A 144,179-nucleotide genomic window follows, 5' to 3' on the forward strand; every position below is an offset into this window, starting at 1 on the left:
TAAGCCTCAGCACTTCCACATCCATCAAATAGATGGATTTATCACCTCATTTCAGCTCAAAGGCTGTGATAATATAGTTGTGTTATGTCTGTATGCTACGGTCTAAAGAACCATTAAGATTTAATAGCTGAGCTACAACGTTGAACTTACAGTATATACCAGCTGACAGCTCAATAATTCCTTTACAAAGTCAGCTGTTACTTTTACTGATACCAATGTTGTACCATACACAACAATTAGAAAAAAAGAAGAAAAAAATAAAAATGTTTATATATACAATGACTATAGCTGCGGAGGATTTTTTTTAAAAATGGCAATTTTTATTTATAATAAATCACATAATTATCAAACAAATGAATAGTAAATCAGTCTGTACAATACAGCAGCCTGTTTCAGCCAGAAAAACAGTGATATAATTGAAATGAACACAAATTAGGAGACCGCAAATTTATCATTGACTTTATGCTATATATTAGCTTTTGCAAATCCGATACGGTCACTCTTCATATCAAACTCTGTGTAATACTGTGCAATAAATGATGCTCCTAGTGACCAAATATTACTTGCTTCATTTCCAACCAGTGCAGATAGGCAGACAGTGAAGCCCCACTTTGTAATCTGAAAGAAAAATAAACTTTTATGTATCATAATGCCCATTTATCATATGGTTGTAAAATAGCCTCTTTCACTTTTACGTACCAGTAGGCACGTGATACTGAAAGCTATGGTTATTCAAATGTGGCATTATACTTGACATTTTATAAACACATATTTGAAGAACAATATTAGCTTCCATCACTGTACTAGTATCTCAACAGAAACTTTCTCATGAAGCCTACAAAAAATGGATTCCAACATATCGAAAAGCACACTACTTTTGTATCAGGACACAACAGTTACAAGGAAAAGTATACTTTCCATGTTTTCACCTATGATTACAGCTCTGTGATATCCTTCAAGCTGATAATTTTCAAGCAAAGTATGGCAATGTTTGAATTTAGCCACCCATTTCTGATCTGTTGAAAATGAAAACTGCATATAAGCTTCCACCAGTTTTGGATAAATTTATGTCAATTATGAGCCACTCACGACAAAAGAATTTTAGGACTGCACCATGTTCCAGTTTGCCCATTTAAATATAGCATACACAATTGAGCTTCTTTAAAACATATAGACAAGACTTGCAAAACTCAAGTTGCCTCTCTACTTCCATTATTATGCAACATATACCAAAAAATATAAATCTTATTTCACTGATATCAGTACCATCTTTTAACTAGGCCAAAATATTTTCTTCTTATCCTTGTTAGTACTACTATCCCCCCCCCCCCACAAGCAACTTTTGAATGTGCTGCTGTGGGCAACTTTTTCAGTGCCACTTGCCTTTCTCTTTTTCATACTCACATCTAATGTACAAAGGGAAAAAAATCAGAGTATCAGAGTTACAATGTAAGTATTGTAATTTTTTCAATTCTCTCACTGTGGTGCTTGGATCAACCATGTGGATGGAGGGTGTGGGCAGAAGATGGGGGGGGGGGGGGGGGTCACCTAATTGCCCTCATACAAGAATAAACTTTGAAATTAATATGAGGTTGTTATTGTAGGAAAAGTGCCTTTCTTGTAGCATCCTAGATGTATGATTAACCAAGCATTTTACAAACAATGCGGAACAGACACAGTGAATCATATAACACTTGTTTATTTTCAGCCTTTTTGATAATTTTAAATGGTATGGTCTCCTCATATTCAAATTAAACTAAATGGTATGGTCTCCTCATATTCAAACTAAACTAAAGTATAAATTGCACAAAAAATATCTATAGACCACCTCATTTTTGAATAAATTACACATTTCAGAATTCTTCAATGGAAAGCAATCTATCAGTATCAGACTTCTATTGTCATTGCCCCTTGGCAGACTGTGAGATGTTATCAACTTAGGAGGTCATTACAATGTGTAGTCTGCATTACTGAGAGTTAATTTCTCTTTACTACGATTATAAGCCAGCACTCATCGGCACATAGTGAATTTACATCGAGTGCCAGTTCTATCCACATTGTCTTCATAACACCTGCACAATTTTGCCACTGCCAACAGCCACTCTAGGACTTATCCATTACACCCAATTAGGGTATCAGCTTTCATTGCTAATCATATTTCAGCATCCGTCATTTTTTGCTCTTTACCTTTTAAATCCAACTTGGAAACAAAACCTATTTTTTCACTGTTTTATTCTTGATTATCCTCTTAAGTTAAATTGAAATACCAAGCAACAACTTCTTTGGCTTGAACTTCTGGTAGAACCTGAATAAAATTGACAAAACAAATTGGTTACAAGGTTTTTAGAGCATAACAACATTATTACTCATCTATGATTGAAATTATGTAGATTGCATCTTCACTGAGGAACAGTTGTGAACATACTGCCACTGCCGTTACTTTCTAGCCTGGCATGCTCAAGAACTAACTCCACTGGTGGACAAGTTTTCTCCTCAGGAGGAGTCTTTTTCATTTATGGCAGTACAACTCATACAATCAAGTGTCTTGAGAGGTTTTGTGTCTTCAGTAAGAATTGCCACTGCGCCACACTTGTGTGTAATGGGAAGGATGGAAGGAAAGAAGGAAGACAAATTAGGTTTTAATGTATCACTGCCATTGAGGTCATTTAAGATGGAGCACAAGCTCAGATTGTCTCAAGGATTTTACAAACATGGTCTTTCATAGGCACTATCCTGGCATTTGTTTGGAGAGATATGGGGAAATTACAGGAAACCTAAATCTGGATGGTCAGACATGAATTTGAACCATTTTCCTCCCAGTAACAAGTCCAGTGTGCTAAGCACACAATGAGGGACTTAGCAACAAGGCATAAGTTGATGTTGGCATTTTGTCTGCTCAAGCTCAGGATGATGTGTCTCATATATAGCCAGCCTCATATAACATTGTCTTATACCAAATGTGATAGACCTAAAGTCATGTGTTGAAGTGCTGAATCTGAATTGTCCTTCACTCTAACAAGTCCACAAAATTGTTGATCAGCAGTAATTATGCAGGCAGCTGAAAATACCATTTACATCATCACCAGTTCAATTTCACCATTCTCATATGAGTCACCAGCATCACTGTTATTTGTCATGCTGCTCCAAGTACTCAAGCAACACAAGATCAAAATGCCCTAACTGAAATGCCCCTTTATATGACATCAGAAGCTGGAGGAATCCTGTTCCGATAAATCCATATGCTCTTCTGCCGGCTGTATTCCAGATTCTCCCCGAACAACTGCTAACGAGTGGGTGATCACAGCCGTCGTGTTGTCCAATGTAGTTCCTGGAGGAGCTGGTAAGGGTGCTGCATCTGGATGTAGCCACTGGGCAGGTGGTTGTTGTTGATGTTGTCCCATAGGGGCGTCAAAGTCACCACCCCCTTCTCCATACACCCCACCATACATGGCGGGGCTTGCCGTCACCGATAGTAATGTCAGGTGTTAATGTGCCTAACAGAAAACCGTACCAAACCAAAGCTGTTACACGCGTGCACTAGTAGGTAAACACAAGCGTCACACGGAAGAGCGACCGCGTTGCACGTCTTAACACTTCCACTTCTGCAAGCGAACTGCCCCTCATTGTCTTCAAAAACTGCAGCAGAACATTTTTGATGAAACTGCAGCAATCAATCTGGCTTCAGCAGCTTGCTGACCATGGTCCAAAAGTGCCCATAGATGAATGGTGGTCACTTTAAACATCTAATATAGTCAGGTTAGTACTATATTTCCTTTGCTCTGCTGTGTTTCTTTGTACCCTGGAACTCTGTTAGCCAGGCCACTTTTATTTGCCCCACCCCGTACTTCTCTTTCTGCATCAACATGCCATTAGTGGCATCAGGCAGCATACAACTTCACAGTGGCCAGTGGTCATCATGGTTTGGCTCATCAGTGTATAATCTATCATTTCCCCTTTTGGAGGTATTAAATACATTCTTCATTTATTTGGCTGAGCATTTTTGATTCATCGTGATCTGGTTATAGGTACATGGCACTGACACTGTTTCTTGCATGAATTCTATTACTTTATGCCTTGATCAGCCCACACCTTTTTTCTCAGCTACTTCCAGGAAGTGATAATTAAATACATTGAGTAGCTGACTGCTAAAATTTGTTATTTGACTGTTTTCTCTAATAACAAAGATGTCACATCCTTAATTTATTTCTTGGTTTCTTTTTAACTATTGTCCAAACAGATGAAAAAATCAAAACATCTCTGATGTAATAATTCAGATAATAATCTGAAATATCAATTTCAGGCATTGTATGGAAGGTTATTTTATTTTCTAATAACTTCCCTTAAGATAGAGCAGTACTTTTTGTAATATGAAATCAGTCCTACTTCTCTGTTTGTCCTAACAATTTCATATGAATTTCATTTCCTTGTGCTTGTTATTTTGATTACTTTTATATTTCAAGGCTTTTCTGTCGTATTATTGTTTTCTTGGGAGAACAGCTGTTAAAGATTCATAGAAATCCATCAACAAATACATTAAATTTAGAATTGACATTTGTTACATCATATACGTCTGCATTAAATACATACTCTATTTTCTGTCCCACCACTTCTCTGTAATCAGGTAAGTTATCAAATGTGACAAACAGAACAATGTGGCCAGATATGCCATTCACTCCTGGATAAACATTTATATCACTGATTATGTGTATGGGGTATAAGTGGGTACTATAATACCGAATAATACACCCATTAATAAAAACACTGATTTATTGTACTTGATGGCACAATGTATACAGCACAAAGACAAAGAAAAGCGTGCCAAGACGTGGGTCTCTGCTTGACGCTCCAAAGAACATGGCAAAGAGAAATCAAATGTTCGTAGCTGGTGACAGTCGATGTTTAACTACTTCTGTGAATGTCACCACATAGCCCCCCCACCCCTTGCAGTATGGAGTACTCGGCGGTGGGCAGGAGCAGTGGGTTGACAGGCAGATGCGTGATTGGTAACTCCTCGGCGTCATCTGGGATTGGTGGTGATGCCTGTGCTCGCAGCTCGAGGGGGGGCCACTGGACGGTGTAGTCGTCGAATCTCTGAGGGTGGCAAAGGCGTCGGCCAGCCCTGGAGTGTGGGTGTGGTGAGGAGATCTGTGACGCACATGGCACGCACAGGAATACGAACCCGTTAGGGCACACAAATGCTCTGATAGCATCGATGGATGTGCAGGGCGGGAGTGGGAATCGTCGCACTACTGATGTGGCTGGTGTGCAAGTAGGGGACGACGCACTCAGTTTTACCAACAATCACCTCGGATGGTGATAGAAAGGTTCGTGATGTCCTCCGGATAAATGTCCACCCGCAGCTCAATCATGCTGGTCTCCGGTGGAAGGCCCTGGTCAGTTCTGTGTAGGGGTGCTGAGAAACCTCGGAATGGGGAGATGGGAGTGGTCAGGGGTTTGTCCTGACCCGGCGAGGCGGGTATAGCAGTGTGGGGATAATATGTGCTCGGTTGGGAGTACCTTGATGTTCCCAGCGTGGGGGGAGAGGTCTGAGAGGGGGGTAAAGAGCTTGACGGAGAGCTGTTGGTGTCACTGGACTTGGCTCGGGATGAATTGGACAGTGAAGGTCGGGGCGAGAAACCTTGGAAGGGTGAGCTGGGAGTGCTGCAAGTTGCAGGGGGCCTAGAAGTGGGAGCGGCTGGGGCGAAATAAGGGAGCTCGATTGTGGGCTGTAAATGTAATTAGAGGAAGTTGCATCCTCAACAGGAGGGGGCGGGGACGTCGGCTCCACGTTCGCTGGTTTTACTCGGTGAAGTGATAGAGTGACTGGGTTGCCTTTGACCTCAATGTCTAATGTCTGGTCTGTGCATTTAATAATTTTATGTGGGCCAGTATAGGGAGGCTTTAGGGGGGTCCGCACTGTGTCGTCGCGGAGCATTACATGTGAGCAGGTTTCCAATGTTCGTGGCATGTATGTGTGCGGGGAAGTGTGGCTGGTGTGGAGGGTATAGGAGTTTAGAGCAATGCAGTTTGATGCATTCAAGTAAAGTAGGTAGCTCGGAGAGGATGGGTTCAAATGAGGGATTGACCAGTTCACCAGGTAAGATGAGTGTCTGTCCGTACACAAACTCGGCAGTTGTGCCCTTCAAGTCTTCCTTGTAGGTGGCGCAGAGGCCAAGCAGTACGAATGGCAGGGCCTCTGTCTATAATTTTCCGTGGCATCGAATCGCAGTCTTTAGCATCCTGTGCCATCGCTTAGCTAATCCAATGGATAGGCTGTGGTGTGCCATAAAGAGCGCAGAGCGAGTTGAACGATGTGGACACAAACTGGCGACCTTGGTTGGTGGTGACGGTGGCAGGGGAACCAAAATGAGTGATCCACATGGAGAAGAATTCTCGTGCTACAGTCTCTGCGGTAATGTTCGGCAGGGGCGCTGCTTCCACCCACCGTGTTGTCCTGTCAATTACTGAAAGGTTGTACCTATAGCCCTCGGAGGGGGGAGGGGGGAGGGGAGGGAGCCCACTAAGTCTATGTAGACATGTTGAAACTGGCTTGTGGGTGTAGGGAAACTATGCAGTGGGAGTATGGTGTGGCATGATACTTTGTTCTGTTGGCATCGTGTACAGTTGCGGGCCCACTCTTGGCAGTTATGCTTCATGTTGTGGCAAATAAAACATTCCGTCACGAGTCTTGTGGAAGCGCGGATGCTAGGGTGCGCTAAATTGTGGAGCTTGAGAAACACATTGCACTGTAAGGCGCGCGGGATGAACGGTCGTAGGGTCCCGGTGGATTTGTTGCACCAAATCTCGCCAACTACGCCTGGGTAAGTAATGCGCACTGGTTTGAGTGACGAGTTTTGGTCTGAAATCGGTGTCAAGAGTTCCTCGTCTGCTGCTTGCAAGGTAGCAAGGTTCGATATACTGAAAAGTGATGTCTCTGCGTCCACTCGCGATAGGAAGTCTGCGACGACGTTGTCGGCACCCCTGATATACCACACATCAGTGGTAAACTGTGATATGAAGTTGAAATATCGAAAACGGCATGGGGGCGGATCTTTAGTGGGGTTCTGTATGGCACCGGCTAACGGTTTGTGGTCCGTTAGTACATAGAGTCCTCGGCCTTCGATTTCTGGACGAACATGTTTGATGGCCTCATAGACTGCTAATAGGTCATGATTGAAGGCAGAGTACTTCTTCTGTGCGTTGTTCAATTTCTTCGAGAAGAAACTCAGTGGGAAGGTAGAGTCGCTGACCGTTTGACTCAGGACGGTGCCTACCACGCTTTCGCTAGCGTTTGTAGTTATGAATAGTTCTGCCTCCGCGTGAGGGAGTGCTATGGTAAACGCTGAGGCCAAACGTTTTTTTAATTTCTCGAAAGCGGAGTTCATTTCTTCTGTCCAAGGGACGGGTCATGTGCCTGAAGTTAACCATGCTGCGAGCGTGTCTGTAAGCGGAGCCTGGACTTCTGCCGCGGCAGGTAGGTGCTTCCTGTAATAGTTTATTATTCCTAAGAAATGGCGCAATTCCTAGTAAGTTGTTGGGCGTTGCATCTCTAACACTGGTTGCACTTTAGCGGGCGGGGGTAATGCCCGCTGGTGACACCACGAACCCTAGGAAGTCGACGGAGGTTCTGTGTAACTGCAGCTTCTTATTGTTTGTTTCGATACCTGCTGCCTGCAAGGTATCGAGTACAGTTTGTACATGGGTCTTCTTGTCCTCTAGTGAAGGGTTGAACATGAGGATGTCGTCTAAATAGGCGAAACAGAAATCGAGGTGAAGGAGAACCTCATTTATGAATCGCTGCCAAGTCTGGGCTGCGTTACGAAGACTGAAAGGCATGTAACGGTATGCAAAGAGGCCTTTCCTAACTGTTTTGATGACACTGCCAGTCTTACATCTGTTTTTGAGACCATTTGCCATTTTAGTTGAAAGTGTCTCTGTGCAAGTGCATATGTGTCTGATTGATCTGCAAGGTAATTCCCATTTTAATAATAAATCCTTTTGTGTTAAAACTGTCCAAGACATCTACATCACTTTCCTTAGGTAGATTTTCCACATCTCCATAATAAGGTTGCAAACTGCTACAATATTTCTATTGATATATTTGTGTGCAAGGCCTTTATTTAATTATAAAACTAAATAGGTCATGATTATGTGGCAACCTGAGTGCAAAACTCTGTAAAATTGTCTTCTTCTGTCCATATGCCAATAGTTTGTACCACACAAAAATTATATTCTGTCTTCAGCAAGCCAAAAATAATTAAATAATGCTGAAAATTTATTTTTTTGTCATCCACGTTGTTGAGAAAAAATATAAAACCAAGTCATATGTAGTGTGACTGCACTGCCATTTAAATGTGGTACGTTTGCAGTTTCCCCCTCCTTATGCTCAGACAATGTAGCGTGTTGGTGCGGGAAGAGTGCAGTGAAGCTGAGCACTATGGCACTCATGCCAGGGCACAGTTCGTGAGCCGAAATCTTGGCTGCACCTGCCCTGTATGTTTGAAACATTATGTTTTTAGTCATAATGTCACTGGGCATTTTTAAACTGATTGCAAATTGGAAACACAATCACCTAAAATAAATATGTATTACATGACTGATGACGTACCGTAACATGGGAAAATTTTGGCCTGGGTTGGTGCTCCAGAAAACCTAAATAACTTTGTGCTCCTAGGGTTAATGGTAACAATTACATGGTCAGACATCACCAAGGTTACTATTTCCCAGCTATGAACTTTGGCTATAAAAATCTCAACATGCTGATGAGAAAAGTTTTGTTGGTACCACAGATAAACTTGTCATATCATTAAATTTATTGTTCTTTTGTTGTTGGCTATGTAATGCTACATTCCCTCTCTTCATTTCACCATTTCTATCAACTCTGTAGTCTTACACTATACTAAATGTGGGTGCACCATCCTGAGACATTAATATCGCACAAAGAAATATTAGTTACTGATGTAGTTTTCAGATAACCTAAAAGTGAAAAATTTTACAATGAATGCAAAAGCAATGAAGTGGAGATCAAATGTAAAGGCAATTAAGTGTTCTGGGGAACAAAGAGGGCACACATGGACACACAATAGGGAAAGTAAAGGTGCACTATTTCATCTATCTTTCCTAATTATCTCATCAAAGTGGTAACAGTGACAGAGGATATACACTGAAGTGCTACATAAACTGGTGTAGGCATGCGTATTCAAATACAGAGATATGTAAACAGGCAGAATACGGCACTACGATCAACAACACATATATAAGACAACAAGTGTCTGGCGCAGTTGTTGGATCAGTTACTACAGCTCAATGGCAGGTTATCAAGATTTAAGTGAGTTTGAACGTGATGTTATAGCCGGTGCACAAGTGATGGGACACAGCGTCTCCAAGGTAGCGATGAAGTGGGGATTTTGCCATATGACCATTTCACGAGTGTACTGTGAATATCAGGGATATAGTAAAACATCAAAATCTCTGATATTGCTGTGGCTTGAAAAAGATCCTGCAACAAAGGGACCAACGATGACTGAAGAGAATTGTTCAACATGACAAAAGTGCAACCCTTCCACAAATTGCTGCAGGTTTGAATACAGGGCCATCAACAAATGTCAGCATGCAACCCATACAACAAAACATCATCGATATGGCCTTTTGGAGCTGAAGGCCCACTCGTGTACCCTCCATGACTGCATGACACAAAGCTTTATGCCTCACCTGGGGCCTTCAACACTGACACTGGACTGTTGATGACTGGAAACATGTTGCCTGATGATGTTCTAGACATCCAAATTACTGAAACAAACAATAAAATGACTGAAACAAACATATTTCTGAAATGGACAAACAAATTTCTGAAATGGACAAACAAATTTCTGAGAACTGTGATGCAACCAAAACTGAGCTAGAAAACAGAAATTCTGAAAATTATAATGCTGTTAAACTGGAGACAGGGAATCAAATTCTGGGATTCCAGGAAGAACTACGTAATCAGATATGAGCGGATAAAAACTAATTAAGTGATAAAATTGAAACTGCAAATTATAAAATTGCAGGATTAGACAACAGTCGCAAACACAGGATATCCTTTGCTCAGATTGTCAATCAAAAAGTAGCTGATCTGGAGGTTAATTTGTGAGGTGAGATTTCAGAGATAAAGCACAATTTATGTAACAAAGTTTTATTTGTTAATAACAGTTTTGATACAAAATTTTGTAATTTCAACACAAAAGTTTTTTTGTGTTGGAAAGATGATTTTTGAAGGGGGGAAAACCAGTGAATGTAAGAATCAGTGTGTCATATTTACAGAATAATTTTCTTGAAGTTCAAAAACAATTATGGTACATAATTTACATCAAGGTGTTGGTGCAAAACATTTCTTAACACATGCTGTAATGTTAAGTCCAATGTGCCGGTGAAAAGTTTCACTGGATAAAAATATCCCAAATCATTTAGCTACAATATAACAGGTCCGCAACTGGAAGCAGTTAATTCCATAAATTATCTGGCAGTAGGCATTAGGACTGATTTAAAATGGAATGATCATATAAAGTTGATTGTCAGTAAAGCAGATGCCAGACTGAGATTCATGGGAAGAATCCTAAGGAAATGCAATCCAAGAACAAAGGAAGTAGGTTACAGTACACTTGTTCGCACACTGCTTGAATACTGCTCACCAGTGTGGGATCCATACCAGATAGGGTTGATAGAAGAGATAGAGGAAATCCAATGGAGAGCAGCGTGCTTCTTTACAGGATCATTTAGTAATCGCGAAAGCGTTACGGAGATGATAGATAAACTTCAGTGGAAGACTCTGCAGGAGAGATGCTCAGTATCTCGGTATGGGCTTTTGTTGAAGTTTCGAGAACATACCTTCACCGACGAGTCATGCAGTATATTGCTCCCTCCTACGTATATCTCGCGAAGATACCATGAGGATAAAAATCAGAGAGATTAGAGCCCATACAGATGCATACTGACAATCCTTCTTTCCATGAACAATACGAGACTGGAATAGAAAGGAGAACTAATAGAGGTACTCAAGGTACCCTCCGCCATACACAGTCAGGTGGCTTGCAGAGTATGGATGTACATATAGATGTAGATATGGTTGTTTGCATCCTTTTGGTTTCTTAGAATAACATAAATACAATTTTATGCAGATCTGACTCATAATCTTAAAATTAAATTTGCAAAAAGATGTTCTGATAGGGAGGCATAATATTGGGCAAATTAGATTTGCATACAATATTTAACATACAACATTTTTGAAAAGAGTTTACTTAATAAATTTTGGTCAGAATCAGAACAGGCTACAATCAAAAGCAAATTTCTCAGCTGGCCAAGTTACAGAGGGGGTATGAAAGAATTTTGTAAAAATCAATCAAGGAAACTTGTTCATTTGAACCAACCTTTTGACAAACTGACGAAATCGACTCATTAAAGAGAAGGTTAACTAAGAATGTCCAAAGGGTTTGATGCATGGGCCTGACCAATCAGCTGAACAGTTTCTCAAATATATAGAGAAATTGGATACAGGTTTTGAAAGAAATAACAGATAGGGTCTTGGTCCAAATCGTTTCATACAAGAAGGTTACAATAGAAACTGAGGAAATAATTATTATCATGGGGGAAATGAAGGTAATAATCATAGAAATCAAGAAAGGGGAGCATCAAGAGAATTTGATAAGAGGGGGAGACAATATAATAGAAAATATGAACAAAGTAATAGAAACTGCAATCATAATCAACATGCAACTCAGCATTTGGGTCACAGTACTAAAGTTAATGAGCTGGTAAAGTAATGCTCACTGCATTTGAGGTGTACATTGTGAGAGTGGAAAATAATACACTTAATTCATGTACCAGTAGTCGTGACAGATATCCAATAGAGAATGATTGTTACAACTTCAGGGCAAGTACAGAAAAATACCAAAATAATAGAATTACAGTGTATCAAGAGTTTTAGAGTAATTTCTGGTCAGATTGAGGTAAGGACCAGAACACAATAGAAAAAAAATCTTAATTATGAATTGCAAGAAAGTGATCAAGAAAACTTTTATGGTACTGACATGGGAGAAAATTTTAATGAGTCTGGTGGTAACAACTTAAACATTTACTATATCTTTTCCAAAAATGAAGAAGTAGTGGAGCATGAGCAGAATGAGAAATACATGGTAGATGAAAATGCAACTGGTATTTGTAATGTAAATGATGTTACTGAAGAGGGAGAAATTAAGATTAATGAAAAGAGCGTAGCATTCTAAAGGATTCGAAAAGGGCACAGGTCATCCCCGTTTTCAAGAAGGGACGTCAAACAGATGTGCAGAACTATAGACCTATATCTCTAATGTCGATCAGTTGTAGAATTTTGGAACACGTATTATGTTCGAGTATAATGACTTTTCTGGAGACTAGAAATCTACTCTTTAGGAATCAGCATGGATTTGAAAAAGACTGTCGTGTGAAACCCAGCTCGCGCTATTCGTCCACGAGACTCAGAGGGCCATAGACACGGGTTCACAGGTAGATGCCGTGTTTCTTGACTTCCGCAAGGCATTCGATACAGTTCCCCACAGTTGTTTAATGAACAAAGTAAGAGCATATGGACTATCAGACCAATTGTGTGATTGTATTGAAGAGTTCCTAGATAACAGAACGCAGCATGTCATTCGCAATGGAGAGAAGTCTTCCGAAGTAAGAGTGATTTCAGGTGTGCCGCAGAGGAGTGTCATAGGACCATTGCTGTTCACAATATACATAAATGACCTTGTGGATAACGTCGGAAGATCACTGAGGCTTTTTGCAGATGATGCTGTGGTGTATCGAGAGGTTGTAACAATGGAAAATTGTACTGAAATGCAGGAGAATCTGCAGCGAATTGACGCATGGTGCAGGGAATGGCAATTGAATCTCAATGTAGACAAGTGTAATGTGCTGCAAATACATAGAAAGACAGGTCCCTTATCATTTAGCTACAAAATAGCAGGTCAGCATCTGGAAGCAGTTAATTCCATAAATTATCTGGCAGTAGGCATTAGGAGTGATTTAAAATGGAATGATCATATAAAGTTGATCGTCGGTAAAGCAGATGCCAGACAGATTCATTGGAAGAATCCTAAGGAAATGCAACCCGAAAACAAAGGAAATAGGTTACAGTACGCTTGTTCGCACACTGCTTGAATTCTGCTCAGCAGTGTGGGATCCGTACCAGATAGGGTTGATAGAAGAGATAGAGAAGATCCAACGGAGAGCAGCGCACCTCGTTACAGGATCATTTAGTAATCGCGAAAGCGTTACGGAGATGATAGATAAACTCCAGTGGAAGACTCTGCAGGAGAGATGCTCAGTAGCTCGGTACGGGCTTTTGTTAAAGTTTCGAGAACATACCTTCACTGAAGAGTCAAGCCGCATATTGCTCCCTCCTATGTATATCTCGCGAAGAGACCATGAGGATAAAATCAGAGAGACTAGAGCCCACACAGAAGCATACCGACAATCCTTCTTTCCACGAACAGTACGAGACTGGAATAGAAGGGAGAACCGATAGAGGTACTCAGGGTACCCTCCGCCACACACCGTCAGGTGGCTTGCATAGTATGAAAAAAAAAAAAAAAAGTAGATTATTTTGTTGGATTAAAAGATGATTTGTTAGATGAGAAGAAATATTGTTCCACATTATTCGTTAAGTTTGTTAGAGGCAAGTAAAAATGTAAATGAAGTTACAAACCAAGTTGGTTGGTCGGTTTGTGGGATTAAAGGGACCAGACTGCGGCGGTCATCGGTCCCACAAACCAAGTGTCTGAATATATGTATGAATACTAATTGTGCTCATAAATCAGTCACAGAAAGTGTTCAGAACAAATATGGATGTGAGTTGTCTAATCAGTCTTCAGTTCTAAATCTGGAAATTAGTGATAAAGAGTTTTCTGTACACAGTTCGCATAAATGTTAAGGAAGAGCTACTTACTTACTCACTTTGAAAAAATTAGCAATGTTGTGCAAAAGAGTTTACCCTGACTGGTGGAAAGAAAACTGCAATGCAATTTATGAATCATATAAAAGAAAGGTAGGGGTGAGTGAAGATTTAATTGAGCTTTTGGGTAACTTGTGGGATGACCATTATAATATAAGAAGCAATGTTATTTATGGTTTAAATATTAATTGGATGAAGATGGTAAGTGACTTACCTACTAGAAACAGGAACAAAAGTATCCAGAATAGCAAGGATATGGAATTGAGTGAAGTTGTAAGGGATTTCCTAGATGAAGGCATTGATACAGGGGCGGATGAGATCGGAAACCCCTATGCTTTCTTGAAAATAGGGAATTTGGAAGAAAAAACATTAGCTGATTCGTATAGCAGGATTCCGGAGGTAAAATAGTCCCCCATTCGGATCTCCGGGCGGGGACTACTCAAGAGGATGTCGTTATCAGGAGAAAGAAAACTGGCGTTCTACGGATCGGAGCGTGGAATGTCAGATCCCTTAATCGGGCAGGTAGGTTAGAAAATTTAAAAAGGGAAATGGATAGGTTAAAGTTAGACATAGTGGGAATTAGTGAAGTTCAGTGGCAGGAGGAACAAGACTTCTGGTCAGGTGACTACAGGGTTATAAACACAAAGTCAAATAGGGGTAATGCAGGAGTAGGTTTAATACTGAATAGGAAAATAGGAATGCGGGTAAGCTACTACAAACAGCATAGTGAACGCATTATTGTGGCCAAGATAGATACGAAGCCCACACCTACTACAGTAGTACAAGTTTATATGCCAACTAGCTCTGCAAATGACGAAGAAATTGAAGAAATGTATGATGAAATAAAAGAAATTATTCAGGTAGTGAAGGGAGACGAAAATTTAATAGTCATGGGTGACTGGAATTCGAGTGTAGGAAAAGGGAGAGAAGGAAACGTAGTAGGTGAATATGGATTGGGGCTAAGAAATGAAAGAGGGAGCCGCCTGGTAGAATTTTGCACAGAGCACAACTTAATCATAGCTAACACTTGGTTTAAGAATCATGATAGAAGGTTGTATACGTGGAAGAACCCTGGAGATACTAAAAGGTATCAGATAGATTATATAATGGTAAGACAGAGATTTAGGAACCAGGTTTTAAATTGTAAGACATTTCCAGGGGCAGATGTGGACTCTGACCACAATCTATTGGTTATGACCTGTAGATTAAAACTGAAGAAACTGCAAAAAGGTGGGAATTTAAGGAGATGGGACCTGGATAAACTGAAAGAACCAGAGGTTGTACGGAGTTTCAGGGAGAGCATAAGGGAACAATTGACAGGAATGGGGGAAAGAAATACAGTAGAAGAAGAATGGGTAGCTTTGAGGGATGAAGTAGTGAAGGCAGCAGAGGATCAAGTAGGTAAAAAGACGAGGGCTAGTAGAAATCCTTGGGTAACAGAAGAAATATTGAATTTAATTGATGAAAGGAGAAAATATAAAAATGCAGTAAATGAAGCAAGCAAAAAGGAATACAAACGTCTCAAAAATGAGATTGACAGGAAGTGCAGAATGGCTTAGCAGGGATGGCTAGAGGACAAATGTAAGGATGTAGAGGCTTATCTCACTAGGGGTAAGACAGATACTGCCTACAGGAAAATTAAAGAGACCTTTGGAGATAAGAGAACCACTTGTTTGAACATCAAGAGCTCAGATGGAAACCCAGTTCTAAGCAAAGAAGGGAAAGCAGAAAGGTGGAAGGAGTATATAGAGGGTCTATACAAGGGCGATGTACTTGAGGACAATAGTATGGAAATGGAAGAGGATGTAGATGAAGATGAAATGGGAGATACGATACTGCGTGAAGAGTTTGGCAGAGCACTGAAAGACCTGAGTCGAAACAAGGCCCCAGGAGTAGACAACATTCCAGTAGAACTACTGACGGCCTTGGGAGAGCCAGTCCTGACAAAACTCTACCATCTGGTGAGCAAGATGTATGAAACAGGCGAAATACCCTCAGACTTCAAGAAGAATATAATCATTCCAATCCCAAAGAAAGCAGGTGTTGACAGATGTGAAAATTACCGAACAATCGGTTTAATAAGCCACAGCTGCAAAATACTAACACGAATTCTTTACAGACGAATGGAAAAACTAGTAGAAGCCGACCTCGGGGAAGATCAGTTTGGATTCCGTAGAAATACTGGAACACGTGAGGCAATACTGACCTTACGACTTATCTTAGAAGAAAGATTAAGGAAAGGCAAACCTACGTTTCTAGCATTTGTAGACTTAGAGAAAGCTTTTGACAATGTTGACTGGAATACTCTCTTTCAAATTCTAAAGGTGGCAGGGGTAAAATACAGGGAGCGAAAGGCTATTTACAATTTGTACAGAAACCAGATGGCAGTTATAAGAGTCGATGGGCATGAGAGGGAAGCAGCGGTTGGGAAGGGAGTGAGACAGGGTTGTAGCCTCTCCCCAATGTTATTCAATCTGTATATTGAGCAAGCAGTAAAGGAAACAAAAGAAAAATTTGGTGTAGGTATTAAAATCCATGGAGAAGAAATAAAAACTTTGAGTTTCGCCGATGACATTGTAATTCTGTCAGAGACAGCAAAGGACTTGGAAGAGCAGTTGAACGGAATGGATGGTGTCTTGAAGGGAGGATATAAGATGAACATCAACAAAAGCAAAATGAGGATAATGGAATGTAGTCGAATTAAGTCGGGTGATGCTGAGGGTATTAGATTAGGAAATGAGACACTTAAAGTAGTAAAGGAGTTTTGCTATTTGGGGAGCAAAATAACTGATGATGGTCGAAGTAGAGAGGATATAAAATGTAGACTGGCAATGGCAAGGAAAGCGTTTCTGAAGAAGAGAAATTTGTTAACATCAAGTATAGATTTAAGTGTCAGGAAGTCATATCTGAAAGTATTTGTATGGAGTGTAGCCATGTATGGAAGTGAAACATGGACGGTAAATAGTTTGGACAAGAAGAGAATAGAAGCTTTTGAAATGTGGTGCTACAGAAGACTGCTGAAGATTAGATGGGTAGATCACATAACTAATGAGGAAGTATTGAATAGGACTGGGGAGAAGAGAAGTTTGTGGCACAACTTGACCAGAAGAAGGGATCGGTTGGTAGGACATGTTCTGAGGCATCAAGGGATCACCAATTTAGTATTGGAAGGCAGTGTGGAGGGTAAAAATCGTAGGGGGAGACCAAGAGATGAATACACTAAGCAGAGTCAGAAGGATGTAGGTTGCAGTAGGTACTGGGAGATGAAGAAGCTTGCACAGGATAGAGTAGCATGGAGAGCTGCATCAAACCAGTCTCAGGACTGAAGACGACAACAACAACAAGAATTATATTGAAATGCCAGTTATAATAGGATTAGAGGTGCTACTGGTAGACACAGCACATGGTAAGAAATCAAATTTTACTGACATTTGAAATCAAGTGTATAGAATTTGAACACAATTGTTTGATAGTTCCAGAACTACATCAAGATTTTATTTTGGGAGCAGTAAGTTACACAAAGTTAGTGCTGCTCTCGACGGAAAGAGAAAACCTTATGTGTGACAGACATAAAGGGAAACATAATCCGAACAAAATTTATAAAGGAGGGAAAGGAAGTTGCTTGTGAAAACGTAAATAGGTTGTCATTTAAGAAGGAGGGAAATCATATAGTACAGAATAATTCAGAACGGGAAGTTGAAGACAAGGAATTAACCCTCAAGCTGGCACACTATTTTTCATAACACCAGCAGGTACGCAGCGCACATTGTATGCATGTAAAGAATTGCTGTCTTCAAGATACCAAGGTAAATATGTATGAGCAAAATCACAGTTTAATCTTAGTTTAATTAAACAATGATAAAATAAACTTACATGATATAAGCTAAAGCACTGATTAATTAAACAATAGTGAAATAAACTTTGATTGCAACACTCTGATGCCATTGACAGGAGTTACCCTACAGTAATGACTCACTCAAAGCATTAAACAGTGCAGATGCATCAGATTCCATCCAACCATTTACTAGATTACAAATTATATCGTTGAGAAAAGCCTCATTGTAGAACTGTGCTGCTATCTTGTAATCTGGGTCACTTTCCTGCACTGATCCTAATTTTTTCTCTCTTAGCTTGCTGTTCATTTTATACTATTGCTGCTCACTTGCACATATGACAACACAATTTATCACTGTGTTTAAAGCAGTAATGAAGGTATAGTTATGAGCTTAAAGCTGTGAAACAACAATGGAACAACGCAAAACAATTTTATTTGTGGTTGGTGCACTTTATACATAGTCACACCCACTCAAGGGTTAATGAAAACAATTGAGGGAAAGGTATCTGAAACTGAGGGGCTGCATGATGAACAAAAGAATGAGTAAAAAGGTTTGTTATGGAAAGATGGGGATGTGTTCAGTGATATACCAGGATGGATACAGAATTTTGAATGTGTATTAAAACTGAAACCTCTTGGCCCATTTTTTATAAAACTATATAATGTACCAATTGAAAGGAGTTGCAAAAGATGGAAAAGCATGGTATAACTGAGAGAAGTAACAGTGATTATTATAAACCTCTGATGGTTCTGATAAAATGTGATGGATGTGTTAGACTTGTTTTACACTCCAGACATCTGAAAAAAGTTATACATCGAGGAAACAGCAAGCTGGAGAACATAAATGAGTCATTACAAAAGTTTCAGTATATTAAACTGATGACAAGTTTAGATGTGATCTCTGGATTTCATTAGGTTCCACTTGCTCCAGAATCTCAGAAAAATATTACGACATTTTTGTACAATGGTAAAGGTTACCAGCACTGTGATGTATTCTTTGGTTTAAATTACCTGAGTTCATCGGAGCTTTGAATCATGTTTTAGGTCAGGAACTGTCTTCTAAATTAACCATATTTGTTAATGACATTTTGCTTTACATTCAGAGCTGGGATGAGAATTTCCTGTTATTAAAAGAAGTGTTTGACAAATTGCGATCAGGAGGGATGACATTAAAATAAAAAATATATAAATTTGTAGTTAATAAACTGAAGTTTTTGGGATACTGCATTACTGAGAAAAGTACACCTGCCGACCACATGCCCCTCCATATCCACATCCAGTAATGCCATTAGGCTAAGGATGATATGGCAGTCTATCGGTACTGTTGGGCCTTCTGAGGCCTGTCTGGACAGAGGTTTCTAAAGCCATTGCTGAGTTTCCAGTACCCAACAATAAGGATCAATTGAAATCCTTTTTCGTCATGTATGGATATCATAGAAAATACATTAGTAGTCAAGGGTACAAATGCATCACATTTCTGCAACTTACTGAAAAAGAATTCTGTCTAGATATGGGACAGAGTGTGAGGAAGCTTTTCATTCTATAACAAGTGCTCAGTAACTGCAACGTTCTGTACAGACTCGACTTATCCTTACCATTTTGTTTATCGAGTGAGGTGAGGCAGTGGTTGACACAGTGGCCTCGCATCTGTGAGGACTGTTCAAGCCTGCATCTGGCCATCCAGATTTAGATTTTCCATGATTTCTCTAAATCACGCCAGGCAAATGCCCGGATGGTTTCAAAGGGTATGGTCAATTTCCTTCCCCATCCTCATCACAATCTGAGCTTCTGCTCTGTCTCTAATGACCTTGATGTTGATGGGACATTAAACACAATCTTTCTTCCTTAACATTTTGTCTATTTTATGATGATAGTGATTATGGATTTGTTCTATATAAAAATTTTGGATGGGAACATAAACACTTGATGGCTGCTTCTACATGTACGATGCTCCAAAAACATGAAAGAATCTAAAATGTAACTAGAAAAGAACTGTTAGCTGTATAATGGACATTTACTAAATTCAGACACAGCTTGTTGTAACAGGACAAGGCATATCTGTGTAGGTCTAGTGGAATGCAATTTGATTGGGCACAGCATTTGAATTACATCCATGCGGAGCATTCAAGGGAAGGTGGCATGCATGCTGTCTCTGGCTGAGGCATGTTCTGCTCTGCTGGAAGGTGTTACTGACATTGGCCGCATTGTCGCTACGAGGTCTGTCCATGTGGTTTCAGACAAAGTGTGGACCATGAGTGACCACCAACTCAGAAGGCTGTGGCAGACAGGCAGCCCTTGCTTTGAGGAACCTGGCAGCAGGCCTTTCAAAGCCTCAGTCACCTCCTCCAAAAACTGGTCCCTCATGCCTCCAGCAGGCTGTAAGAGAAGCTGGTAAAGTCCAGGATGTAGACACTTGATTCATGGGGGACATGATGCTCAGCAATGAGCATGACAGTTTGTGGTGGTTATAAATGCACAATGTTACATGACAGTATTTGTGCAAAGTGATTACATTATTTGACTTTGCTGTGTAAGAATGCAAACATAATACCTTGACTTTCAATATAGTTCAGGAAATGAATACTTATGAATGAACATTCAATATCACCAGCATACGTGAGTGGTTAAGGAACTGTACATTTTAGTTCAATTTGTACTCATTTGTAGTTTTCAATATTTTACCATGCGCTGATATGGTTTGTCCGTACATTTAGTCACATGTTATACACTAATTGCTATAATATTTGTGTGCATTACTAATTTTCTCATGAAATATTATACTTCTTTTTTCACTATATGGAGGCAGCTTGTCTATTTTCTTCCAAAAAAGAATTTCACAATGAAAATACTGATCAGAGATATGGAATGACACATCAATCCCATTAGCTTTATTAATATTTTTATTTATGCAGTTTTCTCACTGTGTTACTTCTGTCAGGTGACAACCTTTTGGTATTTTGTACCATGGCAATGCATCTAGGCACGGCTTAGGATTTATTTACTTATGTGCATAATGGTCTGTATTTCGAACTGTATTAATGTTAAATTACTACAAAAATGAATCAAAAGATATGGGGTGTCGATATTACTGCAAAATTATATATGAAAAAGCTTTGCTAAGTTATTTCATATGATCAACATACATTCTGTGAAACACTCTCTCATATCCTCATGTTTCAGTACATGGGTATGATTGGTCGTTTAACTGTTGGTATACACACCAACTTATGATATTTCATGATGACAGTTTCTTGTATATAAAATTTATCTTCACTTACATTGTTTGTCATCTGAAGATGCTATTGATTGTCTAACTTTACATGTGAAAACATCTTCAAAGTAATAATTGTTAACAATTGCTTTGTTGCAAATTAAGTGGTATATGTTAAGAAATTTTACCTCACATTCTTTGAGTAGTTTGTCTTCTCATTCCTACAATTCCAACTAAGCTTTGCTTTAATATATTTTGTTATGTGTTAGGGGAACCTGGTTCTGTGTACTAATGCAAGGAATATTTTGTAGGACAAACTGATGGTTCCTCAACGAAGTGAAAGACTACTATTACCATGCTTGAGCAAAAGACACTATGATGAAGAGGTTAAGAGTGAAGACCATGACTGTGGGTAAAGGAGAAGTCAGAAGAACTGATTGTAAGTCAAGACCAGAAGACAAGACTGTACATATTGTAAACAGTTGTAATCTACAATTTTGAAAATTTTTCCAGTTTGTCTTGCAATATTGGAAAAAAGTTTCTGTTAGTACTGGCTTGCTGCAATCACTGTGCTGGCACATTCTCATCCATAAATTTTTATGCGAGCTTTTGGTAATTTTTTTTTTTTTTAATAAATTTGTGTGTTCATATACAACTATACCCATTAAACATGATTACTTCCAACATAACAGAAATTATTTATATCTTCTATGTTTAGAAGATTTAACATAAAAACTGTAAATTTAAATATACTAAATTTTGCTAAATAGTTATCAGTTAACAGCTTTGATAATGATGTCAATCTACTGGCTTTAAATGTTATCTTTTTACTAGTTCTTTGGGAATGCTTGGTGGAAAGTTGTCCAGTAATGGAGAAATGTCATGTTTGTGAAGCAGTAGAAAGCAAACACTTTGTAGTTGGACCTGATAGCTCACAGAAGCAAATGAATGTTACATTTTGTTATTCTGATGATTGAAGGGTTAAAATACAAATATTTACAGATATTTATTTTGTTTCATAAACAGAGATTCAAAAGACTTTCAGAATCCTACCAACAGTGGTTTTTATTCATACAAAGTAGGCCTGTGCCATTATCGTACTTCTATGTGAGGACAAGGAAGTGAACTTCAAGACAATCAGCTATGCAAAAATTGCATTTTAGTAAAGTGTATACCTTGTTCAATGCAACTCCATTTACAATAATGACAAACACCCATTCCAGGGACAATTCACTGCACAACCAGTAGTAATGAATTGGTATATTACCATATCCACCAAACAACTCTTCCGCTGGTATGAACAGCCACTGCCAAATTCTGACTGAATGGTTGCAGAGCACGCAACTCAACACAGAATGGTTGATTACAATGGCATCTTACTAAACTATGCCACAAAACCAACTTTTCAGAAACTTCCTGGCAGATTAAAACTGTGTGCCGGACCGAGACTCGAACTCGGGACCTTTGCCTTTCGCGGGCAAGTCCTCTACCAACTGAGCTACCCAAGCACGACTCATGCCCCATCCTCACAGCTTTACTTTTGCCAGTACCTCGTCTCTTACTTTCCAAACTTTACAGAAGCTCTCCTGCGAAGGTTGCAGACCTAGCACTCCTGAAAGAAAGGATATTGCAGAGACATGGCTTAGCCACAGCTTGGGGGATGTTTCTAGAATGAAATTTTCACTCTACAGCGGAGTGTGCGCTGATATGAAACTTCCTGGCAGATTAAAACTGTGTAAAGCTGTGAGGACGGAGTGTGAGTTGTGCTTGGGTAGCTCAGTTGGTAGAGCACTTACCTGCGAAAGGCAAAGGTCCCGAGTTCGAGTCTCGGTCCGGCACACAGTTTTAACCTGCCAGAAAGTTTCATATCAGCGCACACTCCACTATACAGTGAAAATTTCATTCTACCAACTTTTCAGAACTATACAACTGGGAACAGTTCCTTAGTCTTTCTACTCTCGATTCACCTGGGCTACAAGTTCATTAGTCCCCATCCTCCACTTACCTCTGCTCCTTTAACCACCAATCTCCTGCTGCCCCCCCCCCCCCCCCCCCCCCCGCCAACCCTTTTGCAACCTATTTCCTCGTGTGGAAATTGAAACTCTCCCTGTTTGCATGTGAATGAGTTTCCTCTGTCGCCATTCATGTCTACTTCCTTGCTGTCCATCCCTTTTCCTTATCCTCACACTACCTTAAGCCTCAGCACTTCCACATCCATCAAATAGATGGATTTATCACCTCATTTCAGCTCAAAGGCTGTGATAATATAGTTGTGTTATGTCTGTATGCTACGGTCTAAAGAACCATTAAGATTTAATAGCTGAGCTACAACGTTGAACTTACAGTATATACCAGCTGACAGCTCAATAATTCCTTTACAAAGTCAGCTGTTACTTTTACTGATACCAATGTTGTACCATACACAACAATTAGAAAAAAAGAAGAAAAAAATAAAAATGTTTATATATACAATGACTATAGCTGCGGAGGATTTTTTTTAAAAATGGCAATTTTTATTTATAATAAATCACATAATTATCAAACAAATGAATAGTAAATCAGTCTGTACAATACAGCAGCCTGTTTCAGCCAGAAAAACAGTGATATAATTGAAATGAACACAAATTAGGAGACCGCAAATTTATCATTGACTTTATGCTATATATTAGCTTTTGCAAATCCGATACGGTCACTCTTCATATCAAACTCTGTGTAATACTGTGCAATAAATGATGCTCCTAGTGACCAAATATTACTTGCTTCATTTCCAACCAGTGCAGATAGGCAGACAGTGAAGCCCCACTTTGTAATCTGAAAGAAAAATAAACTTTTATGTATCATAATGCCCATTTATCATATGGTTGTAAAATAGCCTCTTTCACTTTTACGTACCAGTAGGCACGTGATACTGAAAGCTATGGTTATTCAAATGTGGCATTATACTTGACATTTTATAAACACATATTTGAAGAACAATATTAGCTTCCATCACTGTACTAGTATCTCAACAGAAACTTTCTCATGAAGCCTACAAAAAATGGATTCCAACATATCGAAAAGCACACTACTTTTGTATCAGGACACAACAGTTACAAGGAAAAGTATACTTTCCATGTTTTCACCTATGATTACAGCTCTGTGATATCCTTCAAGCTGATAATTTTCAAGCAAAGTATGGCAATGTTTGAATTTAGCCACCCATTTCTGATCTGTTGAAAATGAAAACTGCATATAAGCTTCCACCAGTTTTGGATAAATTTATGTCAATTATGAGCCACTCACGACAAAAGAATTTTAGGACTGCACCATGTTCCAGTTTGCCCATTTAAATATAGCATACACAATTGAGCTTCTTTAAAACATATAGACAAGACTTGCAAAACTCAAGTTGCCTCTCTACTTCCATTATTATGCAACATATACCAAAAAATATAAATCTTATTTCACTGATATCAGTACCATCTTTTAACTAGGCCAAAATATTTTCTTCTTATCCTTGTTAGTACTACTATCCCCCCCCCCCCACAAGCAACTTTTGAATGTGCTGCTGTGGGCAACTTTTTCAGTGCCACTTGCCTTTCTCTTTTTCATACTCACATCTAATGTACAAAGGGAAAAAAATCAGAGTATCAGAGTTACAATGTAAGTATTGTAATTTTTTCAATTCTCTCACTGTGGTGCTTGGATCAACCATGTGGATGGAGGGTGTGGGCAGAAGATGGGGGGGGGGGGGGGGGTCACCTAATTGCCCTCATACAAGAATAAACTTTGAAATTAATATGAGGTTGTTATTGTAGGAAAAGTGCCTTTCTTGTAGCATCCTAGATGTATGATTAACCAAGCATTTTACAAACAATGCGGAACAGACACAGTGAATCATATAACACTTGTTTATTTTCAGCCTTTTTGATAATTTTAAATGGTATGGTCTCCTCATATTCAAATTAAACTAAATGGTATGGTCTCCTCATATTCAAACTAAACTAAAGTATAAATTGCACAAAAAATATCTATAGACCACCTCATTTTTGAATAAATTACACATTTCAGAATTCTTCAATGGAAAGCAATCTATCAGTATCAGACTTCTATTGTCATTGCCCCTTGGCAGACTGTGAGATGTTATCAACTTAGGAGGTCATTACAATGTGTAGTCTGCATTACTGAGAGTTAATTTCTCTTTACTACGATTATAAGCCAGCACTCATCGGCACATAGTGAATTTACATCGAGTGCCAGTTCTATCCACATTGTCTTCATAACACCTGCACAATTTTGCCACTGCCAACAGCCACTCTAGGACTTATCCATTACACCCAATTAGGGTATCAGCTTTCATTGCTAATCATATTTCAGCATCCGTCATTTTTTGCTCTTTACCTTTTAAATCCAACTTGGAAACAAAACCTATTTTTTCACTGTTTTATTCTTGATTATCCTCTTAAGTTAAATTGAAATACCAAGCAACAACTTCTTTGGCTTGAACTTCTGGTAGAACCTGAATAAAATTGACAAAACAAATTGGTTACAAGGTTTTTAGAGCATAACAACATTATTACTCATCTATGATTGAAATTATGTAGATTGCATCTTCACTGAGGAACAGTTGTGAACATACTGCCACTGCCGTTACTTTCTAGCCTGGCATGCTCAAGAACTAACTCCACTGGTGGACAAGTTTTCTCCTCAGGAGGAGTCTTTTTCATTTATGGCAGTACAACTCATACAATCAAGTGTCTTGAGAGGTTTTGTGTCTTCAGTAAGAATTGCCACTGCGCCACACTTGTGTGTAATGGGAAGGATGGAAGGAAAGAAGGAAGACAAATTAGGTTTTAATGTATCACTGCCATTGAGGTCATTTAAGATGGAGCACAAGCTCAGATTGTCTCAAGGATTTTACAAACATGGTCTTTCATAGGCACTATCCTGGCATTTGTTTGGAGAGATATGGGGAAATTACAGGAAACCTAAATCTGGATGGTCAGACATGAATTTGAACCATTTTCCTCCCAGTAACAAGTCCAGTGTGCTAAGCACACAATGAGGGACTTAGCAACAAGGCATAAGTTGATGTTGGCATTTTGTCTGCTCAAGCTCAGGATGATGTGTCTCATATATAGCCAGCCTCATATAACATTGTCTTATACCAAATGTGATAGACCTAAAGTCATGTGTTGAAGTGCTGAATCTGAATTGTCCTTCACTCTAACAAGTCCACAAAATTGTTGATCAGCAGTAATTATGCAGGCAGCTGAAAATACCATTTACATCATCACCAGTTCAATTTCACCATTCTCATATGAGTCACCAGCATCACTGTTATTTGTCATGCTGCTCCAAGTACTCAAGCAACACAAGATCAAAATGCCCTAACTGAAATGCCCCTTTATATGACATCAGAAGCTGGAGGAATCCTGTTCCGATAAATCCATATGCTCTTCTGCCGGCTGTATTCCAGATTCTCCCCGAACAACTGCTAACGAGTGGGTGATCACAGCCGTCGTGTTGTCCAATGTAGTTCCTGGAGGAGCTGGTAAGGGTGCTGCATCTGGATGTAGCCACTGGGCAGGTGGTTGTTGTTGATGTTGTCCCATAGGGGCGTCAAAGTCACCACCCCCTTCTCCATACACCCCACCATACATGGCGGGGCTTGCCGTCACCGATAGTAATGTCAGGTGTTAATGTGCCTAACAGAAAACCGTACCAAACCAAAGCTGTTACACGCGTGCACTAGTAGGTAAACACAAGCGTCACACGGAAGAGCGACCGCGTTGCACGTCTTAACACTTCCACTTCTGCAAGCGAACTGCCCCTCATTGTCTTCAAAAACTGCAGCAGAACATTTTTGATGAAACTGCAGCAATCAATCTGGCTTCAGCAGCTTGCTGACCATGGTCCAAAAGTGCCCATAGATGAATGGTGGTCACTTTAAACATCTAATATAGTCAGGTTAGTACTATATTTCCTTTGCTCTGCTGTGTTTCTTTGTACCCTGGAACTCTGTTAGCCAGGCCACTTTTATTTGCCCCACCCCGTACTTCTCTTTCTGCATCAACATGCCATTAGTGGCATCAGGCAGCATACAACTTCACAGTGGCCAGTGGTCATCATGGTTTGGCTCATCAGTGTATAATCTATCATTTCCCCTTTTGGAGGTATTAAATACATTCTTCATTTATTTGGCTGAGCATTTTTGATTCATCGTGATCTGGTTATAGGTACATGGCACTGACACTGTTTCTTGCATGAATTCTATTACTTTATGCCTTGATCAGCCCACACCTTTTTTCTCAGCTACTTCCAGGAAGTGATAATTAAATACATTGAGTAGCTGACTGCTAAAATTTGTTATTTGACTGTTTTCTCTAATAACAAAGATGTCACATCCTTAATTTATTTCTTGGTTTCTTTTTAACTATTGTCCAAACAGATGAAAAAATCAAAACATCTCTGATGTAATAATTCAGATAATAATCTGAAATATCAATTTCAGGCATTGTATGGAAGGTTATTTTATTTTCTAATAACTTCCCTTAAGATAGAGCAGTACTTTTTGTAATATGAAATCAGTCCTACTTCTCTGTTTGTCCTAACAATTTCATATGAATTTCATTTCCTTGTGCTTGTTATTTTGATTACTTTTATATTTCAAGGCTTTTCTGTCGTATTATTGTTTTCTTGGGAGAACAGCTGTTAAAGATTCATAGAAATCCATCAACAAATACATTAAATTTAGAATTGACATTTGTTACATCATATACGTCTGCATTAAATACATACTCTATTTTCTGTCCCACCACTTCTCTGTAATCAGGTAAGTTATCAAATGTGACAAACAGAACAATGTGGCCAGATATGCCATTCACTCCTGGATAAACATTTATATCACTGATTATGTGTATGGGGTATAAGTGGGTACTATAATACCGAATAATACACCCATTAATAAAAACACTGATTTATTGTACTTGATGGCACAATGTATACAGCACAAAGACAAAGAAAAGCGTGCCAAGACGTGGGTCTCTGCTTGACGCTCCAAAGAACATGGCAAAGAGAAATCAAATGTTCGTAGCTGGTGACAGTCGATGTTTAACTACTTCTGTGAATGTCACCACATAGCCCCCCCACCCCTTGCAGTATGGAGTACTCGGCGGTGGGCAGGAGCAGTGGGTTGACAGGCAGATGCGTGATTGGTAACTCCTCGGCGTCATCTGGGATTGGTGGTGATGCCTGTGCTCGCAGCTCGAGGGGGGGCCACTGGACGGTGTAGTCGTCGAATCTCTGAGGGTGGCAAAGGCGTCGGCCAGCCCTGGAGTGTGGGTGTGGTGAGGAGATCTGTGACGCACATGGCACGCACAGGAATACGAACCCGTTAGGGCACACAAATGCTCTGATAGCATCGATGGATGTGCAGGGCGGGAGTGGGAATCGTCGCACTACTGATGTGGCTGGTGTGCAAGTAGGGGACGACGCACTCAGTTTTACCAACAATCACCTCGGATGGTGATAGAAAGGTTCGTGATGTCCTCCGGATAAATGTCCACCCGCAGCTCAATCATGCTGGTCTCCGGTGGAAGGCCCTGGTCAGTTCTGTGTAGGGGTGCTGAGAAACCTCGGAATGGGGAGATGGGAGTGGTCAGGGGTTTGTCCTGACCCGGCGAGGCGGGTATAGCAGTGTGGGGATAATATGTGCTCGGTTGGGAGTACCTTGATGTTCCCAGCGTGGGGGGAGAGGTCTGAGAGGGGGGTAAAGAGCTTGACGGAGAGCTGTTGGTGTCACTGGACTTGGCTCGGGATGAATTGGACAGTGAAGGTCGGGGCGAGAAACCTTGGAAGGGTGAGCTGGGAGTGCTGCAAGTTGCAGGGGGCCTAGAAGTGGGAGCGGCTGGGGCGAAATAAGGGAGCTCGATTGTGGGCTGTAAATGTAATTAGAGGAAGTTGCATCCTCAACAGGAGGGGGCGGGGACGTCGGCTCCACGTTCGCTGGTTTTACTCGGTGAAGTGATAGAGTGACTGGGTTGCCTTTGACCTCAATGTCTAATGTCTGGTCTGTGCATTTAATAATTTTATGTGGGCCAGTATAGGGAGGCTTTAGGGGGGTCCGCACTGTGTCGTCGCGGAGCATTACATGTGAGCAGGTTTCCAATGTTCGTGGCATGTATGTGTGCGGGGAAGTGTGGCTGGTGTGGAGGGTATAGGAGTTTAGAGCAATGCAGTTTGATGCATTCAAGTAAAGTAGGTAGCTCGGAGAGGATGGGTTCAAATGAGGGATTGACCAGTTCACCAGGTAAGATGAGTGTCTGTCCGTACACAAACTCGGCAGTTGTGCCCTTCAAGTCTTCCTTGTAGGTGGCGCAGAGGCCAAGCAGTACGAATGGCAGGGCCTCTGTCTATAATTTTCCGTGGCATCGAATCGCAGTCTTTAGCATCCTGTGCCATCGCTTAGCTAATCCAATGGATAGGCTGTGGTGTGCCATAAAGAGCGCAGAGCGAGTTGAACGATGTGGACACAAACTGGCGACCTTGGTTGGTGGTGACGGTGGCAGGGGAACCAAAATGAGTGATCCACATGGAGAAGAATTCTCGTGCTACAGTCTCTGCGGTAATGTTCGGCAGGGGCGCTGCTTCCACCCACCGTGTTGTCCTGTCAATTACTGAAAGGTTGTACCTATAGCCCTCGGAGGGGGGAGGGGGGAGGGGAGGGAGCCCACTAAGTCTATGTAGACATGTTGAAACTGGCTTGTGGGTGTAGGGAAACTATGCAGTGGGAGTATGGTGTGGCATGATACTTTGTTCTGTTGGCATCGTGTACAGTTGCGGGCCCACTCTTGGCAGTTATGCTTCATGTTGTGGCAAATAAAACATTCCGTCACGAGTCTTGTGGAAGCGCGGATGCTAGGGTGCGCTAAATTGTGGAGCTTGAGAAACACATTGCACTGTAAGGCGCGCGGGATGAACGGTCGTAGGGTCCCGGTGGATTTGTTGCACCAAATCTCGCCAACTACGCCTGGGTAAGTAATGCGCACTGGTTTGAGTGACGAGTTTTGGTCTGAAATCGGTGTCAAGAGTTCCTCGTCTGCTGCTTGCAAGGTAGCAAGGTTCGATATACTGAAAAGTGATGTCTCTGCGTCCACTCGCGATAGGAAGTCTGCGACGACGTTGTCGGCACCCCTGATATACCACACATCAGTGGTAAACTGTGATATGAAGTTGAAATATCGAAAACGGCATGGGGGCGGATCTTTAGTGGGGTTCTGTATGGCACCGGCTAACGGTTTGTGGTCCGTTAGTACATAGAGTCCTCGGCCTTCGATTTCTGGACGAACATGTTTGATGGCCTCATAGACTGCTAATAGGTCATGATTGAAGGCAGAGTACTTCTTCTGTGCGTTGTTCAATTTCTTCGAGAAGAAACTCAGTGGGAAGGTAGAGTCGCTGACCGTTTGACTCAGGACGGTGCCTACCACGCTTTCGCTAGCGTTTGTAGTTATGAATAGTTCTGCCTCCGCGTGAGGGAGTGCTATGGTAAACGCTGAGGCCAAACGTTTTTTTAATTTCTCGAAAGCGGAGTTCATTTCTTCTGTCCAAGGGACGGGTCATGTGCCTGAAGTTAACCATGCTGCGAGCGTGTCTGTAAGCGGAGCCTGGACTTCTGCCGCGGCAGGTAGGTGCTTCCTGTAATAGTTTATTATTCCTAAGAAATGGCGCAATTCCTAGTAAGTTGTTGGGCGTTGCATCTCTAACACTGGTTGCACTTTAGCGGGCGGGGGTAATGCCCGCTGGTGACACCACGAACCCTAGGAAGTCGACGGAGGTTCTGTGTAACTGCAGCTTCTTATTGTTTGTTTCGATACCTGCTGCCTGCAAGGTATCGAGTACAGTTTGTACATGGGTCTTCTTGTCCTCTAGTGAAGGGTTGAACATGAGGATGTCGTCTAAATAGGCGAAACAGAAATCGAGGTGAAGGAGAACCTCATTTATGAATCGCTGCCAAGTCTGGGCTGCGTTACGAAGACTGAAAGGCATGTAACGGTATGCAAAGAGGCCTTTCCTAACTGTTTTGATGACACTGCCAGTCTTACATCTGTTTTTGAGACCATTTGCCATTTTAGTTGAAAGTGTCTCTGTGCAAGTGCATATGTGTCTGATTGATCTGCAAGGTAATTCCCATTTTAATAATAAATCCTTTTGTGTTAAAACTGTCCAAGACATCTACATCACTTTCCTTAGGTAGATTTTCCACATCTCCATAATAAGGTTGCAAACTGCTACAATATTTCTATTGATATATTTGTGTGCAAGGCCTTTATTTAATTATAAAACTAAATAGGTCATGATTATGTGGCAACCTGAGTGCAAAACTCTGTAAAATTGTCTTCTTCTGTCCATATGCCAATAGTTTGTACCACACAAAAATTATATTCTGTCTTCAGCAAGCCAAAAATAATTAAATAATGCTGAAAATTTATTTTTTTGTCATCCACGTTGTTGAGAAAAAATATAAAACCAAGTCATATGTAGTGTGACTGCACTGCCATTTAAATGTGGTACGTTTGCAGTTTCCCCCTCCTTATGCTCAGACAATGTAGCGTGTTGGTGCGGGAAGAGTGCAGTGAAGCTGAGCACTATGGCACTCATGCCAGGGCACAGTTCGTGAGCCGAAATCTTGGCTGCACCTGCCCTGTATGTTTGAAACATTATGTTTTTAGTCATAATGTCACTGGGCATTTTTAAACTGATTGCAAATTGGAAACACAATCACCTAAAATAAATATGTATTACATGACTGATGACGTACCGTAACATGGGAAAATTTTGGCCTGGGTTGGTGCTCCAGAAAACCTAAATAACTTTGTGCTCCTAGGGTTAATGGTAACAATTACATGGTCAGACATCACCAAGGTTACTATTTCCCAGCTATGAACTTTGGCTATAAAAATCTCAACATGCTGATGAGAAAAGTTTTGTTGGTACCACAGATAAACTTGTCATATCATTAAATTTATTGTTCTTTTGTTGTTGGCTATGTAATGCTACATTCCCTCTCTTCATTTCACCATTTCTATCAACTCTGTAGTCTTACACTATACTAAATGTGGGTGCACCATCCTGAGACATTAATATCGCACAAAGAAATATTAGTTACTGATGTAGTTTTCAGATAACCTAAAAGTGAAAAATTTTACAATGAATGCAAAAGCAATGAAGTGGAGATCAAATGTAAAGGCAATTAAGTGTTCTGGGGAACAAAGAGGGCACACATGGACACACAATAGGGAAAGTAAAGGTGCACTATTTCATCTATCTTTCCTAATTATCTCATCAAAGTGGTAACAGTGACAGAGGATATACACTGAAGTGCTACATAAACTGGTGTAGGCATGCGTATTCAAATACAGAGATATGTAAACAGGCAGAATACGGCACTACGATCAACAACACATATATAAGACAACAAGTGTCTGGCGCAGTTGTTGGATCAGTTACTACAGCTCAATGGCAGGTTATCAAGATTTAAGTGAGTTTGAACGTGATGTTATAGCCGGTGCACAAGTGATGGGACACAGCGTCTCCAAGGTAGCGATGAAGTGGGGATTTTGCCATATGACCATTTCACGAGTGTACTGTGAATATCAGGGATATAGTAAAACATCAAAATCTCTGATATTGCTGTGGCTTGAAAAAGATCCTGCAACAAAGGGACCAACGATGACTGAAGAGAATTGTTCAACATGACAAAAGTGCAACCCTTCCACAAATTGCTGCAGGTTTGAATACAGGGCCATCAACAAATGTCAGCATGCAACCCATACAACAAAACATCATCGATATGGCCTTTTGGAGCTGAAGGCCCACTCGTGTACCCTCCATGACTGCATGACACAAAGCTTTATGCCTCACCTGGGGCCTTCAACACTGACACTGGACTGTTGATGACTGGAAACATGTTGCCTGATGATGTTCTAGACATCCAAATTACTGAAACAAACAATAAAATGACTGAAACAAACATATTTCTGAAATGGACAAACAAATTTCTGAAATGGACAAACAAATTTCTGAGAACTGTGATGCAACCAAAACTGAGCTAGAAAACAGAAATTCTGAAAATTATAATGCTGTTAAACTGGAGACAGGGAATCAAATTCTGGGATTCCAGGAAGAACTACGTAATCAGATATGAGCGGATAAAAACTAATTAAGTGATAAAATTGAAACTGCAAATTATAAAATTGCAGGATTAGACAACAGTCGCAAACACAGGATATCCTTTGCTCAGATTGTCAATCAAAAAGTAGCTGATCTGGAGGTTAATTTGTGAGGTGAGATTTCAGAGATAAAGCACAATTTATGTAACAAAGTTTTATTTGTTAATAACAGTTTTGATACAAAATTTTGTAATTTCAACACAAAAGTTTTTTTGTGTTGGAAAGATGATTTTTGAAGGGGGGAAAACCAGTGAATGTAAGAATCAGTGTGTCATATTTACAGAATAATTTTCTTGAAGTTCAAAAACAATTATGGTACATAATTTACATCAAGGTGTTGGTGCAAAACATTTCTTAACACATGCTGTAATGTTAAGTCCAATGTGCCGGTGAAAAGTTTCACTGGATAAAAATATCCCAAATCATTTAGCTACAATATAACAGGTCCGCAACTGGAAGCAGTTAATTCCATAAATTATCTGGCAGTAGGCATTAGGACTGATTTAAAATGGAATGATCATATAAAGTTGATTGTCAGTAAAGCAGATGCCAGACTGAGATTCATGGGAAGAATCCTAAGGAAATGCAATCCAAGAACAAAGGAAGTAGGTTACAGTACACTTGTTCGCACACTGCTTGAATACTGCTCACCAGTGTGGGATCCATACCAGATAGGGTTGATAGAAGAGATAGAGGAAATCCAATGGAGAGCAGCGTGCTTCTTTACAGGATCATTTAGTAATCGCGAAAGCGTTACGGAGATGATAGATAAACTTCAGTGGAAGACTCTGCAGGAGAGATGCTCAGTATCTCGGTATGGGCTTTTGTTGAAGTTTCGAGAACATACCTTCACCGACGAGTCATGCAGTATATTGCTCCCTCCTACGTATATCTCGCGAAGATACCATGAGGATAAAAATCAGAGAGATTAGAGCCCATACAGATGCATACTGACAATCCTTCTTTCCATGAACAATACGAGACTGGAATAGAAAGGAGAACTAATAGAGGTACTCAAGGTACCCTCCGCCATACACAGTCAGGTGGCTTGCAGAGTATGGATGTACATATAGATGTAGATATGGTTGTTTGCATCCTTTTGGTTTCTTAGAATAACATAAATACAATTTTATGCAGATCTGACTCATAATCTTAAAATTAAATTTGCAAAAAGATGTTCTGATAGGGAGGCATAATATTGGGCAAATTAGATTTGCATACAATATTTAACATACAACATTTTTGAAAAGAGTTTACTTAATAAATTTTGGTCAGAATCAGAACAGGCTACAATCAAAAGCAAATTTCTCAGCTGGCCAAGTTACAGAGGGGGTATGAAAGAATTTTGTAAAAATCAATCAAGGAAACTTGTTCATTTGAACCAACCTTTTGACAAACTGACGAAATCGACTCATTAAAGAGAAGGTTAACTAAGAATGTCCAAAGGGTTTGATGCATGGGCCTGACCAATCAGCTGAACAGTTTCTCAAATATATAGAGAAATTGGATACAGGTTTTGAAAGAAATAACAGATAGGGTCTTGGTCCAAATCGTTTCATACAAGAAGGTTACAATAGAAACTGAGGAAATAATTATTATCATGGGGGAAATGAAGGTAATAATCATAGAAATCAAGAAAGGGGAGCATCAAGAGAATTTGATAAGAGGGGGAGACAATATAATAGAAAATATGAACAAAGTAATAGAAACTGCAATCATAATCAACATGCAACTCAGCATTTGGGTCACAGTACTAAAGTTAATGAGCTGGTAAAGTAATGCTCACTGCATTTGAGGTGTACATTGTGAGAGTGGAAAATAATACACTTAATTCATGTACCAGTAGTCGTGACAGATATCCAATAGAGAATGATTGTTACAACTTCAGGGCAAGTACAGAAAAATACCAAAATAATAGAATTACAGTGTATCAAGAGTTTTAGAGTAATTTCTGGTCAGATTGAGGTAAGGACCAGAACACAATAGAAAAAAAATCTTAATTATGAATTGCAAGAAAGTGATCAAGAAAACTTTTATGGTACTGACATGGGAGAAAATTTTAATGAGTCTGGTGGTAACAACTTAAACATTTACTATATCTTTTCCAAAAATGAAGAAGTAGTGGAGCATGAGCAGAATGAGAAATACATGGTAGATGAAAATGCAACTGGTATTTGTAATGTAAATGATGTTACTGAAGAGGGAGAAATTAAGATTAATGAAAAGAGCGTAGCATTCTAAAGGATTCGAAAAGGGCACAGGTCATCCCCGTTTTCAAGAAGGGACGTCAAACAGATGTGCAGAACTATAGACCTATATCTCTAATGTCGATCAGTTGTAGAATTTTGGAACACGTATTATGTTCGAGTATAATGACTTTTCTGGAGACTAGAAATCTACTCTTTAGGAATCAGCATGGATTTGAAAAAGACTGTCGTGTGAAACCCAGCTCGCGCTATTCGTCCACGAGACTCAGAGGGCCATAGACACGGGTTCACAGGTAGATGCCGTGTTTCTTGACTTCCGCAAGGCATTCGATACAGTTCCCCACAGTTGTTTAATGAACAAAGTAAGAGCATATGGACTATCAGACCAATTGTGTGATTGTATTGAAGAGTTCCTAGATAACAGAACGCAGCATGTCATTCGCAATGGAGAGAAGTCTTCCGAAGTAAGAGTGATTTCAGGTGTGCCGCAGAGGAGTGTCATAGGACCATTGCTGTTCACAATATACATAAATGACCTTGTGGATAACGTCGGAAGATCACTGAGGCTTTTTGCAGATGATGCTGTGGTGTATCGAGAGGTTGTAACAATGGAAAATTGTACTGAAATGCAGGAGAATCTGCAGCGAATTGACGCATGGTGCAGGGAATGGCAATTGAATCTCAATGTAGACAAGTGTAATGTGCTGCAAATACATAGAAAGACAGGTCCCTTATCATTTAGCTACAAAATAGCAGGTCAGCATCTGGAAGCAGTTAATTCCATAAATTATCTGGCAGTAGGCATTAGGAGTGATTTAAAATGGAATGATCATATAAAGTTGATCGTCGGTAAAGCAGATGCCAGACAGATTCATTGGAAGAATCCTAAGGAAATGCAACCCGAAAACAAAGGAAATAGGTTACAGTACGCTTGTTCGCACACTGCTTGAATTCTGCTCAGCAGTGTGGGATCCGTACCAGATAGGGTTGATAGAAGAGATAGAGAAGATCCAACGGAGAGCAGCGCACCTCGTTACAGGATCATTTAGTAATCGCGAAAGCGTTACGGAGATGATAGATAAACTCCAGTGGAAGACTCTGCAGGAGAGATGCTCAGTAGCTCGGTACGGGCTTTTGTTAAAGTTTCGAGAACATACCTTCACTGAAGAGTCAAGCCGCATATTGCTCCCTCCTATGTATATCTCGCGAAGAGACCATGAGGATAAAATCAGAGAGACTAGAGCCCACACAGAAGCATACCGACAATCCTTCTTTCCACGAACAGTACGAGACTGGAATAGAAGGGAGAACCGATAGAGGTACTCAGGGTACCCTCCGCCACACACCGTCAGGTGGCTTGCATAGTATGAAAAAAAAAAAAAAAAGTAGATTATTTTGTTGGATTAAAAGATGATTTGTTAGATGAGAAGAAATATTGTTCCACATTATTCGTTAAGTTTGTTAGAGGCAAGTAAAAATGTAAATGAAGTTACAAACCAAGTTGGTTGGTCGGTTTGTGGGATTAAAGGGACCAGACTGCGGCGGTCATCGGTCCCACAAACCAAGTGTCTGAATATATGTATGAATACTAATTGTGCTCATAAATCAGTCACAGAAAGTGTTCAGAACAAATATGGATGTGAGTTGTCTAATCAGTCTTCAGTTCTAAATCTGGAAATTAGTGATAAAGAGTTTTCTGTACACAGTTCGCATAAATGTTAAGGAAGAGCTACTTACTTACTCACTTTGAAAAAATTAGCAATGTTGTGCAAAAGAGTTTACCCTGACTGGTGGAAAGAAAACTGCAATGCAATTTATGAATCATATAAAAGAAAGGTAGGGGTGAGTGAAGATTTAATTGAGCTTTTGGGTAACTTGTGGGATGACCATTATAATATAAGAAGCAATGTTATTTATGGTTTAAATATTAATTGGATGAAGATGGTAAGTGACTTACCTACTAGAAACAGGAACAAAAGTATCCAGAATAGCAAGGATATGGAATTGAGTGAAGTTGTAAGGGATTTCCTAGATGAAGGCATTGATACAGGGGCGGATGAGATCGGAAACCCCTATGCTTTCTTGAAAATAGGGAATTTGGAAGAAAAAACATTAGCTGATTCGTATAGCAGGATTCCGGAGGTAAAATAGTCCCCCATTCGGATCTCCGGGCGGGGACTACTCAAGAGGATGTCGTTATCAGGAGAAAGAAAACTGGCGTTCTACGGATCGGAGCGTGGAATGTCAGATCCCTTAATCGGGCAGGTAGGTTAGAAAATTTAAAAAGGGAAATGGATAGGTTAAAGTTAGACATAGTGGGAATTAGTGAAGTTCAGTGGCAGGAGGAACAAGACTTCTGGTCAGGTGACTACAGGGTTATAAACACAAAGTCAAATAGGGGTAATGCAGGAGTAGGTTTAATACTGAATAGGAAAATAGGAATGCGGGTAAGCTACTACAAACAGCATAGTGAACGCATTATTGTGGCCAAGATAGATACGAAGCCCACACCTACTACAGTAGTACAAGTTTATATGCCAACTAGCTCTGCAAATGACGAAGAAATTGAAGAAATGTATGATGAAATAAAAGAAATTATTCAGGTAGTGAAGGGAGACGAAAATTTAATAGTCATGGGTGACTGGAATTCGAGTGTAGGAAAAGGGAGAGAAGGAAACGTAGTAGGTGAATATGGATTGGGGCTAAGAAATGAAAGAGGGAGCCGCCTGGTAGAATTTTGCACAGAGCACAACTTAATCATAGCTAACACTTGGTTTAAGAATCATGATAGAAGGTTGTATACGTGGAAGAACCCTGGAGATACTAAAAGGTATCAGATAGATTATATAATGGTAAGACAGAGATTTAGGAACCAGGTTTTAAATTGTAAGACATTTCCAGGGGCAGATGTGGACTCTGACCACAATCTATTGGTTATGACCTGTAGATTAAAACTGAAGAAACTGCAAAAAGGTGGGAATTTAAGGAGATGGGACCTGGATAAACTGAAAGAACCAGAGGTTGTACGGAGTTTCAGGGAGAGCATAAGGGAACAATTGACAGGAATGGGGGAAAGAAATACAGTAGAAGAAGAATGGGTAGCTTTGAGGGATGAAGTAGTGAAGGCAGCAGAGGATCAAGTAGGTAAAAAGACGAGGGCTAGTAGAAATCCTTGGGTAACAGAAGAAATATTGAATTTAATTGATGAAAGGAGAAAATATAAAAATGCAGTAAATGAAGCAAGCAAAAAGGAATACAAACGTCTCAAAAATGAGATTGACAGGAAGTGCAGAATGGCTTAGCAGGGATGGCTAGAGGACAAATGTAAGGATGTAGAGGCTTATCTCACTAGGGGTAAGACAGATACTGCCTACAGGAAAATTAAAGAGACCTTTGGAGATAAGAGAACCACTTGTTTGAACATCAAGAGCTCAGATGGAAACCCAGTTCTAAGCAAAGAAGGGAAAGCAGAAAGGTGGAAGGAGTATATAGAGGGTCTATACAAGGGCGATGTACTTGAGGACAATAGTATGGAAATGGAAGAGGATGTAGATGAAGATGAAATGGGAGATACGATACTGCGTGAAGAGTTTGGCAGAGCACTGAAAGACCTGAGTCGAAACAAGGCCCCAGGAGTAGACAACATTCCAGTAGAACTACTGACGGCCTTGGGAGAGCCAGTCCTGACAAAACTCTACCATCTGGTGAGCAAGATGTATGAAACAGGCGAAATACCCTCAGACTTCAAGAAGAATATAATCATTCCAATCCCAAAGAAAGCAGGTGTTGACAGATGTGAAAATTACCGAACAATCGGTTTAATAAGCCACAGCTGCAAAATACTAACACGAATTCTTTACAGACGAATGGAAAAACTAGTAGAAGCCGACCTCGGGGAAGATCAGTTTGGATTCCGTAGAAATACTGGAACACGTGAGGCAATACTGACCTTACGACTTATCTTAGAAGAAAGATTAAGGAAAGGCAAACCTACGTTTCTAGCATTTGTAGACTTAGAGAAAGCTTTTGACAATGTTGACTGGAATACTCTCTTTCAAATTCTAAAGGTGGCAGGGGTAAAATACAGGGAGCGAAAGGCTATTTACAATTTGTACAGAAACCAGATGGCAGTTATAAGAGTCGATGGGCATGAGAGGGAAGCAGCGGTTGGGAAGGGAGTGAGACAGGGTTGTAGCCTCTCCCCAATGTTATTCAATCTGTATATTGAGCAAGCAGTAAAGGAAACAAAAGAAAAATTTGGTGTAGGTATTAAAATCCATGGAGAAGAAATAAAAACTTTGAGTTTCGCCGATGACATTGTAATTCTGTCAGAGACAGCAAAGGACTTGGAAGAGCAGTTGAACGGAATGGATGGTGTCTTGAAGGGAGGATATAAGATGAACATCAACAAAAGCAAAATGAGGATAATGGAATGTAGTCGAATTAAGTCGGGTGATGCTGAGGGTATTAGATTAGGAAATGAGACACTTAAAGTAGTAAAGGAGTTTTGCTATTTGGGGAGCAAAATAACTGATGATGGTCGAAGTAGAGAGGATATAAAATGTAGACTGGCAATGGCAAGGAAAGCGTTTCTGAAGAAGAGAAATTTGTTAACATCAAGTATAGATTTAAGTGTCAGGAAGTCATATCTGAAAGTATTTGTATGGAGTGTAGCCATGTATGGAAGTGAAACATGGACGGTAAATAGTTTGGACAAGAAGAGAATAGAAGCTTTTGAAATGTGGTGCTACAGAAGACTGCTGAAGATTAGATGGGTAGATCACATAACTAATGAGGAAGTATTGAATAGGACTGGGGAGAAGAGAAGTTTGTGGCACAACTTGACCAGAAGAAGGGATCGGTTGGTAGGACATGTTCTGAGGCATCAAGGGATCACCAATTTAGTATTGGAAGGCAGTGTGGAGGGTAAAAATCGTAGGGGGAGACCAAGAGATGAATACACTAAGCAGAGTCAGAAGGATGTAGGTTGCAGTAGGTACTGGGAGATGAAGAAGCTTGCACAGGATAGAGTAGCATGGAGAGCTGCATCAAACCAGTCTCAGGACTGAAGACGACAACAACAACAAGAATTATATTGAAATGCCAGTTATAATAGGATTAGAGGTGCTACTGGTAGACACAGCACATGGTAAGAAATCAAATTTTACTGACATTTGAAATCAAGTGTATAGAATTTGAACACAATTGTTTGATAGTTCCAGAACTACATCAAGATTTTATTTTGGGAGCAGTAAGTTACACAAAGTTAGTGCTGCTCTCGACGGAAAGAGAAAACCTTATGTGTGACAGACATAAAGGGAAACATAATCCGAACAAAATTTATAAAGGAGGGAAAGGAAGTTGCTTGTGAAAACGTAAATAGGTTGTCATTTAAGAAGGAGGGAAATCATATAGTACAGAATAATTCAGAACGGGAAGTTGAAGACAAGGAATTAACCCTCAAGCTGGCACACTATTTTTCATAACACCAGCAGGTACGCAGCGCACATTGTATGCATGTAAAGAATTGCTGTCTTCAAGATACCAAGGTAAATATGTATGAGCAAAATCACAGTTTAATCTTAGTTTAATTAAACAATGATAAAATAAACTTACATGATATAAGCTAAAGCACTGATTAATTAAACAATAGTGAAATAAACTTTGATTGCAACACTCTGATGCCATTGACAGGAGTTACCCTACAGTAATGACTCACTCAAAGCATTAAACAGTGCAGATGCATCAGATTCCATCCAACCATTTACTAGATTACAAATTATATCGTTGAGAAAAGCCTCATTGTAGAACTGTGCTGCTATCTTGTAATCTGGGTCACTTTCCTGCACTGATCCTAATTTTTTCTCTCTTAGCTTGCTGTTCATTTTATACTATTGCTGCTCACTTGCACATATGACAACACAATTTATCACTGTGTTTAAAGCAGTAATGAAGGTATAGTTATGAGCTTAAAGCTGTGAAACAACAATGGAACAACGCAAAACAATTTTATTTGTGGTTGGTGCACTTTATACATAGTCACACCCACTCAAGGGTTAATGAAAACAATTGAGGGAAAGGTATCTGAAACTGAGGGGCTGCATGATGAACAAAAGAATGAGTAAAAAGGTTTGTTATGGAAAGATGGGGATGTGTTCAGTGATATACCAGGATGGATACAGAATTTTGAATGTGTATTAAAACTGAAACCTCTTGGCCCATTTTTTATAAAACTATATAATGTACCAATTGAAAGGAGTTGCAAAAGATGGAAAAGCATGGTATAACTGAGAGAAGTAACAGTGATTATTATAAACCTCTGATGGTTCTGATAAAATGTGATGGATGTGTTAGACTTGTTTTACACTCCAGACATCTGAAAAAAGTTATACATCGAGGAAACAGCAAGCTGGAGAACATAAATGAGTCATTACAAAAGTTTCAGTATATTAAACTGATGACAAGTTTAGATGTGATCTCTGGATTTCATTAGGTTCCACTTGCTCCAGAATCTCAGAAAAATATTACGACATTTTTGTACAATGGTAAAGGTTACCAGCACTGTGATGTATTCTTTGGTTTAAATTACCTGAGTTCATCGGAGCTTTGAATCATGTTTTAGGTCAGGAACTGTCTTCTAAATTAACCATATTTGTTAATGACATTTTGCTTTACATTCAGAGCTGGGATGAGAATTTCCTGTTATTAAAAGAAGTGTTTGACAAATTGCGATCAGGAGGGATGACATTAAAATAAAAAATATATAAATTTGTAGTTAATAAACTGAAGTTTTTGGGATACTGCATTACTGAGAAAAGTACACCTGCCGACCACATGCCCCTCCATATCCACATCCAGTAATGCCATTAGGCTAAGGATGATATGGCAGTCTATCGGTACTGTTGGGCCTTCTGAGGCCTGTCTGGACAGAGGTTTCTAAAGCCATTGCTGAGTTTCCAGTACCCAACAATAAGGATCAATTGAAATCCTTTTTCGTCATGTATGGATATCATAGAAAATACATTAGTAGTCAAGGGTACAAATGCATCACATTTCTGCAACTTACTGAAAAAGAATTCTGTCTAGATATGGGACAGAGTGTGAGGAAGCTTTTCATTCTATAACAAGTGCTCAGTAACTGCAACGTTCTGTACAGACTCGACTTATCCTTACCATTTTGTTTATCGAGTGAGGTGAGGCAGTGGTTGACACAGTGGCCTCGCATCTGTGAGGACTGTTCAAGCCTGCATCTGGCCATCCAGATTTAGATTTTCCATGATTTCTCTAAATCACGCCAGGCAAATGCCCGGATGGTTTCAAAGGGTATGGTCAATTTCCTTCCCCATCCTCATCACAATCTGAGCTTCTGCTCTGTCTCTAATGACCTTGATGTTGATGGGACATTAAACACAATCTTTCTTCCTTAACATTTTGTCTATTTTATGATGATAGTGATTATGGATTTGTTCTATATAAAAATTTTGGATGGGAACATAAACACTTGATGGCTGCTTCTACATGTACGATGCTCCAAAAACATGAAAGAATCTAAAATGTAACTAGAAAAGAACTGTTAGCTGTATAATGGACATTTACTAAATTCAGACACAGCTTGTTGTAACAGGACAAGGCATATCTGTGTAGGTCTAGTGGAATGCAATTTGATTGGGCACAGCATTTGAATTACATCCATGCGGAGCATTCAAGGGAAGGTGGCATGCATGCTGTCTCTGGCTGAGGCATGTTCTGCTCTGCTGGAAGGTGTTACTGACATTGGCCGCATTGTCGCTACGAGGTCTGTCCATGTGGTTTCAGACAAAGTGTGGACCATGAGTGACCACCAACTCAGAAGGCTGTGGCAGACAGGCAGCCCTTGCTTTGAGGAACCTGGCAGCAGGCCTTTCAAAGCCTCAGTCACCTCCTCCAAAAACTGGTCCCTCATGCCTCCAGCAGGCTGTAAGAGAAGCTGGTAAAGTCCAGGATGTAGACACTTGATTCATGGGGGACATGATGCTCAGCAATGAGCATGACAGTTTGTGGTGGTTATAAATGCACAATGTTACATGACAGTATTTGTGCAAAGTGATTACATTATTTGACTTTGCTGTGTAAGAATGCAAACATAATACCTTGACTTTCAATATAGTTCAGGAAATGAATACTTATGAATGAACATTCAATATCACCAGCATACGTGAGTGGTTAAGGAACTGTACATTTTAGTTCAATTTGTACTCATTTGTAGTTTTCAATATTTTACCATGCGCTGATATGGTTTGTCCGTACATTTAGTCACATGTTATACACTAATTGCTATAATATTTGTGTGCATTACTAATTTTCTCATGAAATATTATACTTCTTTTTTCACTATATGGAGGCAGCTTGTCTATTTTCTTCCAAAAAAGAATTTCACAATGAAAATACTGATCAGAGATATGGAATGACACATCAATCCCATTAGCTTTATTAATATTTTTATTTATGCAGTTTTCTCACTGTGTTACTTCTGTCAGGTGACAACCTTTTGGTATTTTGTACCATGGCAATGCATCTAGGCACGGCTTAGGATTTATTTACTTATGTGCATAATGGTCTGTATTTCGAACTGTATTAATGTTAAATTACTACAAAAATGAATCAAAAGATATGGGGTGTCGATATTACTGCAAAATTATATATGAAAAAGCTTTGCTAAGTTATTTCATATGATCAACATACATTCTGTGAAACACTCTCTCATATCCTCATGTTTCAGTACATGGGTATGATTGGTCGTTTAACTGTTGGTATACACACCAACTTATGATATTTCATGATGACAGTTTCTTGTATATAAAATTTATCTTCACTTACATTGTTTGTCATCTGAAGATGCTATTGATTGTCTAACTTTACATGTGAAAACATCTTCAAAGTAATAATTGTTAACAATTGCTTTGTTGCAAATTAAGTGGTATATGTTAAGAAATTTTACCTCACATTCTTTGAGTAGTTTGTCTTCTCATTCCTACAATTCCAACTAAGCTTTGCTTTAATATATTTTGTTATGTGTTAGGGGAACCTGGTTCTGTGTACTAATGCAAGGAATATTTTGTAGGACAAACTGATGGTTCCTCAACGAAGTGAAAGACTACTATTACCATGCTTGAGCAAAAGACACTATGATGAAGAGGTTAAGAGTGAAGACCATGACTGTGGGTAAAGGAGAAGTCAGAAGAACTGATTGTAAGTCAAGACCAGAAGACAAGACTGTACATATTGTAAACAGTTGTAATCTACAATTTTGAAAATTTTTCCAGTTTGTCTTGCAATATTGGAAAAAAGTTTCTGTTAGTACTGGCTTGCTGCAATCACTGTGCTGGCACATTCTCATCCATAAATTTTTATGCGAGCTTTTGGTAATTTTTTTTTTTTTTAATAAATTTGTGTGTTCATATACAACTATACCCATTAAACATGATTACTTCCAACATAACAGAAATTATTTATATCTTCTATGTTTAGAAGATTTAACATAAAAACTGTAAATTTAAATATACTAAATTTTGCTAAATAGTTATCAGTTAACAGCTTTGATAATGATGTCAATCTACTGGCTTTAAATGTTATCTTTTTACTAGTTCTTTGGGAATGCTTGGTGGAAAGTTGTCCAGTAATGGAGAAATGTCATGTTTGTGAAGCAGTAGAAAGCAAACACTTTGTAGTTGGACCTGATAGCTCACAGAAGCAAATGAATGTTACATTTTGTTATTCTGATGATTGAAGGGTTAAAATACAAATATTTACAGATATTTATTTTGTTTCATAAACAGAGATTCAAAAGACTTTCAGAATCCTACCAACAGTGGTTTTTATTCATACAAAGTAGGCCTGTGCCATTATCGTACTTCTATGTGAGGACAAGGAAGTGAACTTCAAGACAATCAGCTATGCAAAAATTGCATTTTAGTAAAGTGTATACCTTGTTCAATGCAACTCCATTTACAATAATGACAAACACCCATTCCAGGGACAATTCACTGCACAACCAGTAGTAATGAATTGGTATATTACCATATCCACCAAACAACTCTTCCGCTGGTATGAACAGCCACTGCCAAATTCTGACTGAATGGTTGCAGAGCACGCAACTCAACACAGAATGGTTGATTACAATGGCATCTTACTAAACTATGCCACAAAACCAACTTTTCAGAAACTTCCTGGCAGATTAAAACTGTGTGCCGGACCGAGACTCGAACTCGGGACCTTTGCCTTTCGCGGGCAAGTCCTCTACCAACTGAGCTACCCAAGCACGACTCATGCCCCATCCTCACAGCTTTACTTTTGCCAGTACCTCGTCTCTTACTTTCCAAACTTTACAGAAGCTCTCCTGCGAAGGTTGCAGACCTAGCACTCCTGAAAGAAAGGATATTGCAGAGACATGGCTTAGCCACAGCTTGGGGGATGTTTCTAGAATGAAATTTTCACTCTACAGCGGAGTGTGCGCTGATATGAAACTTCCTGGCAGATTAAAACTGTGTAAAGCTGTGAGGACGGAGTGTGAGTTGTGCTTGGGTAGCTCAGTTGGTAGAGCACTTACCTGCGAAAGGCAAAGGTCCCGAGTTCGAGTCTCGGTCCGGCACACAGTTTTAACCTGCCAGAAAGTTTCATATCAGCGCACACTCCACTATACAGTGAAAATTTCATTCTACCAACTTTTCAGAACTATACAACTGGGAACAGTTCCTTAGTCTTTCTACTCTCGATTCACCTGGGCTACAAGTTCATTAGTCCCCATCCTCCACTTACCTCTGCTCCTTTAACCACCAATCTCCTGCTGCCCCCCCCCCCCCCCCCCCCCCCGCCAACCCTTTTGCAACCTATTTCCTCGTGTGGAAATTGAAACTCTCCCTGTTTGCATGTGAATGAGTTTCCTCTGTCGCCATTCATGTCTACTTCCTTGCTGTCCATCCCTTTTCCTTATCCTCACACTACCTTAAGCCTCAGCACTTCCACATCCATCAAATAGATGGATTTATCACCTCATTTCAGCTCAAAGGCTGTGATAATATAGTTGTGTTATGTCTGTATGCTACGGTCTAAAGAACCATTAAGATTTAATAGCTGAGCTACAACGTTGAACTTACAGTATATACCAGCTGACAGCTCAATAATTCCTTTACAAAGTCAGCTGTTACTTTTACTGATACCAATGTTGTACCATACACAACAATTAGAAAAAAAGAAGAAAAAAATAAAAATGTTTATATATACAATGACTATAGCTGCGGAGGATTTTTTTTAAAAATGGCAATTTTTATTTATAATAAATCACATAATTATCAAACAAATGAATAGTAAATCAGTCTGTACAATACAGCAGCCTGTTTCAGCCAGAAAAACAGTGATATAATTGAAATGAACACAAATTAGGAGACCGCAAATTTATCATTGACTTTATGCTATATATTAGCTTTTGCAAATCCGATACGGTCACTCTTCATATCAAACTCTGTGTAATACTGTGCAATAAATGATGCTCCTAGTGACCAAATATTACTTGCTTCATTTCCAACCAGTGCAGATAGGCAGACAGTGAAGCCCCACTTTGTAATCTGAAAGAAAAATAAACTTTTATGTATCATAATGCCCATTTATCATATGGTTGTAAAATAGCCTCTTTCACTTTTACGTACCAGTAGGCACGTGATACTGAAAGCTATGGTTATTCAAATGTGGCATTATACTTGACATTTTATAAACACATATTTGAAGAACAATATTAGCTTCCATCACTGTACTAGTATCTCAACAGAAACTTTCTCATGAAGCCTACAAAAAATGGATTCCAACATATCGAAAAGCACACTACTTTTGTATCAGGACACAACAGTTACAAGGAAAAGTATACTTTCCATGTTTTCACCTATGATTACAGCTCTGTGATATCCTTCAAGCTGATAATTTTCAAGCAAAGTATGGCAATGTTTGAATTTAGCCACCCATTTCTGATCTGTTGAAAATGAAAACTGCATATAAGCTTCCACCAGTTTTGGATAAATTTATGTCAATTATGAGCCACTCACGACAAAAGAATTTTAGGACTGCACCATGTTCCAGTTTGCCCATTTAAATATAGCATACACAATTGAGCTTCTTTAAAACATATAGACAAGACTTGCAAAACTCAAGTTGCCTCTCTACTTCCATTATTATGCAACATATACCAAAAAATATAAATCTTATTTCACTGATATCAGTACCATCTTTTAACTAGGCCAAAATATTTTCTTCTTATCCTTGTTAGTACTACTATCCCCCCCCCCCCACAAGCAACTTTTGAATGTGCTGCTGTGGGCAACTTTTTCAGTGCCACTTGCCTTTCTCTTTTTCATACTCACATCTAATGTACAAAGGGAAAAAAATCAGAGTATCAGAGTTACAATGTAAGTATTGTAATTTTTTCAATTCTCTCACTGTGGTGCTTGGATCAACCATGTGGATGGAGGGTGTGGGCAGAAGATGGGGGGGGGGGGGGGGGGGTCACCTAATTGCCCTCATACAAGAATAAACTTTGAAATTAATATGAGGTTGTTATTGTAGGAAAAGTGCCTTTCTTGTAGCATCCTAGATGTATGATTAACCAAGCATTTTACAAACAATGCGGAACAGACACAGTGAATCATATAACACTTGTTTATTTTCAGCCTTTTTGATAATTTTAAATGGTATGGTCTCCTCATATTCAAATTAAACTAAATGGTATGGTCTCCTCATATTCAAACTAAACTAAAGTATAAATTGCACAAAAAATATCTATAGACCACCTCATTTTTGAATAAATTACACATTTCAGAATTCTTCAATGGAAAGCAATCTATCAGTATCAGACTTCTATTGTCATTGCCCCTTGGCAGACTGTGAGATGTTATCAACTTAGGAGGTCATTACAATGTGTAGTCTGCATTACTGAGAGTTAATTTCTCTTTACTACGATTATAAGCCAGCACTCATCGGCACATAGTGAATTTACATCGAGTGCCAGTTCTATCCACATTGTCTTCATAACACCTGCACAATTTTGCCACTGCCAACAGCCACTCTAGGACTTATCCATTACACCCAATTAGGGTATCAGCTTTCATTGCTAATCATATTTCAGCATCCGTCATTTTTTGCTCTTTACCTTTTAAATCCAACTTGGAAACAAAACCTATTTTTTCACTGTTTTATTCTTGATTATCCTCTTAAGTTAAATTGAAATACCAAGCAACAACTTCTTTGGCTTGAACTTCTGGTAGAACCTGAATAAAATTGACAAAACAAATTGGTTACAAGGTTTTTAGAGCATAACAACATTATTACTCATCTATGATTGAAATTATGTAGATTGCATCTTCACTGAGGAACAGTTGTGAACATACTGCCACTGCCGTTACTTTCTAGCCTGGCATGCTCAAGAACTAACTCCACTGGTGGACAAGTTTTCTCCTCAGGAGGAGTCTTTTTCATTTATGGCAGTACAACTCATACAATCAAGTGTCTTGAGAGGTTTTGTGTCTTCAGTAAGAATTGCCACTGCGCCACACTTGTGTGTAATGGGAAGGATGGAAGGAAAGAAGGAAGACAAATTAGGTTTTAATGTATCATTGCCATTGAGGTCATTTAAGATGGAGCACAAGCTCAGATTGTCTCAAGGATTTTACAAACATGGTCTTTCATAGGCACTATCCTGGCATTTGTTTGGAGAGATATGGGGAAATTACAGGAAACCTAAATCTGGATGGTCAGACATGAATTTGAACCATTTTCCTCCCAGTAACAAGTCCAGTGTGCTAAGCACACAATGAGGGACTTAGCAACAAGGCATAAGTTGATGTTGGCATTTTGTCTGCTCAAGCTCAGGATGATGTGTCTCATATATAGCCAGCCTCATATAACATTGTCTTATACCAAATGTGATAGACCTAAAGTCATGTGTTGAAGTGCTGAATCTGAATTGTCCTTCACTCTAACAAGTCCACAAAATTGTTGATCAGCAGTAATTATGCAGGCAGCTGAAAATACCATTTACATCATCACCAGTTCAATTTCACCATTCTCATATGAGTCACCAGCATCACTGTTATTTGTCATGCTGCTCCAAGTACTCAAGCAACACAAGATCAAAATGCCCTAACTGAAATGCCCCTTTATATGACATCAGAATGTCGTAGCAGCACCAGGTAAACCACGCAGCCAACATCAGAGCTACAGGTGGATACAATAATCTGCAATATAAACATTCTCTCACCACTAGTGCAGACAAGTCCGTACTGAAACTGACAGAACAGCTAGGTTCTTGAAGCTAGAGGTAGAGTATTTGGAACATATTCTCATTAAATAGGAGCTATGGCTGATTACTCCTCAACTAAATGCCATCCTTTGAGCCTCCATACCTTGTAGCACTGCCAAATTAAAAATTGTGATTTGGAACATTAATTAATATCTCAAGATTCATCCCAGATGCAGGCACAATTACAGTATTGATGTACACATTCTGTTTTGCACACCAGAAAGAACCAGCAGTCATCTTAAAAGAGCTTTTCTCAAATAGAGAAAACTACATGAGCCACCTGGTGTCCACCTACAGAGTTCCTTTCAAGTTGTTTATCATCCACAAGCCCTTTTGATGATTTCTGGGGTTGACTGATATATTTCTCATCACATAGCAGAATGACTTCAGTTTAAGGCATTGTTATTGTGTTATTACAATCACTGCATTCATTTTAAGCATACATCCTGCCACATCAATGCAGATACCTTGTCCCATTTTCTAGCCAGATAATAACAATTTTGACATTAAAGTGGAAATTTACTGCCAGCCATAGGACCAGCCTCTGTGACCCTTCCATTAAAGGTTCAATGCAGATGCAAAAGTGAGAGCCTACACATAATACTGCACTTACTGCTACATGTGATATGACTGGCATCACAGTTTAAATTTAGATCTACAATGGTTTAAAACTCATTCTCCTCATTTCCATGAGGTAGATCACATCTTAATCCCAGTAGCCAAAGAGACAGATCATGTCATGTGCTCTGCATTTCCAGTGGTTATTCCTTTTAAGTGTCACCTGCCTTGAGTGGAATTTATATAGAGTGCTAGTTTTATTTGCACTGTCCACAGCATGCTACGTCAGCAGCTGATCAATATCTCTGCTAGTGCCAGTTGTTATTCTGTAACTTATTGAGTCACAGCCACTCTTCGTAACACATTCAATATTATTGTCTTCACTGCATTTGAAAGCCTGAAATCCCAGGCATCTTCTCATTTAGTTTGAATCTTTCATACAAACTGAATAAAATTGGTACCTATTCTGAAATTGTGTCTGTCAGCCTTCGGGCAGTCACAACACACTGAAAATAATGAAACATGATGTGCTTGGCATCCATAAATACCAGCCCGGGTTTTCTGTAAGAGGATAGACAGCTTGAGGTCACTCATTTATTTATTTGTTTGTTTTTGAAATCTACATGTAATTAATTATGTTCAGGTATCATGGAATGTACTATTCTTGCAATGTCTGACCTATTCAGTATTGCAACAGTGACCTACCATAAACAGCTACTAAAACGAAGCTGATAGCACTGAAATATACTCTCTGAAAGTAGTGTTGTTATTTCTTGAGGCTGAGCTTATTTTGCTGTTTTTAGTTGATAGTGTGGTGAGCAAGTTGACTTCTGATTCCATTACTACAGTGTTGCTTCATATAACTTCAGCTTACTTTAAAAAATATTAGTTTCCACTATGGTCAACATGCAGTTTCTTTCCCTCTACATGAAATTATATTGCATCTTATTTTCAGAACCTTTAGTGCTCCTAAATGTATAACACAGTTACTTTCAGAAAAGCTATATTATCTGAAAGAGAAGCAACAAATTATAGAGTGTAAATTCACACAACGTTCTTGGAAATTAGAGCCACTGTAGATAATCCACACTAAGGTAACATTTATTCAAACCTTTACATTAATTAAATACAGATACTATGGAAAAGTAATTTATTACATATTGAACCTTACCTCTTGTACATAATCAGGACCTTTGAGTGTAAAATTTTTTCCCTGCAGGACAAAATGAATAGCAGGGAGTTTGATCACCTTGTTACATGGAACCTTTTTGAAAAAAAAAAAAAAAAACACATAATTAATAAGTTCATAATGGAAAACTATTTAGAGTTTGTTTGTTTGGCAGATTTATACAAAACTTGACTACATATGAAAATACAATAATACACTGGTCACAGCTAATGTTTGGCCGACTTATATAAAACTTGACTACATTTGAAAATACAATAATACACTGAGGTGACAAAAATCATGGGATACTTATATCATGTTGGACCTCTTTTTGCCTGGTGTAGCGCAGCAACTTGACATGGCATGGGCTCAACAAGTCATTGGAACACCCTGCAGAAGTACTGAGCAATGCTGCCTCTACAGCCATCCATAACTGTGAAAGTATTGCCGATACAGGACTGTGTGCACAAACTGACCCCTGAATTATGTCCCATAGACATTTGATGGGATTTATGTTGGGCAACCTGGGTGGCTAAATCGTTAGCTCGAAGTGTCCAGAATGTTCTTCAAACCAAACGTGAACATTGTGGTCCGGTAACATGGTGCATCGTAATCCATAAAACTTACATTATTATTCGGGAACATGAAGTCCATGAGTGGTTGCAAATGGTTTCCAAGCAGCCAAACATAGCCATTTCCAGTCAATGATTCGTTCAACTGGACCAGAGGACCCAATTCATTCCATGTAAATACAACTCACACCATTATGGAGCCACCACTAGCTTGCATACAGCCTTGTTGACGATTTGGGTCCATGGCTTCATGGTGTCTGCAGCACACTCGAACCCTACCAGCAAAACTTACCAACTGAAATTAGAATTCATTTGTCCTCTAGGATCCAACTAGTATGGTCACAATTCCTGGAGAGGTGCTGCAGCTGATGATGTGCTGTTAGCAAAGGCACTCTTGGTAGTCATTTACTGCCATAGCCCATTAATGTCAAATTCTGCTGCACTGCCTTAGACAAGACATTCATCATTTGTCCCACATTGATTTCTGCAGTTATTTCACACAGCATTGACAATTCTACACAAACACTGCTGCTCTCAGTCATTAAGCGAAGGCCATCGGCCACTGCACTGTCTGTGCTGAGATATAATACCTGAAATGTGGTATTCTCAGCACACTCTTGACACTGTGGATCTTAAAATACTGACTTCCATAATGACTTCCAAAATGGATTGTCCCATGCATCTAGATCCAAATGTCATTCCGTGTTCGGAGTCTGCTAATTCCCACTGTGCAGCCATAAACATGTCGGAACCCTTTTCACATGATCTACATGAGTGCAAATGACTGCTCTGCCAATGCAGTGCCCTTTTATACCTCGTGTATGTGATAGTACTGCCAACTGTGTAAGTGAAAACACAGAGTACCAACACATTTCCCTGGGGCACATCTGAAGTTACTTCTACCTCAGTCAATGATTAGCCATCCACAACATGTTGTGTCCTCCTTACTAACAAATACCCAATCCAGCTACAAATTTAGTTTGAAACCCAATCTGAATGCACTTTTGTTAATAAATGTCAATGTGGTACAGACTCAAAAAGCTTTTCAGAAGTCAGGAAATACTGCAGCTACACAACTGCCTTGATACATGGATTTCAGTGTGTCACGTGAAAAAAGGCACAAGTTACATTTAACATGGCCAATGTTTTTGGAATCCATATGGGTTTGATGGAGAAGACCTTGTGTTCAAGGTAACTCATTATATTTGAGGTCAGAATATGTTCGGGCATGCCGAAAAAAAACAGACATCATGCATTAAAATAACTGATTTGCCTCGATGGCCTATGAATCTGTCACCTTCAGAGCATATGCACAATCACGTTTGACCTCCTGTGAGAATCTCAAAATAGCGACCGGGAGGGGGGGGGGGGGGGGGGCATGGATGGGGAAACCAGATAGATGCAGTTGGTGGGGATGTTGGTCAGCCGAGGGGCATACTGAGATAGTCGATGCAATTGTGATAAATGCTGTGTCTGGGTGGTGCAATGGTTAACATAACTTCCTACTAAGCAGAGGAGCCTGGGTTCAAATCCTAATCTGGCACAAAATTGACACTCGTTTGCACTGATTCCGCACCAAGTCCCAATGCAGCTGATGTCATGAATTCTTTACCTTTCCTTTCCTTTCCTTTTCCTCCCCCTCCACCTTCAAGTTGCATAACATTCCTCAAATATGTCAGATCTATTTGTTGTTATGAGATTGAATGAATTCTCATGATGAGTGGATTTGAGAGAAGGCATTTAGTTTTGCTTTGCAGGATCTCTTGTCATGCCCATCACTTGCAAAACTTCAATTATTGCATTGATCCAGACTGTTTTGTTGCCAGCATTTTCAATTTTGGGAAATCTTAGATACACAAATAAGTAACTTCTTGCACATAAAACATGAGAAGAACAAAGATTAGGACACCTTTTACCTGCAAATTTTGATCATGTTTACTGTCAGAAGACAACTTCTACAAACAGTTTTCATAACAGTTACTCTCAGGATGTGAATGTCTTGAAAAATTTTTAATACAAATTACTGACTCTCCAGAAAAGCACATGTAGTCAAAATGTGGTGTCCTAATCAAAATTACTCTATGTCCTAACATGTAAATTTCTCATGTACATCAGTAAATAAATGCAACACTCCTTATATCATTACACGATGAGGAAGGAAAAGCCGTGCTTACCCGATACCGCCCCAGGACAAATGGTGACACTGGCAATAGTTCATGAATTTTTTCAATTTCCGATGCTGGACCAGTTATTGTTGTGGTACTTGTATCAATAAGTGCTTCACAACCATTTTCACAAAATGGAATCAGTTTTGTTCCAAGGTCAACATCTATTCTGTACATATGAATGAAAAGAACAGTTATGTCAACAAGTTGAATATATCCACAGGCATGAAGAAGTTTGCTATAAATTTCAGCATTCTAATATAAAGTATGCTATGTGATGAATCAATATTTCAGTTATCCACCTATGTCTCAAATCATCTTTGAGAAAGCAAAGTAGTGCTTCAATCTTATAAGGTGCAAGAAACACTCTCTATGTTAAAACTCCCCCTTTGAACTATCTTCTTTGAATAATTTTAAATATTATGAGATAAGACTGCCATTACCATCTTCTATCAGTGTCTGTTAATTCCAGAAGAGTAAGCCGAGAGTCAAGTACAGTTAATATTTCATTTCTTACAGCAGTTGACTGATGCAGCACCCATCTTACAGGTACCTAAGTCCTATCAGAGATTGGTAAGTGACTAATAATGCCACATATGGAATAAATATGCAATTTTCACTGTCCTCTCTGCAGTTGGAAAAAGCATACTGAGTATGTAATAACGCCAAGTGAACACTAGTGCCTTCCTGACAAATAACAACATGATCACTGCTCTTAACCACTCGACATACACCCACTCTTTTGATATACATCTCTTCCTTTCCAGTTGAGAAACCAACACTTCAATTCCAATGAAGAGAAACAAGTAGAATCATAAAGAAATTTAGTAAACAAGAACTTTTACTACTTCTTTCTACAAAATTCTTAGCATGTTTGGATAGCATCATGTACTGAAATAAATCTTAACATTCAATGTACGAAGCATTTACTAGATGACTGAAAGTGATGGTGGAAGAAATGCACAAAACTTCAAAGCTGTCTTATTGAGAAACATTACACATGCCTTAATAGCCCATTAGATACACACAGTATAGTATGTGACAGTAACTGACTCCAGTATTAAGTACTCCTAATCTTACCAGAGCTGGAGCTTGGAAAAAAACAACTGTCTGAGCAGGCCCCAGTTCTGATTTGTCTGACACTGATATATGGGAGTAGCAAAATAATTCACTACAGATATGGTAATTGAATTTTAACACCTACTCTTGAAAACTGCATTTCTTTTTAAATGTCTTTTAACACATCTATTGACTATTTTCACAGTACTTCAAGATGGAGTCACAAACACATTATAAAACCATTTATCTTCCTTTACCCTTTCTCAATCTTTTCTGTCAATTTGCTTTCTTGGAATGTACATTCTTCAACAACATGTTTTATAGTAAGGGAAGACAACCATCATTACCCAATACTGCATTCTCATAAAGATCTGTTGCTTTAACTCTACTTTGGCCAGGCTACCTTCTGTATGTAATGTAATGTCCCATAAAATTAATACAATAGTCACTTGTCTACACTAGCCACTGTGTTTGTCATCAACTACAATTGCAAGAGTCTTCCTCTGAGAGACAATCATCCATCCTGCTGGTTTCCTGGTGGAAAATTTGTCTGTACACTGTATCCTGTTTTTATTTTTGTCTCTCATACAATCCAACACCTGACTATGTCTGAAATATAGTCGTAGCAGCAGTGGGTACCCAGGTAAATAACACTGTGAACTTGAAATAAAGAGTATATTGCAGTAAATAGGCTGATATGAAACTTCCTGACAGATTAAAACTGTGAAATAGGCTGATATGTTGCATGACATTGTTTCCTTGTTGTGAATACATTGTTTTTTTATTATCCACTTGTTCACATTGTTACATCCATGACTCAGATTGACATGTACAATGATGCTGAACTTAGTGCCATTTCTACTATGGCTTCCACATTGTTACGTGAGACACCTAGACAACGTATCTCCCAGCTCATAAAACACATTCAAAGACAATAGTTGTTCCAGAGACAAAGCTGACAATTCATACTCCTGAGCATACAGTTCACTCTCATTTACAGTGTAATTTTTTAAAAATCTTTGACCATTTAGGTAACTGTGACACTGTTGTCATAGGTACAAATGTTTGTGCAACAGCCTCTGTGCTTGTCATAAATGACTGAAGCCTGACCCGTATGAAAATGATAGTCCTATTCCATAAATATTTGGACCAACTCCATTGTCTTAGCAACCGACAAATCTGTTAGACAACAAAATTTAACAGTTACATGTTAGTTTGTGCCTCAATTCCAACTTTGTCATAAGTGAACAAAATTGACGTTGATAGGCCAAGAGTTGCATGTTATTAATGATAAACTGCACTATAATCAGAAAAGGATGGGATTATATATTTCAGCTGTACTTTCCACCCAATGAAATTGTATGAGCTCTTTATATTATTCTGTTGCAGTTTTTATTCTGAATCCCTGATTAATGGTAAGTTTGTTACTTGGTAGTTTAAAGATTCTAACGCACAGAAAGTAGGACAAAAACAATGTGTTGATAATGGAACAAAGCAGTAACATTTCATGTACTGAAGTAGATATACATGGTATTCTGTTACATGCTACAAAAATTTCTAATATGACAGAGGGGGGAGAGAGAGAGTGAGAGAGAGAAGGTGGTGTGGGGGAGGAGAGACAAATGGAATAAGTGGGGAAAGTTGGGCAGGAGCACTTAATTCAGTATGCAAACTGCAGTTTACATATGAAGAAATGCTTCACTGGTGTCCTCTGGTGCTGCAACAGCAAATTTCTCAACATTTTCTGATTAGACTATCTTGTATTTCTATATTCATAATAAGTTGATAATTAAAAAATTCTCTGACACTAACTTATCCATATGGAACTGCCAATACTCCTTCTTTGTTACTGGCAGATATGTAAAGCTTCCATTGTAATGTTTTTTCTCTGAAGCTCCTAGTATTAGATTACCACCTCTGTCTGTTGTCCTGTCTCTGTGGGACAAAGAAAATCTTATATAATGACATGTCTACACTATAAAGATAATTAATTTCTATTATTTGGAGTTCTGCCTATTCTAAAAAGCAGAATAATTTTTCTATTTTATTTTACCTGTTTATATAGAAAGAGAATATTGGAGGGGCTTTGATCAGGTTTTGTTTCATTATATTGTAAAAGACTGGAACAACATTATCTATGGAAAGACTGTCATATGCCAGTCCCACTACCCCATCTGCAATACTAAATAAGTACATCATTGGCAGCTTCACAATTTCGGCAAAAGTCTGATTTTCAACTACAAGATGACCAATCTGAAACAGAATAATAGAGTTCATGTGACAAAAGTTTATGTGACGCATAACAGTAAACAAATTTACTGGTCATACCAAAGAAGTATGCCCTACAGTATTAACTCTGTTATAAAGTTCACTTTCATTTTATTACATAACACAGACTCTGAAGTGATAAGTGCCAATGGGATTGTAAATTCCACCAGACTACCAAAGAGCTTATTAATTTATAGAAGAACTCTATGACCAGTGGTTAGAGAGAATAAATTAGTCCACTTTTTTATATAACGTTTATTAAATACAAATACAAACTCTGCAATTGCTGTTTATCATTTTAATTATGATCTAAGGCTCTATTATCCCTTTTTTCCAAAGAAAATTCCGCACTGGCTGTATGAATGATTTTTATTAAATCTGTGACCGGTTTCGCACCACTTATCGGTGCATTCTCAGGCAATCTGTACACAAAATAATATAATAAGGGCTCATATAAACTACTCGATCCCCCAATTCTGAGGTACAAATAAAACTTTTAAACAACCATTTTTTTGAATGAAACAAGAAAAGTACTCACATACACTATTTATAACACAGTAATGTTGAACATTGCCCTGTAGCCACTCCCCACCATTCACGTCCAATATACTGTCATCTGGTGAAATCGGTAGTTAAAATTTAAAAGTCTTTTTTAAATGATGGGAACGGCAATGACCTAGAAAGTAAAAATAAAATACGATGCTGAAAAAAGTGGTGCAAAACCGGTCGCAGATTTAATAAAAATCATTCATACAGTCAGTGTAGGATTTTATTTGGAAAAATGTCGAAGATTGGCTGTGGTTGCCCGCCCTACAAAACAATCTATTATCCCTCTTTGACATAGCTAGTATTAGTGGAAAATTGACTATTTCTTTGCTCAATAAATTTTGTACCACTTTGGTAATCTTTCCCTTGAGTGAATTTTTCTTTCATAGTAATCACATCTGCTTCATGTATGCTGAAATACTAATTTATATTTACTTTAAATCATGAAGATGTAATTTGAAAAAATACTAACATAAACAGAAAGAATGCAATCATCTATTAATCTGGTCTCCCTCCCTTGATTTAGTGATCATTACTCTTTTACACACTTGGTATCCACTTATAAAAGGACACATTGCTAAAAATATGGCTGGTTAAAGTGAGACAACATAAGAGGCAATCTAATATAGGTTACACAGAATATTACATCACTGGAATAAAGTGAGATTTCAGGTCTTGGCATCTTCCCCATATGAATTAAAATCAACAATCTTATGTTCTGTGTAATTATGGTGTAGTCAGGAGGAGTTGATGTATAGTTTGGTTAAATGATGTAGTATGTTAACAATCAACACAACAGCTCCAACTACACTGATGGAAAAAGAATTGCAACATCAAAAAATTCTTAACATAAAGTAATGAAATATAGGGAGTACGTCTGTCTACATCACATATTTAAATGATTAACATTTCAAGGCCACAGGCTAATGTAAGTGCAAGATAAGCCACTCCAAATGTGAAATGCTGGTATATTAATAACTAGTGTAATTGCCAGAATGTTGAATGTAAGCATGCAAATGTGCATGCATTTTGTTGTACAGGTGCCAGATGTCAATTTGTGGGATGCAGCTCCATGCCTGTTCCACCTGATCAGTCAGTACAGAGACAGTTGTTACTGCTGGTTGTGGATGACGCTGGAGTTGTCGTCCGATGATATTTCACATGTGCTTGATTGCAGAGAGATTTGGTGATCAAGCATGCCAAGGCAACATGTAGACACACTGTAAAGGCCATTGGGTTACAACAGCGGTATGTGGGAGAGCGTTATCCTGTTGGGAAATATTCCCTGGAATGCTGTTTATGAATGACAGCACAACAAGTCAAATCACCAGACTGACATACAAAATTTGCAGTCAGGGTGCATGGGATAATCCTGAGAGTGATCTTGTAGTCATATGAAATCGTACCCTAGACCATAATTCGCAGGTGTAGCTGCAGTGTGTCTAGCATGCAGACAGGTTGGTTGCAGGCCCTTTGGCCTCCTCCTAACCAACATACAGCCATCACTGGCACCAAGACAGAACTAGTTTCCATTAGAAAACAAGAAAACACAACAGACTTCCACCATACTCTCCAATGATCTCTCGCTTGACACCACTGAAGTCACATATGGCGTTTGGTTGGGATCAGTGTAATGCACACTACAGGGTGTCTGGCTTGGAGTTGTCCTTGAAGTAACAAATTTTTAACAGTCTGTCATGTCACTGTGTTGCCAAATGTGGCTCAAATTGCTACTGCAGGTGCAGTACAGTGCAGGCACAGCCATACCCAGAACACAATGATCTTCCTTCTCCGTACTGCCACATGGCCATCAGGAATCCGTCTTCTTGCATCATTACGTTCTCATGACCACTGCTGCCAGCAATCATGTACAGTGACTACATTCTTGCCAAGTCTGTCTTCAGTACTGCAGAAATGAGGTGCTAATAATAGTTTATTTTTATTTTATTTTTTTACCTTAAAGGCATTCTTGACTTACATCAACTTACCACTTCCAACCTCAAAGGTGGGAAATGCTCATGACCATTATAGTATGTATTTCAAGTAAATCCTATTTCCATCTTCATAGTGGTGCTACTAGTGCCACTCTTATGCCACTGGTGTGAAATTTGAACAGGCATCATATCTCTGATGTAGTATAGTGGGAGCTTCTGCCACTGAATGTATCAGGATGACCAAATATAGTGGGAAGAGGTAGAAGGCACTGTATTAAGACTCATCCGAACTTTACAAGTGATTTATTGTTTCCAACTACAGTGCCCCCATTCCTCTCGATCTGCGTCACTGGGTCCCGCAATGCTGAAGGACATCACTTCGCTGTCTGCGAAACGGCTTGGCGCGCAATGGCTGCACCAGCAACCCGTGCATGCACTGTGTGTCGGCCTTGTATGCCAGTGTAGTTGCGGTGTCATCAGGACGCTGGCAATTGACTCAGTGGTAGGCGTCCCTGTCGACTCAGCACCACTTGGTGTGAGCCGCAGGCGGCCAGCTGCATGCTTTTCGCTGACGTGAATGAGATCGCGGCGACAACAAGCGCCCGCAATCCGGCGTCCGAATCTGCAGCCCTCGCCTCGGGATGCCTCCGGTGTGTGTTGGAAGCCAGGATGACTGCCCGCGGTAGTGAGCTGTGGAGTGGCCCACCACTGGCTGGCTACGGACCCCGTGTCGGCCTCAAAGGGTCGAACCAGCAACCTGCCATGGACTGGAATGCTGGCACCCCATCTGCTGCTGCGTGTAGCTGGTGGTGTGACACACCCTGCCGTCCAGGAGAGCTGCCAAACTTGAATGAATCTTGTTAGAAACCTGCACCTATTTATATGCAGCTGTGCACCTCTGTTTTGCCATATGCGCCGCTTCGCGTCACGTACTCATAACACGCTAGGCTGGCCAGTGGGCCCCTTCTTCTTGCGATTTGTAACATGCAACACCGCTACGTATACTCTTCCAGCAATTTGATGGCCCTGTGGCCTCTATTCTAGTTTGCAACTGTTGGTATGCGTAACTCACTGCAATCTGGCCCGCCCCTGGCTGTAACTTGTGCTCAGAATAGTGCACAAAACTTTCCCTATCCTAAACAGTGGTGCCACTACAGTAGAAAGATTGTAACGCTAACAATGGTTGCATAGTCTGTGCATCAGCTCCACAAAAGCAAAACAAAGTACATATATTTCTTTCACCATTACCTGAGTGAAAAAGTTAATGAGTATGATTCAGTTAGACTATCTGCAGTAGTTTCAGACACTGACGTTTTATAAACAGTGTGTGTGTGTGTACTCGAGGATGTCTAAGCTGCTGTGAGGAATTTAGGAATTTCTGTAAAGGATAGAAGGAAAGTGTCAAAGGAATTCCTGTAGTTCAGATCTGAAAACCTGAGGTTTATCATTCACTTATCATTTCTGTTGGAAGTTTCCTGAAAACTGAACCTGTAGAATGGTGCACACGTTTCTTCACAATCATTACAAACAGGTTACTCACATACAAGTTGTTTTTGGGTCCAGTATTCACACAGTGACTGCTGCAGTTTCCCTTGAACAAGTCCATATTATTAACCACTAATACTATAAGGGGGTACATGTACAGAGATGACAGAGTCAGAATCGAGAACTTCTAGGAATCCTGATCCCTGTTCTAGAGTATCCACTGAAAATAAATATAAAGCTTAGAGCCAAGAACTTTTGTGAGTGCGACTAGTTGCATACCCCCAGAGTACAATTACATGTGTCCCTTTATATTTGCTGCCTGCCAGCTGTCACTGGACCCAAAAACTTCTTAAAATTCTAGGGGGTGTAGGTGAAGCTCTGGACCTAGAAATATTGTGTTTTACTAGACTTGTAAGTAATAGGTGAAGTAAGAGTAGTTAAAATTTCAGACTGCTGACTAGCTTTGCAGTGCCAGAAGCAATGATGAAATCCTACTAGCGTAGGAATGAACTGTCATTTCATGTCTTCAAAAGTTACATTTAAACAACTGCGGATAGAAATTGTATAATAAATCATTATTTTTGCAGCCTAAACTGTCACTACAACTACAATACATCATACCTATTTTTATGTAAATTTTGCTTTTGTCAGAAAATCATTTGAAATATTTGTTGCGACAGAGTATAAAAACGTTTTGAGAACTTACCTCAAGAATTACATCGAAGACTATTTGACAATTTTTTCATGAGAAGTTTGCAAAATACATTATGATATCTTGTTTTTTTTTTTTATTTCAAAATTAGTAGAACAGCTTGTAGTGGAAGTCTATACAGTTGCATTCCTTCAAATAATTTCTGTACAAGCAACAGAAATGTATATAGAACTGAGAACAAAGCACTTTTTTGAGTGCAGCAAACGACTATTCTCCTTCCAGTTTCAAGTTTTAACAACACGAACCAATTTGTAAATTGACACCCAAGGACTGGTTCTTCAAAGTGATGTGCGAACACTCAACATCACAGTACCCAATAGTGTAAGTTGAAGTACTAAGTGTGTGGAATTTTGAGCTGCTACTTGTAATGCAGGTATAAGCAATGAACAGAGTGCAACAGAGACTTCCTAAAATTTTCTGGACTGTTTTGTACCATACCAGCGGATACACTTCAGGTGATGTTCTGGGAATGACCACTTGCCCTAAAAGGTGTAAGGAAGCAGCTATGTACTGGATGAAGAAGAGATAGCGTTACTTACAAGGCGAGGTCCCCAGTGGTGGGATCGACTTTTTGAAACAATCTACAGTATAACCCCACTTTTACGATCAAAAAATTAACGTTTTCCCGCTGTTTACAACATTTTTTATCACTGCCATCAAATTTCCTATGTCCACAATGTTAATTCACATCCAATTTTGCGTCAACATATTTATAATTTTCCTGTGATTTACACTTCATGAAAAAATGTTCATGGAATAAAAACTGACGTAAAATGAAGCTGGCATGATGTTGACCATCAAATAGTGTTTATAAACATCATGTGGTCAAGTTTCTTGACACCAGGGTGCTCTAATTAGCAGATATAAACCAGTACACATGTTAAAGTTGGAACAATTCGTGCCATATCTCCTGCCACTGCCAAACTCTACTCTGCATGGTGGATGACAGAAGTAACTAGGTTCACACGAATAAAGGTATCATGATCAATCGTAACCATTTGCAAACTCTCTCTACAGTGCATGAACAATTTTGTGATTGTTGTAATTGTTGTCACACCTGTGTCAAACCGTATTTAATGTTTTCATCTTTTGGCCACTTGTAGTGCTAGCTGACACCTTCATTCAGTTTGCATTACTCAAATTTTTTTGGTTTAAGCACGGTATGAATTACGTATATTCCCATTCTGAGAAAAACGTGTTTCAAGGATTTATTCTTGATGTTAAGTGCAATATTTACCTACGTATTTTTTGTGATGTTACACAGAAAAGCAATGTGAATGATAGTTTGTGTGTGTGTGTGTGTGTGTGTGTGCGGTTTTCTACATAACTGAGGAAGCATAGTACCAGATAACTTCAGAAAGATGCCTACAGTTCAAGAGACGCAGAACAACACATATGCAAACACCACACAAAATACTTATGTAAATATTTACACTTGATATCGATAAAAAGTTTGCAAAACGCACTGTGCTAAGCATGGAAAATATGTAACTGATACAATGTTTCATTATTTAAAAAATGAATGACAGCTGTGGCATTCCAAAAACATCAATAATGACGTATGAAACTGAGTCAAACGTTTCTGCTTCCCAATAATCAGATCCCATTATATCAGCAGTTTTATTAGATAACAGACCATTATTAGGTAATAAACAAGTCCCTGGCATGAATATTTTGATGCCTATTATGTGCACATACATGTTGTTGTTGTGGTCTTCAGTCCTGAGACTGGTTTGATGCAGCTCTACATGCTACTCTATCCTGTGCAAGCTTCTTCATCTCCCAGTACCTACTGCAACCTACATCCTTCTGAATCTGCTTAGTGTATTGATCTCTTGGTCTCCCTCTACGATTTTTACCCTCCACGCTGCCCTCCAATGCTAAATTTGTGATCCCTCGATGCCTCAGAACATGTCCTACCAACCGATCCCTTCTTCTAGTCAAGTTGTGCCACAAACTTCTCTTCTCCCCAATCCTATTCAATACCTCCTCATTAGTTACGTGATCTACCCACCTTATCTTCAGCATTCTTCTGTAGCACCACATTTCGAAAGCTTCTATTCTCTTCTTGTCCAAACTAGTTATCGTCCATGTCTCACTTCCATACATGGCTACACTCCATACAAATACTTTCAGAAACGACTTCCTGACACCTAAATCGATATTCGATGTTAACAAATTTCTCTTCTTGAGAAACGCTTTCCTTGCCATTGCCAGTCTACATTTTATATCCTCTCTACTTCGACCATCATCAGTTATTTTACTCCCTAAATAGCAAAACTCCTTTACTACTTTAAGTGTCTCATTTCCTAATCTAATTCCCTCAGCATCACCCGACTTAATTTGACTACATTCCATTATCCTCGTTTTGCTTTTGTTGATGTTCATCTTATATCCTCCTTTCAAGACACTGTCCATTCCGTTCAACTGCTCTTCCAAGTCCTTTGCTGTCTCTGACAGAATTACAATGTCATCGGCGAACCTCAAAGTTTTTATTTCTTCTCCATGAATTTTAATACCTACTCCAAATTTTTCTTTTGTTTCCTTTACTGCTTGCTCAATATACAGATTGAATAACATCGGGGAGAGGCTACAACCCTGTCTCACTCCTTTCCCAACCACTGCTTCGCTTTCATGCCCCTCGACTCTTATAACTGCCATCTGGTTTCTGTACAAATTGTAAATAGCCTTTCGCTCCCTGTATTTTACCCCTGCCACCTTCAGAATTTGAAAGAGAGTATTCCAGTCAACATTGTCAAAAGCTTTCTCTAAGTCTACAAATGCTAGAAACGTAGGTTTGCCTTTTCTTAATCTTTCTTCCAAGATAAGTCGTAAGGTCAGTATTGCCTCACGTGTTCCAACATTTCTACGGAATCCAAACTGATCTTCCCCGAGGTCGGCTTCTACCAGTTTTTCCATTCGTCTGTAAAGAATTCGTGTTAGTATTTTGCAGCTGTGACTTATTAAACTGATAGTTCGGTAACTTTCACACCTGTCAACACCTGCTTTCTTTGGGATTGGAATTATTATATTCTTCTTAAAGTCTGAGGGTATTTCGCCTGTCTCATACATCGTGCTCACCAGATGGTAGAGTTTTGTCATGACTGGCTCTCCCAAGGCCATCAGTAGTTCTAATGGAATGTTGTCTACTCCGGGGGCCTTGTTTTGACTCAGGTCTTTCAGTGCTCTGTCAAACTCTTCACGCAGTATCTTATCTCCCATTTCATCTTCATCCACATCCTCTTCCATTTCCATAATATTGTCCCCAAGTGCATCGCCCTTGTATAAACCCTCTATATACTCCTTCCACCTTTCTGCTTTCCCTTCTTTGCTTAGAACTGGGTTGCCATCTAAGCTCTTGATATTCATACAAGTGGTTCTCTTCTCTCCAAAGGTCTCTTTAATTTTCCTGTAGGCAGTATCTATCTTACCCCTAGTGAGACAAGCCTCTACATCCTTACATTTGTCCTCTAGCCATCCCTGCTTAGCCATTTTGCACTTCCTGTCGATTTCATTTTTGAGACGTTTGTATTCCTTTTTGCCTGCTTCATTTACTGCATTTTTATATTTTCTCCTTTCATCAATTAAATTCAATATTTCTTCTGTTACCCAAGGATTTCTATTAGCCCGCGTCTTTTTACCTATTTGATCGTCTGCTGCCTTCACCACTTCATCCCTCAGAGCTACCCATTCTTCTTCTACTGTATTTCTTTCCCCCATTCCTGTCAATTGTTCCCTAATGCTCTCCCTGAAACTCTCTACAACCTCTGGTTCTTTCAGTTTATCCAGGTCCCATCTCCTTAAATTCCCACCTTTTTGCAGTTTCTTCAGTTTCAATCTGCAGTTCATAACCAATAGATTGTGGTCAGAATCTACATCTGCCCCAGGAAATGTCTTACAATTTAAAACCTGGTTCCTAAATCTCTGTCTTACCATTATATAATCTATCTGAAACCTGTCAGTATCTCCAGGCTTCTTCCATGTATACAGCCTCCTTTCATGATTCTTGAACCAAGTGTTAGCTATGATTAAGTTATGCTCTGTGCAAAATTCTACAAGGCGGCTTCCTCTTTCATTCCTTCCCCCCAATCCATATTCACCTACTATGTTTCCTTCTCTCCCTTTTCCTACTAACGAATTCTAGTCACCCATGACTATTAAATTTTCGTCTCCCTTCACTACCTGAATAATTTCTTTTATCTCGTCATACATTTCATCTATTTCTTCATCATCTGCAGAGCTAGTTGGCATATAAACTTGTACTACTGTAGTAGGCATGGGCTTTGTGTCTATCTTGGCCACAATAATGCGTTCACTATGCTGTTTGTAGTAGCTAACCCGCACTCCTATTTTTTTATTCATTATTAAACCTACTCCTGCATTACCCCTATTTGATTTTGTATTTATAACCCTGTAATCACCTGACCAAAAGTCTTGTTCCTCCTGCCACCGAACTTCACTAATTCCCACTATATCTAACTTTAACCTATCCATCTCCCTTTTTAAATTTTCTAACCTACCTGCCCGATTAAGTGATCTGACATTCCACGCTCCGATCCGTAGAACGCCAGTTTTCTTTCTCCTGATAACGACGTCCTCTTGAGTAGTCCCCGCCCGGAGATCCGAATGGGGGACTATTTTACCTCCGGAATATTTTACCCAAGAGGACGCCATCATCATTTAATCATACAGTAGAGCTGCATGTCCTCGGGAAAAATTACGGCTGTAGTTTCCCCTTGCTTTCAGCCGTTCGCAGTACCAGCACAGCAATGCCGTTTTGGTTAATGTTACAAGGCCAGATGAGTCAATCATCCAGACTTTTGCCCCTGCAACTACTGAAAAGGCTGCTGCCCCTCTTCAGGAACCACATGTTTGTCTGGCCTCTCAACAGATACCCCTCCGTTGTGGTTGCACCTACGGTACGGCCATCTGTGTCGCTGAGGCACGCAAGCCTCCCCACCAACGGCAAGGTCCATGGTTCATGGGGGGGTGTGCACATACATAAAGTGCGAAAATGCAAGGGGGTATCCTATACGTAACTTTTACAGCTTAAAACGTTGTTTCCCACATTTTACACCTTTTTGTTTGAAGTTCCTTGAAAAGTGTAAAAGCAGGGTTTCACTGTATATGTTGTTGTAGGTTAAGACCCAAGAAGCCATACTCTGCAGCCATTCATCCTGGTGGGCCCTTGTCAGGCAAAAGGCTGAGGGTTTGAATCTTGCCAGGTGCTTTGAATTTTATTTTAAATCTTTATCAAAATGACTTCAATGACTATTTTAATTCAATTAATTGATTTAAATGTAATTTTTTTCCATTCCTTTGTCACATCATATTAGTCACTGAATAAAATTAATCGTCTGCTCTCATTTTTCTTCCTATTCAGTCTTTGTCCACTGGGAACCCTTCTTCGTGTGATTTTCATTATTGTTATGTACTAACTTTGACTTAATTGCTTATATTACACCATCTTACATTTTTGGCGTCCATGTTTTTGCATTCATTATTTCTATTTCTCATTCTGCTTGAATTTCATTTCACTTTTAATCCCTGCTTTTATTTAAATCATTATCCATTTTATTTTGTGCATAGTGCAATAAGAATTTACACTTTAAATGTTTGCATGGTGATTGCCACTCAAAAAGACATACACCTTTTAACAACAAATACATTCTTGACACCAATGTACAGTCAATATAAAAGATTATTTCATCTTTTTTTCTTTTTTACTGACAGATTGGTACTTACAGATGTTTAAACATTAAGACAGATAAATAAAAATAGTTAAATTGACATGCACGAACATTGCAAGTGGAAAAAGAATGATAGCAAGAAATAATAAGAGCCATCGAAGAAGTTAAAATGTTGATTAAAATGATGTGACCAAAGAATACAAATAAAAGAAATTGTGTGTAAACCAATTAATTGCATAACAATAGCGATTACTTACAATTAGGGCCTATCAGGATCAAGGCTGCAGGGTGTAATTCCTTGGACCTTACCTACATCAGCACATAGATTGTTTCAAAATGTCGATACCACTGCTGGGGATCTCTCCTTATTAGCCCACAGTGTCACACAAATGTCATACACATAAAGGAGTAAAGAACTAGATCTTTTATTTGGTAAGACTGCAGAGATGATGCCAAGAAAGGAAGACATAGTTATAACTTATTCTCAAATAATTGAACTTATTTTGAAACCCTTATCAAATTTTAATAAATAGACAACTTATAAAAATATCAACTAGTTCCACTGCATTTATTCATCACTGTGTCACAAAAAATACTGAATGTTTTTCACTGTTTTAATGAAAGAAAGTTGAGGCTTTCTTGCTATTAATATACCTCTCTTTTCTTCGACTTATCATTTCTAATGTGAATAATTAGTCTATTTACCTTTAGGTTTCCACAATAAACAATTTTATTACAAGGCATTTTCAGTTCCTGAAAATTTTAGTACTTTATGTCTTAATAACATAGTTTCTACTGACTTCCACAATATTTGTTCTTTTGGTAATTACTTCTTCTTTTTCTTTGGGGGGTTGGGGGTGCATAGCGCAAAAACAACTGAACAACTGTGGTCTTAATCACCCATGTCATAACCTTAGAACACTAATAAGTACAAGAAGTTAAAAGTAACTAAATGTCAATCTCAATCAATGGGAGGAACGAGAGCTAAAAACATGGATTTCCCCTTGGAGAAAGGACCACAAAATATGCCACAGGCACAGCGTGGTTTACAGCTCATGCGTCATTCGCTAAAATGGCCGATAACGAGATGGCAAACACACACTGAAATGTAAACAGTTAAAAAAAAAAAAAAGAGAGAGAGGGGTATTCGGTCAGAAACTGTCAATGAGCATGAGGTGATGGGGGTCACCACTTAACAAATGGCGATGGCTAAAATGACAGAGTCCAATACACAATCTAGATAAAAAGATCTTGCAACAAGAGGGCTGAGAGGAGGTTGGCCAAGCCGCTGGTACAGATTTAATTCTCCGGAGCTTGTTTCCATGTAGTGAAGACCAGTGGTAATCCCAAAGTGACGCCATCTGCTGATAGCCAGCAACATGGAGATCATCCAAAGGAATGAAAGAGCTGGCAGGCTGAGGTAGGAGGACTGCAACCTTGGCAGCAGCGTCAGCAGCCTTATTCCCCATCACATCGATGTGACCCGGAACCCATACGAACATCACAATGGCTCCAAAACAGTAAACAAGCTGAAGCTTCCTTGGGCCCATTGCAATAAGGGGTGGTCTGTGTACAACACACAGAGGCTCTGAAGGGCACTGAGAGAATCAGAGTATACAACACAATTAGAAAGCTTGTGTCACCGGATGTACTGCGTAGCCTGATAGATGGCGAAAAGCTCTGCTTTAAAAATCGAGCAGTGTTCTAGAAGCCGATACTGAAAATGGTCAGTACCAATGTTGAAGACACACCCAAAACCACAGTTAGTCTTAGAGCCATCAGTGTACACAAAGGAGCTATTGTGTGAAGGTCAAGAAACTTACAGCAACAGATTAAATTTAGAGTAGTGTCCTTGGGAAGCAAATGAAGTCCAAGATGAATGTGGGCCGCCACACCAAGTCAAGGCGGTGAACAGTTCACGACCATCGGGAATGTGGCAGGTAGTGTGAAGTTAAGCTGCTGGAGCAGTAGACAAAAACAAACTTCAGGAGGTAACATAGAAGAAAGGTGCACCCCATCCTAGAAGTCAAGGGAGTCATCAAACAAGTGGGCATAGGATGGGTGGCTGGGCATGCAAGACAAATGGCATACATATCTGTTGAGGAGGACATCACACCGGTATGACAGTGGTAGTTCGGCAGCTTCTGATTAGAGTGTGTGTGTGGTTGAGGTTTATGGGCGCTAAACAGCGTGGTCATCAGCGCCCATTCTGCTTAGAGTCTCTCAACCAGGCTAGTGTACAAGGCACCAGTGGCCAAACATATTCCATGGTGAAACTTCCTGGCAGATTAAAACTGTGTGCTGGGCCGAGACTCGAACTCGTGACCTATGCCTTTTTTGGGCAAGTGCTGTAAAATTTGGAAGGTAGGAGACGAGGTACTGGCAGAAGTGAAGCTGTGAGGATGGGGCGTGAGTCGTGCTTGGGTACCTCAGTTGGTAGAGCACTTGCCCGCAAAAGGCATAGGTCCCGAGTTCGAGTCAGCCTGGCACACAGTTTTAATCTGCCAGGAAGTTTCATATCAGCTCACACTCTGCTGCAGAGTGAAAATCTCATTCTGGATATTCCATGGTGGTTGATTGTGTTCAGATGGTGTGAGATGGACGTGCATGCAGAGGAATAAATGAAACACCCATAGTCCAGTTTTGAACAGACAAGAAATCACTACAAATGGAGGAGGGTGGTTTGATCCACTCCCCATGAAGTGGCACACAGGACATTGAGGGATCAGGGATAGCATGCGGACAGGTAACACACGTGGGAGGACCAAGAAAGTCTCCAGTCAGCATGTGCCCCAGGAATATTATAGTTTCAGCAAATAGAAGAGCAACAGGCCCAAGATGTAAAGACTGTGGAAGAAACCCACCATAAATTCATACAAACAGTTTTTTTCTGTGGAAAAGCTCAAGCCATTGTTGACACTCCATGAGTAAAGACGATCGAGACATCACTGAAGACACCTCTCAAGGAGACAAGTCCATGGAGAAACACAACAGATGATGAAGTCGTCGACAAAATAGAAGCCACAGATGCCTGGCGGGGGACAGTCCATAATAGGGTTAATGGCTATAGCAAAGAGGATGGTGCTCAGGACGGAGTCTTGAGGCACCCCATTCACCTGAATAAAGTGGTCCGAGAAGGCAAAACCCACAGATACATTGAAAACTCCACCTGTTAAAAAATTCCTGAAGGAAATGAGGCAGGCGGCCTCAGAAGCCGCACATGTTTAGAGTATGGTATTTCTGCACAAAACCGTTCATGACATGGGTTGACAAAGCGACCACAGAATGGCGCGTTCGAAATCCACACTGTGCAGTGACTAGTAGGTAGTGAGACTCGAGCTATCATACCAGCCAGCGATGAATCATATGTTCTATCAGCATGTAAACACATCTGGTGAGAGGAATGAGGCAGTGGCTAGAAGAAAGCTGTTTGTCCTCACTGAGCTTGGGTACAGGTATGACAGTAGTTTCACACCAGTGCCCAAATGCAATTGCATGTACCAGAGAGAAAGTACTTAGCTGCAAGACAGAGGTGCTGCAACATCTGAATGTGAACATTGCCCAGCCCTGGGGTGGAAGATCAGATTGAAGTGAGAGCATGGTCTAGCTGCCTCATAGTAAAGGCAGCATTGTAACAGTTATGATTCTGAGATGGGAAGGATATTACCCGAGCCTCCTCCACTCATTTGCGAGGGGAGATGGAAGGGTGATAGGGAGTGGAGCTCAAAATCCCCATAATATAGTGACCCAAGGTGTTGGAGATAGCAACAGGCTCCACAATGGTCAGACCGGAAATCGGGGAATGTACCTTGGTCCCAGAGAGCCAACGGAGCTTGCCCCACATGAAAGAAGAGGGAGTGAAACTATTCAAAGAACTAGTAAATGAAATCCAGCTATCTTTCTTGGGAAGAATGCAATGACACTGTGTATGCAACGATTTACAATGAATAAAGTTTGCCATTGTAGGATTGGCGGTAAAAAATGTGGAGTGCATGACTCAGTGCGCGAATTATGTCATGGCATGCCTGAGTCCACCACGAGACTAGACATGGCACAGTAAAGATAAAATGCGAGGTATGGAACATTCTGTGGCGATAATGATAACATCTGTAAGATACTCTACCTGGTCATCACAACTGCGGAAATGCTGTTCATCAAAGGCTGCCAGGAAGAAATTAAGCCTCCAGTCGGCCTTAGAAAGCTGCCAATTGGGTAGGCTGACCATCAGTCAGACCACTTAGGTCGAGTAAGGGTCAGCAAATGGATAGCACAGTGGAAATGGTCACTAGAGTACATGTCAGAAAGAATGGACCACTTGAGATAATGGGCAAGCTGGGCAGTACAAGAGGACCAAATGGGAATAGGTGTGCATGCAGTCTGAAAGGAACATGGGTGCTCCAGTGTTAAGGCAGATGAGATCGAGCACATTCAAAAGGTTAGTCAAAAGGGAACCTTTAGGAAGGGTCTCAAAGAGCCCCAAAGGGGATGATGGGTGATAAAAGTTGCCAAGCAACAAAAAAGGGGTGAGGGAGCTGACCAATAAGCTGGAGTAAGTCTGCCCTGGAGACAGAGAATGACAAAGGGATGTAGACTTCGCAAAGAAAAAAGATGAAACAAGGAAGGAATATGCGGACTGCAACAGCTTGCAGCCAGGTGTTCAATGAGATGGCCTGGCTACGAACATCGAGCCGGATGAGCAGCATGACTCTCTTATGAGATGGAATGCCATCCTTGGGGAGGGAGGTGGGATCAAAGCGCACCAGAAGAAAACGCGAGAGGTCAAAATGGTCATGAGGACACAATTTCATTTCCTGGAGGGAGAAAACAAGTGAACGCTGCAATTACAATAGCGGCTGTTATTCCACCTTGTTGGGTCTAATGCCAGAAATGTTCCATCGAAGGAGAGTCATAATGGGGAGGAGGGAACAAATGAAGGGCAGTCACTGTGGTGGGTGCCGAGTGACAGCCTTTGAAAACTTACTGCTATAGGGCGCAGGGCCCAAGGATTCTGTCTGAAGAGATCTATAGAGATGTCAACATTTCCCTGGGTTGGCCTGGGGATTCCAGGGCAGAAAAATGGTACGCAGTGTGCACTGACGAAATTGAGGTTGGCCAGGTGAGGGTATCAGGCGACAACACCGCTGAAGAGGATCTTCGAGTCAGGGAAGGAGAAGACCATTTGGCTTTGTTTGATTTCTTAGAGTGTTTATGGTTGACAGACAAAGACTGATGTTTGTTGGCTGGAGTGACATAAAAAGTCTTTGTGGGAGTATTCCTTTTGTCCTTTCCAGCCTGCTGGTTGTGTAGCAGGTGATTTTGCCACCAGCGATGAAGATTTGGTGGCTTGTTGCACAGATGTAAGAAAAGGAGATGGGAGTGCTACTGTGATACTGGGTGATTTCACAACTGCACCACTGAATTGGAGGTCACAAGTCTGCATTGCCATGTCCTTCTTGGAGTGAGGTGTAGCAAGAACACTACACATGCCAGATGGTACAATGCAGGGATTTTGACTAGCCGAAAACTTATGAGTCACAGGGTAGGGTACTTTTTCCTTCATACATATCTTCTGGATGGCCCCCACATCAAGATACATAGGACGAGGTGGCACAGTCATCATTAATATTAATACTGCAGGGAGGAGGCAGGCAATCACCCTCATGAGCACCTCTACCACAAGTGACACATTTGGCCATTTTTTGACAGGACACGTGAGTGCGATTATAACGTTGACACTGGTAGCAACGCATCAGGTTTGGATTGTACAGTCAGACCATGATGATTTCAAGTCTGCCTTAATCTTCAATGAAACTACTTCTTGATCAAATGTGAGAAAACGAGTGCGTGTAGGCACCAAGTTTGCATCAACTCAATGGATCACAGTGACACCCCAAGCAGAGAGAGAAGTTTGGATTTCTCGCTCAGTCAGACCATCAGGCAGCTGAGTGTAAATAACACCACATGAACAATTCAGTGTACGATGGGTCTTGACATGAACAGGTCAGGTGTGGAGAAGTGAAGCTGTAAGCAGTTATTGGGCTCGAAAAGTGCAATTGGTCTCTAGAAGCAAAGTCCTATTACGTAAATGAGAGCAGGATTTCACAGAGCCTGCAACTGCATCACGATCTTTCTGAATAACAAATGGATTGTCTGTAGCAAAGGACTGACCTTCTTTGGTATGTGATACCACTGAGGAATCGAGGTACAGCTGGAAGAGTCTTTGAATCTTTACCTCATTCCATTTACGTTTAGTAGATGTAGACTGAGATTGTGATTGGCTCATTGCAAAAAAATCCCCTAGGACTGCCAGCAACTCCAATGGTATGCTCCTTCCAACTGGGGGCTCACTCGCCTTAGGTGACACTTCACACCTCACGTCAAACCACCTTAATTCCTGACAGGGGGACACAATTGGCAATTAGGATGGTAAAAGCTCAGGCAATCAACCCTCCCTGGGCCAAGCCTATACCAGGGGGTAAGTGCAAACCCTACTTGTTGACCTGGGGCTGGGATTTAAGCATTACCGAGTCACCTGTTATGTGTCAAATGCATGGGCTGGCCTTCGTGAGAGCACAGGGAGGAAAAAGAAACAAAGAGAAACCTGAAATGCTGAAGTGGAGGAAGGGGAGGAGATGGAGAATGAAGAAACGAAGAAAAAACAGATGAGGGCCTATCCTGATGGCAGACTATCGAAACTTGGGAATGCATTACCGAAACTATCCAAGACATGTTCCCCAAGGGAGGGAAAAAGAATAGCAGGAGAATAGACATGCAGAATGAGAAAGGAAGGGGTGCTGCAAAGGCTGGGGCCCCGCAGTAGCCAAGCATGAACTCACCAAAGAGTGGTGAGCCCCGGAAGAGGGGTTTGGTGAATTGTAAAAACTATTAAGAGTAATACTTGCCCTTCCTCCTTTAGTAAAAAATGTTATTACAAATGAACTTCATCTGCAAATTGCCTTTAATTTTTTATTTATTTCCAAGATGATTAATTTACTAGTTTAAATTGGATGCAGATGTAAGGAGTTGTCAACTGGTGTCTCTACCTCTATACTAATTATAAATGTGGCCTTAATTGTTTTGTTCTGCTCTACCAATATAAGCTACCATTCTTAAAAAAAAAAAAAAAAAAAGTATGCAAACTAACGAAACAACCTTGTAATAATTCAAAGATGGTATTACATTTCACCACCTGTTGCAGTTTTGAAATCAGCTTACATCTAAATGCTTGTCATAATACTTCACATTGTGAACAAGTTCAGTCTTCTTATTTACATAATTTCATAATTTGAGTAATAACTTACATTCAACCTGTCAGTTGACAGAAAACCTGTAAGATTACTTGAACCCAAGTCAACATTAAAAGGCGTTCCATCTTTCACGTAAGTTGTAGACTTTTTTGCGTCATATCTGTTGTGCAGCCCTAAAGCAAATAAATTACACAGTCTGATATTAATTCCAATTCTTTAAGTATTGTGTTATAAAATATAGAACACCAGTTACTTACTGCAAGCAATATTAAAATAAGAGCATTTTTCTGAGGCTACATATGTATTTGCCCAAGCTGTGTCGAAGATCATTTTGACTTTTTGAGCAGGGTGTCCAAGGCCAATTTCACCATAAAATTCATTCTGCAAAGAAGAACAACACATGACACATGTACGTATATCCAGTAAAACACTCTCTCTCTCTCTCTCTCTCTCTCTCTCTCTCTCTCTCTCTCTGCACGCATGTGTGTGCGTGCGTGTAAACAGATACAGAAATAGGCTTAACAAAGAGAATTAAGAGATATGTAAAACAGGATGGATGGAAAGGGGATTGCAACCAGTCATGTTATAATGTACATAATAAATTGGTTATTTATTGTGCTAGCTGCATAATTTCATACTACTATTTCCAGTTCAACTTACGAACTGTAATCAGACTCATCACTTGTTGTAGATGGCATTTTTGATTTTAAGTAATTTACTTGGTAAAAACAGAGGTGTACATTCTGCTGTTTTTGGTCACCACATATTTTAAGCCAGTCATTGATTCATCAAACTACAAAAATACAATTAATATTGGAACACGATTTATGTTTAAGACAAACACAGCCTTCCACATAATATGAAAGGGCACACTTCTGAAAAGTAAGAAACAACACCAAAAGTAAACAAAACTTCCAGAAAAACTGTAGTTAAAGATCAGTGAGGTTCAATCAAATTCACTAAATTTACAGGTGGCTTCAAATTTCTGTGTGATTTGACAAGACTACTTCAAGCACTATAAATGTGGTAGCTCCAGAAAGTGTTTAAGTGTAAGAACAGGTTTGTATCTTTTAGGAACTGATTTTGTAGTCCTAGTTTGTATCACAAAATAAATAAATTAACACTTTTCTGAACATGCTGTAACACAAAATAAATGACGTATAGTTCATAGGAGTTATTGAGCCTAAGAATTTTCCATGACTACAACTGAAAACAATCTCAATTAATACAACATGGATTATTCTGATGGAAACCACTCTGAAGTGAAGCTCAAACCAATCACTTGGTTAAAACAATATCACAGTCTGACAAAGTAGAACTTAATAGTACTACACAGACGGAGATATCATTATACTCAGATCCCAAGCAGGTCCAGTTGTCATGAAAAAATAACACAATCAGTCCAAATATAATATCCAGGTATAATGACTGTAGTGCAGTCATCATTGATATTTCAGTTGGTCACAGAGAGGAACATATTTGCTATAGAACAAAAATGAGAATGGGCCTGTGCTCACTTGGCCTTAAAAAGACTGGCTGATGGGCCCATGTGACCTGCCAACCTACTCACCACTTACAATGACCCTTCTGGAAGTAAGTGTAATGAGACGTATTGATAATATGGCATCATCCATCAATATGTCTCATGGGATTACAAGAATTAGTATGTATTCCCCCCCACGACACATACTGAATTCTTCCAGAAACTTATTCAAATAAGGTTACTATGACAAACCGAAATGTTACAGGACTAAAAAATAAAATTAATGTACTTATTGTCTGTTTATATGATATAGAATATCAAGTGGGAGTTGACGTATGTTGCATATTTTAAACTAATAAAGTAATCTTCCAAAAAGAGAGAAAATTTCGTTGCACAGTTTTCATGTACGCCATGTCACTGACATACTACAATGAATGGGTCATGTGTTTATTCAGTTCCTTTGGCAACAACAAACTCAGCAAGAATAGAAGTAACATTGCATCCACAAACTACACAAGCCATAAGGGTAACAGGAACACACTAATCAAACATCCATCTCTCTCTCTCTCTCTCTCTCTCTCTCTCTCTCCCTCCCCCCCCCCCCCTCCATCTCCTGCTCCTTCCCTGCTATTTACCATTTTTTGTAAGAATCCCAGACAGGTAAACTGTGCACAATAACTGATTTGAATACAGATTTTTGCCAGAAGCTTCAATCACAGATAAGTTCGATTTTATCAGATAATTCCAATGAAACTGCCCAACATCTGCTTTTCTGGGAACTAGATTTATGTAATTTTCCATCTTCAGTAATGTAGATGGAAAATAATTGCCCATTGTAGCTGACATTAATGACGAACAATGTATAACTCAATAATACAGGAACTTGTCATCTGTTCACACATATTGAAATTAACATGTTCTTGTAGCAAGGCAATATTTGAACTAACTACTGACAGTACTGTCTACTTTTCTGCATCTTGCAACTATTTTCTGCTGATACAAATTTCCAATACATATAAATTTCACCCATGAACAGTCACAAACAGCTAACATTAAGTTGTTTATATGTTTCATGAGCATTAACACTCTTTTACACTATCCTGAAATAAACACAGTGCTACTTCTATTGATTTCTCTTCATTGAGGTCAGGAAATACAGTTCTATCTGCTACGAGCTTGCATGAGCATTTTGATATTTTGTAACCACATACTTTGTTTATACAATAACACTGTGAAACTTTATTTAAAGATATCCAGAAGTCAAGAAATTTAGTGTTAACCTGGAGCCTGGGTCTATGGCTTTTCCAGTCTCGTGACTGAAAAGGGCAAGATGAGTTTTGCATAAGTGCAGATCTGAGAATCTATGCTGGCAGTTTAATAATGGGAACTTCCAATAAGGAGCTGCTAGAAGAGAGATTAATTATGCTGTGTCACTTATATAGCATCTAATAGGTATACCAGCTGGTCCACCACTCTTACCATTACTGAGTGACTACTCATGAACTCTGCAGTCACTTATCTGTGCATCTATGATTCAGATTAACAGCTTTCATTGCATCGTTATCCTATTTGATACCAGTACCTGTACCTTCGAGAACTGCTGTGCAGTTGGTTTCAGTCACATAATTGATTTTTAAATGAGACTTAAATCTCTCTTTCTCTCTCAAAACCCGTTTTAACAATATTATAGAGAGACATTTGGTTTCACATCCACTGGCTGTTTCTCTCATAGTTCCCTTGACAAGTAACGAACCTTCTTGAAAGTAACTCCTCACTAACAGCGCAGCTGTTTGGCTTTTGGAGAAATAAAGCCATAAATGAAGCCCACTTTTCATGAAATTGACCTGATAGTACCCTAAGTGATCAAAAGTATCCAGACACCCACGAAAAACATACGTTTTTCATTTTAGATGCATTGTGCTGCCACCCACTGCCAGGTACGCCATATCAGCGACCTCAGTAGTCATTAGACATCGTTAGAGAGCAGAATGGGGCACTCCACAGAACTCATGGACTTCAAATGTGCCCGCATCTCGTGGTTGTGCGGTAGCGTTCTCGCTTCCCACGCCCGGGTTCCCGGGTTTGATTCCCGGCGGGGTCAGGGATTTTCTCTGCCTCGTGATGGCTGGGTGTTGTGTGCTGTCCTTAGGTTAGTTAGGTTTAAGTAGTTCTAAGTTCTAGGGGACTGATGACCGTAGCAGTTAAGTCCCATAGTGCTCAGAGCCATTAGACTTCAAATGTGGTCAGGTGATTGGGTGACACTTGCGTCATATGTCTGTATGTGAGATTTCCACACTCATAATCATCCCTAGGTCCCCTGGTTCCAATGTGACAGTGAAGTGGCAAGTAAAGCACAAAAGCGTACAGGCCAACCTCATCTGTTGACTGACAGAGACCGCCGACAGTTGAAGGGGGTTATAACGAGTAATAGGCAGACATCTATCCAGACCATCACGCAGGAATTCCAAACTGCATCAGAATCAACTGTAAGTACTACAACAGCAAGGCAGGAGGTGAGAAAACTTGGATTTCATGGTCGAGCCGCTGCTCATACGTCACATATCACACCGGTAAATGCCAAATGACGCCTTGCTTGGTGTAAGGAGCATAAACATTGGACGAATGAACACTGGAAAAATTGTGTGTGGAGTGACGAATCATGGTACACAATGTGGCGATCCAATGGCAGGGTGTTGGTATGGCGAATGCCTGGTGAACGTCATCTGCCAGTGTATGTAGTGCCAGCAGTAAAATTTGGAGGCCGTGGTGTTATGGTGTGGTCATGTTTTTCATGGAGGGGGCTTGCACCCCTTGCTTTTTTCCATGGTACTACCACGGCACAGGTCTACATTGATGTTTTAAGCAGCTTCTTGTTTCCCACTGTTGAAGAGCAATTCAGGGATGGCAAATGCATCTTTCAACACAATCGAGCACCTGCTCATAATGCACGGCCTGTGGCAGAGTGGTTACACAACAATAATATCCCTGTAATGGACTGGCCTGCACAGAGTCCTCACCTGAATCCTACAGAACACCTTTGGGATGTTTTGGAATGCTGACTTTGTGCCAGTCCTCACCGACCGACATCAATAATTCTCCTCAGTGTATCAATCCATGAAGAATGGGCTGCCATTCCCCAAGAAACCTTCCAGCTCCTGATTGAACATATGCCTGCAAGAGTGGCATATTGAATTCCAGCATTACCGATGGAGGGCGCCATGAACTTCTAAGTCATTTTCAGTCAGGTGTCCGGATACTTTTGATCACATAGTGTATATATACTTAATGAAACACGTGATGCTTCTTGGCTTTTCATTCACCTTGAAAGGCATTTGATGAGTCTGCAATGAGTAGTTTCAGTCATACCTATCAAAAAGTGGACAGCCAGTAGCAGTAACATCACAGGACAAAAGAACAACTTGTTCAGAGATAATATCAGTCACTTCAGGTGTCCCAAAAAGCTCAAACCCTATGATCAATCCTCTTTATTCTTATTAATGAGCTCCCAGAAAACCTACAATCAACAGTACCCATATTCATGAACTGCACGCATATTAATCACCAATGATATGAGCCTCCACTCTCTCAACATTTCTCCAGAGCAGGTGGGAGTTAACGTAGCTGGCAGCAGTGACAGGTCCTTCTAATGGCTCTATGATAACAATTTCTTGCTCAATAAGGGTAAAACAGCTCGTATGATGTTCTGCCCATCAAATAATTGTACATCATATGTAGAACCAACATTCTTTAAATTCCAGAGAACAGGGAATACTGCCTATATATGTCTTAGTAACTTTCATTTCTGAATAAAAACTACAGTGATATGGAGGAAAAAAAAGCATGTACACAATCACTATGCTTGCACTAGTGGTACATCTACATCATACTCCACAAGTCACCTAACGGTGTGTGGCGGAGGGTACTTCTGGGACTACTAACATTCATCTGAAAAGATGGAGAGAGAGGGATATAGAAAGCATACTTTATAACAGATTGCCTTGCTCAGTCAGAAACAATAAGAACTCATTCAGGAAGAATATCACCAGCATACTGTTCCAACAATGCTTTTATTTGATTGCTGAATATATGGAGACCTACTTATGCCAAATCATGGTCAACTTTTCCTGCCATCCACTATCACAGTACAACCCTGGTTAACCAAACTAAAGGGGGTAAGCCATTTCAGATATCAATTTTTTTGGTTAAGCTATGAATATCTAATAAGTACTGCAGTAGTTTGTTTCGTAATTAGTACGTATTTTTGGAAGTTTGTTTCTACAATTTCTTGGTTCATGACTTTTTGTGAATGATCCACGACAATCAATTCATGTTTCTGTTTCGTGTGTCACTACCTTGCAGGATGGTTTTCACAAATAGCCCACAGCAGTGGCATTTAAGTGCTGCTATTAAGCCCTGATCCACTGGCTGAATTATACTGCTATTTTTTGGGGAAGGAAAAACACAACAAATTCACACTTTTTAATTTCAGTACTTTAGAGAAGCCTTTTTCAGTTAAAAACTTTTCAACTTTCGGTACAACTGATTGCTAAAACATTCGGCAAAGAGTTCACTAGATGCCCAAGAAGTTTTCTGGACTCTAAAAAATCTGATACTGTATTTTGGGAACATCTTTCAATGCTCGAGGTTTTTTAACTTCCTGATAACGTATTGGGGGCAGTCTATGTGTGCCATAAATGTCTGATGCCAAAAGATCTGTTTTCCATTCTTTTTTTCATTTTGTGTCCTGAGGTAGACCTTCCTTTCAAGAAAGCTAGTGATGCCGCAGTTAATATCTTAAAGTTAACAACCATTTTATTAGCATTGTAAATATGGCCCTTAGTCTAACATCGACTGTAATCTTAAAATTCTGTTTTCAAAATGTCAACTCCATCTGGGACTGCTAATAACTTTCCCCCACATACAACACATTGCTGAATGCTCTGTTTGTAAACCTGTCTAACCACCGAGAGCTTGAAAACAAGTTAGTAAACATTTTAGCTTTTTATTGCATTATCTGGCCACTGACAGGCATGCCTTTTTCTTGTTTTTGGGCGAACCAAAGATAAAGAGCTCCGCCTACTTTTTCAGAGTCAGGCATTTTCAGTGTTTTTTGCACTGCTCTAGAAACTTAGACTTCCCTCACTCCAAAACAATAGAAACACCAACTCTGTGATTATCCACGACAGTTTTCAGTAAACTTTCTTTCGCAACTTCTTTGATAGCAACTAATTTATCAGTGAAAGTAATCGCAAAACACTTCTGCTTAGTTGCCATAGCATAAAAATACACATGCAACAGAAGTAAACAACCACTTGAATTCATCATTGTTAGCAGTGTAGCTATACTTAGACTGGTGAGTTAGTGGCTGGGGAAGCAACTCAAGGTAGGGCGCCCACTCCTCCATAACATTCTCATCCTAAAATTATTTCCGTGCAGTACAATATTGATTTTTGGTTTTGTCACTTTTGGAGGCATTTTGGGTGATGCAGGTTTCAGTTGACCTGAGTTAGGTTAACTGGAGTTTTACTGTACTTCTCTAGTGCAGTTCCTACAGTATACTTTAATTTTTTCTATACATCATTCATATTTCCACCCCATAACTGAAAGTATGCTGTTGACAGCAACAGAAATTAGCACACAGTTCCATCCTGTAATTTATTGTCAATATTATTTCCCTGTCTCTCTTAATGTAGATAGTTCCATGCGGCTTTTCGCGGATGATGCTGTAGTATACAGAGAAGTTGCAGCATTAGAAAATTGCAGCGAAATGCAGGAAGATCTGCAGTGGATAGGCACTTGGTGCAGGGAGTGGCAACTGACCCATAACATAGACAAATTTAATGTATTGCGAATACATAGAAAGAAGGTTTCTGTATTGTATGATTATATGATAGTGGAACAAACATTGGTAGCAGTTACTTCTGTAAAATATCTGGGAGTATGTGTACAGAATGATTGGAAGTGGAATGATCATATAAAATTAATTGTTGGTAAGGCGGGTGCCAGGTTGAGATTCATTGGGAGAGTCCTTAAAAAAACGTAGTGCATCGACAAAAGAGGTGGCTTACACAACACTCGTTCGACCTATACTTGAGTACTGCTCATCAGTGTGGGATCCGTACCAGGTCGGGTTGACAGAGGAGATAGAGAAGATCCAAAGAAGAGTGGGGCGTTTTGTCACAGAGTTATTTGGTAAGCGTGATAGCGTTACAGAGATGTTTAGCAAACTCAAGTGGCAGACTCTGCAAGAGAGGCACTCTGCATCGCGGTGTAGCTTCTCGTCCAGATTTCGAGAGGGTGCGTTTTTGGATGAGGTATCGAGTACATTGCTTCCCCCTACTTATACCTCCTGAGGAGATCACGAATGTAAAATTAGAGGGATTCGAGTGCGCACGGAGGCTTTCTGGCAGTCGTTCTTCCCGCTAACCATACGCGACTGGAACAGGAAAGGGAGGTAATGACAGTGGCACGTAAAGTGCCCTCCGCCACACACTGTTGGGTGGCTTGCGGAGTATAAATGTAAATGCTTTTTTCATCTAGACTGATGCTATAATAGCCTTGCAGGTGTTTACTCCTTCCTCTACACAAATGAAATGCATGAGTTCAGGCCTGTTCATTGCCAGGACGTCCAGAGCATTAGCATCTCAAATGTTTTAAAACTGTCTAACCACCAAGAGCTTGAAAAAAGAATCTTTTTGTTCCTCACCTAACAACTTAGTTAATAACCTTCAGATTTTCTTTGATGCATTCCACCACTTTTGACAGTTGAGGCAACAGAGCCATCCACTTAACATTTTTGATCATATATAAAACTAATTTAACAGAGGTTTGACGGTAGTTAACATACAATCTACACTGGCATCCAGTTTGGCTATATAGCTTACCTATGTTCTATTCACAACAGAAGATAGCATACATCTGGTTGTAGCTAGATTTCTGTTTGCAGCACTATGTGTAAATTAATACTGTTTTTGTGAATAATGCTTGAACTTAACCTTGGATGCTCTGACAGCTGTGTTGAGTCAATGAGGTCTATTTTCTATGACTGGCCTATAAGGAAGTATTTTACTACTCTGCCATGATGAATGAGAAGATCAGTTTACTGCCCTGGGAGAGTCTACAAGTTGGTGCTCAATGTGTCAAACTTAGTATAAATCTGATCATATGAGTGCTGCATGCAATTTCTTACCAGAGTAATGTATGCTTGACCTAGTCAGGGGAGCCTTGTAGCTCTCCGTCCAAATACTGCAGTTACAGAAATCTAAATCCAAAGTTGTCACACGGTTGACAGAGCCTCTGGTTTAGGGGCCCCATCCCATTCCAAAACATAAGACCATGATAAGCCCTGGGAACAATGCTGCAAATTATGATTCAAGCAAGATTAGTGGCAGTCATAACTCTGAACATATTTCAGAAGTGGCTGAGGATAGTCTCTGAATTGAGGTGAAAGGTATAGTCAGTGAAACGCTGCTAAATTCTATTAATATCTTGTGCAAAACCCCTCAGCAAACATACTACACATATGCTGAATTTACAGGACAGTAGCTATTTTATGTGGCTTCATTACCTCGCTCATGAAGGAAGGTTCCAGTTTAGCATTCCATCAATGATTATCACTGGAAGCAAAACACTGGCTCAGTCCTTTTCGAAGAAATCATTCCAGAAGTCAACTTCAGTGATTTAAGGAAACCTTGGAAAGCTTAAATTTGTATGGTGAGATTTGGATTTGAGCCTACAGTCCTCCCAAATAAAGAGTCCAGCACCTTAGCCATTGCACCAAGTTGTTTAATGGACAATGATGGTGCTCCCTATAATTAACAACACCTTCTCCCTTTCATGCCTTCTCACATCTTGTAGGGATACTGGTCCCATTCTAAACGGAAGAAGCAGTTCATCCTGGCTCACACATCTTATCAGTAACATACAGTGTCTCGTCCCTACCATTCAGGCATACAGGGAATGCCACATGCGAAGTAATAGTGTTCATTCTCCCAGATTTGCAACTTCGGCATTGTCAGTTCTTCACTGATTGAAACAGACTGGAATAAATATATTTGGCTCCCCAGTAATATGTAATACTTTATTTTATATTAGCATCTTTAGCTAACATGTAGCCCTCCAGATAGAAATGCTTCTGTCTGCTAATCAGCATTGATTTAGAAAACATTGTTCCTGCAAAATTCTGCTCGTTCTTTTCTCACACAATGTCCTGTGAACTAGCATAGAGGGCAACAGGCAGAATCTGTGCCCCACTCCACACAGTTAATGAAGATTCGCAGATATATGAATGGCATGAAGACTTCTTAAGTAATTGAACCCAGTATGTTGTCCTCGACAGTGCACATTCATAAAAGACTAGAGTATCATCAGGAGTGCCCCAAGAAAGTGCGATAGGCCTGCTTGTTCTATGTATGCATCGACAATCTGATGGGTAGGGTGAGCAGCGATCTACAACTCTTTGCTGATGATGCTATAGTGTATGAGAAAGTGATGTCAGTGAGTGACTTTAGGGTACAGGATGATTTACACAAAATATCTATTAGTAGTAGTAGCAGCAGCAGCAGCAGCAGTAGTAGTAGTAGTAGGCTTCAAAGGGACTCTAAGCTCCCATGCCGATCTCACGATTCCTCCAGATGTTCCTGTCTTGTGCTGCCTCTTGCCAGTTATTTATTCCCAGTCTTTTGCATATGCAATCAATTTCAAATATCTATTTGGTATGCGAAATGACAGCTTACTCTAAATGTAGAAAAATGGTAATTAACATGGATGAGTAGGAAAAACAAACCTTTATGGTCAAATACAGTAATAGTGGAATGCTGCTTGACAGTCATGTCAATTAAATATGAAAAGGAATAAGCATGTAAGGTTGGGAATAGGGAAAGTGAATGGTTAATTTAGGTTTATTGGGAGAATTTGAGGAACATGCAGTTCGTCCACAGAGCAGATGGCATGTAGAACACTAGTATGACCTTCCTTGTGGACAGCCCAAGTGTTTGGGAGCTGCACCAACTCAGATTAAAGGAAGGTGGTAAAACAATTCGAATGTGAGCTGCTAGAATTGTTACCAGTATTTTCAATCAACATGTGAATATTACAAAGATGCTTTGTGATCTCAAATGAGGATCTGTGGGGAGAAGACTATGTTCTTTTCATGAAACAATATAGAGAAAATTCAGAGAACTGGCACTTGTGGCTGACTATGGTAAGATTCTATTGTCACAAGCACATGTTTTGCGTAAAGACCACAAGACCAGACAAGAGAAATTAGAAATCATATAGTGGTATATAGGTAGTAGTTTGCCCCTCATTCCATTTGTGAGCGGAACAGGGAAAGGAATGTCTAGTAGTGGTACAATGTACCCTCTGCCATGCACCATGTGGTGGGTTGCAGAGTATGTATGTAGCTGTAGTGACTTCTATTTGCAGTTCAGAACTGAATTTTCCTTATATTCTAATATCAGTGTTGGGGAGGTGCCTGAGGGGGTCCAGAAACTCCACATGGGATGGCGTAGCCTATCCCAGTTTGGATTACGGAAAAATGTAGGAAGATGCAAGGCAATACTGACCCTATGACTTATCTTAGAAGATGGGTTAAGGAAAGGCAAATATATGTTTATAACATTTGTAGACTTACAGAAAGCTTTTGTCAATGTTGACTGGAACACTGTCTTTGAAATTCTGAAGGTTTCAGGGATAAAATATATGAAGCAAAAAACTGTTTACAGGTTGTACAGAAACTGGGTTGAGGGGCTTGAAATGGAAACAGTGGTTGAGAAGGGATAAAGACAGGGTCATAGCCTATCCCTGATGTTAATCAATCTGTACAGTTACCAAGCAGCAAAGAAAAAAAAAAGGAAAATTTGGAGTAGGAATTAAAGTACAGAGAGAAGAAATATAAACTCAAAGGTTTGCCAATGACATTTTATGATACAGCAGTGCATGTATTATTCTGAATTATGATGTAAAGTTCCTTCAGACGTGTATGCATGTCCAAAGGAACTTTACATTGTAATTCAAAATAATACAGAGCCTGCAATATTTTATTTATGTGCCAATGCCGAGCAAGCAACTTTCAAGTAAAATATTTCCCCCATATGGGGTGATGTGACACATAATGAACGAACGAGTACAGGATGTAGGCACATGGTTGTCGACATATGGAAATTTGGGTCTGGCCGAGTTGAGCTTGGATAGCTTAATGGTGAGGTGCACAGTATCTTTCTACAAGGAGAATGAATCTGGTGGGTCACTGTGCAGCCTCTTCAAGCTGATGAAACACAATCTGAAGGTACATAAATTACGCAGAATTTGCAGTTAGATCTACAGGCAGGACATCTGCTGTACTAACTGGACATCCTTGGGCAGTTAATGAAGCATAACGAGTCTAATACTGGGCTTTAATATGCGGCAGTCCTTGCCCATAGGGCCACTTAGTGTTCCCTTTTCCTTGGAATCATCTCCACAATCTTGAAATGGTGCCACAGGTAACATTCAACTCAGTCCACCTTGTGGTTACTGTGGATGGCTGGCCTTTAATCTGCCAATTATCCAGTCACATGTAACATCATATTCCCTGTAATTCAAATACTACTTGCCAACTTCCAGTAACATGCAATTATAACTACTACAAGACCTCTGCACACAGGAACAGTTATGTGGTCTTATACTGGTGTATTTCTTATCTGTTTCCCACTTCCTGTACAGTGTCACAATGATTTTTCATAGATATCAAATATCGTTCAACTTTTGCACATGGGTTGTGTACATAAATGATTTACTTGTTCAGTCCTTAATCTTGTGAAAAACACGAATAGAAATCATTCTTACTTTTCATTCATACATTCCCAAAATGTTCTATATACCACAAAAGTACACACACACACACACACACACACACACACACACACACACACACACACACACAGAGAGAGAGAGAGAGAGAGAGAGAGAGAGAGAGAGAGAGAGAGAGTGTCCTGGTTCACTACACTGACAACGAAGTTGAGCTACAGTGCCCATAAAAAGTAATTAGGCAGGACATTGTAGCTGTTTAGATGTATGTTTGTGTATAAGTGTGTACCAGAGTCAAATCCAGGATTTTTTTTGTGTGTGTGTGTGGGGGGGGGGGGGGGGGCTGAGCTCACAGAAATTTTGTATCACTGTGTCACGTCCAAATTCTTTAAACATAGGTGTTTCCTTAATCTACTTTAATTCCAACTACAATAGTATGAAAATTTTTGAGGCTGTTTAGTCTGAAAACTATGATGGAAGAAAGGGTTAGTATTTATTTAATTTAAAGAAGAAGAAACAGGTTTAGTTCTGGGGTGGCTTTCAAGTAGTCCATGAGTTGCACAGTTAGCAAGTGTACATGCATTGTCATGAGGTTCATGACCACACACAGCAAATTGTTGTTGAATTTAAACCAATCTCTAGGGCGAAGACTGCACTAAACGATCAATGAATGTAAAATGAATATCAAACTTCAGCTGAAAGCCACAGTAAAGAAAAGAAGAAAAATGTTTTTTGACATGTGGTATAGCAAGGATGGGGCTGAGGTATTATGTAATGAAGGTAGATAGTGTTTAATGTCCCATCAATGAAGACATCATCAGAAATAGAGCACAAGCTCCCTGTGGAAAGAAATTGGCTGGACCCTTGCAGAACCATCCCAGAATTTGCCTTAATTCATTTAGGGAATCATGGGACACACCTAAATCTTGAAGGGAGATTGGAACCACAGTCGTTCCAGAAAACAGTCGACGGCTTATCACTGCACAGCACTACGAGGTTGGTGACTTTACAGATGGGCATGTTTCGCAGATTTCATGGAAAACACGGTTCATGAAATCACGGTTACATTCCATTGAATAATTAATAGCAAATTATTAATCACCTGTGTGCAGTCAAGGAAATGATGAACTACTGGCGAGAGGTGTCAAAAATGCTCATGAAGAAAATGCTAGGGTGGTGAGTCGTTACATGCTTGTGCAACATCCCTGGCACTACTGGGCTCAAAAATAAGTGAAAACCTCAAATGAAAATGACACAAGATATTACTATAACTGCTCCAGAAATGATACACAATTCAAGCGTTTTCTGACAGCTCATAGTCTGCAGTCTACTGAGTAAAAACCTAAAATGCTAATAAAAACTTAATGCAACTGATCTAATGGTTTGTTATTAATATGACAGTCTGGAGATGAAAAAGTGGTTGTTAATATCTGAACAGTGGTTAAAAAATTCAGCATTTTCTATTCTTGCCACACAAGGCATATAGATCACACCTTTGATCTCAGTAGGTAGTAAGAATCACAATGAAATAAATAAAGGAAATAGAAATGAAAATAAGTGTCTGAATTGTTATGGAATCTATTGTTATTCTGTATCGAATATATCTCAAAAGAATAGTGAAGAATACTTCAGAACCAAGTGATAAATAGTTGTCTTTTACTGAGTCGAGTTTTTATAATGTATTTCAGGCTTTTAAACTGAAGGCACAAACTGAACTTTTGGCATTTCACTTGGAATGTACCATCTCCTAGGCACAGGGCACTTCTCAGGCTTATGAATATCTGTCAACTGTTTATATTCAAGTATACAACAGCTAACAACACTAGCAAGGTGGTACATAATACTGTCATTTGTGGAACAAGGAAATGGGATGTGATGTCCTCTGAAGAAAGATTTCTTACTGCAAGGAGAAACACTTTTATAGGGAACCACTGGCAGTATGTGATCTGTATTATTCCCAAGAATATTTTAGTATTTAGGAATATACTTCCACTTTGAGACTGCTAAAACAAGAATGAAGTTGGATTTCCAAATGCACTGAACTCCTACATATTCACAATCCTCACCAACAGCTTTAAACACCAACTACTGTTCTGACATTTCATGGACACACACAAGTGGAAGTACTGCTGGTTATAGCTCTACAATTTTGTAGTAGTGTTAATAAAACTGAAATGGACACAGAGAGAACATCTAACAGAAACTACCAAGGGTAAATGTATACATCAATTAAAGAATTATATACGATTTGACAAAAAGTAGCTTGCAAATCATTGTTGAATGAAGGAGAAACAATTTGAATCCCTTTCAATGCTTGGTGTACAAATGAAAATGTGCATTCAGGTGACTGTGAAGCCAAACTCAGAGAAAAATTAAATATGTTATTGATACTTCATTATAACATTTATATTAAGTAGCCACAGTTATTGTGCTGAATTCACAGTGCTTTTAAAAAACTGGTAAAGCTTTACAATCACATGGTCATTTGTAAGCCCATACAGAGCTTAGTACGGGGGGGGGGGGGGGGGGGGGTATAGCAAATGATGTTTCATTAAAACTAATACATTATGAAAAAGGAATTGTCAAATTCCTAAATGAGCCACCTATCACTCACACAACTAAATTACTGTACATTTTGACATTAGAATTACTGTATTCAGTTCTGTATCACACACATTTAATGTGTGTGATACAGGACACATTAGGACAGAGACTGAGATCTTATGTTCAGTCTTTAAAAAAATTTCCTTACATTCTCTTGTAATTCCATCTTCTTTGAATATCTATTGCCATAAAACTCTCTCGACTAATTCCAAAGACACTCATAACATAAACATGTAGTTACAGATGAAGCCACTCCCTTGTCCTAACACAACCTACTTAAGCAGACTTATATAAATCAAGCACTGTGCATATGAACATGTGGAAGGAGAATGAATGAATTTCCACCTGACAGTACTAACTGACAGCAGTAATAGTTCCTCGACAGTGATGAGAGAAATGACATGATACCAGACCGTGAAACATCCTTTAATATTTGTTCTACTATCTTGACAGAGTGTCCAACATAATGTCAGTAAGAATTTTTGTGGTGGAGGTGTGCATTTCAAGTTTTCAAAGTAGAAACTCAACTTACGCTCCAACTGCAACTTGAAGTGGCATTATTAACACCGTGTGTAAATCATGTGGCAGTTCTGAGCAATACCACACAACATACCATGCAACACAAATTGTTAATGTGACAGATACACTTATGAAACACTTACATCAAGGTATTTAAACAAGGCAACAGAATCATTATATTTGGGCTTTGGTGGCTTGTTCCACATTGCTCTCTCTAGCTCTTCAACTTGTTCAAAATCAGTCCCAACTTCCATCATCATGTGTAGGGGTGATTTCATCCTCTTGAGAGGTATGCTAGAAAGAAAATTATTATTTATTCCATGTTAAGTAAGAGCAATAATATTACTCTGTAATCTACTATGGAACAACTTACACATTTCTTAATTATGGTACTGAACTGTGGGGTTCTATGGCATGGCAGACACACACCTGCAAAGACTATTGCCCATTCCTAATCATGGTACTGAATTGTGGGGCTCTATGGCATGGCAGATCTACACCTGCATAGACTATTGGTATTGGGATACAGAAAAGAGCAATTAGATAAATGCATGGTCTAAGTTCCAGTGAGTCCTGTTGTGGATCCTTTGCCCAACATAAATATTTAACTATATATTCCCTTTATTTGTATTACCTGTTTACATATTTATGAACAGCAAAAACACAGTAAGTGAGGACAGTGACACATATAATTACAACACCAGAAGTATAGGTAACTACTTCAGGCTGAGGTCAAAATTAAAAATAACAGACAAAAGTCCTTGATGGCAGATATGGCTCACAAGCTTGTCACATACCTTTGAAAATTGCAAAGTAAAGCTGTCCCACAGTGAGTTAAAAGCTTTCTTAGAAAGTAAGTGTTTGTATTCAATCAGTGAACTCTAAGCTCCAGCACTTCTGTTATCCCACTCCTACATGTTAGTATTATTTATGTTTATTTATTACTCAACTATGTATGCAAAAGTATCCCATATTAATGGCAGTCTCCAGGTCTTAGCTGAGAAGTGATTTTTGAAATCTCATTTAGATTTCAGTGTACAGCAGCTTGGTGTGAAGTTACAGCCTACAATCTGTACACTCTTTTTTACTCCCCTCCCTTCCACCCCCCCCCCCCCCCCCAAGTGAACCGGCTGTAAATAAAACCCGTAGGCTAATTAAGGTAAATTGGTCTACAGGTAACCTACCAACGGTATGCCAAGGGGTTGTAAAATATTACATGAATAAGTTATTGTACTGGGATTAATTAATTTGGGTACTTTTGAAAGCTAAACATAGCACAAATTTTACCTGTTCGCTATTTTCTGCGCTAAAGAGGAGAACCAAAACCAGAATAACGTAAATATGTATTGATGATTATCTCACCTTAGCTGTTCGGTAAATCTACCGAACAACAACAGAATTCCCACAAGAGAATACAACACAACACATCGCAGGAACACCATCCTCACGCCGGCTGAGCTTGTGGCTGACTGACTCGCTTCTCGTTTCCTCCTTAACTAAATCCAGAGACGCTATGAGTGCGTTGCTCAATGACTCTTTGTTGATACATAACGGGGATTCCCCTAAACTCCATTATATAATGTGTGTACTAAACAGAGCACAGGAAACAAATCATTCAAACTATCCTACAGCATCTACTATTATGGATAAATAACGTCTTTTATAAATGAATCAGTACAATTCTCGCTGAAATATGTTGCATGGCATTTCTAGCGGTGCGATATGATGTGTCGATTCACAAAGTGTACAGTGATGAACGACTGTAAATGTATGAGATGAAGGTCGATTCGAGGCCGATCCAAAACAGACGTCAACGGAATGGGACGAAACATCATAGTCACATGGTGGAGTGTTCACACTAGGCGGACCGTCAAAACGATGTCAGTTCAGTTAGGCCAGTAGCTTACGGTGGAGGAGTGATTACGAGATAACATTCGTGATAAAACGTCAGAATATAGTATCAGAATTAAGGGAGTAACGACAATAAAATTTATTAATGGTCAAAGCAAACTTCGTCACAGACGTTCTTGATTAATTTTGTATGGTCTGTTGCCAAGTGAAACGACATTTAAAAACATCGACATTTATTTACTAGCGAAAATATATGTGGTACACTACACACAATTACATAAAACAATATTTACAAAGGAATACATGGAGAATGATAAACTTAGCTATTATCTTTTTTTTCCTATGTCACAAACAAGGTTGGAAATAAGTACATTTTTCTCCTTCAGGAGATCTAAATATTATAAATAATTTATCACTTTTAAATATTTAGCATCTCTTACTGCACAACATCAAATATAAAAAAATTTCAAGTCGTTATGAAACACTTGCAATAGGTTGCTAAAACACCGCAAAATAATAAAATAAAGACTAAGAGAACGCAAAACCACTACTACAGCAAGAGCGAGTGAGCCAAAATACGTTTACTTCCGATGTTAGCAGATTTTATTCTCGAGAGACTTTGTCTTTGATGTCCCCTTCCTTTGACGCCCTGCGAGAATGCCGCTGTTGTACATCCACTGGGAAATGTTTTAACATTCCGTTCGGTCCCTTTTCATCCCATTAAGTGTGAAGGTTAATTCACACTTAAAGGATCGGCACCGAATATGAAAACATCGCACAATGCATTTTAAATGGAGGCACTCTTAGATGACATCAATGGAACGTAATGGGACTGCACAGAAAGGAACGTCAAGGTCGAGGATTCTCAAGAAGAAAATTTAGCCACTTACATTCGTGTATGAAAAAGGCGTCATCGTCTGCAGTCATCGGAAGTCTACCTATTTCCGTTGTGCTCACTTTTGTTATAGTAGTGGACATTGTGATTTTGCGTCTTCTAAGTCTTTATTTTTACACTGTCCTGTCACGTTAATGTGACTACCTGTCAAAGGCATGGATAATCACCTCCTGTAGCGAAAACGTGCAGAAAGGGAGTCAGTGACATTCTGAAAGGTATCGACAGGGGCGTGGAACCACGACGGTTCCGGGGCCGTGGCCAACTGTGCTAGGTTTCACACTTAATGAGCCATGGTGCAAGCAGCCTGACTGAGCTGGTCACACAGATTCTCGATTGGGTGGAACCTGATAGGAGGGCGATTTGATGGCCAAAGGAGTATGGTAAACTCATCGTGGTGTTCTTCAAACCACGCAGGTACACTGAGAGCTGTGTGGCATGTTCCACTGTCCTGTTAGTAGATGTCACCTTGCAGAGAGAAAACAAACTGTATGAAGGGGAGGACATAGTCCCAGAGGATACGTAAAAACTTCTGTTGATCCAGTGTGCCTTCCAGAATTTATCATTTCCCAGACCATAACGCTCCCTCCTCCAGCCTTCCAGTGGTTGTTGCTGGGCTGTACACACCGAAGATCTGTCAGATGGAGCATACAATGTGCTTCATTTGAAAAGGCCATCTGTCACCACTCGACAGACGTCCAGTTGCGATAGTGGCTTGCAAAGTCCAGCTTTCGTCACCGATGAACAACAGTCAGCATAAGGGGAGTAACGTTCACTGAATGGTGGTTGTGGAGACACTGTTGGTAGCCCCTTGGTTCATCTGGCTGGTCAGTTCCTCATCAGCTGCATGTATATTCGCTCGTATACATCTCCACAGCAGTTGTTCACCCTTGTTATCTATGGCCCATGGTGCACCACAGTTGCCTCGAGGCCCATTTTGGATAGCGCTGTTTTGCCATGCACAGAATACTTTAACAACAGTGGCATGCAAACAGTTAACATATTCAGCCATTTCCGAAATGCTTCCACCTTGGCCTAAAAGCGAATGATTATGATCTTTCTGATGGCAGATAAATGGCTCCGTTTCTGCATTACAACAATAACTGCACTGTTTTCCTGATCCTTCGGACACTTTTTACATCCTCTCCACTGCTAGTGCTGCAATCTGCCGTCTGCTAGTGGCTGTTACGTCGAACATAGGCGGTGGTCTACATCTACATCTATGTGATTACTCTGCTATTCACAAGTGCCGGGCAGAGGGTCCAATGAACCACCTTCAAGCTGTCTCTCTACCATTCCACTCTCGAACAGCACGCCAGAAAAACGAGCACTTACATTTTTCTGTGCTAGCCCTGATTTCTCTTATTTTATCGTGAAGATCATTTCTCCCTATGTAGGTGGGTGCCAACAGAATGTTTTCGCAATCAAAGGAGAAATTTCATGAGAAGATCCCGTCGCATCGAAAAATGCCTTTGTTCTAATGATTGCCACTCCAATTCATGTATCATGTCTGTGACATTATCTCCCTTTATTTCTCGATAATGCAAAAAACGAGTTGCCCTTCTTTGTACTTTTTCAATGTCATCTGTCAGTCCCACCTGATGCGGATCCCACACCACACAGCAATACTCCAGAATAGGGCGGACAAGTGCGGTGTAAGCAGTCTCTTTAGTAGACCTGTTGCATCTTCTAAGAGTTCTGCCAATGAATCACAGTCTTTGGTTTACTCTACCCACAATATTATCTATATGTTCGTTCCAATTTAGGTTATTTGTAATTGTAATCCCTAAGTATTTAGTTGAATTTACAGGCTTCAGATTTGTGTGACTTATCGCGTAATCGAAATTTAGCTGATTTCTTTTAGTACTCATGTGAATAACTTCACACTTTTCCTTATTCAGGGTCAATTGCCACTTTTCGCACCATACAGATATCTAAATCATTTTGCAAGTCGTGTTGATCATCTGATGACTTTACAAGACGATAAATGACAGCATCATCTGCAAACAATCTAAGACGGTTACTCAGATTGTCTCCTATGTCGTTAATATAGACGAGGAACAGTAGATTGCCTATAACACTTCTTTGGGGAACGCCGGATATTACATCTGTTTTACTCGATGACTTTCCGTCTATTACTATGAACTGTGACCTTTCTGACAGGAAATCACTCAAGCGATACTCCATAGGCAAGCAGTTTGGTTAGAAGACGCCTGTGAGGAACGGTATCAAAAATCTGCTGGAAATCTAAAAATATGGAATCAGTTTGACATCCCTTGTCGATAGCACTTATTACTTCATGAATATAAAGAGCTAGTTGTGTTTCACAAGAACGATATTTTCTGAAACCGTGCTGACTATGTGTCAATAAATCGTTTTCTTCGAGGCACTTCATTATGTTCGAATACAGTATATGTTCCAAAACCCTACTGCAAATCCACGTTAGTGATATAGGCCTGTAACTCAGCGGATTACTCCTACATTCCTTTTTTGTATTGGTGTGACTTGAGCAATTTTCCAGTATATAGCTACAGATCTTTCTGTGAGCGAGTGGTTGTATATAATTGCTAAATATGGAGCTATTTTATCAGCATACTCTGAGAGGAACCTGACTGGTATACAATCTGGACCGGAGGCCTTGCCTTTATTAAGTGATTTAAGCTGCTTCGTTACTCCGAGGGTATCTACTTCTATGTTTCTCAACTTGGCAGTTGTTCCTGATTGGAATTCAGGAATATTTACTTTGTCTTCTTTGGTGAAGGAGTTTAGGAAATCAGTGTTTAAAAACTGCTTTAGTGGCACTGTCATCAGTGACTTCACCATTGTTACCGCTCAGTGAAGGTATTGATTGGGTCTTGCCACTGGCGTGCTTTATGTATGACCAGAATCTCTTTAGGTTTTCTGCCAGATTTCGAGACAGAATTTCATTGTGGAAATTATTAAAAGCATCTCGCATTGAAGTACATGCCATATTTTGAACTTCTGTAAAACTTTGCCAATCTTGCGGATTTAGCGTTCTTTTAAATTTGGCATGCTTTTTTAGTTATGTGACTGGACGGTGTATTATAGTGTCGACTCTAATATTTTTTACATTGTGTGTTGTTCCAGAAGAGAGCCCAGATGTCTGAAAATGATAAATTATTTATATTTTACAGCTACTGAACAGAGCTGAGCGCTATACAGTGTAGAAACAAGAACGTAAATTGATAAAACTATTTTCATTAAAACATTTTTTAATAGAAAAAGTTGCCTCTATTGATGGAGAGAAATACAGTTGTTTTGGATGTTATTTGTTACATAGAAGAAGAAAACACAATGGATAAGGTAAACAGACTATATGTATTCCCTTGTAAATACTGTTTGAAGTGATTATATGAGTTGTGTATATTTTCACTAGCAAATAAATGGTGATATTTTGAAATGTCATTTCACATCTAAGCAGTTTACCATACAAAATTGCTCAAGAACATTCATTATGAAGTTGCTTTGGCCATCATCTAGTGTGAACTGACCTTGAATGAGGCACTAACGATACTGTCAGTTCTATTTATAAGTGAGCCTCTTAAAGCCCAAGTGATGTAACTCACATTATTCTTGTTTTGAGACGTTTAATGGATTTTGAGGATTATTATACGTATGTCAACAGTACTTTTTAATTACTTTTTTACAATATATGATATCTGAATGGCTTTATTCTGCTTGAAATTACCAACTTCAATAAATTTTATGTATTCACAGACTTGATCTGAGGGCTCAAATGAAGTTAGGCCACTTGTGGTACAAACATGTAAAGGATTTTATTTACTACAAAAATATACATGGCAGTCACCAACACCTCAATTTTACATAAACGTTGCTAACTATAATCAATACTACAATTTCCATGCAGAGCCCCAATGTCTTCAGCATTGTCAGAAGGAAGAAAGCTTTGAAAGTAGAGGTGATAAATGGGTGAGATGAGGGGCAAAGGTTCTCCTATGTTCTGTTTCTTCTCTTTTGTAACAGCCTATTGTCCTGCGTACAGCTGAGGTATGTGAGTCATAGAACCTTAGCATCCAGTTTTAGATCCCTGGCTGAAGTCCGACTTGTAAAATTTCATATCCACTGAAATATTTTCCTGCAAACAGATTGTGAGTCGTTCACTCTTTTGGTACTGAATGCACTGCATCTATAGTCATGACAATGGATTTTTTAAGTATCAGCTTTCTTTTGGTTGACTGACTGCAGCAAGATTTTCATGGAGAAGGAGCCATTGTCATTATAGTTATATAAAGAAATTTTTTTCCCTACATTTGGCAATAATATTGTACCACTTATTGTGACTGCAGTTTGCCACTGAAGCAAAATCACCATAATTGGGGAGATATGAATAGTCACTTTTCATGAACTTTGGGTCCATGATTTCAGTGTTATTCTTTTCATTTAGAACAAGTTCCATTAATGTCATGGCTATTTTCCAATTCCTCTGTTGCCCTGTAAAGGCACCACTGTACATTGCAACACATTTTGTGGATGGCACTCTTGTTTTGTTGTATTTTACTAAATAGGCACAAATTTCTTGGGGATCTTGACATGTTGTCACTTCATCACAGAATTACATGAATCCTAATTTTGATGCTGGTTTGTGTCAAATCAAACTGTAAACATATAAATTAAATTGAAATAAGCTACTTGACAAATCTGTTTAGGAATGGATGGAGACATTGTTGAATGAAAAAAGGTGTCGCAGGAGCTGCCAGAAACTGAAAATTTTTGCCCCTCTTATTGATCCTCGAGCTTTTTCTTTCTTGCATAGATCTGCATTGTGGTCCTGTTGAAGCCATAGGAATCTCCCGGAATTTATGACGAAATTCTCATATATTTACAGCAACGATTGTCGGTGAATCCACTGAAGTGCAAATCTAATGAGCACGACTGTGACTTACGCAATAATAGTATTTTCGAACAGAACAGTACTTCAATTGTATTTCCAGTCTTTTACCACTTAATCCTGACACCGCCGTTGTTGACGTGCAGGAAGGTAGTGGTCCAGCACTCAGGCGCAAGGATTCCCAGCGCATCATAAACATGGCAGCAGTATACCTGTAGGTGCTCATCATCTGTCCTCCATGTCCTCAGAAGGGTGCCTCCTGCTGCACAACGGAATCGTGACAGCAGTTAATCGTTTATCTGTAGACAAAGACTGCTGTATCTGCTGTATTGATCAGGAACCGATCAACAACAGCATCCATGAAGCCATCCAATTCCAATACATGCACATTGACTGCACAACACTTCCACATTTTGCAACAAAATACTTACCTGTCTTTTACTTTTCTTTCCGCACACCTAATTCAACCGTCAGAAACTCCGGTAAACTCAGCTGTTATTTCTGAAATTTGCTATATCGCTAGGGACGGATTTTTTTCTAAAGACTTTTCTTCTATAAATAACCTGAAGACTTTAAGTACAATCTCTTTCTTGCTGTTTTGGGTTTTACGTGCCTATGGCTCACTACAGAACATGAAGCAACTTTCACACGTTTTTTTACAGCTTGTAGGAACAGCAAGTCTACTTGGAAACGACTGGCGAATAGAGAAAGCGACTGTGCAGGAGTTTCGAAACAAGAGCTATACGAGTTAAACATTTAACACAGTGACTGACAAAAATAGTAAAGATTTTGAATGTTTTAGCGTGCCTCGTTGTGTCTTTCATGCCAGAACAGCAACGAAATAATTAATGCTTAAATAGCGTTTATTTCTAATGGTCACAACACCTGGTGTAGGTGTATGAACTGGTATTGGTTTAAATTGCAGTTGAATTCGTGATGAACAAACTATAACCCATTACCTGCACGTTGTGATAGACCTTATTTTGGTTTAGCTGTAAAATATATGTCATTTAATATGTATCGGAACACTGTGCGCGGCAAAGACGCAATATAAACATGTCAGCGCCAAAAAGAATCAACGAAAAGAAAGATGAACACATATCTGTATTCTAATGTGTCCTTAAACCGATATCAAATTTTCCCCCCTTCAAGTATCTGTCTCTTCCCGCCCGTGATTCTAGGTGGAGATACTGCTTGTCTGTCAGACAACAATATATATTTGTGTAAAAGATTTTACAAAATTTCTTCTGGAAAGGAAGACAGTTTCCTTCATTTCTGAATTTCTTCATCCTGAAAATAATACCAGGATACACTGTAACCCGCAACGACCCGCCAGGATAGCCGAGAGCACTAACACGCTGCTTCCTGGGCTTGGGTAAGCGCGCCGGCACCGGATCGAATCCGCCCTGAGGTTTGACGACGACGGCCAGTGTGCCGGCCAGCCTGGATGTGGTTTTTAGGCGGTTTTCCACATCCTACTACGTGAATACTGGCATGGTCCCCACGTCCCACCTCAGTTACACGACTCGCAGACATTTGAAACACTAGACACAGACAGCTGGGGTACACTAATTCTATCCCGGGGGGTATGGGGTGGCGGCAGGAAGGGCATCTGGCCACCCCCTAAAATTAAGTGTGCCAAATCCGTACTTAATCCTGCCGACCCTGCGCACACTGCGGGATAAAGGCGGTAGAAAAAGAAAGAAAGACACTGTAACCTGCAAATTTCGGAACACACAGTGACATTATTTATGACTGTATTATACTACATTTTTTTATCACAAAGCTAGATGCTACATTTTCTTCTTCAAGAAAGAAGAGGTAAATATCACTCTGCTCAAAGGAGAGCTAATATATCAATCAATTTAGACTGTTACAGTGATACCTATGGAGGTGAGAACATATACTTGTGAATTGCTGCTGGTGAAAGTATCCGCCAGCCACACACCTCGAAATAATGCACATAACTCGCACCTCCTTACGGCGCCAGTACTTAAATACCAGTATAACGTTTTCCGGATCTGAACCCACTACGGTTTTATTGGCGGGCCATTTTAAAGCTGTTGACTACTGAACTCAGATACAATATCCAAAAGGTCTCTTTGCTCGTATTATGCTAGGCTGCGAAACTACACGCAATATTCCAGAGATACATCAGTGCATCTGGGAAACAGTGCGATGACGGGCTGGTGCACGCATCAATGTTAACGGAGAATATTTTGACCATTTCACGCAAGACAGAGTTTCCTTTAGTATTTTGCTGCTTTCTTTTCTTGTTTACTTCCAATGATTAATGCGCGATGAAGAGCTTTGGAGTATATGTTCTGACATAGAAATCGAGCATTTCGCGGTCCATGCTTCGTAATATACTTTCTTCGTCTTGTGAGCAATATGTTCCGAAAGTTTGGCCGTAGCATTTATTACACCCTGCATAAAGGGAAGAAGACTTTTGCATGATGTCAAGAAAACGCATCCTCTGCCGTGCACCTTATAGTTAAAAAAAAACAGCTATGGTATGCAACCTCACCTAATGAGAGTTGTGGATATTCTCAATATCTATTGCAACATCAAGTAAACTACGCAGTCTGAAGTTGTGTCCTTATTTCAGAACAGTCATTAAACTGCAGTTGATCGTACAGATATTGCTTCTTCTCTGGCTTAGAGATTCCTTAGATGTATCGTAGGTTATATGTGTACACGACATGGTCACTTCAGCGTTCACCGACTGTAGGTTATGAATTAATCGAGCAAGCCATCCCCAAATGGGTCGAATGGCTCTGAGCACTATGGGATTTAACTTCTGAGGTTATCAGTCCCATAGAACTTAGAACTACTTAAACCTAACTAACCTAAGGACATCACACACACCCATGCCCGAGGCAGGATTCAAACCTGCGACCGTAGCGGTCGCGCGGTTCCAGACTGTAGCGCCTAGAACCGCACGGCCACCCTGGCCGGCGCTATACCCAGAAAACGTCGCCAACATGTTTGTCTCCAAAGTGTGCAGAAACTCTTGTTGCAATTTTCAGCTGCTTGGAAGAAAACTCTAATTTTGGTTTACTAACATGATTGTGTAGGTCTGAAGTTTAATTGATTTATTCGTGACACTATTACTTGTAATGTAAATTTCTTGTCTCTGGTTTCTGTAATCATTCATTTACAGTGGTGCAATGTGGACAAACACGGTTGTATGTATATAGCTGACGGCCGGGAGACAGCTTCGTCTGCATAAAATTTAATATCGTGAATGACATCATCTAAAGCGTGCATATATAAAAAATAAATAGTTAATTTCATACATTGTCTCAAGAACAAAGGCTGCTTTACGTGATTGCGCGTAACTTGGTAGTTTGTTACAGTTTTCTATGTATGAATTATCTACTCTGTAAACTAGACAATATCGACAACGGAAAAAAGTGAGAGCTGCAGGTTCTCAGCCGTTGCCAGAATAACTTTCAAACAGCAGTGCCTCGTATGTCTGGCGCAACTCTTGTCGCTCCGTCTGGCCAGTGTAGTGTTGGGGACCGATAAAATATGAAAGTCGATAACGATAAAGCTTAGCAAATAACAGGAACGACCTGCTAGCAGGTAGGTACTCCCCATAACCATGAATAAGATATGGAAGATGAATACGACATTTCTAAATTGGTGAAGTCCCTTCTTCCTTGACAGTAAGAGGAAAGGCAACAGTTAGGTAGGAAACTATGAGCTCTTTGATTAACGTAATCGTCCAAAACTCTGAAGATTACATATAAGTGATCAGCACCTGCAAGTAATTTTGCCCCTTCGGATGTTTTAACTCTTTTGACTTACCATGATTACAAATAACAATTGGGGAGAACTTTCCGTCTTATAAAAGACATAGTTTGTTTATTTTTGCTTTACCTAGAAATTTTTCACTACTATATCGCTACAATAACACGGGGGCTGACGGCATGTACCTTGAGTTTTTGTGACAAAAAAAAAAAAAATACAACGTGCGTGTAACTGATAAATAGCGAAGAATGTATTTTAACATATAAAACAACGGTAAGCCAACCAAAGAAAACTGCTGAATGTACGGTACCAGCACAAAAAACTGCTATCCTCATGTACAGCGGAACAATAAACCAAAAAAAACGCTAAAGATAGCACAGAAAGTGCTGAAACTTGTTTGGATGAAGCAAAAATTTACAAACGGTGTCTTGAATAAGGTGGAATTTCTCTTCAGTAAGTCATTTTCCATTTAGATTCTTTTCTTCTTATTGTAGCAGAACAATGATTCAGACCACTGACAGCTCATCCGATAGGTTATTATGGAAAGAGTACAGATGGTGCGCTCTCTTAAAAGCTTGCTGTTAAGTTTTTCATTTGTTAAAGAGAATGTCTTGTTACGCTTATAGTGTCTTATTTCAGTTGTACGCTATTGCAATTTACGCGTTTCTGCAATTTTCAAGCACAGTCAACTAGGGGTTTATCAATAATACAAATCTCATATCACCATATGTGTCCATTTTGGATTATCTGAAATGTTCCTTTCATATCGTCCTGGGAGAGATCATGGCATCGCGCGAACACCCACTCGTGGCCACGGCGAAAAGCCACTTTCTTGAGGTGCGTATAAACTTGTGAGCATAGAGAACCAGGAGCCGTGCTCTAGGAAGTTTGTCACAGGTTTGTACCCAAGTTAGCAGCAATGTGTGGCATGCGAGAAGATTACACGATGTGTTAATCCCAAGATTTACTAGGAAATTTTTATTGGAAGGCGCGAATTAATTTTGTATATTGTCACACTACTGGAACCCGTCTAAATGTCGGTCTCTGTGGCCGAGCGGTTCTAGGCGCTTCAGTCCGGAACCGCGCTGCTGCTACGGTCGCAGGTTCGAATCCTGCCTCGGGCATGGATGTGTGTGATGTCCTTCAGTTAGTTAAGTTTAAGTAGTTCTAAGTCTAGGGGACTGATGACCTCAGATGTTAAGTCCCATAGTGTTTGGAGCCATTTGAACAATTTTTGAACCAGTCTAAATGAAGGCTGCGAGTCTCGCTCTGACCCACGAGACGCGGCTAAAATTGTTACTTCTAAGAAACTCCAAAACCAATTATTAATGCCCTGTAGCATTCAGCAAGATTCTGAGATTCGTCCACCGTTCTGGAAAACTAACTCCGTCAACTGTCAATACATCGCCTCCGGCTGTTCCCTAGCAACTTCTTCACAAAGATACAACAGGATAACCGTTCAAAGTCAATAATTTAAAAGACACACATAAGAGGAATGGTCCTATTGAGCATGCGCACACTCACTAAGTTCGTCTAGAAAACCAGAAAACGACTACACATCAAGTCGACGCCCGCGCAGAGGAAAGCGCTTTCGAAGTCTTGTAAGATTTTTGTGTTGAAAAAATAACTTTTTTGATCATATGGGATCAATAACTGCCGACTTAAGAAATTTGCTTCACTATGTGATCAAAAGTATCTGGAGAACTGTTAGCGGACACTAGCATAGGGTGTGTCCACCTTTTACCTTTGTGACAGCTTGAAGTCTGCTGGGAACACTTTCAGTGAGATATTTCAATATCTGTGGAGGAATGGGATCCCATTTTTTCTCAAGAGCCGAAACTAGAAAAGGTAATGATATTGGATGCTGGGGTCTTGAGCGAAGTCGACGCTCTAACTCTTTCCGAAGGTGTTCCATTTGGGTCCAGGCTGGGACTCTGAGCAAGCTAATCCTTTTCAGGAATGTTATTGTCCACAAACCATTGCTTGACAGATGCTACTTTATGAGAGGGTGCATTGCCATTCTGATGCAAACAGTTATCGCCTTTGAACTGTTTCTCTACTGTACTCAGTATACAATGCTGTAAAATGAGTTTACGTACTTGCATATTTAGCGTTTTCTTAAGCACAAGGGGACTACACACTGGTAACGAGAAATACCCCCAAACTGTAACATCGCTTCCTCTGTGCAGCACTCTTCTGTTGGCACTAAACATATGGTAGGTAACGTCATCCACGCATTCCCCAAACTAAAAGATTCAATCGGGTTGCCACAGGGTACAGCGTGAACCATCACTCCAAATCACTCGTTTCCAGTCGTCCAGGGCTGCTAACTGACTCCTTGATTTCGCGAGGTCCTCAAAACTCCCAGGAAAAGTTTTAAAAGTAGCGACCTTTCAGTTAATCACTCTTATGAGCAGACTGCAGTGCTGTCTTTGGTCATATTATTTTTCTGCTAGTGGACTATTGTGGAAAGTGTTGCTTGCTGCCAAGGAAAATGGTTCAAATGGCTCTGAGCACTATGGGACTTAACTGGTGAGGTCATCAGTCCCCTAGAACTCAGAACTACTTAAACCTAACTAAACTAAGGACATCACACACATCCATGCCCGAGGCAGGATTCGAACCTGCAACCGTAGCGGTCGTGCGGTTCCAGACTGAAGCGCCGCCGATTCCGTTTCCTGAAAGCTAAATGAAAACTTTGATCCTAAATATAACTGTGGGGAAGAGAGGTACCTTAAAGGCTTTTTTCGTTTTTATGCAGCCACTCCTGAAATTTATAAAGTTTTGAAAGACTGTTGACATCCAAATATTGTGCTTCAGCTGTAGAAGGGGCATGAGAAATTGTTTCGACATACTCACCTACGAGGAATATACTAGAAGTGTTCAAAAAGACATCTTGTAATTTTAGAAAGAATTTTTTTTATTCGTCTACAAAAATGTTATCCCCTACAAACTAATCCCCATTGTATAGTATACACTTATGACGGTGTTTTTTTCAATCCCTGAAACGCTTCTGGAACTCGACCTTTGGGACAGCTCTTAGCCCTCTCAACGATGAGCTTTTAATCTCATTTATTCTTCTAAAACAACGGTCCTTTAAAGTTGTCTTTATTTTGGGCAACAGAAAAAGCACACGGGGCCATTTATGATGATTATGGGGACTTGTGCAACTTTACAGTATTGTTTTTGGCCAAAAAGTCACGAACAAGCTACGAAGTGTGAGTAGGTGCATTATTGTGGTGCAAAAGCCATGAACTGTTTCGCGACGGATTTTTTTTTTCTCAGACTGTTTCACGCAAACGGCGTTGAACTTGGAAAGCAGTACTCCTTATTGGTCTCACGACCTTATAACAAGAACTCATGGTTCACTATACCGTTAAAATGAAAGAACACAGTGCAATAACCATCACATTTGACGGCAATTGTTGGGCATTTTTTGGTCTTGGCGATTACGAATGCTTTCACTGGGATGATTACATCTGCGTCTACGTGATCACTCTGCATTTCACACCTAAATTCCTGACAGAGGGTTCTTCGAGTCGCCTTCAGATTATTTCTCTGCCGATCCATTCTCTAACAGCGCCTAGGAAAAATGATCACTTAAATCTTTCTGTACGAGCTCTAATTTCCCTTAATTTTTTACGATGATAATTTTTCCATATGTGTGTTGACAACAGTAAAATATTTTCATATTCGGAGGAGGAAGCGAAAAGGTATCGCCGCAACGGAAAAGTCTTTGTTTTAATGATTGTTACCCCAAATCGCTTATCATATCCGTGACACTCTGTCACCTCTTTCGTGTTAATATAAACGAGCTGCCCTTCTTTGGACTTTTTCGATATCCTCCGTCAGTCTATGTGGGAAGGATGTCATACCGCACAGCAGTACTCTAGCACAGGACGTTGGGTTGGGTTGTTTTGGGGGGAAGAGACCAAACAGCGAGGTCATCCGTCTCATCGGATTAGGGAAGGATGGGAAAGGAAGTCGGTCGTGCCCTTTCAAAGGAACCATCCCAGCATTTGCCTGGAGTGATTTAGGGAAATCACGGAAAACCCAAATCAGGATGGCCGGACGCGGGATTGAACCGTCGTCCTCCCGAATGCGAGTCCAGTGTGCTAACCACTGCGCCACCTCTCCCGGTCAGCAGAGGACGGACAAACGTAGTGTAGGCAGTCTCTTAAGTAGACTTGTTGCATCTTCTACGTGTTCTGCAAATAAAACGAATTCCTTGGTTTGCCTCTCGCACAACATTATCTGTGTGATATTTACAGTTTAATTAATTGTTTCGATGTACTTTCGCTAATCCCATATTTAATTACCTGTTACGTCACGTTTCAGTAGGGCTGCATCGTTGTTGACATCATCTAGCGTCTCCTGAGCAACTTGCATTCGTCGCCGTTTATATTCGAAATTCAACAATTTTGGAATAAATTTTACTGTCACACGTTCCTAACTAAAACACCCAAAAAATTCCATAGCATGAGCCAACTGATATGCCAGGTTATCAGCGATTCTCTGATTGTGATAATTTCCTTCGCTTTTTCCACTATTTCATCAGTTGATGATGTGCCCGGGCGCTCAGGGCGCTCACCGCTTTCAGTGTGTTCACGGCCTTCTTCGAAATGATTTTTTTTCTCATTGCAGACTCACAGAAACAATGTTGCACTTTATTCTGTTACTACAGTAAATTTTAAAACAAACCCTCTGATCCATTTTTATACTTACCATTACTTCTAAAACACACCTCTCAGAGATATCACAAATGTCTTTCTCTTCTTGTGGCTATAATTCAAATTCATCACATTTCCAAGTAATAAGTGGCTTCCACTATCCACCTTTTAAGACGGATAGCCCTGAAACACAGTAAGATTTTAGGTGAGGTGGTGCTTCGCTAAGAAAGATGGCAGTTAATTCTAAAGCTACTCTATAAACCTTCTTAGTCTGCCGTTCTTTCAACGCATATTAAGCAAAACCGAGGATTTAGAGGCACATCTTATTAATTCCGTTCTGAATTCAAGTTTGGTAGTTATTAATACTGATTCGAGACTAAGGTTCTGAATTTTTAGATTAGTATAGACGTAGACGTGCTTCAACTTCATATTTTCCTCAAAAACGCTTCTTAAAATGATTCCGTATGCAGAGTTGTTAGAAACAGTCAGAAAGCTAGTAAAGGAGTTGCAGAGTAGGTTGTGCTGAGAAATATTATGAAGAAAAAATTTCAATCGTTGCACCGTTTCCGAGTTAATTAGCGTTGAAGTTAGCCAGTCAGGTCGTTGCACGCGCAAGCGGCTCACCAGACTCAATTACTGCCAATTGTTCTCATAGCGTAGGCGATAGCGCACGAGACTGCTCAGACTTTAGCTGGGTTGCGATCTTTACTGTCGTCCCATGTACAATTTTTGTGTACCTCGTAGTTGACATAATCTAGCGTCTCCTGAGCAACTTGCAAAATTTTGGTCTCACACCGTCTGCCCCGATACCGTGTGTGTGCGATAAGTCCATTGTGCGGAAACACCTTCTGCCTTTTGCGAGGATCGCTACTCTGCCCCTTTCGCGACCTACACGGTCAACTCATTGCAGCGTTTAGTTTCATATGGAAAAGCTGTCCTTGGGCTAAAGATGAGTTTGCGTCAGACACACAATATCGATTGCATGCCGGTCTAGAAATTCTTCCAGCACTTGTTTTTCCGTTTTTACGCCATTAGCGTTAGAGGTTAATAAGATTTTGAGATTTGTGTACCTATGGGGGTTTATTAAATTTCTCGAATAATATCATCACTCCCTCAGCGAGGGCCATGAATTTACTTGGGAAACCAAACGAGGTGCACGTTTGGCGACACCCTGATTAACTAACTTCAAAGCTAATTAACTCAGAAACGGCGCAACCTACCTAACTTTTTTCTTAAGAGTTATTTCTCAGCACAATCTACCCGGAAACGTCCTTACAAGCTTTTCAGAATGTTTCTGACCACACTGTATGTGAAGCCTGCGAGATAAATGTAAGAAATCTTTTTCCAAAAAGTTTTCACGCATCTCTGAAATTGTCTGAATTGATGTTGTTGTGTTAACAACTAACACAGGACTGATGACCCGATTAAGTGGGAGTTTCATAGTCAGTTGTTACCCTGCTCAGTGCTGGCACTCAGAAAAGTTCCTTAGGAGCACAATTGGAAGCAGTCATGTACAGAGCGTCTGCCTATGTTTATGCTGGGAGCAATTTGCCACTGTAATTCACGATAGCAGCCTGAGGTATATTATTATTTTTATTTTAGTTTTTCTAGAGAATTGTGAATAGAATTCCTGTCACCTGTAAAATCTTTGATGTTTTGACCTAATTCTTTGATAGTATCTATCAGGATGTTAACTGCTTCCCTTTCGTTGAACCTATATTTATGCAAATTATAAGAACACACGTAAGAGTCATTATTGCTTGACGTCCACTTCTCTTTTTTGCTTGTGACGATGGAACTTTTGAGACAGAGTTATCAGGTGATGTTCCTGGAATTTCCTCCTTATCAAGTAACTCTGAATCAAATTCTTCCTGCCGATCCGTGAAAAAGCGATAAGAAAATCTGAACGATAGCGAGTTAAACGACCGAAATATGTGTAAATGTACCAACATTGGATGAGTAGCAGACTGTTCTTTTAAACGTTTCCAGAAATCCGTAATGGATAAAAGTCTGATTATTCCTTTACTCTTTTTCAGGCACATTTATCTCTTTCACTGCCTGAATGGGGGTAACTGGTTCATCACATCCTGAAAACTATGCAATCTGTGAAATGAGAACGCTATATGTTAATGAGACTTAAGTAAAAAAACCTGCTTACATCAAGTACACTCCTGGAAATGGAAAAAAGAACACATTGACACCGGTATGTCAGACCCACCATACTTGCTCCGGACACTGCGAGAGGGCTGTACAAGCAATGATCACACGCACGGCACAGGGGACACACCAGGAACCGCGGTGTTGGCCGTCGAATGGCGCTAGCTGCGCAGCATTTGTGCACCGCCGCCGTCAGTGTCAGCCAGTTTGCCGTGGCATACGGAGCTCCATCGCAGTCTTTAACACTGGTAGCATGCCGCGACAGCGTGGACGTGAACCGTATGTGCAGTTGACGGACTTTGAGCGAGGGCGTATAGTGGGCATGCGGGAGGCCGGGTGGACGTACCGCCGAATTGCTCAACACGTGGGGCGTGAGGTCTCCACAGTACATCGATGTTGTCGCCAGTGGTCGGCGGAAGGTGCACGTGCCCGTCGACCTGGGACCGGACCGCAGCGATGCACGGATGCACGCCAAGACCGTAGGATCCTACGCAGTGCCGTAGGGGACCGCACCGCCACTTCCCAGCAAATTAGGGACACTGCAACAGTGTCCTGGGGTATCGGCGAGGACCATTCGCAACCGTCTCCATGAAGCTGGGCTACGGTCCCGCACACCGTTAGGCCGTCTTCCGCTCACGCCCCAACATCGTGCAGCCCGCCTCCAGTGGTGTCGCGACAGGCGTGAATGGAGGGACGAATGGAGACGTGTCGTCTTCAGCGATGAGAGTCGCTTCTGCCTTGGTGCCAATGATGGTCGTATGCGTGTTTGGCGCCGTGCAGGTGAGCGCCACAATCAGGACTGCATACGACCGAGGCACACAGGGCCAACACCCGGCATCATGGTGTGGGGAGCGATCTACTACACTGGCCGTACACCACTGGTGATCGTCGAGGGGACACTGAATAGTGCACGGTACATCCAAACCGTCATCGAACCCATCGTTCTACCATTCCTAGACCGGCAAGGGAACTTGCTGTTCCAACAGGACAATGCACGTCCGCATGTATCCCGTGCCACCCAACGTGCTCTAGAAGGTGTAAGTCAACTACCCTGGCCAGCTAGATCTCCGGATCTGTCCCCCATTGAGCATGTTTGGGACTGGATGAAGCGTCGTCTCACGCGGTCTGCACGTCCAGCACGAACGCTGGTCCAACTGAGGCGCCAGGTGGAAATGGCATGGCAAGCCGTTCCACAGGACTACATCCAGCATCTCTACAATCGTCTCCATGGGAGAATAGCAGCCTGCTGCATTGCTGCGAAAGGTGGATATACACTGTACTAGTGCCGACATTGTGCATGCTCTGTTGCCTGTGTCTATGTGCCTGTGGTTCTGTCAGGGTGATCATGTGATGTATCTGACCCCAGGAATGTGTCAATAAAGTTTCCCCTTCCTGGGACAATGAATTCACGGTGTTCTTATTTCAATTTCCAGGAGTGTATAAGTAGTATTCCGTGAAGTACTTTTTTCTTGTTTTCCGAATTTTAAGGCTCAAAGACACTCTTTCCTCTTATCCTACTGTCCCCAAATTTAACGCAGCTCATTTTCACATTTAACAGACTCAAACTGGAAGGTAGCCCAATAAAGAAATACAACACTTTCCAAAAAAAACATAAAAGCCACCCAAGCATTTGGTAAATGCGAATTAATAGACTAATCCACAGTATGGTTTATATTAATTTCTTCCACCCCTTCACAGACGCTCTGTAGGTCATGCTATCAAAGCATTAGTTGTAGAAAGTACCGAATAAGAAATACAGGTTGTTAAATAAAGTATTTCATATTTTGAGAGGCGGCAGTATGGACCAAAACAAGACAAAAATATCCAGTAAACATGTGCCCTAAAATGCATATCTCAAGAGCTGTGTGTACTTGCTCATCTTCGGTACTGTTAAACAACTATCTTCTATTTCAAGCTATTTGCTGTTACGAATGACCTACATAATGCAGTAAACAAGTGAGGACACATTCCTCTGTTATTGTCCATGGATACAAAATTCAGTAGCCGGCCGGTGTGGCCGAGCGGTTCTAGGCGCTACAGTCTGGAACCGCGTGACCGCTACGGTCGCAGGTTCGAATCCTGTCTCGGGCATGGATGTGTGTGATGTCCTTAGGTTAGTTAGGTTTAAGTAGTTCTACGTTCTAGGGGACTGATGACCTTAGAAGTTGAGTCCCATAGTGCTCAGAGCCATTTGAACAAAATTCAGTAAACATCTACTGTAAACTATATTCATAGCTCTGTGTAAATGTAGCTGATACATTAGTTTTAGTCGAACCAGTTTCTGTTTTGAGAACTTTGTGAAATGTTTTTACAGTGTAGTTTTATCTTTACACTCACCAGCATGATGGAAACCTATTGTTTCACACGGGAAATGGCAAGCATAATCGTCTGTTGCCGTTTGGCAAATGGAAGCAACCGTCGAGCCCATGTACTGTGTGCTAAAAAATATCCAAAACGCAGGGTACCGTCTGCATAGTTATTCAGCTGTCTTTTCCAGTGACTAGCAGACTTTGGCTTCAACAGTAGCAGATCGTAGCAGCCCTCGCACCATTCGTACTCTGAAAGTGGAGGAGCGAGTATTGCATGCAGTGGTAGAAGATCCTCGAAGTAGTGTACGTAAAATTTCAGCGTGCATCACTGTTAGTCATCCTCTTTTTGGGCGATCGTAGATGATGTTCATATGTGTGTGAAATCTTATGGCACTTAACTGATAAGGTCTTCAGTCCCTAAGCTTACACACTACTTAAACTAAATTATCCTAAGGACAAATACACACACCCATGCCCGAGGGAGGACTCGAACCTCCGGCGGGACCAGCCGCACAGTCCGTGACTGCAGCGCCCTAGACCGCTCGGCTAATCCCGCGCGGCGGGCGATCCTACATTAACAATTGCTACAGCTGTATCATGTACTGCGTGTCCAAGCCTTTTGGCCTTAAGATCAGCCTGCCAGAATGCATTTCTGCCTGTGACTGTGGCAAAAATGTGGTGAAGATCCAGTTTTCAAAACAAACTTACTGTTCACAGACGAGGCAGGTTTCACGCGAGAGGGTATTGTCAGTTTTCATGAACAACAATCTTGGGCTCATGAAAGTCCACACACAGTTGAAGAAGCAAGGCATCAGCGCCGATGTTCATTTATCGGATGGGCAGGAATTATTGGCGATAGACTAACAGGCGTTACATACAATCAGATAAGCTGACTAGTGCAAGGTGTCTTCAGTTCATATCAAACGACCTACCTGCCCTGCTAGAGGCTTGAGATGTGGTTCATGCATTTTATAGGACCAGTGCATTTTCATCGAAATGTCCGAGAACACCTCACACAGACATGTAATGGGCAATAGATAGATCCGTGAGGTTCAGTAGGCCCTACGTTGGCCAGCTAGTCCCAATCTTAATCCCTTGTATTTTTCATTGTGGGGACACTTGGTATCTTTGGTGTATACGAGCTCCGTTAATGATGTACAAACACTACAGGAACTCTTCATCAGTTGCTACCAGTGCATCCATGTCAACCTGGAATTTTTCAGAGAGTGTGTGATACGTTAAGACGTCGGATAGAAGTTTGCTTTACTGTGAATTGATATCATATTAAGCACCTCCTTAAGCGATAGCTCACAAGCGCAGATAGTATGTAATAGACAGCAGATTACTTTAGTAGCTCTGCTGTTTCACAGTAACAGAATAATGTGTTCTCATTTGTTTACTCACTTGTTTACTGTATTCTGTGAATCTATCGTAATAGCTAAGAGTTTGCAGTGCAAGAGATGTGTTTAGCAGTAACGAAGATGAAAAAGTTCTCATAGCTCTTCAGGTACGCATTTTAGAGCCCATGTTGACTCGACATTTTTTCTTGATTTGTTCCAGACTACCACTTCTCAGAGTATGGAATACTTTTAACAGCCTATATAAGCAAATTACTTTGGGAGGAGAACCGTGGTTTCCGACTAGCTGAGGCGGAGTTATTCAAAAGAAGAATGCTGTATTCTGCCGGGGCGAAGCTCTACCATTTCTCAGCCGGCCAGGTTACTTTCTCTGGACTGTTGCTGCACAGTACATCTGGAGGTTTTATACTGGCCACAATATCCTCCGTAGCCAAGTTTAATACTCAGTTCTGTTGCAAGATGAGGTTAATCCGTAGGTGATTGTAGTGCTAAATTAGCATTGACATAAGATAGACGATGAGTTACCTAAATATTAGATGAACTGGAAAGTTAAGCAGCAAAGCACATCTATAACGAAAAGACAACAAACCATTATATTTATTTGATAAATAAATAATCTTGTATACCATTTTATGGATCTTCCATCCAGCGACGGCACTCCATAAAGCTGTGCAAATCGTTCGTTTTAGATCTCTATGAGTTGGTCAGTGCCCACTGCGAAACAGAGCTTAACCAGAGGCGACGACAAAGAGGCAACAACCAATGTCTTCGTTCCGTCGCGCCTTACCGTTGAATTATTTTTTCATTACACATTAAGCTGTAATCTTACTTTAGTGTTACGCTCCATGTGAGTGTTATAGTTCAGATACTTTAGAGAAGTTAAGCTTGCCACCTGTGACTTTACTACTAGTAAAATAAAGTAGTCCTAAATGTGAAGCTTAGTTTCAAGACGGAAGTGCTTTACGAGACTACGCGAGGCAGCACGCCCTTGTCTTCCTCTAATCTTTTAATTGAGTTACCCAGCCAGTTATCGAACGCGTACAGTTCGAGGCGGACATTGAATCACGGTGCTATTTGACATTTTTCACATTAGTCAATCATTTAAAGAGATGAAAGAAGCGATAATTGACAGAGAAACCTTCCAAGACTGACTGGTGATTCAACTGCAAACATTTGAATCCGTAGCCTAGGAGCCGCTAGGATATTTTAATTGCCAGCGCAGCTGCAGCTTTGGGCTTCGAGCGGGCGCACCAGAATTAGCAGCAGTTTATGTATATACACAATATTTAGTTTAGTCTTTTGCTGCTGCCATGGGATGTGGTGGTGTTAAAGAACCTAAGACAAATGCTTGGGAAGCGCATCGCCTGGTATACACGAAGTCGCAGCGCTGTCCGATTCGCTCGTCTTGTACGGTCGACACCCACCTAACAATGAATGGCGAACGGTGGCGAGATTTCTAAGTGGTTGCTGTCCCCTTACGCTTTAAAAACCTGTTTGAGGTATTATTCACTGCTGAAAGTATATCTGAGTCAGCATGGGACACCTCCTCTGTTGGAACCGAGGCCGATCATCCTAACAGTCTCGGACACGCACAGCGTGTGGGATTGTTTGTCTTTGAGAGCTCCAACCATAGTCAGTTTATGGAGCCCCTTAGTGAAATAAAGGGCGGAAGGGCGGGTCGGGAAGGAAGGTCAGTGTTCGCTTTGCCTGCTGAGTAGGTGAGGAGGGAGGGGGGGGGGTGCGAGGGCGTTATGTCTGAGATGTGGAGGAAGCTTTGTCGTCAACGATATGCACCTGCCGGCCGGAGTGGCCGTGCGGTTCTGGGCGCTACAGTCTGGAACCGAGCGACCGCTACGGTCGCAGGTTCGAATCCTGCCTCGGGCATGGATGTGTGTCATGCCCTTAGGTTAGTTAGGTTTAATTAGTTCTAAGTTCTAGGCAACTAATGACCTCAGAAGTTGAGTAGCATAGTGCTCAGAGCCATTTGAACCATTTGATATGCACCTGACTGTAAATCGTGGCTCATGTCGATAGGAAACGACACTTGCCGCCTGGGTTCAGAGACTACCGTCGGTTCCTAGAGGCGGCTGGCTGCTTTGCTGAGGACAGCTAGCTTCAAGAAACACAGTTTTGACAAATTAATCAACTTAATTATAATGTGCAATAAAAGATGTTTAAGGAAGTGCACCATGTACTATTACGTGCGAGACTCTTCCTTTTACGAAATATAATGCTCTTAACTTGTCACCAGTCTTCAACCAACCAGCACCATTAAGTGTTTACGTTTTCCCTTCACGAATTTTGAGGTTCGAGATGTGTATCCAATCATTTCTTTGGGTGTTTCTAATTTAGATATGGAACAGAATTAAATTTTCAGCACATAGGCAATTCATAACTTACCAACTAATACAATGATGCATAGTATGAAAGAAAAAACAACAATGACGACAACAACAACAAAATGTAACTACCACGTGAGTGAGCATGTTCTGTAAATTGATGATCAACAGCCGGCCGGTGTGGGCGTGCGGTTCTAGGCGCTTCAGTCTGGAACCGCGTGACCGCTACGGTCGCAGGTTCGAATCCTGCCTCGGGCATGGACGTGTGTGATGTCCTTAGGTTAGTTAGGTTTAATTAGTTCTAAGCTCAAGGCGACTGATGACCTCAGAAGTTAAGTCGCTTAGTGCTTAGAGCCATTTGAACCATTGACGATCAACAAAACATTATTCACAGAAGTTAACTGAATATATTTTTATGTAAGACATTGTAATCATATTTCATGTTGCAGAATGTTAAATACATCAATACATAATTCAGTGACCGCGCGGGGTAGCCGCGCGGTCTAAGGGATCTTGTCACGGTCCGCGCGGCTTCCCCCGTCGGAGGTTCGAGTCCTCCCTCGGGCATGAGTGTGTGTGTCGTCTTTAGCCTAAGTTAGTTTAACTTAGATTAAATAGTGTGTAAGCTTAGGGACCGATGACCTCATCAGATTGGTCCTGTAAGTCCTTACCACAAATTTCCAAATTTTACATAATGCAGTGGGTGTAGTACCGTTAGGTATCCGTCTCCTCTATGAATAGCTGCATTTAGCAGTGAGATTCCTGCGCGACGTAAAAGAGGAGCCTGTTCAAATGAAATGTGAGAGCTGACCACAGGAGATATACATGACTGCTGAATGTAGGAGTGCAGAAGTTTTTGTAGTGATTCGTTACTGGAACTGGCGGTGGGATCTGAATAGACAGTGTGCAGTGATGCCAGACACATCACGTTTTCAAGACAAGGCAGCTTTGCTGACGCAATGCTGTACTTTAAATTGTACACTGATGAGCCAAAACATTATGAGCACATGCTTCATTGCATGTTGGAGCACTTAGGAACGCAATACAGCAGTGATTATGCATAGCGTGGATGAAACAAGTCCTTGGTAGATTTCTGCAGATTTGTGGCACCAGATAACAACGCATAGGTCACGCAATTCCCGTAAATTACGGCTCGGTGATCTTCGGGCTCAGAGATGGCGCCCGATAGCGTCCCAGATGTGTTCAGTCGGATTCAGCTGAGGTGGATTTGGTGGCCAAGACATCCACGTAACTTTACTATCATGCTCCCCAAACGACCGTAGCCTTGTGACGAGGATAGTTATCTGCTGAACGACGCTTTCACCGTTGGGGAAGACATCAAGCGTGAATGGATGCAGACGGACCGCAATAACGTCAACGTGGTCCCCAGGTGTCAAGGTGCGTTCAGTAACTCTCACAGGTACCATGGGTGTCAAAGTGGATGTCCCCCACAACACAATACTGTTCCCAACCGCCGGCCGGGGTGACCGAGCGGTTCTAGGTGCTACAGTCTGGAACCGCGCGACCGGTACGGTCGGTCGGACATGGATGTGTGTGATGTCCTTAGGTTAGTTAGGTTTAAGTAGTTTTAAGTTCTAGGGGACTGATGACCTCAGAAGTGAAGTCCCATAGTGCTCAGAGCTATTTGAACCATTTTTTGTTCCCAACCGTCCTGTGTCCGTGATACGGTGTAAATTTTAAATAAATAATCACTTGGATGATAGCGTATCTGGACACGACCATCGATCTGGTGCAGTAAGAAACGTTGTTCATCCAACCAACTGACACGTTTCCATTGATCCATGGTCCAATCTGGATGATTTCTTTCCCACTGCAATCATAATTCACGAATGTTGTTAGGTGAATGTGGAAACACGTAAAGGTCGTCTGCTGCCTAGCCTCATGTTCAACAACGCACATTGAATAGTGTGCTCCGTAACACAGCATTATACTGTTGTCAGATCTGCCACAGATGGCAGCCTATGCTGCTTAAAAGAGCGTGCGTTCTGTGATGAAACGTGTTCAAGTCTCGGTCCGGCACACAGTTTTAATCTGCCAGCAAGTTTCACTTTATCAACTGTTCGTGATTTCACCATCTTTTAAGCAATTTCCATAGATGCTCATGACACTATCAAGCGAACAGCCAACCACCTTCGCCCTTACCGAGATGCCGTTCGCATGCGTCATACCTTAACAATCTTCCCTATGTGAACTTTGCTTATGTCACTGGATTTCCCCATTTGCGACCCGTATCGTTGCTACAATGATTTCCAGTTCGTCACACGCCCACAACGTCAGCAGTCGGCATTCAGTGTCACGACTGGCATTAGTCACTATGTTCAGGCTCGTCATTGTTTGTCTGACGTGTTAACAGATACCGATATACACTTGAAAAGAGCAGCTTTGAAATATTAACAATGATCTTGTGTCCACAAACATCAGAGAAAATGTGATACATTGTGGAATTGTGGAACTCAAGTTTGTGTCCAATAAGTGTGGTTAATTTTTAATCATTTTATTTGCGTGTTGGACTGTCTATGCAGAGGAAGTTTGTTCCAAGAGAATTACTATAATTGTACCTGAAGCTGGCTCCTACAATACAGTGACCACATCGTTTATATTTTTCATTAATGAAGAACCAACAGTTTTCCTAAGAACTAATAATGTCCTATTTAAAAAATTAAAACTTAACGTTTCTGAAGGCAGTAAATTCAGCTAAATGCTTTGCGACTGCAATTGCGAATAACGTAAATTGGAACGATCACATAGATAATGTCGTGAGAAAAGCAAACCAAAGACTGCGATGCACTGGCAGAACACTTAGAAAATGCAGCAGGTCTACTACAGAGAATGCTTACACTGCGCTTGTCCGCCATCTTCTGGCGTACTGCTGTGCGGTATGGGATCCGTATCAGATAGATTTGACGGAGGACATCGAGAAAGTTCAAAGAAGGCAGCTCGTTTCATATTGTCGCGAAATAGGGGAGAGACTGCCATGGATATGATACGCGAATTGGGGTAGCAATCATTAAAACAAAGGCGTTTTTTCATGCGGCAGGATCTTCTCATGAAATTTCAGTCATGAAATTTCTTCTCAGAGTGTGAAGATATTTTTTTCGCGTCCACCTACATAGTGCATAATGATCATCATAATAAAATAAGAGAAATGAGAGCTCACACTAAAATTTTCAGTATTTGTTTTTCTCGCAGACATTTCAAGAGTGGAACGGAAGAGAAATAGGTTGAAGGTGGTTCGATGAACTCTCTGCTAGGCACCTAATTGTGAATTGCAGAGTAATCATGTAGCTGTAGATGTAGACGTTCTTCATGGATTGGTTTTAGTACAGGGAAAAAGAGTGGATTTTTGAGGAAACATTCTCTGAACTAACTTTTCCAAAACACTAAGAGCTCTCACTCTAGTAATTGTCACTTCGAATATACATCAGAAATATGTCTCATTGTTCTTATTAGTGTTGTGATTTTACCATTTCACACCTTTACACAAGACATTTTAAAATAATAAAAAATGTTCAAATGTGAGTGAAATCTTATGGGACTTAACTGTTAAGGTCATCAGTCCCTAAGCTTACACACTACTTAACCTAAATTATCCTAAGGACAAACACACACACCCATGCCCGAGGGAGGACTCGAACCTCCGCTGGGACCAGCCGCACAGTCCATGACTGCAGCGCCTCAGACCGCTCGGCTTATCCCGCGCGGCTTATAATAATAATAATAATAATAATAATAGCATGCAACAACTCGCAGAATCTGATCCAGGCGAAAATTAATTTGGATGATTTACCTTACATGATAGATTGAAGAAAGGCAAACATACATTGGTAATAGTTGTAGATTTAGGAAGAGCTTTTGACAATAGTGACTTGAATACACTCTCTGGAATTTTGAAGTTGTCAAGGATAAAGCAAAGGGTGCAGAAGATTATGTAGAACTTGTACAGGAGCCAGATGACTGTTCTAAGAGTTGCAGCGAAACGCAAGAAGACCCTTAATGTAATAAAAAAGTAACGTATTGCATATACATATACAGAAGTACCCATTATTGTACGCTTACGCGACTGCATAGCAATCATTGTAAGTACTTATTTCCATAAAATATCTAGGAGTATCCGTACGGAGTGATTTAAATTGGAACGACCGCATAAAATTAATCGCGGGCAAGGCGGACGACACACTGAGATTCATTCGGAGAATCCTCAGGAAATGGAGTCCATTGACAAAGGAGGTAGCTTATAAAACTCTCTCTCGACCAATCCTTCAATGTTGCTCGGCGGTCTGGGATCCGCACCATATAGGGTTGATATATTTTTTTTTTATTTTCTGCTGCAATACATTTATCCGCTCGCTAGAAAACTGTAGCAAGTCATAACTATATATAACATTATTTTTGCCATTTTACAAAATAAATCAATTACACATAATGTACTTAATGTATAACACAGCATACACTAGAATGAATTTAGAAAATATAAGTAAAAATACACTTGAGAGCTAAAGAAACTGGTTCACCTGCTTGATATCGTGTAGGGCCCCCGTGAGCATGCCGACGTGGCATGGACTCGACTAATGTCTGAAGTAGTGCTCAAGGGAATTGACACCATGAATCCGGCAGGGCTGTCCTTAAATACGTACGAGAGGGTGGAGATCTCTTCTGAGCAGCAAGTTGCAAGGCATCCCAGATATGCTCCATAATGTTCACATCAGGGGACTTTGGCGCCCAGCGGAAGTGTTTAAACTCAGATGAGTGTTCCTGGAGCCACTCTGTAGCAATTCTGGACGTGTGGGGTATCGCATTGTCCAGCTGGAATTGCCCAAGTCCGTCGGAATGCACAATGGGCATGAATGGATGCAAGTGATTAGACAGGGTGCTTACGGACGTGTCACCTGTCAGAGGTGTATCAAGGACCCCATATCACTCCAACTACACACGCCCCACACCATTACAGAGCCTCCACCATCTTGAACAGTCCCCTGCGGACATGCTGTGTCCATGGATTCATGTGATTGTCTCCATACCCGTAACGTCCATCCGCTCGATACAATTTGAAACGAGACTAGTCCGACTAGGCTACATGTTTCCACTCATCAACAGTCCAATGTCGGTGATGATGGGCCGAGGCGAGGCGTAAGGCTTTGTGTCGTGCAGTCATCAAGGGTACATGAGTGGGCCTTCGGCCCCGAAAGCCCATTTCGATGATGTTTCGTTGAATGGTTCGCACTCTGACACTTGTTGATGTCCCAGTATTGAAATCTGCAGCGATTTGTGGAAGGGTTGTACTTCTTTCACGCTGAACTATTCTCTTCAGTAGTCGTTGGTCAAGTACTTGTAGGATCTTTTTCCGGCCGCAGCGATGTCGGAGAGTTGATGTATTACCGGATTCCTGATATTCACGGTACACTCGTGAATTGGTCGTACGGGAAAATCCCCATTTCATCGCTATCTCGGAGATGCTGTGCCCATCGCTCGTGAGCCTACTATAACACCACGTTCAGACTCACTTAAATCTTTGTAACCTCCAATTGTAGCAGCAGTGACCGAACTAACAACTGCTCCACACATTTGTCTTATATAATCGTTGCCGACCGTGTTGGTATGGCGAATACTCGGTGAACGCCATCTACCAGCGTGTGTAGTGCCAACAGTAAAATTCGGAGGCTGTGGTGTTATGGTGTGGTCCTGTTTTTCATGAAGGGGGTTGCTCCCCTTGTTGTTTTGCGTGAAACTATCACAGCACAGGCCTACATTGATGTTTTACGCACCTTCTTGCTTCCTACTGTTGAAGAGCAATTCGGGGATGGCGGTTGCATCTTTCAACACGATCGAGCACCTGTTCATAATGTACGGATTGTGGCGGAGTGGTTATAAGACAATAACATCCCTGTAATGGACTGGCCTGCACAGAGTCCTAACCTGAATCCTATAGAACACCTTTTGGATGTTTTGGAACGCCGACTTCGTGCCAGTCCTCACCGACCGACATCGATACCCCTCCTCAGTGCAGCACTCCGTGAAGAATGGGCTGCCATTCCGCAAGAACCTTCCAGCACCTGATTGAACGTATGCCTGCGAGAGTGGACGCTGTCATCAAGGCTAAGGGCGGGCCAACACCATACTGAATTCCAGCATTGCTGATGGAAAGCGCCACGAACTTCTAAGTCATTTTCAGCCAGGTGTCCGGGTACTTTTGATCACATAGTATAACTTTGACTTCTTTGAGTAGATGGTCGATCGCACCATTAGGCTCTGACGAGTTGTCGTGAAATCCGTTTATCAAACACTTGTGGTTCTTCCCATGCGGCAGTTTGCTTGCAATAAAGCATCGTTTCAGCGATATTTATTATTTACCCTAGACACTGTCGACATCGGAAACCCAATTTCTAGTGTAATATTTGGTATGCTATGTATTACCCCATTCGTCTTGTACCAGTTATCACCCATGTTCAAAGTCGGTTAACTCACGACGTACTGCCATTTTCACTACACATCTGTCTGTAACAGACTGCTCATATATTTTGTCTTTACTCTCGCCATACGCAGCATCCAGACGCAACGAAATGGTTCAAATGGCTCTGAGCACTATGGGACTTAACTTCTGAGGTCATCAGTCCCCTAGAACTTAGAACTACTTAAACCTAACTAACCTGAGGACATCAGACACATCCATGCCCGAGGCAGGATTCGAACCTGCGACCGTAGCGGTCGCACGGTTCCAGACTGTATCACCTAGAACCGCTCGGCCACCCAGGCCGGCCCAGACGCAACATTCGGGCGTCATAGACGGCACATCTTCGCATGGAACAATCTTTCCTCTGTCTTTTGGTCGTTTGATTTACATCAAAAGAGGAAAAATTTTATTATAAAGAGTGATTATGGTTCTCTAAGATCCCAATGATACTAAATAAATAAAAACCTAACGATATTCCTTCGCTTGAAAAAAAAAAAACGCAACGTACTTAGCGTCAGAAGAACGATCATATGAGACATCAAGCTAAATTTGTGACTGGCTTGACGACATTTTGGTAGGGAAGACGCACCATGTTATCTCGGATGGAGAGTAATCGTCAGAAGCAGAAGTAACTTTGGAGGTGGCCCAGGCAAATGTGTTGGGACTCTTGCTGTTCATGTTGTACGTTAATGATCTTGGGGACAATATCAATAGTAACTTCTGGCTTTTTGCAGATGACGCAGTTGTCTATAGTGAAGTAATGTCTGAAAGAAGTAGTATAAATATTTGGTCATATCTTGATAAGATTTCGAAGTGGTTCAAATATTGGCAACTTGCTTTAAATGTTCAGAAACGTAAAATTGTGCACTTCACAAAACGAAAAAAAACGTAGTATCCTATGAAGAATATCAGTGACTCACAGTCAGAATCGTCCAACTCATACAAATACCTGGCTGTAACACGTTGTAAGGACATTAAATGGAATGATCATAAATGCTCAGTTGTGGGTAAAGCAGGTGGTAGACTTCGGTTTATTGGTACAATACTGCGGAAGTGCAATAAGTCTACAAAAGAGATTGCTTACAAATAACTCGTGCGACCCATTCTAGAATATTGCGTAAGTTGTGGGACCCATACCAAATAGGACTAACAGGAGATATTGAAGGTATACAGATAAGGGCAGTACGAATGATTACGGGTTTCCTACGACCCGTGGGAGAGTTTCACAGAGATGCTGAAGAAACTGAACTGGCAGACTCTTAAAGATACGCGTAAACTATCCCGAGAAAGCCAACTTAAAAAGTTTCAAGGACCGGTTTTAAATCATTATTCTAGGAACACATTACGGCCCCGTACTTATTACTCACAAAGGGATAGGGAGGACAAGGCTAGATTAATTACAGCACACACACAGAGACATTTAAACAATGATTCACTCTGCACTCAATACGTGACTGAATTGGGAAGAAGCGCTAATAACGGGTTTAATGGGCCGTACCCTGTCGTAGTGGTTTGCAGAGCATTAATGTAAATGTAGATGTAAAAAGAGTAAATACACTCTGAATGCTTGAGTTCTCTTGGAGACCTATGGCGTCCAGTGAGGCCCCTCCGCTACAAATAGAAGGGGCTAAGAGTACACGCAGGAAGAGAGATAAGATAAACCGCAATGAAGCCGCTGCTGCGAGTGCTGCCAGCGAATTTCTGTTCGCTTCCGGAGCTCATTTCCGCTTTTACCCGGCATTGATGTTCCCTTGGTGTCTGGCTTGCGTCACAGGGACAACTGTTGCCTGGCCGTTGCCTTCTGCTCGTTGTTAAAGCTTATCTGCTCTAGAGACCGTTTCATCAGCAAAACAGAGGCGGTTCAGGTATGTTCCATAACACGCATTCTTTTTGCATGTTCCCAGGCTGACTCTGAATTATTTCTCTAGGCCCCTGACTGCATAACGATTCTACAACCACTATATATTTTACGTAAGGACCACGAAAATAAGACACGAGAAATAAGGGCTCATACTACGGAGGCATGTAATAGTGGAACAGGACTGGAAATGACTAGTAGTGGTAGAGCGTACCCCCCCCTCCTTCCCCCCCTCGCCTTGCTCTATTCGGTGGCTTGTGGAATATGTATGTAGATTATGGAGCTGTAAACGTAGACAGTTGCAATATCACTGCCATGTTTTTCAACGATTTTTTGTACGAGGTTTTCTTGAAACTGAACCAGAAATATTCTCAAAGTATATTAATACAAAATAAAAAGTTAATTCAAACTCATAGCTCCCTTCTATGTTTTGTTGTGTTACCGTTGTCTTAGATAAATGTGATAGTGTTAGTACAGGATCCATTGGGGATGTGGGCCAAGAGTTGCTGACATCAGCAACGGCATTCTTTGACTCGATGACAGTATCAGAATCCCCAGAATTCCAGACCTGTCCCCATCCCCTTTCCCTCCTCCCCCACCATTGCCAGTAGTATTACATACGTGCGTTGACGTCATCATGCTCTCAGAACATTGCGTCCGTGCCCCAAAGCATTGACATTTTGGCCAGTGATGTAGAAGTTCAGCTCCCCACCATCAGAGAAATTGTAGTTCTTGCAGTTCGACTGTGTGAGCGCCATCATTTGCTCGGTGTCTGTACTTCGAGGATGAAGGGGCTCCCATTGCTTTCGATCAATATGCTCCCCAGGTAAGTGCTCGGGTATTTGTTATAACTTTTTTTTATTAGTCCATTAGTGAGAAGCAGACAGTATAAAATAATGATAACATAGCATAGTCCGAAAAATGTTAGCTGAGTGGCACCAAATCCAGTGAGAGGACCTGTGCACTGAAGTATCCAAATGATCCGATGGTGTCACACCAGCGTACGTGCAGCATATGCAGCGTAACACCAGCGTATCACCAGCGTAGTGCCAGCATAACACTGGCGTTATGATGGCGTCACAGCGACATCGCATCAGCGTCACGATGCGTCAACATCGTCATATAGGAAAGAAAGGGGGTTACTGTACTTCCAGGTACCTAGTTTCAGCTACTTTTCAAAGTCACGAAACTACCCGTTTCCCACCTGTGTAAATCAACTCAAACAGGAAAATTATTAGGAGTTTTGGCAGGGTAGAGAATACGAAATCAAATATTCTTGTAAAAAACCTTTATTAAATTCTACATGTGCATTTACACACATAAAACAACCGTTTCTTTACGTTTGTTTGGTGTAGATTTTATAACATCCAGCATAATTTCTAACTTATAAGTTAAGATCTACATTTCAGTCTTCTAATTCTTTCTCCAGCCAGAATACTGACAAGTACAAACAAGATGTGTTATCGAACTCCAGCACATAGCTAATTTTTTTCCTGTAGCATATATGTTTTATGGCTTTAACAATTAGTTCCGTTCCTTTCTGCAAATCTTCTAGCCAAGAGCATTCTACATCTACACACTTAATCTGCAATTAACAAATTAACTGCCTGGCAGAGGGGTCATTTAACCACCTTCAAGCTAATTCTCTACCGTTCCACTCTTGAAAAGAGCACAGGAAAAACGAACACTTGAATCTTTCCGTGAGGGTTCTCATTTCTCTTATTTTATTGTTATGATCATTTTTCGCTATGTAGCTGGACACCAACAAAATATTTTGGCATTCAAATGAGAAAACTGGTGATTGAAATTTCATGGGTAGACCCTTCCGCATGGAAAAACGCCTATGTTTTAATGATTGCCACCCTATTATTATTGAAAACGAGCTGCTCTTCTTTGAAGTTTTTTGATGTCCTCCATCAATCCCATCTGACACGGATCCCACACTGCGCAGCAGTACTCCAGAAGCGTAGTGTAAGCAGTCTGTTTAGAAGATCTCTTGCATTTCATAAGTGTTCTGTCAACAAATAGCAGATTTTAGTTCGCATTCTTCACAAAATTATCTATGCCATCTTTCAAATGTATGTTATTCGCAATTTTAATCCATAAATATTTAGTCGAATTCACAGCCTTTATCTTTCTGTGATTTATCGTGTAACTGAAAGTCAGCGGATTTCTGTTAGTAGTCATATGGCTGACTGCACACTATTCATTATTTAGAGTCAATTCCCACTTTTTGCATCATATAGATATCTTCTCCAAATTATTTTGCAGTGGGTTTTGAGTATCTGATGACCTTACTAGTTGGTAAATGACTGCATCATCTGCAAAAAATCTAAGAGGAACGCTCAGATTGTTTCCTAAATCGCTTATGTAGATCAGGGACAGCAGAGAGCCTCCAACACTCCCTTGGGGAACGCCAGATATTACTTGTGTTTTACTGATGGCTTGTCGTTAATTACTAGGAACTGTGACCTTTCCGACAGGAAATCACGAGTCCAGTCGCACAACTGAGACGATACTCCATACGCACACTATTTGATTAGAAGTCACGGTGTCAAAACCTTTCGGAAATCTAAAAAAAATTAATCAGTATGACATCTCTTGTCAATAGCACTCATTACTTCTTGAGAATAAAGAGCTAGTTGTGTTCCACAATAACGCTTCTTTCTGAATCCGTGATGGCTATTTGTCTTCAGGTATGGATATTTCGACGAGCGATTGTACTTGACTGTTGAGTATGGAGCTATTCTATCAGCATACTCTGAAAGGAATCTAAATGGCAGTTCTAGGCGCTACAGTCTGGAACCGCGCGACCGCTACGGTCGCAGGTTCGAATCCTGCCTCGGGCATGGATGTGTGTGATTCCTTAGGTTATTTAGGTTCAAGTAGTTCTAAATTCTAGGGGACTGATGACCTCAGAAGTTAAGTCCCATAGTGCTCAGAGCCATTTGAACCAATCTAAGTGGTGTACAATATCTTAATTGCCTTTATTAAGTGATTTAAGCTGCTTCGGTACCTAACCCAACCTGCTTCTAAGTCATTCATGTGGCAGTCGTTCTTGATTCGAGTCCTGGAATATTTAATTCAGAATCTTTGGTGAAGGAGTTTCGGTAAACCGGGTTTAGTAGCAATGTTTTAGTGGCACCGTTATCAGTGACTTTACCGTTGTTATCGTGCAGTGCAGATATTGATTACGTCTTGCCGCTGGTGACCAGAATGAAAGAGTTTCGCTGTGCAAACTATTAAAAGCATTGCTCATTGAAGTTCGTACTAAATTTCGAGTTTCCCTTGTGGATTTTGCGTTCTTTTAAATATGTCACGCTTTTATTGTTGCTTCTGCACACGTTTTGTGTACCACGGAGGATCAGTACCACCGCTTATTAATTTATTTGGTGAATATTTCTTAACTGCCATAAATATACTTCTTTGAATTCAAACCACATTTGGTCTACTCTTACACAGTCAGGTCAGAAGAAGTGGAGACTGTCTCTTAGAAAGGCATCAAACTAAGGTTTATCTGCCTTTTTAACGCAAATATTGCGTTTATTTTTGGTGGGTTTGGATGTTACGGTATTCAGTCTCGCTAAAATAACCTTGTGGGTCTAATCCCTGTATCCGCCACGATACTCCCTATTTGCTCTGGATTATTTGTTGCTAAGAGGTAAAGTATGTTTTCGCAAACATTTTCACTTCGAATGGGCTCCTGAATTAATTTTTCAAAATAATTTTCTGAGAAAGCATTAAGTACAATTTCAGACGTCGTTTTATACCTGCCACTGGCTTTAAACATGTATTTTTACCAACATATCGAGGGTAAATTGAGATCACAACCAACTGAAATAAGACTCTAATTTTCCTTTGTAAAAATTTCGGCTGAACTTTTTTCCGGCTTTAGCCAGATTTCCGTACCTATAACGATTTGAGCTTCAGTGCTTTCTGTTAGCGTTTGGAGCTCTGGTTCTTTCCTAACACAGCTACGACAATTTAAACCACAATACCAATTATTGCTAACTCCACGTTCCTATATTTTCCTGTACCATATTAGACTGACGCCCTTGCTATAGTTTCCAGAGACCATATTACCTTAAAAACTGCCCAGTCCCCTCCACACACACCCCGCTACCTGTGTAGCCGCTTCCTGTGTTTAATGGACTCCTGACCTATTAATGGGGTCCCGGAAACTCACCACCTGGCTGCGCAAGTCGAGGAATCTGCAGCCTACACAGTCACAGAATCGTCTGAGCCTCTGATTCAGACCCTCCACGCGCCTCTATATAAAAGGACCGCTGTCACTTCTGTCGACGACGCTACAGATGGTGAAGTCTTCCTTCGTCTCGCAAGCAAGACTGGCAGGTTGAAATGGTTCAAATGACTCTGAGCACTATGGGACTTAACATCTGAGGTCATCAGTCCCCTAGAGCTTAGAACTACTTAAACCTAACTAACCTAAGGAAATCACACACATCCATGCGCGAGGCAAGATTCGAACCTGCGACCGTAGCAGCAGCGTGGTTTCGGACTGAAGCGCCTAGAACCGCTCGGTCACACCGGTCGACAGACTGACAGGATTTACCACTTTAGCTAGTAGCCTGAAACCAGACAGAATCTCTTCCGATCCAAAGCGACGCACATCGGTAGTTCCGACATGATCCACCACCTGCTGCTGGCTGCACGGTGTGCTCTGCATGGCATTTGGAAGCACAATTTTGACATCAGGAATGACTCCTCCCAGTATGGACACGGAGTGCACACTGGATTCCTTCCCCTCCTTTGTAGATACATCCCTCAGAGGGCTCATTACACGCCTAACGTTGTTGCTGCCAACTGCCAGCAAACCCACCGTTCTTGGATGTCAAGGCCTTGTGAGTCGGGAGGCTTCCTCTGGAACAGGGCGAGGAACTGTATCTGACACATGGACTTCGTCGGCCAGAGATAACGTCCGAAACCTGTTCGTCAGGCGAACCGGGGAGGCCCTCCTATAGGCCCCTCAGAAAGTCTTTCGCTGCCTGCCACACTTTGGATAGACCTCCCACTCGACCACAGGTGAGGGATAAACCTCAGTGCAGGAAGTAAGGGAGACGACCAGAGAGTAGAACGGGCAGGGTACACTTGGAATCTGCACGTCCGGTCCCTCATAGTGATGGCTGTTGGCAGCAGCTTCAAGCTGTGTGCCCGAAGCCAACACCTCCTGGAACTGTAAGTAAAGGGTCACCAACTCAGGTCGCATCTGAACACAGCAATCACAGCTCCTATCTATACTAAAGATGGCGAATATGTACTCCAGACAGTTAATAAAAGCAGAACTGTGCCTGAGAAGTAAACAAATATACACGAAATTAACGAGTTTAAACTACACTGAGGTGACGAAAGTCATGGGATAGCGATATGCACGTATACAGATGGCAGTAGTATCACGTTTAAAAGGCATAAAAGGGCAGTGCGCTGGCCCAGCTGTCATTTGTACTCAGATAAGTCATGTGATAATGTTTCCGACGAGTTTATGGCCGCACGACGGGAATTAACAGACTTCTAATGCGAAATGGCAGTTGGAACCAGACAAATGGGACATTCCATTTCGAAAATCGTTAGGGAAGGCAATTTCCCGAAATTCACGGCGTCAAGAGTGTGTCGAGAATACCAAATTTTAGAGATTACCTCTCACCTCGGACAACGCAGTGGTCGACGGCCTCCACTTAACGATCGTGAGCAGCGGCGATTGTCTAGAGTTGTCACTCCTAATAGACAAGCAACAGTGCGTAATATAACCGCAGAAAGCAATGTGGTACGTACGACGAACACATCAATTAGGACAGTGCGTCAAAATTTGGCGTTAATGGGCTATGGCAGCAGACGACTGACGCGAGTGCCTTTGCCAATAGCTCGACATCGACTGCAGCGCCTCTCTTGGGCTCGTGAACATATCGGTTGGACCCTAGATGACTGGAAAACTGTGGCCTGGTCAGATGAGTCCCTGTTTCAGTTGGTAAGTGCTAATGGTAGGGTTCGAGTGTGGCGCAGACCCCAGGAAACCATTGACCCAAATTGTCAACAAGACACTGTGTGAGCTGGTGGTGGCTCCATAATGGTTTGGGCTGTGTTTACGTGGAATGAACTGAGTCCTCTGGTTCAATTGAACCGATCATTGACTGTAAATTGTTATGTTCAGCTACGTGGAGACATTCTGCAGACATTCATGGACTTCATGTTCCCAAACAACGATGGAATTTTTATGGATGACAATGCGCCATGTCACCGTGCTATAGTTGTTCGTGATTGGTTTGAAGAACATTATAGACAATTCGAGTGAATGATTTGTCTACACAGATCGTCCGACATGGATCTCATTGAACAATTGTGGGACATAATCGAGAGATCAGTTCGTGCACAAAATCCTGCACCGGCAACACTTTCGAAATTATGGACTGCTATAGAGGCAGCATATCTCAATATTTCTGCAGAGTACTTTCTCCAACTTGTTGAGTCCGTGCGAAGTTGAGTTTTTGCACTACGCCGGGAAAATGGAGGTCCGACACAATATTAGGTGGTACCCCATCACATTTTTCACCTCGGTGTAAAAGGCACAGAGGAAATTTACAATAGGTCGCCTCTTATGAGAAATACTGCAAACACACAGGCGAAAACGGTGTTCTCTGACGTGTTGCTGCAGTAACGAAAGATAGTTCTCTACATAAAGCTCTGCAAGCCACCTGGCGGTGAGTGGCGGAGGGTACTTCTGACATGACTAACTGATCCTCCTTTCCCATTCCCCTAGTGAATGGCGCGCGGGAAGAATTATTGTTGGTAAGCCCGTCTATTGGCTCTAATTTCCCGAATTTTCTCGTTGTTGTCATTTCGTAAGATGCGTGTGGAAGGGAGTAATATATTGTCCGAGTCTTTCTGAAAAGTACTCTCGAAATTGCGATAGTAAACCTCTCCGTGATGCACAGAGTAGCGTCTCCTACTGGAGTTCGTTGAGCAGTTCTGTAACGCTCGCCGGCCGCGGTGGCCGTGCGGTTCTGGCGCTGCAGTCCGGAACCGCGGGACTGCTACGGTCGCAGGTTCGAATCCTGCCTCGGGCATGGGTGTGTGTGATGTCCTTAGGTTAGTTAGGTTTAAGTAGTTCTAAGTTCTAGGGGACTTATGACCTAAGATGTTGAGTCCCATCGTGCTCAAAGCCATTTGAACCATTTTTGTAACGCTCTCGCGCCGGTGAAACAACCTCGTGACGAAATGCACTACCCTTTATTGGATCTTCTCTGTTATAAGGCATTTCATGCCTTCGGAAGTCGTTGGTATTTCCTGATAGACCTCTTGTGTTAAGTTTGGTGATTGTGCAGACTGTTTTGCGTTTTCTGATCGACCGTTCAAATGCTCTTCAAATATTCTCTTAAGAACGTCTGTCATTACATGTGTGGAATGTGAAGGCTATCAATCATGTTGGTACAACACTTGCTGTCTTATGTCCACTGGAATGTCTTCCAATAACTGCGGCAGCACCATATATTACGAACTACAGATATTTGGCTGTACTTTGATTCCCATCAATTAAACAGGGACCAATGAAGCACGTTGCGCAGATTGATTTGTCCGTGCTTTGTAACCGATGATTCTCGCCTGAATAAAATGTTTGCATGGAAAGCCGCATCACTTTTCACTTTTCTTAGACGACATTCGGAGAATTGAAACCAATTTTGAAAGTCATTGCCGCGAAACTGAAGATGTAGCGAAATGTGAAGAGGATGAAATTTGGTGGAATGTGGTGTTTGCAGAACATTTGTTTGGTTGATCCTTCTCATATTTCCGAGATGCCTCTTTGTGACATTTGCATTTTGTGTTACTACATCTAGAAAGTCAGTTTCATTTCTTTCATCAATTTATCCTGTTTTTCCTTCGCAATGTTTGCAAAGACGGATTGTGCGTGCTTGGCATGACATGGATACTCTTCAGCATACAACTGCACAGCTGTTCTAATAGTTTGGGTACATTCGCCATAAATGTAATTTACTTTTTCTATAGTCATATACATTGTGAATGTCTCAGTAGCCTTATGAGTAAGTTATCTGACTGCTGCAACAGCAGAACAGAGTGTGATGGGCTTCAAGCACGAGGTAAACACAAGAACCATTCCTGTGTTACGTATTTGTTTAGATTAGGCATATTAGGACAGATGTTTGTGGAAATTCTTCTCCTGACTGTAGGAGAGCGGTTTGTGGCGCTGTTATCTTTACACTATTTGGTCAGGTCTTATAAATGTCGTTAAAGTTCTTGTAGAAGCTTCTTTCAAATGCCACAGAAAAAAGTATATAGTTCCGTTACAAAAAAAAAAAAGTCGGTATCGGAAATCGGCAACTATAAACGACAAAAATCACTTGTGAAGGTCAGGAAATTTGCCATATTGTCCACTATAACTACGATAAAAATGACTTGTGAACGTCAGAAAACTCGCCATATTGTCTGCTATAACTTCGCGAAAACCACACCTCGATATATTTATTGATTGTGGATATGTTTGGGGTTGCCTGTTCTAGATGCCTCATCCTATATACTTTGAAACTCTTTTGTTCTGATAAAACTGAGAACATTCGTTAGTACTGAGTTGGTTTCTTCAATTCTGTCATTCAACATCTCACTTTTTGCAGTTACTGCCTCAATAAGAGTTTCCAGTTCCATTAATTCTGTGCTAATTGTTTCGATTTTTCTGTCTACATGTAGACGTATGTGCTGGGCACCTCGGAATGAGTGTATGGCACACGAGCAAATTTGTCCAGGGTCTACATATAGTACAGTGATACAGTTGCGTATTGATACACTACCTTCTCAATAGAAACTTCTGGAAGTTTCGTTTTTATCGACCATAATTAATTTTCCTTGTTCTGTCAATAACCAGAAAGCTCACTTCGTGTGATTCCAGCAATCAGCGCATACGCTAATAAATTCATTGAAAGTCATGTAGGGTCCTACATGTCCTTTGTAAATAAAGTTTTGCTGGCATATAAGACGCACCAGCTTAAAAGACACACCCCACTTTTTAAGGCTTTTCCTAGGGAAAAATTTCTCGCTTAATACATCTACTGGAAAACAATCATAGCACTTACGTGCACATACATCAAATTTATAGGCACTATAATAGAAAAAGTGCTCACCTGTTAATTTCGTCCTAAGATCCGCAAAATTCATCCTCAGAGCTGAAAGAACAAATACCTGAAGCCACCATGTCAGAATCTGAATCCTCATACAATAAATTAGCTTCTGTACCATCCAATGTACTACTGATTCCACACTTCTTAAACGATCAAAACAATGTTTCAGTTTTTATAGAGTCCCATGAAGCTTTGACCCACTCACAAACTTGAGAAATGCTAGGGACCTCTTCCTCCTTCCTGACGCTGTAGTTTCAAAATTTGTAGATTGCATTCATCTGTTCCTCTCTTCCTTCATAAGTGCCTTAAATCGTCTATTGATACATGCTTCTAACGGTTGAAGTAAACTAGTTATCCTTCCTGGAATTACAACTAACAGAGTCTTCAATGAATTCAGTCTATGAGAACGAAACTGATCTTATACTAACAGGAGAGGCTTCTTCAGTAAGCCTCCAGGCCGCCTACGCCAAATTTTATCTATTCACAGCCTCATTCCTCCGTAATCCATCCAGCCTTTATTGTGTACGTGGAAAAATACTTCTTTCGGCATTTGTTACGTAGTAAGTGTTTTTCTTTAAAAGATCAAAAGTGGTGGCAATTTTGTCCCATCAACATAGCAGGATAAAACGACTGCGTAATGAGACTATTCGTGCCCTGAAGTTTTTACAATAAACCTTTCGTGCCTTTTAAATCCGCAATTCTATAAGAAGGCACGTCAACGGTTAGCAGAGTGTCGTTCATGTTCCCAGTTTGTAAAAGTTCAAACTTTTCTCTTTTCTCTGTGTCAACGATAAATCGATGAAATACTCGGCTGGCATCATCTGTGATATTTTTGTCTTGGTTCACATAAGAAGCTGATAGCTCTTCATAAACCTTGCATACCATAATGGTGATCCAGTAAAGCCGGCGATCTCTTTGTTAGCGGATATTGCTGTCGCTGCATGAATGCTTATTTTCGTGGAAACTGAAATTCCAGCTTGTCTGTTCTCTAAAATACAAGTATTGAGCTCTGCTTCAAGTTTTGGTCATTTAACAGTTCCAGTTGTCTACTGCAAGATTCTTTCTTTGAAACATGTTTCTGATTTCACCAAGTTCTTATCATTTCTTCAATCGGAAGAGGCCCAGAATGCCTTTCTGCAGCGTTTTTTCCATGCTCTTTAGAATATGCAGTCACTTGCAGCTTAAATGCAGCAGTACAGCAATGTCATTTTCTTGCCACAGTTTGCAAATAAAACTGCAAATATAGTTACAACACAAGTGGATCTCCACACTAAACGCAACGATAAATGAAACTGGAACAAACAGTATAAAAACCGTTAATCATGGCACATGTGTCTCCACTGAAATCTATACAACTGGAATGCTCAAAATTCGCAATGAACTTAACAGTGAATTTCTTCAAGAAGAAACACAGAAATACTGAAGACATGGAGCTTATTGGTATCTACCTTAATCCTCGAGCAGGTACGCCGTTTCTCATAACACGAGCAGAAGCGCGATTTCGTACACATGTAAAGAAAGACTGTCTTTATGTTACCAAGGTATATGCGTATGAGTAAACTCACATAATCTTAGTTTAATTAAATAACGATAAAATAAACTTACATAATATGAGCTAAAACACTGTTTAATTAAACGATAATGACATAAACTTCCATTATATCACTCTTTTGCCATGAACGGGTGTTACACCACATAAATGACCCATTCGAAGCATTAAATGGCAAAGGCTTTGCCGTAGTAATAACACAGGTTCCCGTCAGATCACCGAGGTTAAGCGCTGTCGGGCTTCGCTAGGACTTGGATGGGTAATCATTCGGGTCTGCCGAGCACTGTTTGCAAGTGGGGTGCACTCAGCCATTGTGGGGCCAGTTGATGAGCTGCTTGATTGATAAGTAGCGCTCCGGTCACATGCCCTTCCGTATCTGCATCCAGTGACGTCTATCAGCTGTGGATGACATGACGGTCGGTCGGAATCGTTGGGTCTTCTGAGGCCTGTTCGGACAGAGATAGAGGAAGCATTAAACAGCACAGCTGCATCAGATCCTAGCCAGTCATTTATTCGATTACTGTTATCTCGTAGACAACTGCATCATATTGGGACTGTGCTATTAGCTCAAAATCTGGGTCATTTTCTTGTACGAATCGTAATTTTTTTCTCACTTAGCTCACTGTTTATTTTCTAGTAACTGTTGCTCACTTGGACATACGGCAACAGAATTTGTCACTGTGTTAGATGAAGCAGTAATAAAGGAATAGGTATGGGTTCGGAATTGTGAAACAATAGTGGAAAGATGCAAAACAATTTTATTTATGGATGGAGCAGTTTATATATAGGCGTATCCGCACGAGGGTTAACTCGCTACCGGCGCATAAAATGCACCCTGTTTTAGGGCCTGTTTCCGAAGGAAGAAAAGTCCGTGTTATATGCCGGCAACTGTAGTATGTTTTAAATTGATATTGTCCTCTTTGCAGCGATAATAAGGACTGCATTATCCCCTACGATCTGCTTGGGAATTCGTCTGGTTCAAATAAAAGACATTGGCTGTCATATGACTGCCGAAACAAAAATATTTGCGTATCGGATCATGGTTTTCCACTACGATGTTGTCAAATATGAAGACACTTTTTGATTTTACTTTATCGGGTGGTGGAATATCCCAGCTTTCCCTGAATGTGTGATAGTTTACTCCATCAACGCCATGCAAAATTTCCTGTAATAGTTGATATTTGGCCAGAAGAAAGGATTTGAAAATATATATGCATTATCGAAGTGAATCCCCTGAGAATGTGTTAACAGTAACAGAATAAGATTAGATTTCCCAAAATCAGATGGCCTGACAATCAAAGTAGATATGTTATCCTGAGGTAGCGTACTATTCCTCCTCTTCTCCCAGTTTCCAGTATCATTGCAGGACCATGCGCTTACTACAAGACCCGTGTAGCCGCGCGGGGTAGCCGTGCCGTCTCAGGCGCCTTGCCACGGTTGCCCCCCCCCCCCCCCCCCCTTCGGAGGTTCGAGTCCTCCCTCGGGCATGGGTGTGTATGTTGTCCTTAGCGTAAGTTAGATTAAGTAGTGTGTAAGCCTAGGGACCGATTACCTTTGCAGTTTGGTCCCATAGGAACTTACCACAAATTTCCAATTTCCAAGACCCTTGTGACAACGTTGTTTGATCCACTTGGTCATGGTGATGACTGTTCATTCATGTTAGTGTATAGGTTTTATATCGGGATAAGTAACACGTGTATAGCTCTTGGACCTTTGTATTTATAAACTCTTATGTATAGCAGGATGTATGATAATAATTAAGTAAAACTGGAGTTTTGTGCCTATATCTGGCACAGTTGCTTCACTTATTTCCACTTATATTAACATACAGCGTGAATTGTAGAGTTGAATAATAGTTTCTTCTGATGACCGATAAGTTATGCGTGCCACTTCCAAAGGATGACTTCACAGTTACTCAGAGAAGTGATAGAAGTATGGTTGCCAGCTTAGTTGACAGTCCAGATCATGCTCAGTTGCGCAGCTAGTGAGCACGCGAGATTTGGAAGTGTGCTTCTGTAGATGTGTGCACTTTCTGTCGTTAAACATTTTAACTGTTCATGGGATGCCCCTGCAATGACTGTTTGAGCATCCAGTATCACCAATGGTGAGATTGTGTCACGATGGAACAAAGCAGAATTCTCCATTGAACCACCACGTAGACGCAAGACAATTTTATTTATGGATGGAGCAGTTTATACATAGGCGTATCCGCACGAGGGTTAACTTGCTACCGGTGTATAAAATGCACCCTGTTTTAGGGCCTGTTTTCGAAGTAAAAATAGTCCGTGTTATATGCCGGCAACTATAGTATGTTTTAAATTGATATTGTGCTCTTTGCAGCAACAATAAGGACCCATTCATCAAGGGATAACGTGACTTTGGCATCTCTAAATCCTGGACTTTCATATGCCACATGTAAGTAATAATCAAACCTCATACTTACACAGACGCGTTTAATACCATAATAGTTTGAACTGTAGGTATGGTTCAGTGGGTGGCTGCCAGACACCTAGCAACAGCCTCTGTGTCCTTTAAGGCAAAGTAGGGAGTAATGTGTCCACATGGTGTGCAGTGTGATTTATGTTCAGCATATGTATGGCATTTGTACTGTGTAATAACGACATATCACACATAATTGTGACATACGTACAATATATGTACTGTGTAACTGTGATGTATATGCAGCTTGCTTTGTGGCATAATTTCAGCGTATGTGTGACGTAATTGTGGCATAATTGTTTCATGTGCCACGTAATTGTGGTTTATATATGGAGTATGTGTGACATTGTGATGATATGATATTGCACTGGAGTTAAATGTTAAAAGTCAGCCATTCATGTTTAGATACTGTGGTTGTAGGAGCACTCACATCTCAAAAACTAGACTAATCAGAGCATCTCCATTATCTTTACACACAAACATTCAGCGTTCTCAATACTCACATGGAGGCTGTCTTGCATTGGGTAGGTACATCACATCGATTCTAGTTTCATAGATTAATATACGTACATCGGCTACAGCAACAACGATTATGTGTGTATTCTATCCATTTATCTTCAAAAATTCAAAACCATGACACTGCGTGTGTTTACTTGGTATGTATGAGGGTCGATAGGGTTTAAAATGAAACAATTTTATAGTTCATACTTGTTTACAACCGAGAATTATAGTAATAAGCACTCATTGTCATATTATGTTATTCCTGACTGCTGGGTAGTCCAAATAATCTCGAGGTTGAAGGCTGCTGTTGTGGTTAAGACAATAGTAGTTCTGTCAGCACTGTAATAATAACAAAGCTCTAAGTATTACTACACACACACATAACAATCAAAAAGTAATAGAGATGGGCGAATAATTGCTAACAAGTATTTACAGCACATTTTCAACTTTTTGCTTCTTAATGAATAGTCTATTAAATTTCGGGCATGCAGCCGCGCAGATAAAATTTCTTCCACTGATATTTCGGCCGCGTATCGTTCGGCCATCTTCAGAATCTTGCGATTTACTCTGAAGATGACCGGACGATACATGGCCGAAATATCAGTGGAAGAAATTTTATTTGCGCGGCTGCAGGCCCGAAGTTTAATAGACTATTTCCAGCACAGCTCACAAACACTTCTTGAGTAGTGGGAGACTGTACAGACATTTTAAAAAGGGTATAAAATTCCAGAAAATGCAAAACAGGGGTTGAGCAGTGTGAGTTAACGATCATTGCCCTCTCATTTAAATATATAGCCGAAAGAGTCAGCCTACAGGAATTGTGAAACGAACCCTGTCGCCCAGGACCACGTGCCACAAAGGATGTAGATTCACCACGAGATGGGGAAACTCACAGGCGTCTATTGTCTATTGAAGCCTGAGCGCTGTAGTGTGCGAGTGAGACAGACGAGAACCTACGTCATAGGGAAACCCAATAAAAGCCGTCTGTGGTCAAGGAGACGTAGCAGTGTTAAATATGGCGGACCTAAGGTCGGCCATAAAGGGAAACATTTATGAAAACTATTTAATTCTGTAGTAATGCAGGCAATGAAGCCACAGTAATTTTAATCTGCCATCCTCCATAAATTTTCATGTTGATCCCAATAAAACTTGAATATTTATCATATTAATAATAGTTCAGGATTTACTGTTAAAGTGAAATTCACAAGTTTTGTAACAAAGAACTGAATGCTAAAATCTGAACGCATTAGTCGATCTTGACGATCGACATTTCATATAGAAGCGCATCATTAAAATGACAAATGTTGTAAATATCAACTGTGTAACTTTATTTGTTTAAAAGATGTAGTGAATTTAGATTATCAGTATTTACAATTAAGTATCAGATCATCATTTCCTCCACACAAAACACATTAAACGATGACAGCATGACATCTTATTGAATCATCAGCAAAAATAGAATATTTGTTGTAAAGTTTAGTGCATAATAGTTGCTTTTGTTCTTTATTTATTTATCAGAAAGCACATTGGTGCAAGGTTACTGGCCGTGGCTTTCAAAGCTAAGAAGGAAATTGTATTGGTTTTATGTAAAAGAATTTAACTTTTATTATATAATGGATATTATTGTTACTTTATTTAGAACGTGAAAGTGGTCAAGCTTTGATTATTTAAATATGTTAAAATGTAAAATAATGTAGAATAATCTGTAGCAAATCAGGTGAGCGGCTTCAGGAATAGGAAACTGCCCAAGTCAGTTGAGCGAAGGTGTTCGGGGCGCGGGAAACGCGGACGAGGACGGGCAGAGGGCAGTTCTGGTCGAGACACCGAAGGGGACAGTGCTGGTGCAAAGGCGAAAGCGCACATTTCGGCTGCAGACACCAAAAGGTGGAGTTCGGATTGAGACGCGAAAGCGAACGGTCGGTCTTTAGGCAGCTAGGAAGTGTAACGACTTAGAAAATTTCGCGTTGTGTGGTATCGTGGGATTTAAGTCTCTGAGCGGTGAGCAGGTGGAGTATTGGACTTGTGTTTCGCGATGAGATTGTGAATGATCGAACTGTGTCAAATGGATATGCGCTCAAGTGTAACAGTAACTCTAAATACGACCACTTTCGCTATTAATTTGCTTTCTGAATAAACATTTTTCTATCCAAATCGTAACTGTGAGGCCTACATCATTTATGGATCGTTAATTTAGTTCCCGATATTATTATTACCGTTATTATATGTTATATTAACTTTGTATTTCGCATCAGCCAGACAACGGAACCAAAGGGTTACAATTGTCTAATTTAGGGCGTGTAATGCGACACGTGCTGTTCAACCCCTAGACGGGTTTGAGCCAAGACATTTCGACGAAGAGGAACCGCATGTGAGCCCGAACACCTCTGGGATGTTAGCTCGCAGCCGCCATGTCCCCTGCCACCAATCTTCGCCACTCCTTCACAATCTTCATACATTCAGTTAAGTAATCTATATGTGCATGGACCACTTAATTTGTGTGTTGTTCGAATAATAATCATATAAAACCTAAATTCGTGTCCAGAACCATATTTTCAATCCTGATCACGGACCAATGCAGCGTCCTCACGTAAGTGCTACTAAAACCGAGTATCCTGATTTAAATGAATCATTATTGCATTCATGTGTTTGAAAGTGATTTTTTTTGTTCAAACTAAAAGGAGTAGTAAAAGTTAAAGCTACAACCACAAAAGTGAAGTTGGGTAGGGTTTTGCTAATGTATCCTTAGTTTAGTATAAAATATCGTTTTGTAGGATTACAAAGCAAGATTGTGTAAATATTATTGCAAAGGATACCTGCTTCGCAGGTAATTGGAGTTCAAGTTCTTGTAAATCTTTAGTGAACATATTTACGATAGTATTCTTAATTTTAATGAAGGTGTATTTTTGGTACCCATCATGAAAGGTTCCTTTTTTATGTTAATTAAACCCAGTGTTTTATTTTATTGTCTTGCAAAGTAATTTATGAACAAATGATGATGATGATGTTTGGTTTGTGGAGCGCTCAACTGCGCGGTTATCAGCGCCCGTACGAACTTCCAATCTTCGCTCAGTCCAATCACGCCTCTTTCATGAATGATGATGAAAGGATGAAGACAACACCCAGTCACCTGAAGGCAGGTGAAAATCCTCAACCCCACCGGGAATCGAACCCGGGACCCCGTGCTCGGGAAGCGAGAACTAGACCGCGAGGCCACCAGCTGCAGACTAATTTATGAACTGCTCCAAGTGAAGCGAATGATTAGCTTTTGCTCCAAGTAAAGTGAATGATTAGCTTTTAGAGTTAGCCTTTACTGTTGTAATAATCAAGAAGTGTTGACTAGTGAAACTGTACTAGTTTATAGGTCCCCATCATATTATCCACCTATTAGGAAAAATGTGAACTATTACTATTTCTAAGGAAAACTGATATATGTAGAGGAGCTTAAACAGTGTATTTATGATGTTATTCATCTTTATTCGCGTTTTTCATGTCAGTCAAGATAGAAGCCCCTCATGTCCAAATTTAGTTCTGCACTTCATGCAGTGACATTTCAGTATTTGATTACGTAATGTTCTTGAGTGTGGCTGTCATTAGTACGAGCTTGGTGCAATTTACTCCGCATAATTTACTGGTGTGTGTGTTATTGGTAACTGCTGCTCCACCCAGTACAGAGTGCGCTGTGTCAGTTTGTATCCTGTCTGCTATTCAAAGGGAAATCATAACAAAAACAACTTCAATAACCAATATCCAATTTTCTCAAATATATATTTCCAAACTAATGTGCCTAATAGGGCTGGCGACCGTTCATTTTTTCTCATTCATTTATGATTTTACCACTTTCGTTGACTCCAAAGATTAAAGTCCGTTTGGTTTTTCTGTTATTTCACCAAAATCGAAATTATAGTGCGATACCCTTGTCCATTAGACACACGCACGGTCAAACTTTTAAATCCTCGCAGAGGGTAACATTTGTGTGTTTCACGGCACGTTAGAGTGTTATATGTGGCTTTCCCCGTGACAGGACCAAAGGTTCGATTGTTAGGGAAGAGTGATATACGATAGTGTTATAAGTTCAGATCCCAAATACGAAACAGTCTGGCTGAAGTATTAAATATGGATAGAACTTGGTCATATGATGCTTTTGTAGACGTCTGCCTGAGTAGCAGTAGTGGCTGAACATGCGGAAATTTAGAGAAATTTCTAGTAGATCTTCTGGTCATTTGCAGTAATGTATTAGGTGAAGATTACAGCTTACCAGCTATAGTCTGGGAAACACAAGTGATTAAGGCGGGTAGTAAGGACAAGGATTCATGTGAGATAGCTCTAAATGCCTTATCCGAAAGTTACCTTGAGCCGTTAATCGGAGAACCGAGTCATGAATGTAACATTTAGATCTTATGGTTACCAACATGCCCGAATTTTTCGACTGAGCGTATAAAGGGAATTATTGATCACAAGGTCGTTACAGCATCATTGAATATGGCTGTAAACAAGAATGTAAAGAAAGGCGGGAAGATATTTCTGCTTAGCAGGAACGACAGGACAGATTTCATATCACCTGAGCGGTCAACCCGAAAAATTCATCTCCAGGACCGAAAATGTTGAGTACCAAAGGAAAATGTTCAAGATTTTTGTTCAGTAGGCCTTAGAAAGGTATGTGCCGAGCAAAGTTGTGAGAGATGGAAAAGACACATCGCGCTTCGACAGACATTTTAGAAAGCTGTTACGAAAGCAAAGAGAGGTTCTCTGTAAATTTAAACGTAGCCAAAGCTTTACAGTCAACCAAAGACTGAACGAAACCATATTTAGCGCTAGGAGAGTCATGCGTGAAGCGTTCAACGAATTCGAAAAGAAATTTGTGTTTACCGACCTGACAGAAAATCCTAAGAAGTTTTGGTCTTAAATTAGGTTAGTAAACCGATCGAAGCCACCTGTCCAGACACTCTGTGGCCATAATGGCATCCAAACAGAGGATGACACGAAGAAGGCCGAATTACGATTCTATGAAGAGTACGCGAAAGAACTTTCCCCTCTTGCAGCACCAGTGTACCACAGGCCACTAGTGGAGCGAAGTGTCTCTAGTGATTGGAAAAAAGCGCAGGCGATTCCAGTTTTCAAGAAGGATCGTCGAACAGGCGCACAAAATTATAGGCCTGTATCTCTAACGTCGGTCTGTTGCAGAATGTCGGAGCAAATTAAGTTCCCATATTGTGACATTTCTGGAGATCAAACATCTCCTGCGTAGGAATCAACATGGTTTCCGAAAACATATGAAACACAGCCCATTCTGTTCGTCCATGAGCCGTAGAATACATTAGATACCGGGACCCAGGTTGATGTCGTTCTTCTTGCCTGCTGGAAGGCTTTCGATTCAGTTCCTCAGTGCCGCGTTACGAACAAATACTCGTACATTACAGAATACCAGCCCAGCTGTGTGCTTGAGTGCTGTGTGACGTCCACATGTGAGCAGTGAGCTTGAGTTTATATAGCAGCTTGCGCTTTTCGTTTTGTGACTTTGTCTATTAGTATCGCTTTCAGAGCTGTCTAGAAGACACCAAAGCTAGTTTTTGTTTTCTCGTTTATATTTTTGGTGAGTATTGTAGTTTTAGCTGTGTAAGCAGAGTTTTAAGTAAAAAGTAACTGTTGACAGAGAAAATTATTTCTGTTTTAAGAGCTTGCGGATTTTGCGATGTTAGGATATGGTGAGAACTCCGCAGAGCAGATTCTAGTGTTTGTTTATTCTCCTTGTCGATATTTTGAGCACATTCCAACCTCAGTAACGCTACAGTTGGATAATTTTCTCTTTTGCAAGAGTCTGTTGGTACTTTCTCGTTTACACCTGATTGTCTTGTTTATATTTTTTCAAATCGTATTCAGTTTTCTACGCAATAAGAAATGGATAGGGGCTGCGCTGTTTGTGAGTGGACATAAGGAGAAAGAGCTGTCCGTAAACAAATGGAAGCTGCGTTGTCCACAGTTGACAGGCTTCTGGCTGCTACTCAACGCTGCGGCGACATTTGGGCGCAAGCGACGAAGCCTGCGACACATTTTTTGCTGTTGCAATCCCCCGGTGACGGCTCGCGGGGCGCCCCCCCTCCCCCCCCTTGGGGGGCCGCCCGCATTGCCCCCCCCCCACATCATTCAGCCGTCACGCTGTTCGTTCGTTTCTTTCGTCGGTCGACTCGACTGAGTCGAGTTTCGAGTTGTTGCACTTTCCTATGTAGCACGAGCGTCCGCGTCATCGTATTTTATACGTTTCTGCCTGGTACATAGGTAGGTAACACATACCTACGAGAAAAGTCGCGGCCATTCTAGTGATCTCGATGCGTTATATCATAAGGTGGCAATTTCTTGTATATGTGTATAATCAGTTTAAATGAAACTTTCTTAAACTCTGCGTGTGACTTGGTTATTTTTTATTACGGTAAAAGTAGAGGTAGCTCAAGATATCTTTAGCACGCCCTCCTTGAGGTTTTTCTGTATCCGCCACTGTATCTTCCTATACACTACATCTGACTAGTCGGACTTCACTCAAGAGTGAGTGACGACAGTGGTGAGTTCTGTAAGAATGCAGAGTCTCGCGATGGTATCATTGAGTAAAAAGTTCCTGGGTTTCCAACCACATCGAGTGGGCGGTATCATTAAGTAGAAATTCTCGGGTTTCGAGCCGCATCAAGTGATTAAAATTACACGCACTGTCAGTGGGCTGCTCGTGGGCCCCTTATACGCACTACCTGTCGTCTGTGACGTCGCTGGATCTGCGACATCGCCATGCATGGGCATATGTGGACTCGGCGTTCGATGTGTCCAGTTCAGCCGCGCCATCGCTGGATCCCAAGCCGCGCTGAGTTGCTGGCCACTGTCTCTATTTAGGGTGTTATCGGTGATTTTTATTTCAATGGCTTCTTTAATTACACAATCCCAGAGGCCGTTAGTGCGAGCCACGACGGATGTTTCGTCAAATTTTATCCAGTGTCCGTTTTCTAAGGCATGCTTAGTTAAATCAGATATCTTATGCTCCTTCCTGAGTTTTCCACAGTGCATACAGTTTCTCCGACGTAAGGCAGGCCGCAGTCGCGAGGTATCTTGTAGACCCCAGGTATTCTGAGACCTGCTGCGTCTTTATCTGGTCTCAGTAATTGACGGATTTTTGTCGGAGGCCTGAAGGTCGATTTGATTTTGTGTCGTTTCAGCTGGCGGCTTATCTTGCCCGACACGGAGCTACAGAACGGCAAAAAATCAAATTGCTTTTCCTTCTCCCCATCGGTGGTGTTATTATGAGACTTGCTGGAAATCACTTCAGTTAATTCATGAACGTTATAACCAATGGTCCGGAAGGCCTTGCATAGGTGGCTCAGCTTATAGGGCAGCTTATCAGCATATCGTATCATTCTTGCACGATGCACCATTGTTTGTAAAACAGTGCATTTGTGTACTGGGTGGTAATGGCTTATGGTGTGGAAGTACAG

The 144,179-nt window shown here is 40.6% G+C and overlaps 1 protein-coding gene across 3 annotated transcripts; it reads right to left on the reverse strand.

Annotated features, from left to right (window-relative positions):
* Positions 1-298: 298 nt before the first annotated feature.
* On the reverse strand, positions 299-92,072 carry LOC126183200 (lysosomal aspartic protease-like). Of its 3 annotated transcripts, none has more exons than XM_049924967.1 (9): positions 91,915-92,072; positions 90,696-90,846; positions 75,416-75,539; positions 75,213-75,331; positions 57,330-57,529; positions 57,089-57,211; positions 54,227-54,386; positions 51,484-51,576; positions 299-618 (listed from the first exon to the last, which is right to left on the reverse strand). In XM_049924967.1, exons 1-9 carry the CDS (start codon positions 91,992-91,994, stop codon positions 466-468), a joined length of 1,203 nt encoding a protein of 400 aa, XP_049780924.1. In that variant the 5' UTR covers positions 91,995-92,072; the 3' UTR covers positions 299-465. The 3 variants fall into 3 exon arrangements, with proteins under 3 accessions (XP_049780924.1, XP_049780923.1, XP_049780921.1); XM_049924966.1 differs by lacking the exon at positions 299-618 and adding an exon at positions 23,507-23,826; XM_049924964.1 differs by lacking the exon at positions 299-618 and adding an exon at positions 46,715-47,034.
* Positions 92,073-144,179: the final 52,107 nt, after the last annotated feature.

Source organism: Schistocerca cancellata, chromosome 4 (assembly GCF_023864275.1).
Source record: "Schistocerca cancellata isolate TAMUIC-IGC-003103 chromosome 4, iqSchCanc2.1, whole genome shotgun sequence".
NCBI classification, from domain to species: domain Eukaryota; kingdom Metazoa; phylum Arthropoda; class Insecta; order Orthoptera; family Acrididae; genus Schistocerca; species Schistocerca cancellata.

Excerpts from the sequence above, each read along its gene's own strand:
- LOC126183200 (XM_049924967.1), bottom strand. The coding sequence starts at position 91,994 with ATGGTGTTCCTGCGATGTGTTGTGTTGTATTCTCTTGTGGGAATTCTG. Across the intron at positions 75,332-75,415 it reads TTATTTTAATATTGCTTGCA|GGCTGCACAACAGATATGAC; the intron begins GTAAGTAACTGG and ends TATTTGCTTTAG. Across the intron at positions 57,212-57,329 it reads TTCTCTTTCTATATAAACAG|AGACAGGACAACAGACAGAG; the intron begins GTAAAATAAAAT and ends TTTGTCCCACAG.